General features: G+C 36.2%; 18 protein-coding genes and 1 pseudogene across 30 annotated transcripts; 9 read left to right on the forward strand and 10 right to left on the reverse strand.

Annotated features, from left to right (window-relative positions):
* Positions 1-407: 407 nt before the first annotated feature.
* LOC132182757 (phytyl ester synthase 2, chloroplastic) lies at positions 408-9,162 on the reverse strand. Its single transcript, XM_059596089.2, has 14 exons — positions 8,669-9,162; positions 7,513-7,564; positions 7,146-7,201; positions 6,710-6,868; positions 6,348-6,452; positions 6,140-6,246; positions 5,356-5,477; positions 4,294-4,402; positions 3,500-3,630; positions 2,689-3,058; positions 1,967-2,080; positions 1,546-1,631; positions 1,300-1,409; positions 408-919 (listed from the first exon to the last, which is right to left on the reverse strand). The coding sequence occupies exons 1-14, from the start codon at positions 9,081-9,083 to the stop codon at positions 729-731; spliced, it is 2,127 nt and encodes a 708-aa protein (XP_059452072.2). The 5' UTR covers positions 9,084-9,162; the 3' UTR covers positions 408-728.
* Positions 9,163-14,898: 5,736 nt separating this feature from the next.
* On the forward strand, positions 14,899-16,325 carry LOC132182253 (CASP-like protein 1F2; annotated as a pseudogene).
* Positions 16,326-16,855: 530 nt separating this feature from the next.
* Positions 16,856-20,600, reverse strand: LOC132181389 (Endosomal targeting BRO1-like domain-containing protein). 8 transcript variants are annotated; one of them, XM_059594585.2, is made up of 12 exons: positions 20,510-20,600; positions 19,730-19,969; positions 19,401-19,484; positions 19,267-19,325; positions 19,037-19,175; positions 18,822-18,918; positions 18,658-18,724; positions 18,022-18,120; positions 17,671-17,766; positions 17,410-17,564; positions 17,209-17,310; positions 16,856-17,125 (listed from the first exon to the last, which is right to left on the reverse strand). In XM_059594585.2, exons 2-12 carry the CDS (start codon positions 19,932-19,934, stop codon positions 16,957-16,959), a joined length of 1,272 nt encoding a protein of 423 aa, XP_059450568.2. In that variant the 5' UTR covers positions 19,935-19,969; positions 20,510-20,600; the 3' UTR covers positions 16,856-16,956. The 8 variants fall into 8 exon arrangements, with proteins under 8 accessions (XP_059450568.2, XP_059450567.2, XP_059450573.2 ...); XM_059594584.2 differs by lacking the exon at positions 20,510-20,600 and having other exon boundaries at positions 19,730-20,085; XM_059594590.2 differs by lacking the exon at positions 20,510-20,600 and having other exon boundaries at positions 19,037-19,172; positions 19,267-19,301; positions 19,730-19,964.
* An 8,134-nt stretch (positions 20,601-28,734) lies between these two features.
* LOC132181197 (translocon-associated protein beta (TRAPB) family protein) lies at positions 28,735-31,348 on the forward strand. Its single transcript, XM_059594308.2, has 6 exons — positions 28,735-29,041; positions 30,128-30,226; positions 30,309-30,417; positions 30,499-30,570; positions 30,698-30,703; positions 31,139-31,348. Exons 1-6 carry the CDS (start codon positions 28,866-28,868, stop codon positions 31,256-31,258), a joined length of 582 nt encoding a protein of 193 aa, XP_059450291.2. The 5' UTR covers positions 28,735-28,865; the 3' UTR covers positions 31,259-31,348.
* A 681-nt stretch (positions 31,349-32,029) lies between these two features.
* LOC132181517 (GEM-like protein 5) lies at positions 32,030-34,105 on the reverse strand. Its single transcript, XM_059594769.2, has 3 exons — positions 33,651-34,105; positions 33,291-33,565; positions 32,030-32,658 (listed from the first exon to the last, which is right to left on the reverse strand). The coding sequence occupies exons 1-3, from the start codon at positions 34,069-34,071 to the stop codon at positions 32,449-32,451; spliced, it is 906 nt and encodes a 301-aa protein (XP_059450752.1). The 5' UTR covers positions 34,072-34,105; the 3' UTR covers positions 32,030-32,448.
* A 1,917-nt stretch (positions 34,106-36,022) lies between these two features.
* On the forward strand, positions 36,023-37,653 carry LOC132182379 (proline-rich family protein). Its single transcript, XM_059595609.2, has 3 exons — positions 36,023-36,128; positions 36,243-36,495; positions 37,334-37,653. The coding sequence occupies exons 1-3, from the start codon at positions 36,086-36,088 to the stop codon at positions 37,386-37,388; spliced, it is 351 nt and encodes a 116-aa protein (XP_059451592.2). The 5' UTR covers positions 36,023-36,085; the 3' UTR covers positions 37,389-37,653.
* A 1,071-nt stretch (positions 37,654-38,724) lies between these two features.
* Positions 38,725-42,327, reverse strand: LOC132180787 (protein AUXIN SIGNALING F-BOX 2). The gene is made up of 3 exons (XM_059593732.2): positions 41,366-42,327; positions 39,797-40,292; positions 38,725-39,717 (listed from the first exon to the last, which is right to left on the reverse strand). Exons 1-3 carry the CDS (start codon positions 41,815-41,817, stop codon positions 38,947-38,949), a joined length of 1,719 nt encoding a protein of 572 aa, XP_059449715.1. The 5' UTR covers positions 41,818-42,327; the 3' UTR covers positions 38,725-38,946.
* Positions 42,328-54,022: 11,695 nt separating this feature from the next.
* LOC132182515 (nucleolin) lies at positions 54,023-54,883 on the reverse strand. Its single transcript, XM_059595782.2, has one exon. The coding sequence runs from the start codon at positions 54,798-54,800 to the stop codon at positions 54,213-54,215; it is 588 nt and encodes a 195-aa protein (XP_059451765.2). The 5' UTR covers positions 54,801-54,883; the 3' UTR covers positions 54,023-54,212.
* Positions 54,884-56,384: 1,501 nt separating this feature from the next.
* LOC132180309 (long chain base biosynthesis protein 2a) lies at positions 56,385-61,318 on the forward strand. 2 transcript variants are annotated; one of them, XM_059593090.2, is made up of 12 exons: positions 56,385-56,695; positions 56,766-56,831; positions 57,400-57,488; positions 57,647-57,792; positions 57,891-58,015; positions 58,110-58,203; positions 58,593-58,756; positions 58,879-59,040; positions 59,707-59,833; positions 59,951-60,117; positions 60,219-60,326; positions 60,974-61,318. In XM_059593090.2, exons 1-12 carry the CDS (start codon positions 56,570-56,572, stop codon positions 61,067-61,069), a joined length of 1,470 nt encoding a protein of 489 aa, XP_059449073.1. In that variant the 5' UTR covers positions 56,385-56,569; the 3' UTR covers positions 61,070-61,318. The 2 variants fall into 2 exon arrangements, with proteins under 2 accessions (XP_059449073.1, XP_059449074.1); XM_059593091.2 differs by lacking the exon at positions 58,879-59,040.
* Positions 61,319-63,609: 2,291 nt separating this feature from the next.
* On the forward strand, positions 63,610-66,673 carry LOC132180311 (B3 domain-containing transcription factor FUS3). Its single transcript, XM_059593094.2, has 6 exons — positions 63,610-64,137; positions 65,163-65,252; positions 65,453-65,553; positions 65,871-65,917; positions 66,003-66,079; positions 66,171-66,673. Exons 1-6 carry the CDS (start codon positions 63,829-63,831, stop codon positions 66,468-66,470), a joined length of 924 nt encoding a protein of 307 aa, XP_059449077.1. The 5' UTR covers positions 63,610-63,828; the 3' UTR covers positions 66,471-66,673.
* Positions 66,674-69,632: 2,959 nt separating this feature from the next.
* Positions 69,633-75,646, forward strand: DET3 (vacuolar ATP synthase subunit C (VATC) / V-ATPase C subunit / vacuolar proton pump C subunit (DET3)). 2 transcript variants are annotated; one of them, XM_059593093.2, is made up of 13 exons: positions 69,633-69,778; positions 70,220-70,271; positions 71,074-71,324; positions 71,467-71,535; positions 71,750-71,877; positions 71,986-72,085; positions 73,205-73,272; positions 73,379-73,520; positions 73,772-73,888; positions 74,113-74,238; positions 74,478-74,541; positions 74,646-74,725; positions 75,226-75,314. In XM_059593093.2, exons 2-12 carry the CDS (start codon positions 70,259-70,261, stop codon positions 74,675-74,677), a joined length of 1,110 nt encoding a protein of 369 aa, XP_059449076.2. In that variant the 5' UTR covers positions 69,633-69,778; positions 70,220-70,258; the 3' UTR covers positions 74,678-74,725; positions 75,226-75,314. The 2 variants fall into 2 exon arrangements, with proteins under 2 accessions (XP_059449076.2, XP_059449075.2); XM_059593092.2 differs by having other exon boundaries at positions 69,637-69,778; positions 74,478-74,561; positions 75,226-75,646.
* Positions 75,647-76,763: 1,117 nt separating this feature from the next.
* Positions 76,764-80,021, reverse strand: PHT3;1 (phosphate transporter 3;1). Its single transcript, XM_059595484.2, has 6 exons — positions 79,565-80,021; positions 78,149-78,510; positions 78,016-78,059; positions 77,462-77,676; positions 77,252-77,376; positions 76,764-77,161 (listed from the first exon to the last, which is right to left on the reverse strand). The coding sequence occupies exons 1-6, from the start codon at positions 79,883-79,885 to the stop codon at positions 77,098-77,100; spliced, it is 1,131 nt and encodes a 376-aa protein (XP_059451467.2). The 5' UTR covers positions 79,886-80,021; the 3' UTR covers positions 76,764-77,097.
* A 1,075-nt stretch (positions 80,022-81,096) lies between these two features.
* Positions 81,097-83,832, reverse strand: LOC132183018 (Tetratricopeptide repeat (TPR)-like superfamily protein). The gene is made up of 2 exons (XM_059596406.2): positions 82,854-83,832; positions 81,097-82,698 (listed from the first exon to the last, which is right to left on the reverse strand). Exons 1-2 carry the CDS (start codon positions 83,796-83,798, stop codon positions 81,655-81,657), a joined length of 1,989 nt encoding a protein of 662 aa, XP_059452389.2. The 5' UTR covers positions 83,799-83,832; the 3' UTR covers positions 81,097-81,654.
* A 665-nt stretch (positions 83,833-84,497) lies between these two features.
* On the reverse strand, positions 84,498-84,954 carry LOC148586047 (uncharacterized). Its single transcript, XM_088517004.1, has one exon. It carries the CDS (start codon positions 84,894-84,896, stop codon positions 84,549-84,551), a length of 348 nt encoding a protein of 115 aa, XP_088373130.1. The 5' UTR covers positions 84,897-84,954; the 3' UTR covers positions 84,498-84,548.
* Positions 84,955-86,493: 1,539 nt separating this feature from the next.
* MEF14 (Phosphoglycerate mutase family protein) lies at positions 86,494-90,561 on the reverse strand. Its single transcript, XM_059596411.2, has 2 exons — positions 89,584-90,561; positions 86,494-87,391 (listed from the first exon to the last, which is right to left on the reverse strand). The coding sequence occupies exons 1-2, from the start codon at positions 90,136-90,138 to the stop codon at positions 86,696-86,698; spliced, it is 1,251 nt and encodes a 416-aa protein (XP_059452394.2). The 5' UTR covers positions 90,139-90,561; the 3' UTR covers positions 86,494-86,695.
* Positions 90,562-95,300: 4,739 nt separating this feature from the next.
* Positions 95,301-98,532, forward strand: LOC132183024 (secoisolariciresinol dehydrogenase). Of its 2 annotated transcripts, none has more exons than XM_059596413.2 (3): positions 95,301-95,567; positions 95,679-95,756; positions 97,416-98,532. In XM_059596413.2, exons 1-3 carry the CDS (start codon positions 95,548-95,550, stop codon positions 98,221-98,223), a joined length of 906 nt encoding a protein of 301 aa, XP_059452396.2. In that variant the 5' UTR covers positions 95,301-95,547; the 3' UTR covers positions 98,224-98,532. The 2 variants fall into 2 exon arrangements, with proteins under 2 accessions (XP_059452396.2, XP_059452397.2); XM_059596414.2 differs by having other exon boundaries at positions 95,302-95,567; positions 97,419-98,532.
* Positions 98,533-98,887: 355 nt separating this feature from the next.
* Positions 98,888-100,397, reverse strand: LOC132183023 (agamous-like MADS-box protein AGL15). Its single transcript, XM_059596412.2, has one exon. The coding sequence runs from the start codon at positions 99,980-99,982 to the stop codon at positions 99,068-99,070; it is 915 nt and encodes a 304-aa protein (XP_059452395.2). The 5' UTR covers positions 99,983-100,397; the 3' UTR covers positions 98,888-99,067.
* A 6,649-nt stretch (positions 100,398-107,046) lies between these two features.
* Positions 107,047-111,573, forward strand: ICE1 (basic helix-loop-helix (bHLH) DNA-binding superfamily protein). Its single transcript, XM_059596410.2, has 4 exons — positions 107,047-108,470; positions 108,967-109,191; positions 110,053-110,223; positions 111,187-111,573. The coding sequence occupies exons 1-4, from the start codon at positions 107,295-107,297 to the stop codon at positions 111,268-111,270; spliced, it is 1,656 nt and encodes a 551-aa protein (XP_059452393.2). The 5' UTR covers positions 107,047-107,294; the 3' UTR covers positions 111,271-111,573.
* Positions 111,574-113,852: 2,279 nt separating this feature from the next.
* CARAB-AK-LYS (Aspartate kinase family protein) lies at positions 113,853-119,587 on the forward strand. Of its 3 annotated transcripts, none has more exons than XM_059596408.2 (13): positions 113,853-114,029; positions 114,253-114,809; positions 114,900-115,023; positions 116,359-116,513; positions 116,704-116,853; positions 116,987-117,082; positions 117,489-117,605; positions 118,021-118,140; positions 118,219-118,311; positions 118,395-118,517; positions 118,762-118,878; positions 119,134-119,196; positions 119,332-119,587. In XM_059596408.2, exons 2-13 carry the CDS (start codon positions 114,405-114,407, stop codon positions 119,419-119,421), a joined length of 1,653 nt encoding a protein of 550 aa, XP_059452391.2. In that variant the 5' UTR covers positions 113,853-114,029; positions 114,253-114,404; the 3' UTR covers positions 119,422-119,587. The 3 variants fall into 3 exon arrangements, with proteins under 3 accessions (XP_059452391.2, XP_059452390.2, XP_059452392.2); XM_059596407.2 differs by having other exon boundaries at positions 114,265-114,809; XM_059596409.2 differs by having other exon boundaries at positions 114,265-114,809; positions 118,395-118,511.
* Positions 119,588-121,344: the final 1,757 nt, after the last annotated feature.

Genomic DNA, 121,344 nt, shown 5'->3' on the forward strand with positions numbered 1-121,344 from the left:
ACCCCTCATTTTATATTAAATAAATTGAGAGGATCTTATTCCTACTCAATCAGCCTCTCACAAGCTTAGAAAGAAGAAAAAAATCAGCCTCTCACATGTGATGTGTAATTTGTCGTAATTAACCTGATTGTGCGCGAGATCATTACATCAAAAAGGGTCCAAGCGTTAGGGCCTTAGAGGATTTATACAGTGGGGGTAGGACTAGCCGCCAAGTGAGAGCCCACGGCCACGAGGTTTCGTGGAACGTAGATGAGCCATTGGATTAATTGCTATATATCATCTCTTCGGTTTGGAACCGTGCGATTTGATGCCGAAATCCAATAGTCCCAAAACTCTTTTAACTTGTTAGATTCATTCTAAGTAAAGAGATGGGAGTGTACAAGTAACGAAAAAAAAAAAAAAAAATCTTATAAACAAATGCCATGTTTTTGTCATTATTATATTCCATCAGTCTCCCAAAATCATAGTTTATACATATAATTAATGACCATGTGATATATATATCACAAATTTGCTACACTGTCAACTCCCTAGCTATGACCATATTCAAAAACATTTTTTCCTAAACTCTTCCACCCTTGTGGAATCAATGCCACCACCACACCTGGCCGGTGTTTATATCATACACTACGGCTACAATATCCCCGGAGAAGTTCACGGGCTTCTTCGAGAAAAAATTATTAATGAAAAAAAATTAAGGTGAAATTCATCTACAATGAGCGAAAAATTCAAAGTTCAAATGTAGGAACTTCAGATGTAAAGCCATGTGTAGCCTGGTAAACTAACCGAGATAATAAATTTCTATAAGGATCATATTCTCTTTTTTCCTTCAAATAAGCAAGGCATCTCGCAACTTCAGACTTTACTTCTAAATATAATTCTTGAGATTTGTCCTTGTCTCTTAACTCTTGCTTCCTCCCTTCATAACATAATTAAAGATTAAGATTTACTCAACTAGCATCGAGAATTCAATTTACGTGAAATATTTAATTGAAATAAAATTTGGGAAAAAATAGATAAGGTTATTAGAAATTCTTCTTCTTAGGCTGCTTCTAGCCACCTAAGTGAATTGGGTACTTGTGATGAACATCCAACAATTGAATTCAAAGTTGGGAATATCTAAGGTGGATTTGAACTTTCCAATCTAGGAGATATTTAGGGTGGACGAAAGGGGCACTTCATATTTTAAATTTAAAGAAACAATTAATCTTTAATTTTGAAATATCTTGTTTTAGGCTAACTTGAAAGATTATTACGAGCTTCAGACATTCAAAGATATTGATCATCCAATGGCCATACCTTCTGTTTCAATGGGTTTCCCAAAGTAATAATAAAACCGACCAGGAAATTTTGGTAGAATTCCGGGAAGGTGTACATCTTGGTTTGCCACCTCCCCATGCGCATCAGACCTATAATACAAGATCATGGTAATATTAAAAGAGAGAACAGGCAAGGCAAATGCAAGCAAAAATAAATTTGAGACTTAACATTAATGAAACAAAAAGATATAATGGAAGCCAACAAACACAAGAGGATTTAAGATACCTTAGCTTTACAGCCCCATTTGTTAATCGTTCTATTTCACCCTTAAAGTAAGGAATCTTCATTAGGTCATCATAATCAACAACCACCTATCAATTAACATGAAACCAGTTATTCGTTAGAGAGTGCAGACCAGTCAAATCCAATGGTTAAATTAACACAAACTAGAATCATAAAACTAGGATAAGCCTATATATGGAAATTATGATAAATTAACAAGCATATGAATATTGATCCCGGTTCAATGTTTAAATGTTGGACAAGTTGGAAGGATGAAGGTTCCAGGTGATGACTTTGTGCAAGATGCATTCAACTAGCAGACTAGAAACCACACTTATGTGCTGGATGCAGATATGAATATATGTATAGATGTAACTAATAATTGATAAATAAGAGCTGGTACAATTCGGAGATTTTAGCTTACTTCGCCTATATCATCTTCTCCAACAGCACCAAAAGGGATGATTTTGGCTCCGAATCTTGCTGCCGTTCTGACAAACTCAGACTGTTCTGGCCAGATTAACTTGTATTCTTCACCCTAGAAAGTATGAAGAGCCAAGGACTTCAAAAATACTTTACAATGCGAATAAACGCATAAATGACACTGAAGGTAGAGAAGAAAACATTGTGCATTATGAGATCATCTAGCTGTTCACCTTAAAGGGTAAATTTCCAAGAATATTATAGTGAGAAAGGTGAAAGGGGGATCAATTTGTGGTAATCAAAGGGATGGATTCTATCATAAATAAAGTGTTGTCATTAACTCATCCAAAAAAAAAATTTCCTCATGTCGCTGAAATAGAAACTATCCATCCATCACTTCATGGCCTGTCTCTTCTTTATAACAATTTTGCTCTACGAGGCAAGCAGAGTAAAGTTGCGCTTTTCCTAGCTTGGATTGAGCCTTGATTTAGAACACTAGACCAGACCTCAGAGGAAGCATAGTACTGACCAACTTTGTGTGACATTAAATGTCTTCTTTTTTTCTGAACTACAAAAGAAGTAAACTAGCAAATTGTGATTTAACTATCATGTTTGTGTTTGGGTATGTCAATTTTATTTATTTATTTATTTGTTTTTTTTTTTTTTTTTGGGGGGGGGGGGGAGGGGATATACATGGAGTAGATCAAGGTAAAATGATGTAACCTTCCGATGAAGAGCCTCACGCATGCCTCCTGGATACAGCAGGGCATGAGACTTTGAAGACATGAGCTTGTAGAAGTTGGTTGCTGAGACAGGAACAGCACCCATTATTCTGAATGAGTCATATGCTGATAAATCAGGTAAGGTTCCTTCTTTATCCCTCACAAACATCATTGGATGTGCTATCCCGCGCACAAGGATATTTCTTTCCATAAATATTTTGGTAACCAAGGGAACCAATTCAAGTCCCAGTAACATGTGATAGCCAACTAGCAAGACTGGACCCTCTGAAGGTATCCCAGCAAGGCCCCTCACAATCTTTCCATCCTCTAACGTTGAGAGCATCACAGGGCTAGTAACAGCATTAATCCATCTGGGAACATCAAAATATGAGACATTAATGTCCAAAATGTATTCTACCACAAACCAATTAATCAGAAAACTCTACAACAAAGATGGTTCAGGTAACTGCCAGGTTGGCTGTAAGCATTCCACACTAAAGGCATGACCATTGAGGTATGCAAAAGGATACAGAGTCACTCTTCCTCCGAACTGATCGCTAAGATGAAACAAAAAGTTGAAAACAACTATATCCATCCATTCCAACAGCAGCTATCTTTTTTATCTAGCGTTTATGCATATTGTTCTATGCTAAGTTTTAATGTTATTAATACACAGAATAATACAATCAGTTTTCTTTGGCTGACACCGACACACCCCATACCTCATATAAAGGTCAGGTACCTAGGATCTTAAACATGTTTTATCACAGAAAGTATCTGTATTTGTATGTTTCTAACAAAATATGACCTACTTGTTGTCATCATATACTTTTTGGAACTCAGTAGGGGTTGGTGGCATGTAATCTGAGACATAGTCGATGTACTTTCTGCGACGATAGAAACCAGCAGCCTTGATGATAGTTACCAAATCAATACCATCTTCCTGCCATACATGGGTAGAACTTCTATGCGTATCAGAAACCAGAAAAAAAAAAAAATGCAAGATTCAAGTGAAATGGAATATATCTAAAAGTCAAAGAATATTTCAGGTTCACACAACAGTTGATGCATGATAGTCAGGTATAAAAGATACACAAACACACATACATATAGCTTGCGTATTCAAAAGATCAAAGAAATAATAAGTTTTACCATCATAGAAAAACTATTATATTTACATTTGTATCATCATCAAATAAATTTAGGCTTTTTTCCATCTTCTGTTAACATAATATAAACCTTAGTCTTGTATGGAAAAAGTGCCAGTCCCTCTTTTTGATTCATATTGTAAGGAAAGCACTCTAAGCTTGCACGGAATTCATTTTTCTTTTTTTGAATTATTCCATTACCCCAATATAAGTAGCCAAGATATATAGTTATATTGATTCTCATTTTAAACAATTTTATCAATTGCCTAACCTTGTGTTAATTACTCAATGATTCATCATTCTTAAATTCTTTGCAAGTAGGCAAAACCACGCATGCATTATGCAGACCTGCATATGTGTACACATGTGCCTGCACATACACAGATACAGTTCCTACCAAGAAGAGGAAGAGAGAAGGGATAGGCATGGGGAGGGGGAGAAAGAGAGAGAAATCGTACCAAAAAGAGGAAATGGCCACTGTCATTGAGCTTTCGAATCTCACATTTTGGCAATGCACGATATAGTCTTTCACCTTCTTCTTGACTAGGTAGCAACTGATCTTTTCCACTAAAATGAGAGAGCAAACTTAATTGAATCATTCTTGAAAGAATTACAAGATCAAAACAAGAAAAACATTGCAATAATGTCTCTGAATAGTTCAAGCACATCAACTTGAATAATAAAGAATGCTTATTTTTTACTGAACAAAAGTCTGTGAAGCTTAAAGCCTATATTTCAAAGACATAGATGCCATATGTTCAAGATGTATGACCTACAAATCAAATACTGGAGTGGGGTCAACTTCCTGTTTTTGCAATGTTGAATTTAAGCTCTAGGCTCCTAATATGGAATTATGTATTAGGTAGCGGGGAGAGGAGGCCATCATTTATTCTAGTAAGAAATTATTATCTCATTAGGATTATCCGTAATTTGAAATAAATTAACATATAATAAGTACATTGCTACTTTTTACCTTATATTTCTCATTATTTCAAATACTCTAATGGTCGATTCCTTGTCTTCATTTTAGCCTCCACTTTTCCATATGAAAATGGAGGTTTTATTATGATCTATGGTATATGAATATGAAATCCAAAGATCTACAAGGAATAATTACAACAACAGCTGTGATTTTGTGATTTTAGAAATTCATGATTATCATCAACGAGCTCTTAGAGAAGAAAGGTTTTTTTCTCATTACATCAATGTGCTTAATCTTTTTCAGCTAAATAAAATTTGGTTTGATTGGTAGAAAACATTAGTAATACATTTTTTGAACATGCATCTTCAAAAAATTAACAAAAAATAATAAAGAAACTAAATGCTAAATGTATGTTTGTTTTTATAGCAGTTCTTTTTAAAAAAATAAAAAATAAAAAAGAAATAAAAAATTGTAGGTTTCCTTTGGTCAGCTTCTGTGGCTCTTAAGCAATTTGGTCATTTACAGAAGTTAAATATTATGAGGAGATTTAATTTTTCAAGTATATTGAATGGGTTAGGTTGTAGCAAAGAATAAGAACCTGGATATTATCAATGTTTGAGCTTCCACAGCATGGAGGCGTGAATTGGAAACTGCTGAAGCTGATTTAAGCATTTGCAGCTTCCATCGAAGTGTTTCTATCGGCGAGATATCAGCCAGAACCTGAGAAATCAATTATCAATATCTTTAACACAAAATCAATGCATGAGGAGAAAATATTATGTGAGAAAGCATATGAAGGGGTAAGGATAAGCCAACTATCTCTATATGAACTCCAAGAGAAGTCCAGAGTCGTTAATATCTTAAATATCGTATATAATGGCATGTGATACTACTCGGATAGCAAGGCAGTTTAGCTCATTCCAATTTGAGATGACTCACATGGGAGCACCTATGGCATGTAAATGCAAAGTATGATATAAAACTTGCTGATAAAAGAGTCCTTGACATATTCAATTGCAGAATTTCTTTTTCTCGATCAGTCCTATGTTACTTTTTGTATAAAAACCCTAAACCGGTTGAATATTTTAAATTGTTATAAATTTTACTGATAAAGGAGAAAATGAAAAAATAAAAAATAAAATAAATGATTTTTTGTATGAAAAATAGGTGCACTATTTTTGCTTCGATATACACTGCAATTCAAGGTCAAAATCCCAGTAAAAGAATAAGCCATTTTGTTTTAGTAATTAGAACCGAATTTAAAAAATTGTTTATAAGTTTATATGAATGGTTTAGATCTAAAAGTAATTTCATCAATGTATATAAAAATGGTGAGACTCATCAATATTGTCTGTCTATTCATGTTCTAAGTTGAACCATACGGAGAGATAAGATGAAATTGCAACAAGGTCCTGTGATAGCTCTCCAATTGTTTGTTGCAAAGGAAGTCCCTTCACCACACTCTCTATCATCATCCTTAAAGGATCACCTAAATGGACATTATACAATTGCTGGTGTCAAGTGAGGATATGCATACACTTAATTTGCAACTAGTTAATTATTTTTGGAAACGAGAAGAAGAAAGCAAACCTGTAATTGACCTCAACATGTAAGGGAGGCTAAGAGGGAGCTGGTCTGGCATAATATCCAGTAATGGTATTAGTGGCTGCAGATGAGACCGGCTAAAAGATGTAGCTGCAAACAAAACACCAATTAGGTTGTACAAATAGTAAGAAAAAGAATTCATCAAGTGAATGCCTGCATCCACTTTAAAGCTACCTCACTTGAGTGTTGAACTGACTAAGCATTTTCTGTTAAATCTTAAGAATGACCTCTACCATATCTATAGCTCTTAGGTTGATACATCAGCTTGACCTACTCTAGTAGTTGATTTTGTGGGGTAAAAAACACTAAATATAAAAGAGAAGGTTTAAAAGAGACAAACTTTTTACCTGGGTTAGCCAAAATTAGCACAAGATCAATATCAGGATTAAGGGCTGCCACGGCCAAAGCAAGGCATCCTCCAAAAGATTCTCCAACAAGATATATGGGTCTATTCGGTGAACGATGGTGCTCTGACCTAATTGTTCTTTCAACTAGCTTCACCAGTTCTGAAACAAGAAAGTTCATAGTAATGAGATTCACGCTCGATCGAAAAGGAAAATAAGCCGCAAGTATTTGCTAGATTAAATGTTAGCCCACTTTCCATAGGACAGCTCAGGCACTTGTTTTGATCTCATATGTGTATCCCAAATCCAAGAATAGTGCAACAGCTGATGCTACAAAAATTTACCAATGCTATACAGACCCTCTAGCAAATAGGGCATGCATGTAAGTTGTAATCAAGAGGTAGTAAATAGCAAGCAAGGTCAGAGAGAGAGAGAAGACCTGTAAAGGGTGTTCGATCCACAACTGGAATATGCAAGCACCATATCTCAAAAATCCTTCATTCAAGGGGAAATAAAAGAAAATCATAAATCAGGCAACATCAGATATATTATTAGCTGACGGTTATTTATTTATTTTTTTGGATGATAACTAGTAGAGAATTCAATGGATGACATCATGACAAGTTGCTTTTAAATTCTCCATGAGTCATGACTTGAATTATATGCAACATCTCAAAGGGAGAAAGAAAGAAAGCAAGAAAGAACACTACTACTCATTGTTGAGAGAATTGAAGTTTGAGTGAATATTTACTTTCCAAACACTACTACTCATTGTTGAGAGAATTGAAATTTGAGTGAATATTTACTTTCCAAGTCTCTGATGTTGCTTAAAAAGTCCAAGTCCAACGCCAATAAGCCCTGCAAAGTTCCGAAGTAAAAATAGCATGTCATGAGTACTATCTCATCTAGACGAAAAATATAATAACAACGATCAAAAGACTTGAGATGAAAGCGCAAGCTTAACCAATCTAAATTGAGCAGCATATAAACAAGTTCTAATCATTTACACAAGTATGATTGAGAAAAAAATTGGCATTTGCAAAAGAGATTTAAAGGGGAGGGAAGTGGTTCAAAATAAATTTAATGGTGGTAACCAAGTAATAAATAAGTAAATAACTTCAAGAATAATGTTATCTCTAGATTAAGATTATTTGGATTTTTCAGGTAACCCTAGGGGCTAGGGTGGAATATTTAGTAAATATTTCAGACTTGTTCAAAATAGTATTATTTCTGTATATAAACACTTAACTAGATTTAAAAAAAAAAAAAAAAAAAAAAAAAAAAAAATCATAAAACTAAAAATATGAAAAACAATCCTAAGCATGACCAATTCAATAATTTAGCCTAAAGTTTAACAATAGACTAGTAAATAAACCTATTATGAACGACATAGTTGACAGTGAAGACATAAATGGTACTTTAATATGTACGAGGATCCTCTTTCCTTTCTCTTGAAAAAAAAAAAAAGAAGTACCATAAATAAAAATCATAAAACTAAAAATATGATAAAAATTTTAAATAATACAACAAAATAAAATCTTAATCATAAAATAGTTCATCACCATCTCATAATGATGATCGCATTCCCTTTAATATGGATTACACGACCACATAGGACAATCTTTATTGTGCACGCAAAGTAATTAGTACGATGCATTACATCTACATGTCACCCTGATTTTCTTTTCTTTTAACTTTTTTCGTCGAGACCAACTGGATTCCCACTTTCTCTAAAATTACTAACCCAATCACAATATTCCACGTGTAACACAGTTCCGCAATATTCTCGATTTTTGTTTTGACCGAAAAAAGAAAATTATAATTTCCAGGAAAATGTTTTCACGAGAAAAAAAAAAAAAAAAAAAAAAAAAAAGCAAGAGTAATAATCTTCCAATGATGTCCGAAATGATAAACAGAACAAGCACTGAAATGAATAAAGAAAGATGGGTGTAAAAGACAAACCAGGCAAAAAGAGGAGCAGAGGAGAGTTAGTCAACGGAGGGCCGCACTCCAAGGGCGTGAACCAACGAGGCGGACCGCCGTCCGATTGGCTGACCAACTCCTTCGACCGCTCTAAGTAATCCTTCAAGCTCCCACGCTCCACCGCCGGATCCTCGAACCTTCTTGCCGCTGCCGCCTCAGCTTCTTCACGCTTCTCCAACCTTCCACTCCCCGAGAAACGACTCGTCGTCTTCGTATCTGTCGTTGCTGCCGTTGTCGGTTGTTCCGTGGACACGGCGAATCGCCGAGACGAGTTCGAAAATGAAATCTGCTTGGGTTTGGACTTTCCGATGGATGAAGACGCCGCATCACGGCGGAAAACGGGCGATAAATTGGCGGGAAATAGATGAGCTCCGGTGGACGCCATCGACGCCATTGATGGTAGCTAAGTTTGCTAGTTGCTGCCTCTGCCACAGGCCCAAGGCACAGAGCACTAGCCGGCGGTCCTCGAGATTTAAAGCACAGCCAGACAAATAAATAATAAAAAAACACTATACAATAATAAAATTAATAATATATCATATAGTAAGATTAATTAATTAGGCCATAATATTCATGCATTGCTCATCGGCCAATAAATTAAAATATTGGTGTACCATATATAAGTCCTTAAGAAGCAGGCTATTTTAGCCCATTTAATTTTAACCCGTCTAATCTGATTCATTCTCGGTAACAACATTATTAGCCTCATCAAATTTTACTCACAAAAATAATCAAATGTATAATTTTTTTTTTTCTTTCTATTTTAACTATTTACTTTTTTTAAAGCATTCTTATCCATCTCACTATTTTAACAATCAACTTTTATTATTCTATGTAAATATTATTTTTCAAATATTTATTTATTTTTTTTCTAACTATTAAAGAATGAGATAGAAACGAAAAACAAAAAATGAGAGATAAATTACTTTTTTATTCAATATGTGAGTGAAAAGTACTCACTATTAATAGTAAATAAAATTCGCTCACCATTTTTTTCTCATTAAAATGGCGAGATTGAAAATAAGAGTTTTTAACTTCTTTCATCAAATTGCCTCTCCAAATTAACAAAAAAATAATAATAATAATAGTTTTGATAAAGCCTTACATGTTGGTTGGAAGTTGGGAAGTGGGAACCAGCCAAACCAAAAAGAATGGGCACACAAGACAAGAGTGCCTAATGAAGCGAGACCGCATAATCAAATTTGCTAGTCCATGGATCGACCTCCTCCCATAATCAACTACACACCGAAAAATACTTCATAGAAAGACGGAAAATTAAGGGTTTTTTTTTTTTTTTTTAAGGTAATGCAAAGATATGTTTAGTTACAGCCAAAAACTCTATTTCTTGTACTTTATCTTAGCTTTTTTATTTTTCAAGATGAATTATAACTTAAGCATTCAAGTGATGTACGTTGGATCCCAACAAGGCACTTTGTGCTTGACCATTCTTTTCTTTGCAAGTGTTGGTGTTCAGATCACCACAGTGACTTCATACCGTCTTGCAAGGAAAAGCTTCATCTACAAAGAGAGGTAAAAGAAGTCATAATCCTACTGGCCCTAAATGGCTACATGGACTCCGACGTCCAATTCAATAAGGAACGTGAGAGAATGTATTATTGATATAGTGTATAAGATGAAGAATATACCTTATGCTCGTCATTTGGCCATTTATATATGTATCTAGACCCTCTAGTGTCTTATTGTTAGGTCTGGGCTGGTTCTGGTGGTCTCAAACTCATCGAACGTAAGTTACTTTAATAGTTGGATTTGGCAATCAACTGATTTTCAAATATATATTAATGACACCAACATTATATATATATATATATATATATATATTTGATCAATATGATTGGTTAATATGGTATAATTAAAATTAAAATTCATGAATTTAATCTTCTAATATCTCTATATATTACGTGTTGTGATCCATTAAAATACTCATTCCGTCGATCTCACTCGAGTCATGAGACTCTTGAGTCTTGACACACTTGAAATATACTTGTAATCCAAAATTAGAGTCTTTTGTTTGTCTCCACTCTTTTGTTTGTTTTTTGGTTGCCGGTTCGTTCAACCGAATTAAGCCAGACTAAGTCAAGAAAAAGAAAGTTTTCCACTAAATTATGTTAGTTTTGCTATTTAGTTTATTAAATTAATACGTATTTAAAATGCATATAATTTTTACATATATCATTATTTTTATATGCATTCTGAACATATATTAATTCAATGGAATAAATTTTTTTTTTTTAAAAAAAAAAACTATATTTTTTCAGCCTAATTTAAAGATTTAATTTTTTTTTTTTTTTTGTTGGTATTGTCTGTCTATTTCACATATGTGGCATTTTATGGCAGTTTCATATGATGGACCCACCACCAGATGGGTTCAAATCAGTGAAGTGTATTTGTTCAATTATTTAGCTTTTTGAGTCAAATCTCGAGCAATCATAAGAAGACATGCAATGTGCGTTAATATATATATTTTTTTTTTTGGTTGAGTTGTTTTTTTTTCACTGTGAACAGTACTGAACAGTGAATACCTTCCATAAAAGTGATGGGGTTCTGAATATAAAAGAATCCGAATTCTCCCGAAGCTTTGAATTCTAGTGATGGGGTTCTTATGTGGCGTGATCCGACTATGAGAATCACCCCAAATAAAATCTAGGAGGATATGACAAATATAATTACTTTAAAATTCTGTTCAAAATATATTTTATTTTGTTTGTTAATATATATATATATATATATATATATATATTTTTAAATAAAAGAGTGTTATAAACAAGGCCATGTTTTTCCATTGAGTTAGGTAAGTCAGAGTCATTCATAAGAAGACAAAGGGAGAAAAATTGTAGGGTTGGCGCTTTCGTTGCAGCTTGAACGAGGAAACTGGAAAAGTCACAAAATTATCAAACTACTTTCTAAAGAGTCCAAGAAACTTTTCAGTCAATGATGAAAAAGTATGATATTTTTGAACCGTGTTTGTGTACACGGACGGCCGGGTTACCCGATATAATGGATCAGTTGCCATCAAATACCCGTCTCTCCCCTTCCCGGGAGCCATATTTTTCATTCTCACATATTATTTTAATAGTTCTAATTAAAAGAAATTCATCTTATTAAAAAAAAAAAAAAAGAAGAAGAAGATGGTCTCTTGATTGAATTGAACGGCAAGAAGATGCTGATTTGGGGGTAACAGATCTAACTGAAAATATTATAAGAATACTCTCATTGAAAATAGCAATACCTCCCGTGTGAGGAAATGTTTGTTTGTTTGTTTATAACAATTGCCGTCGTTTAATGGTATCTTAGTTAAAGGTATTGTCCATTTGTCCTACATTAACATGTTGCCGGCCGTTTCGATTATATAAACCATCACGTAACTCTCTGGTTCAATTAAATTGTTTTTTTTTTTTTTTCTTTTTCTTTTCAAGAAATAGAGTAAGACAAAATGAAATGGCAAAATCAAATTACTTTTCGTTTTGTGGTCAATATTAAATCTCACATATCTAATCATTTATATATTGCTATAAATTTAGGGACCAGCTTTAAATGTTTGAGAATGACTAGTCATGAATGCCTCTAATTGAGCCAATCTCGAGTTCGAGTTTAATTAATAAATGGTTGTTCGAATTCAGCTAACGCCTAACTCGAGCTAGAGTTCATTGAAAATGATTAGTCAAGTCAAGCTAAGTACTTTATATGTTTGGCTCGACTTGAACTCGAACTAGTCTATTTAATTTTAGAATGTCTTATTCGAGCCCAAGCTCAATTAGAAAGCCCATTTGAGCCTTATTTAGAAGCTCGGCTCATTTAGGATTGTTTTGTGTATTTTTTATAGAGTGATAAAAAAAAAGTAAAACTTATAAACTTAATTCAAATAATACGTTAGGAAATTGTGGCCAATTACAATAAAATTGAAAATATATATATATTAGTTATTAACTAACTCATTGCACTCATTGAATTCTTTGTTTATCTTCTCGGTTTCTGGGTACGACAGATATGTTGCCACGTGTTTTTTCAAGAATGAGTTCATTATTATTTTGTTAATTATTTGAAATCTGCAAAAATTTATGGTGGCAAGTATAGTGGTGGTGGCAGCTTGGCAGGCATTATTGTGCTAGATGACAACTGATACCACTCGGAATAGGATCATCTCATTTCACTGATATTACGATTTTGTTTTTTATTTAACGTGCATATGATATCATATTATTAAAAAAATTTAAATTATTTGTTATTATATTTATGAGTAATGTTAAGTACCATCTTTTTATCTTCCTAAAGTTAATGTGACTCTTAAAATTATCATTGGATCAAAATTCAAGTATGATTCATCTAAAATTTAATAGTGATTTTGAGAGCCACGTCAACTTTATGAGAATTTTATAAGGATAAAAAAATAATACAGAACATTACTCTATTTCTATTTTACTTTTAGTACCCACCACCGTCCCCGACCTTCCAAAACAAAATATCAAAAAAGAATCAATTGAATTCAGGGATACCACTAATATCACCACTAGTCTTTATGATGTCACCACAATTACACCATTTGCTTTGTTTTTGTCACCGCCACCACTAAACACACCATTACTGTCGCTGATAGAGCATTTCTAGCAAGGATTTTCAATTTTTTTTTTTTTTTTTTGGTTGTTTCATTTTAGTTACTAGTTTTTTACTATACGCTTCAACAAAACATCTATTTAACTATTTACTCTAATTAAATATTATATTTCAGTATTATTTTATTATATGAAAGGGGGAGAGAGAGAGAGAGGGATAGGAAGGAAAAAGAACAAATCAAGAGTTCTTGGAGAGAGAGAGAGAGAGATGAAGAGAGAAAGAAAAAGAAAGAATAAACAAATAGTAGAAGGTGTTATAGTAACTTCCAATTACTGTAGTAAATTTTTCAAAAAATTTCATTTTGAAAGCTCTGCTGAAAAAGTAAAAATGCTCAAAATAGTTAAATTTAACTATATCTCTATTTTGAAAGCATTGTTGGAACTTGGAGATGCTCTTACTATCACCCAGCGTTGGCCCTCCAATACCAGTTTCAGATGAACGTTGCCAACTCATATTTGTTTTGTGACCTCATAGCTAAAGTCAACTCTTCTCCTAAATTTCCTTTTTGCTGTTATAATATGGTATAGATTATCATGTCGTTTAAGATTTTTATGATGTAATATCATGTACATCATTAAATATTATAAAACAAAATAATTACTTTAAAATGGTTAATTTAGAAATCATGAGAAAGGAATATAATTTTTTTTTTGTTGGTGCAAATAGAAGAAAAATATCAAATAACAAAAGAGGAATAAGATAGTACTCATTTCAAATTATTATCCAATTGATAATGTCCTCCCAAATTTTAAATTGTAGTGTCCTTCTCAAACTATTAAAAATTGGCAATGTTTCTCAATGACAAAAATATTCCTAGAGTTTAGAAGACATCACAATCTAAAGTTTAAGAGATGGCGTTATCAATTAGATGGTAATTTAAAGTTTGAGAGATGATATTATCAATTGGATGGTACGTCGGAAGTATGCTGACTTCTTCAATAAGAAACTAAGGAATATTTTACAACTAGAGAACGATATATATCACCGGTATAAACTTACCTTTTTAGCTACCACGTGGGCTAGTAGCTCCATAGCACTTAAAAAGACAAAATTTTAGTTGAATTTATCAATTTTTTTTTATGTTATATTTCTTAATGCTTTTGTTTATGTTGACAAATATTTTAACAAATAATTTAAAATAGAAAATATTTCTAAAAGCACTTTTCACTTTTTCGTCATTCATAGTACTTTATTCAAAATAGAAAGAAAAAAAAAAAAAAAAAGATTCTAAAACACATTAGAGCTTCTTAATATAAGTAACAAAAATTAGATTTCATGAGCCGTAAAATCGCACTGATCACCCATTGCATTTGTATCATTAAAGATCACACCACTAACACTATTCTTGATTTAGTTGTCAAGAAAGAGACATCTTATCTAATGTTCATTGAAAAATGTTTTCCTATTGAGGAGCCCTTGATGTTCATGATAAGTAGCTTCACCCTTTAGAGGCCTGGAATAGTTATTTATTTCTTAATATAAGTAGCTTCACCTTAATATATAGCTCTCTCAAACTTGTGCAGAGCTTTGATTTCTTCCTGTTTCATTGCCCCTGTGTTGAAAGAGGTCTTCTTTTTTATATGGCTTCTCAAATGGATAAAGAAGGAAGTTCTTATACGCTCGAAATGAAATCCTTGGGCCCTTCAAGCCCATCCCAGAGAAGATTCTTGAGCTCCCAAGTCACTCTCAGAGTGTTAGCCATTGCAGCCACAGTGCCTGCTATTTCATTGATGGTCGCCAGTGCTCAATCTGTCATGATGTTTGGCTTCACTTTCGAAGCCCACTATTCCTACTCCTCTGCTTTGAAGTAAACACTAATCTAATCCTACTCAAAAACACCATTGAAAGATTCATACTTTAACCTTAATAGCAGTTAGGCCGATTTTTTTCTTTTTGACATTGGGACAAAATTGTCCTCATCTTTTAAAATTTGGACAATTTTATTCCAATTTTTTGCCCAACTGGCTCCTTTCCATTTCAACTGAAATGGAGAGGATCCTAATTCATTGAGGTTTGGACACAATATGGATTGAGCAGGAAAAAAAATAAGGCCAAATTCCCAATATAAATTTATTCCAAAAACAAAAAAAAAAGGAACAAATCCATTAGAGTTTGCGCCTTTGTTATACTCGAGGGGCTAAGTTTGACCTTTTTAATTTGGTTTTTTCTCATAGGTTCCTGCTTGGCGCTGATATCATGGGTGTACCTTCTCTGCATTGTCACTGATCTTTGTTTACCTTATGAACCGCTCAAGGTCAAACCTCACAAACTATTTCTACCTTTTTTTACATGATATGGTAAGTAAATTTTGGTCATTTTATGTGGCTGTACGTAAACTACTATACTTATTAATCGGATTGACATTGGGTGGAGTCAGAAAATTATTATTGTGATCAAGGCGAAACTAGCATTTATATAGTTTGGGGGGCAAAAGTATAAAATAAAAAAATTTGGGGGGACATATTCCAATTTTTTTTTTTTTTTTTTTTTTTTTTTTTTTTTATTTTTGGGGAAATATTGGGGCTTGGGGGGCACATGTAGTTCCGGCCTGATTGTGATATCCAAATTAAAAATATGATAATACACTCATTTTTTTATTTTTTTTTTAAAAAGAAAGTGGGCCACTAGTTAGAAACATGTTTTGCAAAGGATTTCGCTGCCTATATATTGCACTGTATTTCAATCCATACGCCTCACTTTTTTATTTGGGGTGAAGTTTTTGTATAATTAATCGTATGTAAAGCTTTTTAATCTAGTATAATTTACACTACAGGTGATGATGGTTTTGATGATATCTGGATGTGCGGCGGCAACTGGGGTTGGTTACATTGGTCGTTTTGGAGAAGAGAAGATAGGTTGGGGAACCGTGTGTGATCGTGTGGTCAAGTTTTGCTCCAGAATGATGGTGTCTGTGGCTTTATCTTACTCTGCTTTCATAGCCTACTTGGCACTTACAATCATTTCTGCCTCCAAGCTCATGTCTCAAGTGAAATCACCAGAACTCTAAAGACAAGGAAGCCCAGAATGATCTGATTGAAAAGGCCAAGTGGGGGGCTATGGTAATTAATGCAGGGAAGGTTCTTTTTTTCTTTTTTTAAACACAAAAGAAAGATAATGTGGAAAGATAATGTGGAGGTTGTCTGCTTTAACAGAAGTCAATTTGAAGAAGTTTGATGGCTTATTGTGTTGGCTTTGTTCATTTCTATATCTATTTAAGATGTTCGTATGCACTAGAAAACATTTCACAACTGTTGGAATTTAAGAGTGTCCCAATGAAGGACAACACAGATTATAGCCGTAGGACCATCCGAAATAGACATGTTAGGTTCGGATTTTGTTGAGACATAAGTCAATCTTAATCTAACCTATTTAATGAAAATGTCCAACTTGGTTTTAGATCATCTGTAGGTGTCATATTAATGGTGGTAATGAACAATTAAACATTTACTAAGATATGGAAATTAAAGCCTCTGTCCCTCGTGCCACTGAGATGGTAAGGGGTGAAATGGGGTTCGGTAGTGAGAGAGAGAAAAACAGTAAGGTAGAAGCAATCATATATTGTTTCTTTTCTGTCATAATGTATTCGCTTTTATAATCAGCAAATTTTGTATTCAACTACAGAGAGAAATAAGAAGAGGTCATTCAGTTTCAATGTCATCTTCACTATCCTTGAGGTGATCTTTCAGAGGCTGGCCTGGAATTTCCCATTTTTCACTATCCCAAGCTGGATCAATTTCAGGTAGTTGATAGTCATCAGGCCTTAATGACAATTGAAATTCTGGTAGGTCAGGCAATGCTTGGAGAGCCCTGCATCATCACCAGTTTGATTATTTGGTATAAAATCAAATGAACTTGGATAGCAGATGAGGATTACATAGGAAGACACTTACTTCTCTTGTTCTAAGAGGTAGCCATACATCTGAGACTTCCTTGATGCAACTTCAGGAATTTTCTGACGTAAATGCTTCATAGATCCCCAGAGTGGAGGAGCCCTTGCCAAAAACAAAAACAAAAGAGGATTGAGCAAAGAAAAAGACAAAAAAGCTTTTTCTAGGATAATAAGAGTGCAATAGATAATGATCAAACCCAACCTCGTCACAGGAGCTGCAAGGGAAAAGCTCAGGCATGCCTTCTTGCTCTCTGACAGAAGTTGTTCTGCAGCAAGAAAACAGCACACAGCACTGACATGAAAGGATGGTTCATTACCCTTGTCAAGGATCAGACCATGGTAGTAGTAAGCTGCAGCCTGATGATATAAAATATAAGAGTTAGAATCAGATGCACAACATTTACTGAACATGGCCAGCAGAATGAACTGTAATGAGAGTTTAGCATTTGATTGCAGTAGAAACCTTTGCTTCAAGGAATTTCCATTTGATGAAGCAGAGATGCTTCTTTCCACACCCATTATTGGTGTCCATGTCTCCCCCTGACAAGCAGTGATAAGCCTGATCAAGCATAGGAGAAACACACTAAACCATGAGAGAGGTGCTGTGGTGAAGGTTGTTTCTTAGACAAAAAGACAAATCTTTCTCTGTAAGGAATGTTACTTGAAAAGTTGTTGGAATCTTTTAGGCGCACCTTAAAATGAACTCTTTATAAAACAGGGTTCTGCAAATATGGTTTCTAGCCTATAATACTATAATAAAGCATTGTATAAGAGCTTGATGATGAATTCACAATTTTTGCTTACGAAAGATTACCTGGCTAAAATAGCTCAGCTGTTCACATGCCAACCTCCTCTTCACTGAGGAAGTGGCCTTTTGACACTCAACAGCTAAACCAAGCTGAATTTCAGTTCCCTGAATGTGTTATCAAGATCAATATCTATGAATATCTCTAAACTCAGGTTAGACTTTAGCAATTAGTTTGCGCATTAAATAGATATTGATAGATTAATTAAAAGATAAAATAAGATAAAGGAGAGAAAAAAAAGTACCAAATATATGGATCAACTTCTGTGTGCATGTCATTTTTTTTTTTTTTTTTTTGTTCTTTTTGGAGGTAAGCAATAATTTTGTTCGGGTTAATTTGGGTGGTCAGCATGCATGTCAGTGTTCTATGCTTGGAAATTTCAAATATTTATAGTATTTTCAGTGCCTGTTTTAATTCCATAGACAGAAACACTTCATATGATGGAAAAGGAAAGACACCCTGCTTTTTTAGTTTCTAAGATTTGTGCTTGTGATGCAATTATGTGTACAAGAACACATAAGAATATCTGATATGAAAACAACCCCTGTAGAGAAATATCATGAATAAGCGATGCAGCCCAGATATCTGCAGACCTGAGTGACAAAATGAAACATCTAAATTTGGTGACCTTGTGTAATGAATACCTGGCCTAGTGCTTGAATCGAAATTGCCTCCAGTACACCATCCTGCAAATCTTTGGGCAACTTTTCCCTGGTTATGTGCATGTGATTTCTTAGTTAATTAGTCCAATAAAGAAGGATATAAGAGATGTCTAACGGATTAAAAGTTTTGTAAGCTGTTTACATACTTGATATCTGGTGGCATACAAACCAGGACATCCCGGACACAAAATTCTAAGTATCCTGCTGCCTTGAGTAACAAATCAACAGCATCCCTCTTGCAATCTGGTGGTAGACATTTAGATGGCTACTCATTAGTCAACACATAGACCATCTGGTGAGATTTGGCTCCACTAAAAAGAATTGAAGAACAAACATGAAAGGCATATGGATAAGTATAAACCTGAAGATACTACCCTTATACCAGAACCAGAATGGTCCTTAGGGATCATTAGCGAATCAGCCTCTGACAAAGTCAGCATAGCCATTAGGTGAACAACAGACAGCAATTCAAACCAGGAGTTGGCTACGCACGTTTCCTGCTAATCAAATTTTGAACTCAAATTTTTACCATACTGGAAACAACCAAAGTTTACACATTAGAATTCAAGAATGAGTTTCCAATTGTCTTACATGACGTCCATCTTCTAAATTCTTCCACTTGAATTCTACAAGTCCCTCAATACCATTTTCTGTTAGATAGCACATTATCTTCCATTAGAGAGAGAGAGAGAGAGAGAGATGACTTGTATATTAGTATATGATACCTTTCTTTGTGAGTCCAATCAAAACAGACAAGTATTCCTCAAGTGCTTGCCGTAGTTCTGTTATAGCTGATCCACCTGCAAGAGCTAAAATCTATGCTTAGTAAAAATACTTTTGATAATGATCCATTAGGTTGCTGACAGAGTTACTGCAAGTACTAGAATTTCTAAAGATCTTTCCGGATTCCAAAAGTTGAAATAAGCACTCATCTTAATTAAGCAAAATAGTCATATTCGGCTCACCAAAGTACATGTTTATGTTTACTCAAAAGTCCCAGAACATAAAGAGAAAACAATAATTCAGCATTAGTACAAAGGCATGTAAGCCAGACCAGTATCTTCTGCCACCAGCACAATCTGATTCCGGATGCAAGACAACCTATCGGCAAGATCTTTGGGAATTAGCCCTCTAAGCGGCCTTTGAAGATTAGATTGTTCTGGAATTCTCATTGAGGGAAGGAAGACCACGACTTCGGGTACACTCAGCTTCTTCTTCTTCTTCCTTCCAACAGCGTACATAGAAGAAGTGCAACCCATTTTTCTTGGTGGGGATTAGTTTCAAACATAACATCCTACAAAAAAAAACACCATTATGCATCCAACTCTATAGATATTTGAGCTCCAGACCTCCAGTAGAGGGATGGATAGAACTTTAAGACAATGAGACAAATAGGCATAATAACTGAGGCATCCAACACCAAAGCTATGCTAAATATCAGCTCTAGTGAAGTGGGTGGGAAATGAATATAGAAAGAGAAATCGGTTGGGGGTGGATTGAAAGGTAAGAGATTGGATGATATCATTCACTGACAGCGGTGGAAACAGATGGGACAGTTAAAAAGGGAAGATTCATTCATGTCCAATAATAAAAAGCCAGTACTGAAAGGAAAACAGAAAACAACTACAAGTTAATAGGTACACGGACTACATATTCAATAATGAAAACCCAGTACCAAAACAAAAGACAGAACAAGTGCAAGATTATAAATTATAAGCCAGAAGAGAGAGAGAGAGAGAGAGAGAGAGAGAGAAAGAGAGATCAGAGCAACTGAGCATATATTATATAATACAACTATATATATAATAAAACAGACAAACTTGAAATGACTTACTGTTGACACAGAGCATGTAGGCGTGAGAGAGCTATTTGAAGGCTTGAAGCTTCCGGCAGGGTTCAGTGGACATGGCTAATGTTAATATGGCCATCTCAGAGAGAGAGAGAGAGTGAATCTGGGAATAGGAAGCTCAGGGATCGAGACATATCTCACATGGTGATGGCGGAAACGTAGAAGTCTTTGCTTTGTTAAAGGAGCCCGTTGAAAATCTTTACAAAAATATAATTAGTACGTAAATATTAGTTTATTCCTCATCACTCATCGTTATATGAGAGTTCGTTGAGCTTGATCCAGCTAGCAGTTGAGTCCTAAATCTTAGCTACTCAGCCCGTGCCTTTCGTTCTAAGCGACTAGTGGGGCCATCGCCAATAGGTGCTGCACTTTTTTCACTACAATCATTTATAAATTTACTTTTCCACAAATTGAAACGATATTTACCCGCATTTTCACTACAGTTATAATTAAATTAAATTATTTAATAGTGACTTACTAAATATTATGTGTCACACAATTAAATTTAATTATTTAAAAATTAATGTACTAGGTGTTAAGTAAACTGCAATTTTAATTTATAAAAAAATTGTTGCAAAAATTATACTACTGCACTTTTTGACATTTGGCGTATGTTTGGTGGGCCAATTTATTTTCTCCCATGAAAGATCCCCGTTCTTGATTTGCCCGAATCACTTTTTCGGGCTTGACTCTTGGACTCTACTCTTGTGATCTCTTATAATCGGGAGATGATTTGACAAATCTTGTAAAAATGATTCAGGTAATTATATATTATATTTATATCAATTTTTTTTTTTACCTGATTGTTATCCAAGGATGGGGATCCGGGCTCTATCCCGGAACAAGTATTCAGTTGTTCGAGCTTTACTTGTTTGGACTGCTCTATGCAATGAACAATTTTATTGCAATGAATCTAAATTTGTCATCTTATATAGATTTAATGATTCATATTTGCATGCTTCAATAATACAGAGATTTACAAAAGTCTATATTGATTTTCATTATATATAGAATATGAACTAGAAAAATTATCTGCAAAAGAAATTAGGTAACATTGAGGGTCAACTAAATATATAAACAGAAGTTTCAGAGGCTGTCTATGGATCTGCCATCAACCCGGCCAATGTTGATAATAAATCTAGCTAGCACCATCCATGATGCATTATGGTACCAAAAACGACCCACCTTCCCATGTGTCACGTTACCATGGACAGATTACAGGCTGTTTCATAAATGATATATATCCAATGTTCTTAATGATGACACTCTAGCAATTTAATTGTCTTTATTATTATTATTATTTTCTCACAATCCAGTAAAATAGGCCTTCCATATTGGGTCATTCCACGTTGTGAAATTTTGTCCAAGGAGGAGAATTTACATATTCACCTATATATCAACCTACATAATTAATCCATCTGGTTGCCAGAATCAGATTGTTAGCTTCCAAGGACCAAATGAAACCCAAACGCATAGGCCAGCTCAGTCGCCGTGGGAAGAACCGAGAACCTGAATCTTTGGACAGGAGCGCGCTCGTGGAGTGATGAGACAGAGCAATTTCTGTGGGAATCCAAGTCACAGTCTTGGCAGAGAAGAGCCTGCTAGTCTAGCTAATTAAGGTGACTTGCATGGGAACCAATTAATTAAGGTTTCTGTACAATGTTTAGTCATTTAATTAACCTCTTGTAAGTAGCAAGCAAATCATCCTCGATTAGCTAACAATACTCTTATCTTCATGTTAGAATTTAATACCTTCCAAGTTTGTTGCAAATTGAACAATCTCCAATATGGATTGCAAACAGTTCTCTAGCTCGAAGAAATATATTGTTTCAAACTAAAGCTTATTGGTAAAGAATAAAAGACCTAGCATGAAAGATAAGAGCCTATCAGTTTAACCAAGGCATGACTTGCATGAAAACCAAATAAGGTTTCTAAACAATATCACTTCAACTTTAACCTCTTGCAAATTAAGATCAGGCAAGTCATGATCCTTGGCTACCAAACAAGACTCTTAATCTTCATGATAAATCTTACTTCCTCGTAAGCTTGTATTGTAAAGTGAATAGCGATCTCCACTATGGATTGCAAATAGTTCTTTAGCTCCAAGAAATATACTGTGTCAAACTAAAGCTTATTGGTAAAGAAGAAAAGACCTAGCATGAAAGATAAGAGCCTGTCAGTTTAACCAAGGCATGACTTGCATGAAAACCAAATAAGGTTTCTAAACAATATCACTTCAACTTTAACCTCTTGCAAAGATCAGGCAAGTCATGATCCTTGGCTACCAAACAAGACTCTTAATCTTCATGCTAAATCTTACTTCCTCGTAAGCTTGTATTGTAAAGTGAATAGCGATCTCCACAGTAGGGTGCTAATAAAACTCTAGCTCTAAGACATATAATGTATCAAAAGCTTTTGGTGAAGAAGAGAAAGCTTGGCATGAAAGAGAAGAAGCTATCAGTTTAGCCAAGGTAACTTGCGTGAAACCAAATAAGATTTCTAAACAATATCAATCACTTTAACCTCTAGCAAATAGCTAGCAAGTTATCCTGGGCTATCAAACGAGATTCTTATCTTCATGTTAGGCATCACTCCTCCTCAAGCTTGCACCAAATATTGGAGAATATATATATATATATATTAAAATCTTGTTGGTAAAGAAGAGAAAACTTATCATGAAAGGGTAAAGAAGGAAAAACCTAATATGAAAGAGAAGAGTTTGTCAGTTTAGCCAAAGTGACTTGCGTGGAACCCAAATAAGGATTTCAAACAATACCAATCATTTTAACATCTTGAAAGTAGCAGGCAAGTCATCATTGGCTACCAAATCTCTCTCCCTCTTAAGTAGCTTTGGCTTTGAACTGAACAATTCTCATTTCTCATATAAATAATACTCCTAGTCAATGATATATAATATTTCAAAAACTTGTTAGTGAAGAAGAGAAGGCCTAACATGAAAGAAAAAAGCTTGTCAGTTCGCCAGAATGACTTGCCTGGAATCCAACCAGGTTAGTTTCTACACAATGCCAAGCATTCTAACCTCTTGCAACTACAGGAGGCAAGCCATTCTTGGCTATCAAACAAAACTTTGATCTTCATGTTAGACCTCACTTCTTCTCAAGTACTATTCATGCTCCAATGAGAAGTCTTGGAGTCTCTATTTATAGGCAGTGAAAGAATGGAGATCCTGTAGATATATATTCTGGTAGCAAGTTTTGCTGTATAGTTTTACTTGTCGTCAAGTGCATGCATCATTTTGTTGCCCAATATCCCATAAATGGAATATATTCCTTTTTAGTTGAGGGGACCCTAAATAATTAATCTACATTATCTTCATGTACTTGCAGCTCAACAGTGGAGAAAGAATTTCCACTCGCAGGAAACTCAAGAAGACCTCAATCTGCCACTCCTTCAAAGGATGTGCATCATCGAATTCGAGCTCAACTTGGTTCAGCTAATTAGGGAAAAAAATAAATAAAAAAACCACTTGGTTCAGCTAATTATTTTATTTATAAGAAAAGAAATACTTAATTCACAAATATAAAGGTGAGATTTTTTTTTCTTCTAATCGCTGAATATATATTTGGCAAAATTCCTCGAACGTAAGTCTTATTAATTTACTTAGCCTTAATTAACTCTCAAAAATGAAAGTTTCAAATGATTAGCTATGATCTGTAACACCAAGTTTATCGTATAAATCTAACATGCATGCATAACTTTATTGTAGAGAATAGGCGTGAAAGAAATCAATTTAAAATCATTCATTTTTTTCTAAGCCAAAAAAAAAAACCAAGCATGCAAAAGCTAGCTCCTCTTCGGGCTTTGGTCGGGGACAGAACCAAGGGAGCTAGTCTGGGCGTGACTTCCGTTTTTAAAATGTTTCTTATTTATAGTTAAATATATATGTTAAACTTTAATTAATCCTTGTTAAAACTAAACTTAACTTATGTTTTTTCCTAATTAATAAGAAATCCAGATTCGGTGGTCTCATGATCCTCATCAACTGCCACCTCCTGTTATTTTGGAGATGCGATGATGAAATTAAATAGACGCGTTTGGAGATGCCATTTTGAATATTGACTAAAGTTACGTTGGAGGTAAGACTTTGGTGATAGCTAGGGCTTACAACTTACAACATCTTAGTCGTACCCCTATTTTTAATTCCAATATCAAGGGAACATGATTCTCATGGCAATAACATCAATCCAATTTGGATGCCCTCCACCTCATCAAGAGAATACCCCAATTCATGCATGCGTTTGCTTTTCTTCTCATTGACTTTGTGTTGCTGAGTCGACCTATTCTGTCTTAGTAATTTCCTTGTTTCAAATATTTGACTAAATTGTGAAAGACTTAATGATGCTAACATGCTTTGATACCATGTTAAATTACCAGTTATCTCAAAAGATTAAGCTGACAGGAATATGTAAATTTAATCACTTCATCATTACTTTAATACTCTCTCTCACGTGTAGGCTTAAACTCATTTTTAATAGGTGAGGCCCAACAAGTAAAATATTTAATTTAAATGAGGGATGATTTGATTGAGTCAATGTTCGATCACATAACTTTTAGCTCTGATACAATGAAAGACTTAATGATGCAAAGGGTTTTGGCAAGATACCAAACCTATATGTTTTGCTTTCAATATATAGAATATATAGTTTGTCACAGAGATAATACAATCAATGAAGATAAAAATACATCTGAATTTTAAACTAGTGATCTATACGAACAAGAGTACATTCAAAATAATTGTCAATCATTATCTAACTGATCTTGTGAAGGTATGTAAGTAAGAACTCTTGTGAGCTGTGGCATCTGTTGATAAGCATTGATAACTTGAATTCAAATCTCGATCTTGCTGATAGAGTTGGAGTGTAACTAGGTGTCTCATGCTGTTGTTTCTTATCTGCTAGATTGCTATATTCATTCAAAGGTGGCGTGGGGACTTCATCTTCATTACGTAGGTTAACAAATTGTACCCGTTAAAGAGAAAGAATGCAAGCAATGGAGCCTATTAGCATCAGATTATAATTCCGACCCTTAAGTCAATAGCGTTTGAGAGAGGAAATATAATTAAACGCTATATATGTGAGTAAGAGTTTTGAACTTAGGACCAAAAGTCCATTTCATCTTATTTGGACTTTTCTTTTAGGGTACGTGGTTTCGATGTAACTGTTTTCGTGGAAGTTTTTTGCATGCATAGAGATATCAACCGTTTCTGAACATATATAAAAAACTTCCAAAAAACTCATGCCGATATATATAGTCATATAGAAGCCTCCACTTACGTCTTGATTACAAACAAGCTAAGAAAAGCAAGGATTGGTTCTTTATATTTGTGAATTAATTAAGCATTTATTTTCTTATACATAAAATAATTAGCTGAACCAAGTTGATCAGCTCGATGATGCACATGATCCTTTGAAGGAGCCATGTGACTAGTGGCAGATTGAGGTCTTCCTGAGTTTTCTGCGAGTGGAAATTCTTTCTCCACTACTGTTGAGCTGCAAGTACATCAAGATAATGTACATTGTTTAGGGTTCCCTCAACTGAAAAAGGAATATATTCCATTTATGGAATGGGCAGCAAAATGATCATGCATGCACTTGGCGAGAAGAAAAACTATACAACAAAACTTCCTCCATTCTTTCAATGCCTATAAATAGATACTCCAACACTTAAGATTGGAGCAGGAATAGTACTTGAGAAGAAGTGAGGTCTACCATGAACATTAAAGCTTTGTTTGATAGCCAAGAATGACTTGCCTCCTACACTTGCAAGAGGTTAGAATGTTTAGCATTGTCTAGAAACTAACCTTGTTGGATTCCGAGGCAAGTCATTCTGGCTAAATTGACAAGCTTTTTTCTTTCATGTTAGGCTTTCTCTTCTTCACTAATAAGATTTTGAAATATTATATGTTATTGATTAGGAGTATTATTTACATTGGAAATTGTTCAGTTCACAGCGAAGCTAATTAGGAGGAAGAGAGATCTAACATAAAGATAAGAGTTTCGTTTGGTAGCCACAGATGACTTGCCTGCTACTTACAAGAGGTTAAAATGATTCGTATTATTTGAAAACCTTATTTGGCTTCCACGCAAGTCTCTTTGACTAAACTGACAAGTTCTTCTCTTTCATGCTAGGTCTTCTCTTCCTTACCAACAAGCTTTTGATACATTATTTGTCATGAGCCAAAATATCATTTGCACCATGCATTTGAGACTATTCAATTTACAATACAAGCTTACCCAAAAGTAAAATCTAAAATAAAGATAAGAGTTTTGTTCGATAGCACAGGTGACTTGTCTTCTACTTGTTAGAAGTTAAGTGATTTATATTGTCTAGAAACTTTATTTGGTTCCCATACAAGTCACCTTGGCTAAAGTAACATGTTATTCTCTTTCATGCTAGGTCTTCTCTTCTTCACCAACATTAGAGGCTGTTCAAGTTACAATACAAGCATACAAGAAAGTAAGGTCTAACATGAAGATAAGAGTCTCGTTTGCTAGCCAAGGATGACTTTGCCTGCTTCTTGTAAGAAATTAAAGTTAAAGTGACTAATATTGTCCAAAACCCTTATTTGGTTCCCACGCATGTCACCTTGGCTAAACTGACAGGCTCTTCTCTTTTATGCTAGGCCTTTTTTTCTTTACCAACAAGCTTTAATTTGACACATTATATCTTGGATCCAGAGAACTGTTTGCACTCAATATTGGAGATCGTTCAATTTGCAGTAAAATTCGAAGGAAGTAAGCTCTAACATGAAGATAAGAGTCTTGTTTGCTAGCCAAGGATGACTGGCTTGCTACTTACAAGAGGTTAAAGTGACTAACATTGCCTAAAAACCTTAATTGGTTCTCATGCAAGTCACCTTAGCTAAACTAATAGGCTATTTTCATTCATGTTAGGCATTCTTTCTTCACCAACAAGTTTTTGACGCATTATATATCGTGGAGCCACAATACCATTTGCACGTACCATAAATTGGAGACCGTTCCCGTTCATTTTTCAATACAAGCTAACAAGGAAGCGAGGTTTAGCATGAAGACAAGAGTATTGTTTGATAGCCAAGGATTACTTGCCTGCCAAACCTCATTTGGTTCTCATGCAAGCCATTAACCTGCATTGGAGGAGATCCTTTGGATTACTTGACTCTTGGGTTGCTCTACCAGTAGTGCTGGATTTGGTGTAGTTGAAGTCTGTGGAGACGCATACCTTGAACATTGAAGAGCCAACAAAGCCATATCTTGCTAGAGTATTACTATTTGTTGATGATTTTAATCTTAACGAGCTTCCCATCAACATTGAGTAAGGAAGTTAATTAATTTTTTTACAGTTTGAAACTTTTCCCCTTCCCTTTTTTAGCATTCGGGTTGTAAACGTTTACTAATTTAGTCATTATTGTTCATTCAAATTTTTTTTTCCTCTGTCTAAGCAAGCACAAGAGTAAATTGGTATTTTCAATGAGTAGCTCAATCAATTGAAAATCACACCTCATAAAGCAGATGCTACTAAATCAACATTAAAGGAGATGTGAAAAATCAATTGTCGAAAGTAAATAAACAACTTTCAGTGAAATGATCTGAGCATTAGAAGAATCTTTATAATTTGAAAATATGAAGCATTATTCTGACATACGAGATGATATTGAGAAAAGAGATTCGACGGCATAAGAAAACAAGTATATATATATATCCTAAAATTAAGCTTTTATCTCTATTAAAATTAGGCGGACCTCTCATCCATATATTGACCCAATAAAAAATATCGATTCCCAAGCAATTTGGAGCAGAAAAAAAGGTTTATATGGACGGTGGACTAAAGTGTATGACCACAAGGGAGATATGAGTAATTTTGAAAATATGACCAGGATCCGCATATTTTAGGTGGGCCTGATGGGAAAATTCGTTAGAAAGCATATATCTTACCCAAGTTTGACAGGGCTTGGGCCTATGCCTCTAAGCTGGGCAAAGCATTCTTCTTACCTAATCAAATAGAATGTCACATTATTTAAATAATGTTCATTTAAAATAAATAGTACAAATTGTGACAACATTCTTTTTTTTTTTTTTTTTTTTTTAAAAAAAGGATAGTTTTGGAGTGATTATTTGGCACCAAAAATGGGTGGTCAGGCCGCCTATAAAGGGTACTTCAGCTGAACAAAGTCTTTATAAAAGTGACACTAGGCCCCAATTAAGGCCCAGTCGTGGTAGGTGTAGCTATACTTAAAACACTGCCCTGGCCGAAACAAATATTTACAAAAAGTCTCCGTCTTCTACCCGGAACCCCCAGCAAGCTCCTGAATTCCCAATCGTATCCCCCAACCCATCCAACGATGGCTCGGCCAGCCCTGATCTTGGGTGCGGTGGCTCTGTTGCTGGTCACGTGCGCGCTAGGCAGTGCAGTCGACATGCCCTTCATCTTGGCTCACAAGAAGGCCTCGCTCACGAGGCTCAAGTCCGGCGCCGAACGCGTCTCCGTCTCCATCGACATTTACAACCAAGGATCCTCGTACGTTTATTCCCAATCGATTTTACAGTCTCCGATTCAATTTTTAAATCTATTCAGATCTGGGGTTTTTGTGTGTGTTTTCTATGTATAGATCCAAAGTATATGTTTGCATGCGTTGTTTGATTGGTCTTATAATGGAATTGGTCGTTGAAAATTATCGATCTGATTGTGTTTATTTATTTATTTATTTTTGTTTCGTTTGGTTGCTTAGAAAATGAATCCAAGCAGAGAAATGGAATTTAAAATTTGAATCCTAATGATTTTCATGGTCGTATGAAATAAGAGGATACATCGTGATTGAGTTTTTATCTTGTTCCTTGTTCTCCTTCAATTTGATTAAGCGCCATTACCAATGAGCTCAACGAGTGAGAGGGAGCTGATTGTTTGGTGGAACCGAGTTGTAGTGCATGGGTGAAATGTAGGGGAAGCGTGGGGATTGTGTTGTAGCCTGTGTTAATTGGTTGGTTGTGGAGGGATGGAGTAGAAGCTTATCGTTAGGAATTAGAATATGAAAGGATGTATGGGTGCTCATCCTGGAAGAGCGGCCTCGTCTTGCTTGCTTCTGGCGAAGCTTCTAGCACTAGATAATAGGCATTCTTGTATGGTAAGTATACTACTTATTAGGCAGACCATTACATAGGAGCGATAGCCAAGCCAAGCCATAAAAGGCGAGCAGCCCTTATAGCAATAGCAAACGGTGTAAGGTTGTGAGAATCAAACTCTTTTTTGTGATGCCTAATGAACTTCCCGAATTTTTCTTTTATGGGCAAGTGCACAATTTGATGGAAAGTTGGTTAACGGATGGAATTAAAGTGGTGAGATGTTGCAGGGATTCAGTTTAAATTCCACACACCCCACGGGGGGAGGAAAAAAAGAAGGAATTATAGGATTACCATCATTTGTTCTGGAATTCATTTTGAATTTACATGCATCCAGTTTGAATTTGTGTGTCCTTTCCTACGATGTATTAACTGATAACTTGCATGTTGTGTACTTCTAGAAGTGTCTTCTGATTTATATGTTGTGTCCTTATATTAACTTCTTCAGCTATAAATCATTGTTTTTTTTTTTTCTATTTGTTTCCAGCACCGCATATGATGTAAGTCTTACGGACGATAGCTGGTCTCAAGATGTGTTTGATGTTGTCAGTGGTAACACTTCAATATCATGGGAAAGGCTTGATGCGTAAGTGAAGCCTTTAGTAATGGCATTTTCTGTATATATATATATAATTTCATTTGGTAAATTCCAATTATGTGGTTTGCAGTAGCGGTCTTCTAACCCACTCTTTTGAGTTGGAGGCCAAAGTAAAAGGATTGTTCTATGCTTCCCCAGCTGTCATTACATTCCGCATTCCCACAAAGGCTGCTCTTCAGGTCTGCATCTGCAACATTGTTCAATTTTATTTTTTTTTTGGGGGGGGGAATTTTTGATTTTCTGACTATTACTTATTTTAGGAAGCATACTCGACTCCAATCTTGCCTTTAGATGTCCTCGCAGATAGACCTCCTGAGAAGAAGTTTCTGTGGGTAAGTTTCTCCTGTAAATATCAGTTACATTCAGCTTTCTGATTTTGGAAAACCTTTGCCCTTGTTAACTAACACATTCCTTTGTTTTTGCCGGTATTTATATACACTTGGGGCTACATTTTTGCAGGCTAAGGTACGAATCATTCCTTTTATTGTCCCAACTGTCTAGATTTTGATAGTTACTTGGACATGCATCTGAATGTTCTAAAGTGAAATGCATTATTTATTGTGTGATGGGTCTGCATGTGGTGGGTATCTTGCCCCCATATCGAGCATTATAACCTTCCTTGACTGTCATGGATGACGCAGACACTATGCTAACCTACAAGGAACTTTAGAGGTTAAGGAATTAGTGTGTTGATCTAAATGTGGGTGACTGATGCACTTTACCCATGTGTCCTGTTTTAGGATGCGTCTGCATCTGGTCCTGTCCTGTTTGCGTAGAACAGGACACAAGCGGCGGAACCTCCCTCGCATTACTTGCATTAGTCTTCTTTGGACTCGCAGAATTTGCTAGAATTTACATTGCTTTTTTCTCACACTCAAATTTCAAAATTTTCACTTGCAGAGGTTGCTGGCAAAATATGGGTCTCTAATTTCTGTGATATCCATTATCGTCCTGTTTGTGTACCTGGTCAGCACTCCATCGAAATCCGGTGGTGCCAAAGGAAGCAAGAAGAAGCGCTAAATGAGACGTTACATTTTTATGGAATAGCTCTTGAGACTGGGGAATGCCCCTGTGTTGCCATTTTGTTTTTGTTTTTTTGCCTTTCTTTTCCTTTTCCTTCTTTTTGCCCGAGTTAGGACGTTTGTTGGGAACTTCTTAATGAACTAGAATGTGCAACATATAACTAATGCAGACTAGTATTTAACTTTTTCACAAGGACCACAGATGCCTAGCGATCATGGTCCGTAGGTTTTTGTTTTGTTTTGTTTATCATCTCTGCCTGATTTCCATTTGGCATGCTCAATTTCACCAGGACTACGTTCTAGCTAGCACCCTCTGCTTACAAATACTATAATCATGTTCCATAGTATAAGCAAAATAGCGGCACAGCCAAAGGGAGTTGGATTTTACCAAATTGTTACTTTATTTATGACCAATAATGACAACTCTGGTTTTTTTCTCTTTCGCGTCCGACAAGGATCCTCTTCCCTCTCTATTTCTTTTATGGTCAAGATAGTATTTTGTTGCATTACCATATCATTAAATGATGTGACTACATAAATTACCAAGTGACATCATATTATACCGTTAGATAGAATATGATAAAACTTTAACCATGATTCTTTTAGAAGAGAAATGTTAGATAATATAATTTTATTCAACAATATTGACATGACACTTCAAACTAACTATTGTATCTTTTTGTTATTTAACAAGAACTAGTCCAATGGTTAATTAAGAGCATTACATTAGGATTGTTGGATAAATGTTGAATAAAATTATAGTATCTAGCATTACTCAATTTAAAAATGGAGGTAATCTTATTCCTTTGAGGTTGTAGTTCGGATTCAATGCATTCAGAGAAGAATTTGACAGCTAGAACCGCATAGTTCTTGGTGACACCAAAAAGGTGGTGGACTTTGAAGCACTTCAGATGACTTCTGCTGAAAATTCTTCTCAATAATCTTATATAGATGGCTAACTGTCCAGCATAGGATATTTTTATCGAAAAAGAAATAAACCATGAAAATGGAGGCGTATCCTTATTGAAAAAATATTACAATCTATAGAATCAATGATTCAATGCTAGTATATTAAAGGAAAAAAAAAATGTAGTACAAGAGAAAGAAAATCTTCCACGCTAGAGAAACAAAAAGGTTCGCGGCTTTGAAGAAAATTGAAGAATCCTGCAATACTAGTCGACTCTTCGGTTATGCAACTACTGGGTTTACTGCTATCCCAGGTGCAACAAAGCTGGAGATACTTTCTGAGAGATGTCTAGATGCTTTATCATAATTAACAAAGCCCATAAACCAAAAATCATGTCCATCAATCGTAACTATCTGGATGTACTTTTCTGCTGGAGTTTCCCTCATGATTACAGGATTGATGGTGCCAATCTTGCCCAAAGGTACCATAACCTGTTCCACAAGCCGGTCATCAATATATGTGGAAGAATGACGAATGGCAATTAACAATTTTTTTTTTGTCTAGTTACAAAATTAAGGATTCATTCCGTGCAATACATTCTCCTCTTGCATTGCAATGAGATAATTCATGTGAGAGGTTGTTCGAACTCTATCTGTTCAAACAAGTGATTCAGCACATTAAGCAAAGTGAAACTCAAACTGTCCAACACATCGCCAAGCAAGTAAAGCCCCACATCCTCTCACATATGGCAATGCAAAGTAGCCTATTGTACTTAAGGAGCAGCAATTTGTATTCACGTATTAGGTTTGAGTCATATCAAGGCATAAGTATAAGATTATATAAGCTAATAATATTCCGAACCATTTAATTAAACATATCAAACCCCTAACCTTAACACGCTAATTTTGTGTTTGGTTTATCTTGAGTTTGCGAGTCATGCAAAAACTTGTAATCCTAAATGTTTGTATGTCGGGTTTGAGTCATGTCAAGACATAAGTATAAAATTAGACATGTTAACTATAATCTGACCCATTTGATTAAATGAGTCACACCTCGATCCTAATCTGCTAATTTTATATCGGGGTCGTTGATCGTCTAAAAAATAATGAAAATGAAAAGTTACCTTGTAGTAGCTCCAAGTCTCCTGGCCAGAAGGGGCAGTGAATGATAAGGGGCGGTCGCTGCAGAAAGCAACATGAGCATTGGAGAGGTAGAGAGTTCCGGCAACTGGTCCGGTTGCGGTTGAAAGGTAACATGCGAAGGTCTTCTTCAGCTTCTCGTTGGGATAGGTAGTGAATGTCTGCTTGTATAAAGCCTCAAACCCACCTCCTGTGATTGCCTTGGCCGTCAGGTTCATCTTCCCCCATGCAGCCTCAGATACAGACGAGTTAGTTCTCACTGCAGACAATCAACAATGTTATGGGAAATCATAAAGAGGATCAATTAAATTTATAAATCAAGCGTATATAAGAATTGAACATACGGTTGTGCCAGATGTTGTTGGCCATGGTTTCAGCCTTGTTGCCCCAAGAGTTGAATTTGTGGAGAATGGATTCCATCGGACTGTTGCTTGGCTTATCAACAGGATTGACCTGGAGGTAAGGGTGATGGTAGTCTTGTTGACCTTGATCGCCGGCGGCTGCACCAAATAGAGCCGCTTTCTTGTTGTCCGGATGGCTTGTGGGAACAGCAGGCTGCCCCATGATATGAGTCCCCGGCCATTTCTCGCCGCTGTCAATATTGTACGGAGGTGGAGACGAGGATGATGACGGAGCAAGCTCCTCATGAGATTGCTTTTCTTGTTTGTTGGGAGACGAGGAAAATGGTGATGCCATTGGTGATTCTTTGGGGGAGGATAAGGAGGGGTACAGAGGTGGTGATTCTTGGTTGCTGCTGCTCTTCATCTTTTGCGGGAATTTCTTGGTGCGAGTTTTTAGGGGGGGGTATTCTTGGTATTCAGCATTTGGATCAGACCGTCGTTTAATTTATAGGAGTTCTTCGGCGTGTGATGACTCATGGGATTTTTCTAGAAGAGAAGATAATGTATAGTAAGATATCTTCGCTAAGAAAAGGAAGGAGCATATATAATTATATACGGCATGCGAAAGCGAAACGTTTGACTTGACCAATGAGCAACTCGGTTGCTTAACCGTGTTTTTCTCATAAAAGTCATTTTACTAAGGCATACAGCAAGCCAGATGAAGGAGCTGGAACACCTAGGATTTCCAAGAATATTATAACATTTTTTTTCTTATATATATCACTCATCTGGTACTTCATTATATAACAATTATATGATATTATATACATTAGATCTATCTGTATAGATATCTGTCATCTTCATTCAAAAAGTCATATGCTTTCAAAAAAACTTGTACTACGTATTGATTAATCAAAAAGAAGAATCTATGTCAATTAATGCGACTTAGGGTGAACAATTAGCTAGACCAGCAAGTGGGCACCTATAGCAAAACTAATTGCAAAAGGAGGGGAAACGAGCCACGTTAAAATTACTTTATGAGGAGGTTTGTTTGATATCTAAAAAATTGCTTAGGAACAGTGAATGTTAGGCCAAAAGGAGAAAAGTTTGGGTAGAGCCCAATCCAAGTGTTAGCTTGTTATTTTATGATCATATTGAATGTTATTAGGCTGTTCAAATTTTATAGAAATTTAAACAACATAAGAGAAGAAAGTATCGAGCCCGCCTACCTCCATATACAACCTAAAATGTGGGATCTGCAACCTCCCTCCCTCTCTTTTAGGTTGCTAAATTTTTTTGTACAATTCAAGGAACCTAATACCAGGAGATGTGAATTCATAATGGACAATCAGCTCATGACTTGCTCCAATTGCAAATTGGTTTAGATTTGGGCTGTTGAAGTCTAGACAAGAAAATTAGACCAAAAAAATAATAATAATAACACTGGGCCCTCCTCTGGCTCACAGGCCCAAGGCCCACACACTAATGTCTCACAATCACTCAGATATTTTCGTGTTACGACGTAAATGTGCTCAGGCTGGCAATCGAAACAATTCTTAGGAAAGAGCGGACCGATTTATAAGAAAGGAAAATATTATTTAACATTTTCAAGTATTATTTTTTAGCATTATTTCTTTTTCTTTTTTTTTTGTTAAAAAAGCAAATGAACGGTGAATGTGTCATGTAAATAAGAATGTTGAAAGATTGACATTTTGAGAATACTAATTAATTAGCCGTATTTAAAATTATGTAAATTTATATTATGATGTGGCAGTAAGATGTAACACCGTTATGTCAACTAAAAAAAAAGTATTTATGCAAAATGAAAGAATTTATACTTTGCTCCACAAGGATGACCATATAGTCATCTTTAACCACTATCAACTGACCACTTTCTCACTCTCACATAACCTCAAGGGTGGCCACTCCGGCCGAGAACTTGCGGTCGACAATCAAATTTCTTAGAGTTAATGGTCGACCAATAGATTGAGAAAAAACTAATTGATGTGACATTGCAATGTGATTCTACCATAGGTAATAATTTGTGTTTGTATATTAATTGTGTTGAGGTATAAATATAAGACTATATAAATCAATCATAATCTAATTTATTTTATTAAACCGGTCATATTCATTAACCAAAACTTACAAATTTCATGTTAGGTTCGTGAATTCTGTAAAAAAATTGTCAATCTTAAATGTTATGTATCTTAAAGTTAATGCGTCAAATGTTGTGCGTAAAACTATACAAGGCCATGTATTTAATTAAACATGACAAAATTCTTTTAAGTTAACATGTTAAACTAAGCACGCAAGGAAAGTGCGCAAAGCCCTTGTTCCGTGTAGATTTTATTACCACGAAATAACCTAAGGAAATAAATCATCGAAGCTCCTATAAAATTGTCGACCAAAAAATCCCCCTTCTCTTGAGCCCGAAAATGAGTTACCAGAAAGCTCCCCAAGAACCCTACCCTCCCCCAGGTATATCCCATCACCTCCTTAATTTTGTGTATTTCAGTTCTTTTGACTTGAGTATAAGTCAATTCGTGTGAGTAATTTTTATATTGGTTGAAATCTATGTAACATGTAATGCAGGGTATGGATCTCCATATCCACCACCACAGGGGTACCCATCAGCGCCACCGTACGAAGGGTACCCGCCACCACCGCCACCTGGGTATCCGGGGTACCCTCCGCCGGCGCAGCAGGGTCCGCCGTACGAAGGGTACCAAGGGTACTTCGCACAAGGGTACCCGCCACCGCCACCACCCCAGCAATACCAGCACTACCACTACGAGCATCACCGTTACGACGATCAGACCGGTTGTGCCTCTTTCTTACAAGGCTGGTACGCCCCTTTGCTATCTCTCCCAATTGGGTTTTTCCATTTATGTTGATTTCTCTTACATGGGATTTGTGAGGAGATATTATCAGAAACTGAAAGACATGGGAATCTTTGAGGAATTGGAGTGAATTTGAATATATATGGCAAGTTTTCATGTCTAATGAACAACCTTGTTGGTGAGATAAACACGAAGATGTTAAATTAATGTGGGATTTTGTAATTGGGAAAATGAACAATGGTAGACACTCGAATTGTGTAGAAGCAATAATTTTTTTTTTTCCTTCAATTGGGACAAGATGACCAAGATTCTTCAATTTTTTGTAACCTCATGTATGGATGTTTGTTTGTCATGTGCAAGCATTGGAAATGGGTGTAAAACTGAAATTAGATTGTGAGATCGATTGTAGAGATATTTCAAAACTGTGAGGAATAACAACCCAGAAGTGTATTATTAGCTAAACCATAAACTGGTGCCTGATGAAACTTTTATATAGGATTTCTTTTTCTTTCTTCATGAAAAGTGACTAAAAAGTGCCACGGGAAAAGAAGATTAATGGGTTAATGGAGTGTCTATCTGGTTTTGAAAGATTATTGCCAGTTACAATTCCAGCAAAATTACAACCATTCATATTCCTCCACCTGAATATGTGGTAAATCGGTAGTCATACCATACTTGTCCACTTAGATCATTGACATGAAGAGGCTTGATATTCTTCAATGCTTTTTATTTCTGCTTGTGAATTGCTGCTATACACATCTTTTGGAAAGATGTTAAAGCTTAATATTTATAGAAATTATGGTGTTTCATCTACAAATGAGTTTTTTTGTTCTGCACGTGCAGTTTGGCTGCGCTTTGCTGCTGCTGTGTGTTGGAGGAGTGCTGCTTTTTTCTTTGATGACACAACAAATAAGTTATTTCTTAAGTTGGCTTGCACTTTGTTGTTGCTGAACCAATTGTTGGATTCTACATAATCTGTGTGGGGCATCTGGTAATTCTTTTTTGTTTATACCTCTTATCTGGGTTTTAAGAGGTTCTATGATGTGGTTTCATCGGGTTCTATGCCCGTGTAATTTTATTTTATTACCTGGAATCTGTAAACAGGTGCTATCACAAGTAACATGGTTCTGATTCTAGTGTGATTACATATTCTTCTGATGTTTTATGTGAGCTTCAGTTATACTCCATTTAATCAGGTCTTCAATGCTTCTTTTGCATGCAATGCCTTTTGTTATCTCCCTGGTCATATGGTTTGTAGTTTACCTCTCAAATAACTTGCTGCAAATTCACTGTTGGATGATTACTTGTTAATTTTCGGTAGCACATTCGAGCTAAAGAATCATATTTTCAAGTTGAAAGAGTATTTAGGAAGTAATCACATTCTCAGGCACAAAGTTCTTTGTGTCCTCCCCCTTCTCTCTCTCTCTTCCCCTCTCTCATTTGTCCATATGAACTAAAGACTCTTGCTGCTAGAAATAGTCACAATTTCATATCCCTCTGGCATCTTTCTTCCTTTGTCATCTCTCCGCTGCAGCTGTATTTGCTCTCTTTATCAGAAACTCGGGACCTTTATCAAGGAGGGAGGTTATTATTCTGCAGACGGGTGCCACTCTAACCTGGCAAAGAAAGAAGAAAAGACAGAAGGGCCCATACCATCCTCTCGACACAGCATGATAGGTTTTGCATTCAACTTCCCTCTAGCAATTGGCAAATAGTCTGCGATTTAAAACTAAAGCTGACTACCGTAATGTTTCCTTGACTAAATATATAGCTCTGGTTCTTTTAGCTTCACTTTCTTGACCAGAGGAATGGGAGCAAAGCTCTTCAAGCTGCTTGGAACTGTTTCCCTAACATGTGAGTTTTGAAGCCTAGCCAAAAAGCCTAATGAAAATGTTGTGTTTCAGAAACAATGAACGAAAACGAAGTCGTTATCAGCCATAAACCGAAGTTCTTTGACGTTTACAAGACACAATCAGAACCCAATTTATGACATTTAATGCTAGCAATTTTTAAAGTGACTTGCAAATTTCGATATAAATCCAATAATTAAATTGAGTTATAATTTATTTATATAATTTTATAATTATGTTTCAATATAATTCAAACTCATCACACAATAAAAATAAAATTTTACGAACAATACTTTTATTTATTGCATCTAATGAACGCCATTAAATGAGCAAAATCTATTAGATCCTCCCCATTTCCTAATTCCATGTGGCCAGAGATGGGAATTAAATTTGCCAACACTAACACAAATCTATTTATAATAAAGAAGTTACAAATAGCAAGTCTCTTCTTGTAAAGAAAACAATAACAGAACACTAAACTCACCAAGGTGCTAGAATCCATTAATCAGAAGGTCTAAATAAAGTACAACTAGTTGATAAAAATAAAAAAGAGAGAGAAGAAAAAGAAAATAAATGGCACAACCTAAAAAGACAGCCACAATGGACCTACAAAGTCCACACAAATTCAGGTGCATCTTTCCTTCGCCCGACCAGGGTTCGATAGAGGTACATCTTATCTACTCTTTCTCCATCCTCAGGCCCAACATCCATCTGATCATGTTCATTTATTATCTCCACATTAAGCCTTGCCATCTTCTTCGCAAGTATCTTGCAGCCTCCAAGGGTAACTTCACAGGACGACATCCAAAGGGATCGCATTGTTTCATACTTTCCCACGTCCGTTAGAAGTGCTGCGTTACCAAAGGGGCAATCCCTGATCTCAAGCTTGCGAAGCTTCTTGCAACCATTCAATACGTAGAGCATTCCCTTGTCACTGTCCCCAGCAAATGCAATCGAAAGCATTTCAAGCTGCTCAGCATACATTCCAATGTAAAGGAAAACCTGGTCAGTTAGAAGTCCCGCCATTGACAATCGCCGGAGCTGCTTGCATGACCGGACAATTGCCCCGAAGCCTTCATCTAATGGCTGCATAGTAATGGCGTCAGGTTTTGTAGGATCGAGGATGCACAACCTGAAGCGGATAAAATTCGGACAGTTCTTGGCTACAGTTTCAAGAGCAGCATTCGTCATCTGCTGGCAGAAATACAGCAATGAATGAAGCTTTGGGCAACCACTGGATATAGCAACCAGGCCATTTTCTGTTACGGCAGCATGGCCAACCCCAAAGGGATCAGATGGGAAAACCCTCAATTCCTGCAACTCTTTACAAGTGGAAGCTACAACTTCTAGTCCCTTGTCTCCAATACAATCCAGTATCTGCAAGTAATTATGAGAACTGATGTCAGTCATTGATATAAAAGAAAAGATTAAATTGGACGAGGTTTAAAGATCTTACCCATAGGCGCTGAAGTTTCACACACTGGCGAATCAGCTTTACGAGATCAGAACCATGAATCCCAGCAGCATAGCTCAGGTTCAAGGTGGTCAGGTTCAAGCAAATAGGGTAAATGGATGGCAGGCAACGAGGAGCAACCTCCAAAAACCCTGATAAATTCCTAATTGATTTACAGTTCAGAATGGTAGCCTTCAGTTTATTGTAGGTCTCAGAATCAGGCTCATGGACAAAAGACCCTGTCCCTAAATCCACTAATTGAGGTGCTCGCATCAATATCTTTTGGAGCACCTCAAGAGGCACTGCACGGTTTAACTTCAAGCTCTTGAGATTAGGAGATCTTGCCACAAGTCTCTCAAGAGCTGCTAAATTAATTTCTCCTTTGAGGCATGCAAAATTCAGGGAGGTAAGTGAAGTGCAGCTCTCAGGAAAGTAACTAAGCCAGTGGCCACAAAGATCATCAATTTCATTCTCTTGAAGGTCCAACTCCCTAAGAAACCTGGATAAGAAACAGGACGATATAGGAAGTTAAAAGACAGTACTTTCTCAACCAACTCTCAACATAACCATTTATCTCATGCTCTATGTTATCATCAAGTCTATGTAACCTGCCTCTCATTGTCACCAGATTAGTGACAACAAATTCGGTCTCTCAGGAAAGTGCTGATAAATGAATGGTCCGGAGAAATGTCTCTTGGGATGATTTTTTGGTTTTGAGACTTCCATTGAAATATGTTCTCAAGTCTTGATGATCACACCAAGCGAGAGAAACACAATGATAACATAAAACAAAGATTTGTCTATCAATAATATTCAAGTCAACACTAGATCCAAGCAGAAAATACATGTAATGATGGATAAATTAGAAAGAGACCAGCTCAGTTAACCGTTTCCAGAAAGGACTCCCACCCATATGCGTAGAAAAGTCCAAGCCGTTGTTTAATAATATATTACAAAGACGGAACACAGACTTCAATAGCTTTGAGATGAAGGAGACAAAGCTGAAACACCCAGACTTCAAATATCACAAATAACACAGCCAAAACATTCTATAACTCTTCAAACAACCCCTAGCCATATAACATTATCCATCAACTACGTAACAAGGTAACAACCATAAAAATAAACTCTACAAAACAAGAAACAACGTCCCGGATAACAAAGAAAAAGATTCCCGTTCAGTCCAATAATAGGACTTTCAAGGCACAACGGACAAAGTAATATACAAAATCAGTAAGTGTCCTTGTAACTAGAGACAGTCAAAGAATCCCATTTATAACAATTCGAAATCCACACCCAAGTTAAAAAAAAAAAAAAAAAAAACAATAGCAATAAGTAGAAAAAACTAGGCCAAATCACCAAAATAATACGCCAAAGACAACTTCAAAAAACAAAGTAAAATATAAAATCAGCAAGTATCCTTGTAACAAGAGACGGTCAAAGAACCCCATTTATAAAAATTCGAAATTCACATACCCAAGTCAAAAAAGCAAAAATAGAAAAAGCTAAGTCAAATCGCCAAAATAATACGCCGAAGAAAACTTGAGAAAACAAAACTTCAATCTTTCTTACCTACAGTTAGCAGCTATCGCTGCAAGGCCATCGGTGGTGAACCCTTCACAGCTAACAAGAACCAAAGACTTAAAATTCACGAAGGACTGCGAAAGAAGCTCGAGGCTCTCATCCGAAACCAGCATCCTCTTCAGCCTAAGCTCCTCCAACCCAATCCGACTCTTCGCAAAGGCTTCGATCCAAGGCTGTACATAGGCCCCCCAATCATGCGGCACCAGGTTGAAGTCAGCGAAATGAGGCTTCCCCTTCAAAGTCAGCGACTTGAGCCCCGGAAACCTCATGATCACTCTCTCGGGACTGATTGCATAGCAGTTTCCTATGAACACTCTCTCTCTACTGAATCTCTCTACTCTGTACCACAATTTGCACACCAGAGACACCGCGTTGCGGTCCCTGTGCGACGTTACGAAATCGAACACGTGCTCTAAAACCTCGTCCGGAAAATAATTCATCCTTGTTTAGCATCCAATCCAAAACCCAGAATTTTCCCGGAAAAAAAAATTACAAGTTTCCAGGAAAAAAATAAAACAACTTCCCGGGAAAAAAAAAAAATGAAGGGATTTAGGTAGATCTTGCTGCAAATGAGCTGAGATCTACATGAAAGAGGCCAGATCTGAAGTGGGTAAAAAGAGAAATCTCTCACATAGCTTCGATCTGCAGAGAGAGAGAGAGAGAGAGAAAGAGAGGATAGGAAAAGAACTCAAATTTTCTCGAGAAAAAAAGTGGGAGAGAAAGGGAAAGAAAATGTTTTCTCAGTGATCATCTTTGAAATCAAATAAGCGATGATTACAGCAACATGAAAAAGAAAGAGAAACCGAAAAAACGTTGTAAAACAGATCAAAATTCAAAGATCTCAGAATCTGAAATTCCCATAAATAGAAATTTGTGATTCTGAAAACCCAGAGATAGAACCCAAACCCTCCTCTTACTCTCCCTCTCCCACTCTCTCTCGCTCCGCACACAGTCCCAAAAACTCACAAAGACCCTCGTGTTAAAGCTTAACTCAGAGTCAGAGGAACCACACAGAAAGCTTGAGCTAACTAACCATGGTTACTGATTTAACCCCGAGTACTTAATCGGGGTTTCCTTGGGGTTCCAGATCCAACGTCCAGTATTGACTCTATGGGAAACTAAGGGGAATCTCGACGGTCGAGTGGGTGAACATGCATGTGTCCTTATCACTGGTTTCGAAGACACCCCTCTCTGCCAAAGTCTTACTAAAGAGGTCAGTAATGGTCTGTCAGATAAATGACACTGGTTTTCAGCTGAAATTACCGAAAGTGCCAACTAAATAAGATTGCCTTATCCCTCTTTCTTCCGACTCTCGCGAGTACATAAAACTCGCGGCATTTGACTGAGACATTTCCATGTGAGGTATCTAAATGCCCTATGCTGACAGCTGTTTGCCAATAAGAGCGAGTACACCCTATTTATTACTCTCGAGTTAAAACGTTTTTGGTAATAAAACATTGTATGTCAGATTTTTTTTTTTTTTTTCCCCCTTGTGGGATATGTGAATCGTGGCTCTTTTTAATGATTAGAAAATTTTGGGTAAGATAAGTTTTTCTTCCGATTAGCTTGGGAAGAAATTCCCTTCCATCATTTATTAAACTATATATCTTTCTTTTTTTTCTTTTTTTTTTTTAAGAGGAGTTACCTACACTTCCATCTTACTCTTGCTAGCTCTTTACCACTAAATGTGTTAGTAACACGTCATAAAAAAAAATAAAAAAAAATTAAGCCACCCATTTTCTGCTTGTTGGTACTCACTACCACCACACAAGAGTAGTAAGAGCGTCACCAGGAAAATAGGTAAATCTTTTATAATAGTTAAATTTAATTATTATTAGCATTTTTTTTTTCTTTAGTAAAATAGTTATTTTGTAATTTTTTCTTTTAGTATGAATAGTAAATATGTTGATTAGCCTATTTATTATTTACACTATAAACTTTGTTTGTTATTATTTTTCTCTTTCCTTTATTTCTTTTAGTTTCTCCCTTCTCTTTCTTTCACTCTTTCTCACACAAAATAGTATTTGGAAAAAAAAAAAAGCATAGAATAGAAAATATATTGGAGTCTGTATAAAAAAAAATGAGTAGCTAAACTAAAAAACTTGTACTTTTTCAATAGATTATTTTGCCTAAGATGCTCTAAAACCACCAAATTAACACTAAATCTACTAAATTCATACTAATTGACAACCATATTCGAGATATTCGAGATATTTAGTGGTTACGATTATTATGTCATTAAGTGCATTTTCATAACTTTCGTAACGCCTTTAAATGTTTGGAGGGTGGTCGGTTAGTCAGGCTACACAAATTTGTGTTGAACAAATATAGCAGAATCATGTCGAATGTCATATTAATAAATATTTAAGAGACTGATAGTACAATATCATACTATCATGTGAGAAAGTGTAGAAGATTAAGAGTGGTAATAGTAGGAGTGTCTATACTCTATGACATTTTTTTTATTTTTTGAATATCATTTCTACACAAATTTTTAAAAAAATGTATGGATCAATGTTAATATACAAGATATTGTCCTATAGCTATTAAAGAAAAAAACAAAAAGAGGAGGAGGCAAGGAAAAATGATTTCGACAAAATCTAAGACTGCTTTGAATGCATTCATAAAACCAAGTGTGAGAGTTACGGAATCATAAAGATGTTTTGTGGTACTCCATAAATGATGGATTCAGTATGTTATGGTGCACCGTACGATGCTCCTACAGTCCCACGTAATTGGTTGCATCACTCTCTGCTTTGCTCCTGCTCTCCTAATCAATCATGGCCGTACAGTTGGATGGAACACTTGCCTGATTGGCCAGAGAGGCTCACAGTCTGTGATGGGGGGGGGGGGGAAGGTTTGGAATAATGCACCAATGATGCTCGAATAGTTCGGTATGTTTATGTATGCTCAATGCTGTAATGGTTAGGATCCGCTTAACAGCTTTATATCCATCGAATCTCATGATGTTGCTTGCGTTTTTCAGATAACTCCAGTTTTGATTGGCTTCATCACTGATAAGTGACGCACATCTTATGCATACATATACACATCAAGAACTTTCACTTGGATTTGATTAGATTCCTAATTAGAATACCTCTCTCTGTCAGATTTCGCCCGTACTTAATTCAACCATAGACGATGCGAAATTCAGAGAACTCAACTTCTTTAAAGCAGATATGCAAGTCTTGCAAATTAGTGTCTGAATTACTAACAATTCAAAACGTTTAAGAGAAGAGAATCGTCTTCTCTCTTCGTTTAAGAAAACTCGAATTGTCTTTCAAATTTATTAGGTAAACAAACAAACGCCAAAATATACTTAACTTCGTGAGGTAGAACCTTTTAAAATCCCCCATTATATGCTATGAAAATTTGTCCTTTTTCTTATAGATAAACATAATGGATTTTGTATTTGAAATGTAACGGAACAACTAAGGTTAGTAATGTCGTTGTTTCCAACAACATTTTCACGAATCATAATAGTTTAAAATGACACGAATCTGGATAAAAATATAAAACTATTATGATTTTTATTTTTATTTTAAATTTCATATGTTGAAAAAATTTGAACTGAAATGGGAAAATACAGGAAGAAGAAAATGAAATCCAAGTTAATTAGTAAAGAATAGCATCATTCTTGAATAACAAAAACTATTAAAAATGGGTCTTGGGCCTAACTCAACCTAAAAGCTAGCTTAAGAATTGAGGTTTCCCCTCACCTTATAAATGTTCAATCTCCTTAATAACCAGGCAATGTGGGACTTCCAACACGCCCCCTCACGTGTGGCGGGAGGACATCCAAGCCAACACGTGCGATAATGGGTGACGGTGGGCTACAGTCAATTAGCCTAGGCTCTGATCCTATATTAGAAATGGGTCTTGGACCTAACTCAACCTAAAAACTAGCTAAAGAGTAGAAATTTTTCCTCACCTTATAAATGGTCAATCTCTTTAATACCCAGATAACGTGGGACTTCCAACAAAAACATCATATATTTTTTAAATGCTAAAAAATATTTTTTAAAAATGGTATTAAATTAAAAGAACAAAAAAGTAAGCAAATAACGAAGTGGGGCCTAACAACTTTTGCCCCTGATGTAACTAGTTGCACAAAAATCTCAAATTTCTGAGGCCAGAACGAAACCCTAAAAAGAAAATAATAATAATAATATAAAACTTTCAAATCTTTATTTTAGTCGGTTGGTCAACCTCATCTCATCACCTTCATTCACGATTGTCACTTAAATTCTTAAGAATCTATTGATAGAAATTTGGTGCTACCTGCTAGCTATATATATCTACAAGTACTTTCCTGAGATTTTTCTTTTATTATTATTTTTCTGAGTATTAGTGCATAGCCCACAAGGCAAAACGAATCCGGATGGCTAAAGATTATGGGTACTTTTAATCCCAAGTCCTAACACATTTAGTTTTAATTATAATCGCATTTAAGCTGAATTCAAGAGAAGTTTGGCTTGGATTTAATCTCAATTAAAATTTAACTTATTAAAATTAGGATACATGTCACAATCCTAACCAGTCTAATTTTAATTAGAATTGAACCCAAAAGTAAATTACCAACAACATTACCTACATCTACATGCATGTATATATGTATATAATGGACTCGATGTACTTAATTATATTCTCTTTTTCTTTTTCATTTTTTTTTCTTTTTTCCTATTCATGGGCATTCAATTTTCTCATAAACCTGAATATCATTTGAGAAAATAACAAAAAGATAAAAAGAAAAAGAGAGATGTGGGTTGACAAGTATTGCTGCCGTATAAAATGATTGTAGCCAATATATATATACCCATTAGTTTTAGAGTTTATCTTTGGGTTGCGTCATTCCTAATCATGGATCACTTTGACTCAATGTCATACGTTCATTTATCCACCATTTCCTCCAATAACATCTTGAACCAATGGCACCAATTCTCTCAACTTGTTGCCCCATCTCTCTACAGCTTATTTGCCAGTCAAAAATGTCAAATAAACAGTAATTTTGGCACTGTTTTTTTCCGTTGAAATTCATAATTAGTAACATCGTACATCGACAACAATTTGTTTATGGATGATCGATCAGTTCACTTATTTTTATCAAACTAATTAATTGTTTAAATTATTAATTATATAATAAACAACAAAATTATTAGAAAATCCGTCCTGATCCAATAACTTCAAAGTCCTTTGCATGTGCATGATCCATGATCATTGCAGCATAATTAATGTTATTTGTTCTTCGTCCTTTTGAATCAACCCCATGGATGACGCCCAAATTACGCCGTAGATTTAAATAGTTATGTAATTATGGACCAGTGCGCCTTCATATAACTAGCAATTATAGATTTGGATGTACAAATGCTTGCCCCCACCTGCCCTCAACACCCATGAGTAATTATGCTTGTCTCCATCCTTATCTTCAACTTTGTTATTAATTATTACCATTTTCAATTAAAATAAAAATAAATAGCTGAGATTTTCTCATCCTAAAATAGACACTGTCTGTATATAAGTATATTTTTGCCACTAATCTCTAAATCCCGTTTTGTTTGAGCTATGATAAAGCAAGAGCCATTGAAGACTGTGTTTGGCCGCCAGCAGCATTTTTAGATAAAATGACTCTGTTAAAAAAAAAAAAAAAAAAAAAAAAAGCTTGTGGGGGTGGTCTCCAGACAGAAAGGAGCATCATTCTCTGATCCGGTCTAGGCCAAAATCAGATTAGTCTGATGAGCCAAAAGAAAGAACAAAAGAATTGAAGCATATATATATATATATATATATAATGGTGTAGGTTGTAGGCTGGTGGAGAAATGGGCAATGGCTATAGAGATGTTTTGGACATTTCTGAGGTGTGAGGATGAGATGAATAGGGTTTTATCACCTAGGCGTGTTCTCTGGGATTCCCTTGACTCACTCAACTGACAATGTTAGGCTTATATGAAATATTTTGTCATTTTCTTTACTTCTTCTATCCATCAATTATTCCAAATCAGTGTCCCCACTTTCCTGCTAATTTCTCCACCTATATGCATCAACTTTTTTTTTTTCTTCTTCTTTTCCCTGTGGGGAAGAAAAATTTGGTGCCAAAATAACTAAAAAAGAAAATAAAAGGATTGATTGAGTGGAGCACTAGGATTACCGTTAAATCACCACTTAGTTACTATTTTAAGAAGACTATCTTTCTCATGTGTTAGTTTAAACTTTTTCGTAATACATAAAATATTTAACTGGAATAGACAATGATTTGTAGAGTCGATATTCAAATTCAGAATATTTTGTTTTGATACATGTTAAATCGCCACTTATTTCAAAAGCTTAAGCTGATAAAAATAAACGAATTTATTCATTTAATTACTATTTTAACAACTATAATGATTGAACTCTCACCAAAAGAAGTAAGATTCTCTACTATAGCGGTTACTTTAATTGCAATGTAATTCAAACGATTCATAGAGAGAAGGTTGCAAAATCTACCTATTCGGAACAGCTTTTTAAAGTGCAAGGATCTATCTGTTTAACTCCACTCCAATTGTAAAGATCCAATCCCTGGAAAAAATTAGGAACCAGTCAACCCCGACAGCCATGTTTTGTGGCATTGGCTAAAAGCATAACATTCAATCAACTTCAGTTCAGAAAGTGTAAAACCTCCTCTGGATAAGAGCCTTCTCTACCAAACGTTAATGGCGAAGGCATATATCATCAAAGTTCTTTAAAAAGGGGATAGGGATGTTGAAAGAAATGACATTTTTTTCTTTTCTTTTGGCATAGTTTGTCTTTGTTTTGGGCAGAACCATACAAAAATGTCATCAAGTTTGTGGCCTATACAGAAACCTTTTCCTACATTATCATTTCGAGGAGGAATGCTATATATTTATTTTTTTAATTTTATTATTATGTCATTGAAATGACGTGACCGTGTGAACATGTCAACAAAAAAAAAAAAAAAAAAAGGTGATAGTGTCTATTTATTCTTATATCAGTTTTATTAAAAGATAAATAAAAATTCAAAGACTGACAAACACAGTCACATAAGTCTAGTATATATGAAAGTGAAATGAAAGATAAATATTTATAATTACTCCCACTTCGGCTAAGCTTTTTGCAAGCCTAATAACATTTTATGCTAACTAATTACTTGGTAAATTTCAAGGGATGTTCACAAGAGTGGAAGCTTTAAATTTTTAATGGAGATAAGCTTTGTGTTTGGCCTCGAACTGCCCTAAAATGGAAACAAGTTTGTGGATTCCCATGTCCTTTGAGAAACCTTTACAATACAAAACTCAATTATTTACTTATTTAGGTTTTGCCATCTATGAGAATGTATAAACTATGCTTGGTTTGTCAATGTTTTTTATTGAAAAAGTGTTTGGATATAATATAAATATAAAAATAATTTGGAGTGTTTTGTATTTTTGGTTGTTTGTTAATATTTCTATCTTAAAAAGAGAAAACAAATGAGAAAAAGAAAAAAAAATGTTATCAAACAAAGTCACGTAATACATAAATAAAAGCTCTTGGTGAGGCAATCACTGACATTTATTTTATGTATTAAATATAAGTGTTAAGAATATTACAGCTTTTATTTCAAAAAATTTATAAATTGACGTGACAACTTATATAATACTTATCACATCCATCATTAGATAAACGAGTCAAACATTTTTTTTCTTTAAATAGAGTTAAAGAAACACGGAATGCTTACCCTATGTAAGTTAAGTTTTCATAGACCTGCCCTTTTCTACAATGGCGGCAATCTATTGTAGACTAAACCATCCCCCACCTAATTCTGCCAATCTGCAAGATTTTCTTTGACCTTTTAATGCTCATTTTTCAAAAGACATAATTGTTTTAAAAAAATTACATCAGAGGAATTTCTTTTTCTTTTAATTGGGAAATATTTTCTTCGTTTTCTTCACCATCTCTCTCTAAACTAGCAAACTTATATTGTTTGTAAAATTGTCTAACCTACGTGGACCGTTCCAAGAGGAGCATCCATAGGCATGTGATGGTGGGGTAGCCTTTTATGACATGTTTTTCTTTGGTAGCAGATATATGAATCCATATTATTCAATGCCACAACGTGGTTCACAACTCATGGGAGCTGTAGATGAGCCATGCCGATAGAGCCGTTTTACCACCTTTCAACCGGAATCAGCATCGGCCTGGCTGGGTCTAAATGCCCTATTGGACCCCAATTGAGGGGGGTGTGAGTTGTGAGATTTGGGTGTCCCGAGCAAACTTCAAACCGCTCAGAATTCCATTTTAGGTATTGAAGCGTTGATGGCTAATAGGCCAAGGCTCGGCTTATAGCAATTAGCTGAGGTGGGATTTGTTGGGGGCCATACATTCCTTGTGTTGAACAACTTAATAGTATTTAGCAAGAATGTAGCTCTTAATTTATTTAAATACGCATTACATGTGAATAAGAATGCTTTGGATTAAAATAAGGGTGTGGAAAGTGTTTCTAGGCTGGCAAATTTTGTTGGTATTAGGCTAACACCCCCACAATCAACAACAAAATACGTAATAAGCAATGACGTTGCTATAAGCATGACAAAAATGATCCAATAAGAGGATCCTAATTCGCATTCGAAAGAGAGTGGTTAGCTCAAAAGAGTGGAAACCAAATATATAATTATGGCTCCACTTGCATATAATTACAAGGAGAAGAACATAATTGAAAGTGAGAGGCAGAAGAAAAGAAATTCTTTAAACAAAGGTCATCATCATCTCCATCTTCATCTGCCCCTTCAATCATTAACTAGAATCAAGACCATGTGAAGTGCCTCAAGTTTTGAAAAATATGAAAGATTATCTATCTAACCACCATAAGCAACTTTTTGATTATAAGTCCAAAACGACTCCCAATTATCAGTAATTAACAATTTCAATTTTCATGAATTGGACTTTTGGGGCGATCAATAAATTATTAATTATAGCTTCAAATTGTGTCATGTTGTTGTGAACATAAGATACAAGTTGAGGTGTTAAGCATTCTCAATTGCTGATGCGACACATCTCCCATCGCGTCCTGTGTGTACGCTACATTAGACATAAACCTAAACTTATCAATTATAAAGAAAAACAAAAAAATAAAATAAAATAAAATTTAGTCCCTTTGGGTTTTCTTGCAATTTCAATTTCAACAATTAGGTTCTCGGTCTTTGTTTTTTTTTTTTTGTCTGATTTGAAATTAGATGGGTACACCCAAATATTGAGCAGCATGCGGCAGGGCATCATAACGCATGGAGCGAGGTGCACCGTGGTCCTTTGCTATGAGGCCTATGATTGATGATCAAAGTCATGGAAGTTGGAAGAGAGGGAGACGAACTATAAGAGGATGTGCCCAAAATTTGGTCCCAAAATTACTGGTAGTCCTAATCCAAAGTCACCAAAGGACAATCGGCCGTGGTCTGCAAAGAAGAAGGCCAGGAGAAAGGAAAACGAGAGGTGGTGCGAAGGAGGAGGCCAAAGGACCACTAAGTGGTCTCTTGATGTCATCTTCTCTTTGTTTCTTTGAAAAAGTAGGATGAGCAAAAGGCAATCCCCACAATAGGAAAATCCATGGTGCTCATGTCAGCTGGTCCAGCCTCAGAATTGGGACTGTACATGATTAGAAATCAACCCAACACATTACACATGTTACATTGTATGCATGTATGTTATATATGTATGTATGAATGCATGTATCTCCTTTTGTTTTTTAATGAAGTTACGACCATGATAGTGCTCTAGCACTGAATTGGTTGAGACTTGAGAGATGAAAAAAAGTACCTTCATAGGGTTTAAATTTTGGGACTGTGAGAGGCCACAGTTGGGGAGAAATTTGGAGAAGAAAGATCGAACATCAAGTGGGGAACAATAGAACATCATGTCAGCTGTTTCAGATCTTTGTCGACGTCAACGATGTGATGGGTCCTTATGGGTCCAATGGTTTGTAAAGTTAACAAACCTTGGGCCTCCTCTGACATCTTGGATGTTTCTAGGTCTCGGTAGCTGTAGTGGGCTCCAAATGAGTTTGCACCACCAACTAGGACTAGGCCCAATTCAGAAAAATGTAATTATGTGAGAGCAAATATTGATTTCGGCCCCAATCTGTAATATAGTGTTTATTACAAATTCTTCAAAAAAAAAAAAAAAAAAAAAAAAATTGATGCAGGATTATAGTAAAAGTTAGTTACTCAACCATTTTCTTTTATTAAAATCCAAACAATGACCTCAGCAAGCCATGCAAAAAGCGAAATCTGATAAATCATTTAACAGTATTGAGCTCGTATGAATAACTTACTTTTATTTTTAGCGTTTTATACACATTCACATAAGGCTTCTTGGGATTTATCTGATGATAATGGTATTTACATAATTCTGTGTAATATTGTTTTATGTTCATTGATAACAAAAGAAGCTAAAACACTAAAGCATTTTTTAAAGTTCTTGTGACGGTGGATCACCCAACATAATTGCATTTATCTCCTAATAATCGCATAATACACTTGCAATAGTCACTATTGAGAATCATAGATAATTGATCGTGACTGGATAAATTGATATAGGCATAAGCACTAACATGCTCTCAGACAGGGCCCTTCATCTCAATCATACTGCTAATAAGTGATTATCACTGCCCTTAAGAACATGGCATGTTTTAAGCTGGAGCATTCTAACAAAGAAACAGTAAAATATAGTTAGTACCAGGTTACATTGATCCCAACATTTTTAGCATTTGCAAATACTTGTCATAGGTCACATGCAAAACAGAACTGACAATCCAAAGGCCCCCCTTCACCTTGGGTGGGGAAATGTATTTCTTCTGTTAGGTATACAAAACTCACCCTTGTCTGACTTATGGGAGGGAGGAGCATTGGCATATTGGGAAATGTTGGGAGGAGCAGGAAATGCATTAGATTAAATAACTTCTCGATTAGGTGCTTCATTTTCACGAGTTTTTTTGCAGTTGAATATCAAAATCCAAGGAATCTGACTAGGCACATAAAAAATCTTCAATTAACAAGAATTACTACCATACTTATGAAACATGGTCTTGAGTTTCTGACATATGACTAAACAATGGCACCATAATCCCCATTCTAGAGTACCAAAGGGTGGCATAAAGGGGGGTTTGAAATGATTGGTTGGAAACAAGGAAATCAACGGTCAAGGCGTGTGAATATTGAAGCACTCAATGTCTTTAAAGCAAAGAACCCAAATATATATATATATATTTTCTCGAGGAGGTCATCATACAAATCTCCGGTTACTGACAATTTAGCCATGGAGTATCAACGCAATTTCAACTACCAACACCAGAGAGCATAGCAACGTCTAATGTTGGTTGGGCTCTATCAAGCATGTAGAATTTCTTTTTCTTTTCTCCAGTAATGATATCTAATCCAAAGACAGCAACCCATTTTTCTGTTTTTGTAGCTAATCCTAAACTACTATCCGGAGTTACAAATATCTCATAACACAAAAAATATCATTATCAATATCAACATCCAACAGAACTTGGACCTAGTAACATAAGTGCTACACCAGGTGTTTAAGTCCAAAAAGTTAATACCATAAGCAACTAATTTTTCCACTTTCTACCAAAAACATGGGAAAGTCGCAGTAGTTTTGCGAGAATAAACTCCCAGTGAGAGCTCAATCATGTACAGAAATACTGGCTAATTACTAGCTCTGTCTTGCAACTTCTGTACAAACTAGATCAGTTTCTCAACAAAAACCCATTTTCTCTTTGTGGTAAGCAACAACCACAAGTCTCTACTGTCCTGACATCCTACAATAAATAAGTGATTGCACTTTTCCCAACAAAAAAAAAAAAGTGATCGCACTGCCAACAAACATTGGACCTTCGAGAATTTGATGAGTCAAAGAAGAAGAAACAGTAGTTCGTTGTTGATATGATCTAGCAACAGAAAGCACAATAGCACATTAAACTCCAATTTCACAATCCTATGAAGTTAAATAAGCAAGATGCACTCATTGACAAATTGGAGCAAATCTAGCTTCTAGGAATCATGCCAAGGTAACAACTCCGGGTCAGGTAATAGAAAGTTATGATTTTTCGTCCGATCAAGGTGGGCATAATAAAATGACAATATGAATCCAACCAACACTATATATTCCTCTCTTGGGATGAGACCTCTACTTTCCATGTGAAGATGTCATCACAAAGTTAGGAAATACATTCGTATATATGCTCAGGGCCCAAATGAACAGGGATTCCTTCCTTAAACAAGGTATTTAATGTGTGAAGTTAGGATGCTCTTGCCCTCAGTGTTAGTCCTCAACTACCTGGAGCATTAGGCTTTACTCTAGATATGCTTCGATTGCCCGAAGAAGCTTCATTATCACCTAATATTTGAAGTTTTTGGCTATAAATTCTATGTTTTAACACTGAAAATTTTAATTGCTCGGCACAATTATTTTATGGTACTACTCCATTACCAGCCCAGATCACTAGCATAGTAGCTTCTGCCTCCACATTTTTCACAGAAGCAATCCAGACGTTATTGGTGTTAAATCCAGATATGATTTAACCATGCCATTCCCGACACTCTCTTCAGCTATTGATTGGCAAAGAACCAATCACTACGGAAGAAGCAAGCACACAGACGCAATTCCAGATCAAGTGAATAACCAAAGCACAAACATAGTATGAAAATATGCAAAAAAAATTCAAATGCTAGAGGTAAATTCGGGATCATCGATTTCTAGAAAGAAACGAAAACCATTGCCACATTTAGCCTTGGTTACAACATAAACTCAACAGTCCAACCCTCACATTTTAGCTAAATTTTTTTCACTAACCTTCCTTTCCTCAAGCTTACGCATCGCTGTCGTCGCTATCATCGTCATTGTTGGCGAGATCGTTAGCAATGTAAACCCCAGGCTGAACCGTCCGCCTCCGAGTCCTTGACGGTAGAATGTTATCCAAATCGACCTCCGCTAGTGGATCGTCTGATAAATCGCTTTCACCGCCTGATACATCGCTACCGTTATCGCTATCATCGTCATCATCGCCATCTTCTTCTTCTGCTATTAATTTGCCTTTGCCCTTCACATCCTTCACAATCCCCTTTCCCTTTCGGTTCGCCTCAGCTTCCCCGTTACCATTCTCACCATCTTCGTCTTCATCTTCATAGTCCTCCTCGTCCTCGTCCTCCTCGTCCTCGGCTGCGGCGAGCGAATCGGCCTCGAATTTACCGTCTTTCTCTTCGGCTACTGAAGAATTGTGTTCGGAAGCGTCTAGACTTTGTTTTTTCTCTTGGGAAACCAAGGAATCGTTGTTGGCGTCGTCGAGAGCTTCTAGTTTCTGAGCTTTCTTAGGGTTGTCTTCATTGTCTTCGCGACAGAGATCGGGTTTGCGCTTCGAGTGCAATGTGGTTTCTTCTTGGTGCTTGGTTTCCGCCATGAGTTTGCGCCTCACAACTTTCGTTCTCAGGGTTCGATTCGGGCGGGTTAGGGTTTAGGGTATGTTTTTGGTGGACGAGCAGAATATCGGTTATTTAGAAAAAGAATTTTGAATAATGCTACAATAACTAATCTTTTGTTTCCTAACCACCTGTTAACCACTAACCGCACTAACTGTTTAAGATTTTTGTCCACGTCAACAATGTGGCTTTTGTGTTTAAATTTTTGAGATATTTATAAAAATTTATAAATGATATCGTATTTAGTATAATATTATTGTATTATCATAGAAACAACATGGTTTTGATTTTTTTTTTCTTTTAAAAAGCGGTTATTATAATTACTAAGCGGTTATGGTTAGAAGTTTTAGTCAACAGTGGCAACCGCATTTTTACCCATCATTTTTTTTGTGTTCTTCTATATGTAATATATAGCTTTTAAAATAAATATTATTATTAAATTTTCATCTAAATTTTATTAAGCGATAATTATCAATAAATATTTTTAATGAAATAATTACAAATTTATAACATTAATCTTTATGGTTTTCACAATGATTTATTTTTATTTAGATGAATAAAATAAATCATTTTAAATATCAATTATCACGTAACAAGTATCAACTATTACACTACTGGTATGAATTTTATTTGAGTCGGTCCATTGGATAATATCACAAATCAAGGTATTCGCCAATTCGAATTGACCTATTATTGATTATGGTCGATATTTTAACAATCCAAACAATGTTATTGATCATAAAACCCCATTAAACAAGCTACACCGATTGGTGGATGGATGGAAATCAACTTGCAAGTTTGTTGGGCAATTAGATAAGAGTAAGAGTAATGCTACTTGTACAAAGAACTATCAAATTAAAAAAAAAAAAAAAAAAAAAATCATAAATTCGCTTATTGTTGGTGTCCCATCAACCACCATCGGGAAGGAGAAAGATCTCTTCATTTAATTTGAAATGAAGAAGAGTATATTTCTTATCTAAGAAAATTATAAATGGTCTCGACTACCAAATTTCTCTTGATGTAAAAGTTTGGTGGGACCGTGGGTGACTGACCATCCCCGTGGTTAGCCATCTTGAATATATATATATATATTAGTTTTGGACTTGCTTGGTAACATTACTCTTCAAAAATGAACAAAACAAAATAAAAATAAAAAATAAAAATTCACTTAACTCTTATAGATTTTCACGCATTTTGAAACTATTTTTCTAAAGTTCAAAAATTCTTAATTTAGAGTATCGAACTTTTAATTTTTTGCGATGTCCTTATCAATTTGCAAAAAAAACTACACCTTAATCTTTGCAAAATTTTTTTAAAAATATGGGTAGTTTCAAAATTTTAAAAATATATAACGAAAAATCCTAACGGATATGAAACATTACAAAAAATTGAAATTTCAACACCCTAAATTAAAAAATTTTGAACTCCAAAAGGTAATTTCAAAATGCTTAAAAAATACATGTGAAACTTAAAAAAAAAAAAAAAAAAGAAAAAAAAAAAGGACTTCTTCAAAATATCCGGCGGAAAGTCCCGCTAAATTCCGCGAGGTCGGGCCCGGCCATGGGTCCTAAACTCCTACTCCAAGGAGGTAGACATCAAACTGATCATAGTCGTAACAGAAGATAACGTCAATCAAACACAAATCCCCTCGCTCTTCCTCTCTCACCCTCCGGGAGAGTTGGGCTCTCTGAACCTGAATGCGCTGACCCGTTTGGGTTTTCGTAGAGAAGACAATCGAGGTTGGTTCAAAATGATTGCGATTCCCTACTTAACCTTGTTAACCACCTACTTCAGCTACGGTTTGCTCTTTGTTTTCGGCCACATCAGAGATCTCTTCCGGAATATAACCGGCTGGTTCAGCTCTAACAACCTTCAGGTGCGCCTATTATTTTCTTCAATAGCCGGCTCGTTGTGATTATGTTATTTATATTACTTTTTTGAAGCAGGGTTATGCTCCAATTTGCTTAGGACAAGAGGATTTCTATCTACGCCGGTTATATTTTCGAATTCAGGTATTTTTAGTGTCTTTCTTATGCAATTGGTGATTTATGCAATGCTCTGTCCTCCATAGACTAAATATCTCTGGTTTTTGGTACACACTTTTATGGGATTCTAAGTATAAATTCTCATATTCACAGTGATATTGACTTACGTGCATGAGTGTTAAATTCCCACTTGTTTTAAAATCGTAAGCCGTTAGGAATTGATGAATTCAATCATTTAATTAATAATCAAATACTCTATCTCACATGTTGTTGAACATTTAATTGAAGTGAGAGGTGTATGATAGAAATAAAATTTGAACTCAGAACCTTTACTTTGGTGGGAAATGAAAATTTTAACCATTTAATTGATTTTCTAACAGGTCTTTGGTATGTTAGTTTGATGCACTTTGTTGGACAGATAAACATGTAGGTAGTCTATAAGTAAGCCTTGATATAACACAATGAAACACCACCTTAATCCAAAAACTTAACTTATGGTTTGGGTGGAACAATGTTTATGTTAACAACTTTCTTTTGTTGTGATTAGTCATGGGATTCGATCATAAGTGAAACTTTAAAATCTTCCTCCTTGCAGGACTGTTTCGCGCGACCGATATCAAGTGCTCCTGGTGCTTGGTTTGATGTGATTGAACGTTACTCCAATGACAATAACAAGACCCTAAAGTAAGTTCTCCCTTTTGAATTAAAGGCTTGAAGCCTTATTTTATTGCGAGTATATAGTTTTTTTGTAGTTCAGAAATATATAGAGAGAGCTTTTGGTCATTTTGTTTCGATAAAGCCGTTGCATCGAAGATCTCAGTAGCTGATTTCTCCTGATGCAGACGAACCACAAAGATAAGTAGATGCCTTAACTTGGGATCATACAGCTACCTTGGCTTTTCTGCATCGGATGAATACTGCACACCACGGGTAGTTGAGTCATTGAAGAAATATTCGCCAAGCACCTGTAGTAGCCGGGTAGATGGAGGTGGGTGATTATCTTAGAAGATTCCGTTTTTCCTTTTTCCTTTTTCCTTTTTGGGTACTTGTCCATGAGCATGTTCTCTAATGCGGTTTTGCCATTAGGCACTACTGTATTGCATAATCAATTGGAGGAGTATGTTGCAAACTTTGTTGGAAAACCAGCTGCAATAGTTTTTGGCATGGGGTTTGTAACAAACTCTGCTATCATTCCAGCTTTGATTGGGAAGGTATGTGCAGTTAATCAATAAGAGAACTTTGTAAATATTTTATTTTTATTTTTCTTCCAGGTGATTTTGAACTGGTTACAATTTTCATTTACAGGGAGGTTTGATCATCAGTGATTCTTTGAACCATAGCTCCATCATCAATGGTGCACGAGGATCTGGAGCTACAGTTCGTGTTTTCCAGCACAATTGTAAGTATATATATTGTATGGTGTGGGATTTATGATTGACTAAGGTGTGAGTTGTCACTTCCAGATAATAGCATTTCAAATGGTGGCAATATCAGCTTTATCCACAAAGAAAAGTAGGAGCGATAAGATAACTTGATATTTGATTGCAAAAGGATCAATTTAGAATGCAATGTAACTGACTCTTAATGTCAGTAGTATATTTGTGCCTTAATTCACCCCCAAAGCGCAGACACACCATTCAGCTACTGGGTTACTAGGTCTCTGACTTATATGTATATTATATATTATCAGTGGTGCTTCTTTTAGATGCAAATTATACTCCCAGAAAATGTAGGTTGGACTGTTGGAGCATTTTAACTCATGTTTCTCCTTCACCAACTTGCTTGCAGCTCCTTCTCACTTGGAGGAAGTTTTGAGAGAGCAAATTGCCGACGGACAGCCACGGACTCATAGACCTTGGAAGAAGATAATTGTCATTGTTGAGGGGATCTACAGTATGGAAGGGGAGCTGTGCAAACTTCCTGAGATTATAACAATCTGCAAAAAATACAAGGTTGTGCAAGATGTTAGTTTTAATATATATACTTAACGTTTATTGATTCTTAAGTATTCATAATGACGTTAGTTAGTTTTTTTTTTTTTTGTCATTCTTATAGTCTTTCTACTGCATCATAGGCCTATGCATATTTGGATGAGGCCCACAGCATTGGAGCAGTAGGGAAAACAGGAAGAGGTGTTTGTGAGCTATTGGGTGTGGAACCTGCTGATGTAGATATAATGATGGGCACTTTTACCAAATCATTTGGATCATGTGGTGGCTACATTGCAGGATCCAAGGTTGCTTTGCACCATTTTCAAATATATGTCTAAATTTGGTGAACAGAGTGGTCACAATGTTGATGGTTCATTTTTACTGTCATTTGCAGATAGTTCATTTTTGTCCCTAGCCTCCTTATTGATTTATATAAATCAAGGTCAGCTGATGCGTTGAGAGCCTTGGTACTCATATTATATATGGGACTTCTACTAAAAGTGTAGTGGATCTTGATGATCTTTTTATCAATATGGCTGGCTGGCACTTTTTGGATGATAAAGATACTTGTTTGGGTGTTTCAATTTTTGCATGAGGAACCCCTGTATGATATGATGTATGTATAAGTGACAACAAATTCAATGAGCATTGTCAAGCATAATGAAGGTTGAGTAGTTGTGGTCCTCGTGGAGTTTTGTTTGTGTTCTTGATCATAAATTCTACTAAAATTCTGAGATTGCTCTCTAGGTACTCTGTTATTATATTTATACTATGGTTTAGCTTTTCTTGAGTTGTAGAGCAGGCTTCAAGGGATAAGCGGTTGTTATGTTTAATGGCATTCAAAATTTTGGTGTTTAAATATCGACTCTATCTAATTGTTTTCCCTTGGAAGTGTCAATATATAGTTGCATTAGGCAAAATTTTGAAACCTGAGTTGCATTTGATGTTGTTGAAACTTATATTTTCTTCAGGAGCTTATTCAATACTTGAAATACACTTGCCCTGCTCATCTTTACGCAACCTCAATGTCACCACCGGCTGCAGAACAAATTATATCTGCCATAAAGGTTCTTCTTGGAGAGGATGGGACTAGTAGAGGTTAGAATAGAGCTCTTTCTTGTTAAACTTTGTTTTAACTTTTACTGCGTGTACTCTCCCTTAAGTTCCCAAAGCCTACTCTTGGCTACAATTTAATGAGCTCTTGTTTCCTTGCAGGTGCCAAAAAACTTGCTCAGATACGGGAGAATAGCAACTTTTTCAGGTCAGAACTGCTGAAAATGGGTTTTGAGGTTCTTGGGGATTATGACTCTCCAATAATGCCAATTATGCTTTACAACCCAGCGAAAATTCCCGCCTTCTCACGAGAGTGCCTCAAGCAGAATGTGAGTCCATCCATCCATCCATCCAGGATATGCTTCACGATTACCCTTTTTTTATTATCAATTTAAGCAATGAATATAAATATTAAATGATGCTGTTGCAGGTGGCTGTAGTGATGGTGTCATTTCCAGCAACCCCACTACTCTTGGCAAGGGTTCGTATATGCATATCTGCTTCCCATACTAAGGAAGACCTGGTTAAAGCCTTGGAGGTAAATTCTTATATAAGGTTTTCCTTTAAGGTTATTTCAGTGTTTATTCTTGTCAATTTCTCATTTCCTAAGTGTGTCATTTTCATACATATAAGATAGTTGCAAATGCATCTTTTCCATTTGAGAGAGACAAGAGAGCAGTTACAAGGATATGTGGCATAAGCCTCGTCATATTTCTTTATTGGAAGCTCCTAATACATTGGACAAATTCTATTGTTTAAGAGATTGACTATGAACTTTCCTGGAAAGCTAAGAAAGTTTCTAGAAATGCTAACTTTAGAGCACATTGTTTGACTAAATTGACCGTTTCTCACCTAATGTTTGGAAGCATTTTCATAAGATCAACCATTCTTTCTTCCATTCGGATCAAGAGTGAAAAAGATTCTCTCTTGTAACCTTTTTCCTCTTTCAATTTGAAAACAAAAAAAAAACAAAAAGAACAAAAATCAGCTAGACCTTATTTAGCTACTCTGGGAGCAACTATTCATGGCCATTATGGAGAAACCTTTTACGAATGAGATACATTAGTTACATTTATATATGAAAAATCTAGATCTGAAGATATAATGCAAGGTCTTCCAAAAGTGTGGTGATGTTTTTGTATTTTTGTCTATTAACTTTTTTGTTGAGACTGTTTTCTTTTCCAGGTTATCAGTCAGGTTGGTGATCTGGTGGGTATAAAATACTTCCCTGCCGAACCAGGGAACCAGCAGCAAGAGGAGAAGATGCTGAAGCTGGACTGACAGAAATCTTTTTGCTTCGATTGTCAGTTAGAAGTAGCAAGGATAAAGGTTGGGGAAACTTGACTATGAAAAATGATGTTGTTGCTTGGTATATATTTTAGTTTTCTTTCAATCTAACTTCTGGCATCGCCTGGGCACTGTGTAATTTGTTGCATTCGCTGTCATATATGACTGCACGCCAAGAGATCCTCTTTGTTCATATTTACAAGAGTAAATTGAGCCTCATGTCCTGGCAGGGCTTTTTATATATATATATATCTTTCTGTTTAAATTATGGAAAAAAGTTCATAATGTCTCTCAATACTATTGATTTGGTACCATGATGTCTCTATTTTTTACTATGTCACGCTGATACGCTGTGAGCTTCTCTAAGCCTTCTCTCTAATTTGGTTATGAGCTGGTTCCTAGACATTTCCTTAATTCCCTTCCAATTGCTCTGTGTTGAACATATTTCCTGTCGTGCTTTTAATGAATACACACTTTTTTTTTTTTTTTCTTTTTTCTTTTTTTTAAAAAAAGAACAATGTTTGGAGTAATACCATTTTTACTATACTTTTCTTATAGGTTGTTGTAACAATTTATAATTAGTAAAATAATTAAGAGTCTACGGTCAAGATTTAATGTTATTGAATCTAAGGGTGTAAATGATGCTACATCATTTAAATTTTTTGAATGACATGCTAGCATATTTATCACATGACTCATCTCCATTTCACTTAGAATTGAGTCAACCACGGCAAGTTAATTTTTTACTTAATCATTTAATTAAGTATTAAAAGTCAAACTTACCTTATCACCCCACTCTTCTTAAAGGATTGACATTCCTTCTCCTTATTAGGCAGTCTGAATTTCTATAAAATTTCTAAAAGAAAGGTGTTGTGGCCCTTGTGGCCTGTGGGATCCGCTTATCCCACCAGGTGGGCCACGCATTTTGGACTATTCACGTGAATCTTGCAACACCCTTTCTTAAGCAACAAAAATAAATAAATAATAACGCGCAAAAATTTGAACAACCCAGTAACGAGGAACCTTCGTCCTTTCTTAATTAGAGAGACAAACAAATGGAGACATCGTATGCATTCTTTATGAGAAGAGTCATTCTCCAACATCCATCGCAGAAAACAAAATAAAGACTCTGTACCAGGGCGTAAATTAAATTTGTCCAATATATATATATATATATATATATATATGATGATTGAAGATTTTCCGTAAGATGGTATTTATTAATTCTATGTGCTAAGTAGGTTACTGGACTTCAGTCTTCAGATTGTTAATTTGAACAATAATTAAAGGAATGAATTAGCTTAAATTCCTGTAATAATTAGTAATTTAATATAATATTTTTGTAAAGATTATGAATTCGACCTTGTCGATCTGTTTTAGTTTTTTTTTAGGGCACCTAAGCTAAATCCAACAATAAAATAAAATAGAAGTAGAATTCAATCGTTATTAAAAAAATTATATTTTTCCTTTTGTTTTGTTTAAATTGGCCGGTGTTATTAATGTAGGCATTTAACACATGGTTTTAATTGCTTGAGAGGAATAATTCATCTCCTCATCATATTATTTGCTAAGCAGCTTTGCATGTTTCCCACGTGGCTGTGCAAGCTTAGGTTGGAATTCATGAAATAGTGAGTTGAGTAAATAAAAACAAAAAGAAAAAAGAAAAAAACGAATGAAAAATTATAAGAATCCGTGCATCACCGCTCATACAGATAGATATAGTCTGCCAGAAAAAAGTCTACAAAACGGAGAACACAAAAGGCATCAATCAGGTCAAACCTCTGACCCATAATGTCCCGTTTCCATACAACGTAAACCAGCTGTAGTATGAACCAGTTGGGCAAAGACAAATAGTGGTTTTGCTTCTCCTCGATATCCTTCTCTCAAATTCAAAAAAACCACTCCTTCCAGTAGTACTGCTTTTAGAGAGAGAGAGAGAGAGAGAGAGAGACGCATTGATTTCTGGCGCAAGGATTCAGAACTTTAGCAACACCTGGAGCTCCATCTGAAACACAACTTTGCTACGCCTCCACCGTCCATTCGTCAATCCCGTCTTAGCCATTTCCCAACCACCCCAATCCTCCTCCTCACTCCACTCCAATCCACGCTTTTCAACACTAACCATATATATAGCAATGACGCTAACCATAGTTCCTGCTTTCTGGTCTAGTTTCACTAAATATATTTTATAAAGCAAAGAACAAAACAAAATATCTCGAAAGCAACCATGAATGCATATTGAACATTTGTCGCCCACGCCTCAGGCCCTGTAATCGCCATTACCATTACCTTAACCCTAGTTTGTGCTCTCTGGTCTAGTTTGTCATCTAAAAACCCATTACACAAAAATATATGAGCAAAGAAGAAAGGATGGGAAATCAATCATGAATCCACACTGCACATGTGTCACCCATGCCACTCCATTTAATCACAAATCACCAAAAGCTGTAACCCTGGTTGGTTTGTGTTTCCATTACCCATCGCTTAAGAATCTGTATTTATAGAATGAGAACAAAAGATGTAAAGAGCAAGGTGAATGCAGAATGCACAAATGTCACAAAAACCAGGCAGTTTAATCACCAAAAACCCTTGCTAAAAATAGCAAAAAAGCAAAAAAAAAAAAAAAAAAGCAAAAGCCCACCCATTCTCTCTTTACCACTCCCCACCCATTTCGTGATTGCCGAGCGTCCATCAGTCGATCTGCACAGATAGCCACAGTACACTCTCACAGAAACCCAAACCCTAGAGAGCTAATGATGATGGACCAACAAACGTCGGTTCATGAGAAACCCGAGGCCGCCTGTGGTTTGCTGGCAGGTGTAGAGGCTGAGCTTCGGCTTGTCACCGTGGAGGGGGACAACTCCACCCATCACGGGTCGGGTCGGATCGGAGATCAGACCCGTGACCTTGTAGCTGCTGTTACAGGTTTCAGTGTACTCCACAGGAAGAAAAGGATGCCAAGACAGAGGAGATCATCCACCATTCAACTTCTGTCTTGTGCTCCCTCCAGCTCGCACGTGCCACCATTCCCACTCCAATCCCTTCCTTCTCTCCCTGCTCGTGTAAGCTTCTTCTTTCTTTTTCTTTTTCTTTTTTTGCACCTTAAAATCTGTTTTTTACTTTTCTGATCACTAAATATGATTGTCTTGCTCAGGACATCGGAGCAGGTGAGTTTTTTTAGGTTAGTACCCTTTTTTTTTTCTTCGATTAGAATGTAATATTTCAATTAAACAGAGCCCCGATTTTTATAGATTTTAGAATCTAATATTCGATCGTTTTGATAATATTTGTAGATTTATTTCAAATTGACTTGCAGTCCTTTGAGTTTTATGAATTTTAGTTGCTGCATATATACCCACTTCGTACTATCAACTACTTTTCAGCCCCCATCTTTTGTCATGTTTTATATAGTCAGTTGAATCTTGTCTTTTTCTGTGCATTTAACATGGGGTGAAACTCTATAGCAAATTATTCAATGAGACTGAAATTTTTTTGCTTGGAGTTGACTGATCAGACAGACAATTGTTTTGAAGTAGTCATCACCTGTCCCATATTTGGGTTGTATGATCTTTTGGTCATATGAGGGGGCAGTACGATGTTTGATGTGTATTGTTACAGTATTCTCGAGGTCGTTGTGTAGGAACGACATAGTTTCCTCGTTAGTCGGAAAGATTTTTGCCAAGTTTGGCTTATCTTCTGTCATTCAATATGGACGGTCGTCACAACATCGATCTCCAAATATAAAGTGAGTTTGATGTGATTTTGTGCTAAAAAGAGTGGGTTTTAATCTTGACAGCTCATATTCAATAACAAGAAATGTCTTGGAATGGAAATATTATAGAATTTTCTCCATTTATTAATTTAATGGTCCAAATTTAAATTTGGTGTATTTACCCGTAAACATGATCTTTTACATGATTTTTTTTTTTTCCCTAAAGTGCTACAATTGACTTAATATAAACCGTTATATCTAACATGATGCAAGCATTTAATTTCAATTTTATTATGCTATTGGCCTTACAACATTATCATTAATGCTTCTGCTTAGTAGTTCATTTAATTACTTCGAAATGATTATATGCTTTAGGAAATTGATCCGAGGAGGTTGAGATTCCTATTCCAAAAGGAGCTTAAGAACAGTGATGTAGGCTCCCTCAGGAGAATGGTACTACCAAAGGTTTGTATTTTTACTTCTTCTTTAATATTAATGCCATTGGAGTTTAGCACTTGGTGATATATAAGCTTAAAAGCATAGTCAGTCTCAGATAACCAACATACGCTTAGTGTAATCAATTGGTTTCATGTATACCGTTAGATGCTATAATATTTTTCATCCCGAAACCTAATAAATGCTATTATGGGAAACCTTAATTTCAGAAAGCAGCAGAGGCTCATCTCCCTGTCCTCGACTCCAAGGAAGGAATTCTGATTAACATGGACGACTTGGATGGCCTGCGTGTATGGAGTTTCAAGTACAGGTCCGAGTGCATCAGTATTTGTTGATATCGTAAAGCATAAGTTGTGAAAACATGCAACAATATCCTCATACTTGAATAACATATTATGGTGAAGTATCTTTGCCCTGCAACTTCTCACAATGCTAACATAAAAAACCCAAATACAAGAGAGGACGAGGATCCCCTGGATTGATCCCCTGCTCGAATTTCACCGAATTCGGGCAAAATATTTCAGGAGATCCCGATCCGATACGTGAAAAGTTTCCAATTTAAATGTGTTATACTACAAAGGGTCATTTTGGATGGAAAGTAATCGTCATTCTACATGTTCCAAGCAGGTATTGGCCCAATAACAACAGCCGAATGTATGTACTAGAGAATACTGGTATGCTCTGTAGCCTAGCCTCTCATGATTTTCTTGGTCCTGTCAAAACTTGAATCATCATCATTTTTGTATCTAATTTTCTCAGGGGATTTTGTGACTACGCATGGATTGCAGCTCGGAGACTTCATCATGATTTACCAAGACAACCAAAATCAGAACTACGTACGGCTGCAACAATTTACAGCTTCAGATCATACGTGAAAGAGTTTTTTTTTTTTTCCTGGTGTTTGATAATTATTGATATATTTTGCAGGTGATTCAGGCTAAAAAGGCTTCTGATCAAGATGTATTTACAGACATAACTAGGAATGCAGTAAATGACCTGTTTCTTCATGATTATGAGCCTACTAAACAAGGTTCCTTTTATGCGAATTATCCCACGGTGGATGATACGAGTATGTCGTTTATCTACGACAGTACCACAACCTTCTCAAACGACTCGCCGCTTGATTTTTTGGGGGGATCCTTGACAAACTACTCAAGAATCGGATCTTTGGAAGGCTTCGGATCTGGTGATCAAGAATTCTCTCTTGATGACTTCCCCTTCTATTGATATGAGTACTTCATACTGGTGGTGTCGTATTAACATTAAACAATGGGGAAGTATCTGCTGGAACCACCTGTAACAATGGGTTCAACCCCATTTTCCTATTTGAGGAAGCAGTGTACTTTTGGCATACTTGCATATATTTGTAATAAATAATAGCAACTAGCAAGTGTAAAACTTTGACGTCTCCTACGCTTCTTTAATTTTACTTGGACAGATCAGATCCCTCTAATAATTTTGTTGATTGAATTGTTAGCAATTTGAACAGTAAATGTAAGAGAATTCTTATGAGATTCACTTACTCGAACAGGTCTTGAATAGGCCGATGGCCGCATCAAAACTTTCCCACATTTATTGTTCCAATTCAAACTGAGAATTTGAATATTCTTGTAGTTTTGGGTTTTTTTGTTGCATTTAAAAAACACACCCACACAACACCCCCAACCCAGCATAGAAGGGAAAATGATTCTTTCCATTTCATTTGGAGAGCACTCATTTAGTGCATTTAATTAGGATGATAAATTTGTACAAAAAATTTATTTCCAAAAAAAAAAGACAATATTATCTTCTTAAATATACTAAATAGATACTCTCCATTTTATTTGAAGTGGAAAAGATCTATTTTCGTATAGAACTGAGGATCCATTTCTACATAGAACTGATAAAAGCACGCATCTCACTTTCACTCTTTCAATGTTAATTATGTCCTCGGCTCCTAATTTCCTTGTTAAAATATATAAGCTCTGATACCATGTTGAAATATATATATATATATATATATATATATATATATATATATATAATATAATATAATATAAAATACTAAAATATAGAAGAGAAAGAAAAGAGAGCGGAAGCGGAGAGAGACGTATGGGCTACATCTTGTATATTCACTGTATCAATCAATATTACATAACTCTTTATTTATAGAGAGACAATGAGTAGTGACCAAGAAACCCAAATTAAACCCTAAAATACATAAGGAAAGAAATAAACCCTACATTACAAATTAAATAACGGAAATATAAAATATTCTAATAAAGGAAATAATATATTCTAACATCCCCCCTCAAACTCAAGGTGTAAGCTTGAGTTTGGAAAAGAGAATAAATTGAAGGCATCTGAAGTCGATGGTTGGATCAAGACACTGCCGGCGAGAAAGGCTGAAAGTGACGGCCGGAGAAATACCGGATAACAGAGACAAGCTGCTAAAAGAATCCGGTTAAGGGTCAAGCCGCAATTGACAATGACGGTCGAAGAACGAAAACTAGTCATTAAATCCCTTGAAGGGCCAAACCACATTGTGCCAGGGTTCGCCAATAACAAAGACGAGAAAGGCTGAAAGTGACGGCTGGAGAAATACCGGAGAACGAAGACAAGCCACTAAAAGAATTCGGTGAAGGGCCAAGCCGCAACTGACAATGAGGCCAGAGAACGAAAACTAGCCGTTAAAATTCCCGTGAAGGGCCAAAACCGCATTGTGCCAAGATTCGCCAATGAATAAAGCCGTGGATCACAACAAAATTAAGAGATCATCAGAAGAGAATGCTAGAAAACACCATAGAAACGTCATAAGACTTTTATTGAAAGCCACAGAAACAGAAACATGACTCTGATACCATGTTGAAATATAATATAATATAAAATACTAAAATATAGACGAGAAAGAAAAGAGAGCGGAAGCGGAGAGAGACGTATGGGCTACATCTTGTATATTCACTGTATCAATCAATATTACATAACTCTCTATTTATAGAGAGACAATGAGTAGTGACCAAGAAACCCAAATTAAACCCTAAAATACATAAGGAAATAAATAAACCCTACATTACAAATTAAATAACGGAAATATAAAATATTCTAATAAAGGAAATAATATATTCTAACATCCCCCCTCAAACTCAAGGTGTAAGCTTGAGTTTGGAAAAGAGAATAAATTGAAGGCATCTGAAGTCGATGGTTGGATCAAGACAATGCCGGCGAGAAAGGCTGAAAGTGACGGCCGGAGAAATACCGGAGAACAGAGACAAGCTGCTAAAAGAATCCGGTTAAGGGTCAAGCCGCAATTGACAATGACGGTCGAAGAACGAAAACTAGTCATTAAATCCCTTGAAGGGCCAAACCACATTGTGCCAGGGTTCGCCAATAACAAAGACGAGAAAGGCTGAAAGTGACGGCTGGAGAAATACCGGAGAACGAAGACAAGCCACTAAAAGAATTCGGTGAAGGGCCAAGCTGCAACTGATAATGAGGCCAGAGAACGAAAACTAGCCGTTAAAATTCCCGTGAAGGGCCAAAACCGCATTGTGCCAAGATTCGCCAATGAATAAAGCCGTGGATCACAACAAAATTAAGAGATCATCAGAAGAGAATGCTAGAAAACACCATAGAAACGTCATAAGACTTTTATTGAAAGCCACAGAAACAGAAACACGGCTCTGATACCATGTTAAAATATATAAGCTCTGATACCATGTTGAAATATATATATATATATATATATATATATAATATAATATAATATAATATACTAAAATATAGAAGAGAAAGAAAAGAGAGCGGAAGCGGAGAGAGACGTATGGGCTACATCTTGTATATTCACTGTATCAATCAATATTACATAACTCTCTATTTATAGAGAGACAATGAGTAGTGACCAAGAAACCCAAATTAAACCCTAAAATACATAAGGAAAGAAATAAACCCTACATTACAAATTAAATAACGGAAATATAAAATATTCTAATAAAGGAAATAATATATTCTAACATTCCTATACTAGGAAGAATTGTTGTTTTCATTTTTTTCTTAGAACGTTAATATTTTTTTTAAAAAAAAATCTCAAAATTAATTGAAACAATCACGTTAAGTAATTGTAAAATAAAATGTGGTTGATATGATATATAGCATTTTTAACATACATGAGCGTGTGAATGTGAAGGAACGATGGTGCAATTTTAAAAGTTGATAGGGCTTTTCTGTAAATAGATAAACTTGAAAGAAAAAAAAATTTGGGGTCGGCCGCGGGCCGCGTGTTGCCAAGAGAAGTGGGGGCGTGTGCGTCTTCCAGAGCACTTGCACCGTCTGAAACAAATAGAGAAAGTGGGGAAAAGAGTTGAGCGTAAATCACAGAGGAAGGAGGGGAAATTTTTTGAGAGAATTAAGGAAGGGAAAGGAAAAGCTTAAGGGGAGATCGACAGAGGGGAATAAGGAAGAGAGTTTAAGAGAGAAAAGAAACAAAGAAACAGAGAGAAAGGAAGTTAGAGAGAATTATAAGGTCAGTGGGACCGAACTGAGAAGGAGATTACAGTGAGGTGAGAACTCTTTAGCTTTGATTTTGTTTTCTATAGCACTTAACTTTAGGTTCTTGTTCATCAGCTTAAATTTCTGTTTGGTTGACAAATTGTGGTACATACAGAACAAAGGAGCAGGAAGGGAGGAAATGAACTAAAAGATAATGAAGTTTTGGAGGTGAGAGGTATTTTGTGTGCCATGCGCTGCGTTTGTGTGTGGTGGTGGAAGAGATTAAATAAAAAGAACAGTAAGATGTTGCGGGTAATTTCAATAGAAAGCACGTACATTTTTTCAATATATAGAAGCAAATACTTGGTGAAGGATATTTTATTTAATTTTGTCATAATTAATTTGGTAATGACCAACCTAGAATATAAGAGAGATTTCATTTTATACTAATTAATGGAAACTTAGGATGTTCAAAATTAAAGTTTCTAAATCAAGATGTTCATTGAATGTAGGACTTGCAGCAATCAAGTGGAAATGATTAACGTGAGCTAATGGACTCATCGGGTAAGTAAACTCATTTCGAAAGTAGATTAAAAAAAAGAAGAAAAAAAGCTTATTTTATGAGATTGTAAATGAAAATATAAATTTTCTTAATTAACACATGAAACGATATATAATAAATATTTTTAATGTGTGGTTATGTCAAATTCAACTTAAGGCGATACAGCGTGTTAATTCTTAGTCTTGCGATTACGAGACAACTTCATTAAAGAGAAAGATGAAGGACGATTTATTATGAACAAAATGTTATAGTTGTATTGTTAACGTAGAAAATTTCGGTAAGTAGAGAATAAAATTGGATTCGACTTAAATGACGTTAGATTATGTAAACTGCTTATATTAAGAAAACCTAACTTAGACTAAGAGATGGAAAGGATGATATTCCCAATTGTTTTGGAAAAAAAGGAGAAGTGGCAACCTTAGAAAATGTTTTTTTCTTTAAAACACCATAAATTAAATCACTAAAATTATAACGTACAATGGAGTTTTTAACATCATAATCGTAACTAATATTTTTAAATAAAACTTTGAAATTATAACACTTTAGCATATATAACTCATTGACATATAAGGAACTAAAAATAGCGTGATTTTAAGAATAGACTTAATAAATCTAGAAAATATAAGTTCCCAAATTATTTCTCTTGTGAATAAAAAAAAAAAAACTTATAAATCCAAAAATAAATTATTCCAATATATATATATATAATTTAAATTATTATTATTTTTTTTTAAAAAAAAACAGTTCACTAGGCCCAAAACACATGGAGCGAGCTCATTGCCTTTTGTATTCCGTGCTAAATAGTGCCCGCAGTAGAGTACAAAAACTTCCTGGGAGTTTTGCGAAGCTTCATCTCCGCCATTGCTAGACCTCTTTTATCTCTGTCTGTCTGTCTATCTGTCTCTGTAAAATTCAGAGCTCGAAACCGAAGCTTCAAATCAATGGCGACGAGATACTGGGTGGTCTCTCTTCCGGTTCAGAACTCCGCATCTTCTCTTTGGAACCGATTGCAAGAGCAAATCTCCAAGCATTCCTTCGACACTCCTCTCTACAGAGTATTCTGCCCACTCACTCGCGCGCGCGCACACACACACAATTTTCCTTTGCCAGATCCGTTTCTCTTTCTCTTTAATTTCATGCAATTACACTTTATTATTATGCTTTGATCCTTTATCAAATCAAGTTTAATTTTGGCAGTTCAATACTCCTAATCTCCGTGTTGGAACCCTAGACTCTCTCCTCTCTCTCAGCGATGATCTCCTAAAGGTAATTCCTCCAACATATCTAATTTCGGAAAAGAAAATGATAACGATCGTACAGTTTTTATTTATTTTTATTCATGTAAGGTACTCCATATTATTTAGAATTCAGATTTTGTAAATTTATCTCTACGGATTGTGTTGATTCATAGATTCTGTGATTTCTTCCACGTAATTTTGTGGCAATTGAATTTTGGAGTTATATTGATGGAAATGTGCAGTCAAACAGTTTTGTGGAAGGAGTGTCGCACAAGATCAGGCGTCAGATCGAGGAATTGGAGAGGGTATCGGGCGTGGAGAGCAACGCTCTAACCGTGGATGGAGTACCAGTTGATTCTTACCTCACTAGGTGAGTGGAATGGCAATATCTGTATAATCAATAAGTTACTTTTCTTGGGCTTAGATTTTTGGTGTTTTTGCAATTGTGAATGATCTGTGTGTCGATATAATGGTAAAGGTTTGTTTGGGATGAAGCCAAGTACCCAACTATGTCGCCTCTGAGGGAGATTGTTGATAGTATTCATGGTCAAGTGGCAAAGATTGAGGATGATCTCAAGGTAATTAACGTTAATGTCCGTCCAGTTGATTTGATATGTTGGTTATGGAAGCCTTGACTATTATGCGCATTTTTTCTATTTAGCTTATAATATGAGATTGCTGCCTGTTGTGAATCTCTTTATTGTGGGGAGTCTTCCTTAGCTGGATGAATTGCTTGTGTCATATTGTTGCTGTTGATGAATGAAGAGGACACGAATGAATAATAAGATAACCAAAAATAGGAAGGTTAGATGTCTATAAAGAAAGCCTAGAGAACTACAATTGTAAAACCAGGATATATTAGAGAATGGGGGGGCCTGTTGGAATCCCATATCTGACAATTAAGTTAAAAATCTTTCCCTCAAATCTTATTGGTGTGTAGGAGCTTTTATTCTTTTTAATATGTAAAATTTTTTGGGTCTGTTTTGTTGGTAAGTTATGTACCTTTTGGGTCTTGAACCAACAACCTCAGCTTCCTTTTGTTCTTATGGGGCCAGAAGTGACATTTATGTTAGAGCTCATTGCATTAGCCTTAGTGTATAGGATCTTGCTTATGTGGTTATGTTACTGTTAGGAAAGTTCAAGTGTTTGAGTGACCTGTTTTCTTCTGGCTATGAAATTTCTTCTTACTTGTGCACTCGATTATGCAAATGTAACTGATTAGTGCTAGGGCAGACTCCATCGTTGGAGGTTATGAACAAGGAGCATCAAGAGTGTCATCTCCTGACACCTCATGATAAGTTGAGTGGAGTACCTTGCTGGATGAATGTTTGTTTCTTGAAATAATAACGATTGATACGATGAGGATAGCGGTTTACTTGGATGTTCTCATGGTTGTATGGTCCGTGGAAATGTCTGGATATTGTTATGATATCATGAATATTATTTCACTAACATGGTTATATAAAATTTCTTTCTTGGCCATCTGGGTATGGTTGTTTAGATGCTCTGCTACTGTATTGATGTATTTATCACCTTCCGCAATTCAGCTTTCATCCCAGAATTCATCACTGAAAGGCTTGTTCCCCCACTTAGATTGTGTAGATATGTTATATTGCTTGGCAAAGAACTAAAGCTGGTGAATCACTTGTTTAAATTAAATTAAATTTTTTGGGTTAAAGCTTTGTCTCTTATTTTAGGTTCGTGTTGCTGAATACAGCAATGTGCGGAGTCAGCTTAATGCTATAAACCGTAAGCAAAGTGGGAGGTACAATTTTTTTTAATTGCTTTGTTCTTTTTATTTCCGGTTGTAGCATATACACACAATATTTTGTTCTGGCTTCTTTGCTGACCTACCTTTCTCAATATTTCAGCTTAGCTGTGCGGGATCTCTCAAATCTAGTGAAACCAGAGGATATAATTGCCTCAGAACATCTAGTGACTCTCCTCGCAGTTGTTCCAAAGTATTCACAGAAAGACTGGTTGGCCAGCTATGAGACTTTGACTAGCTATGTGGTGAGTGTTTTTTTAATTTTTTTTCTTTTTCCTGGCAATGTATATCCAATTCCTGTTACAGCATTGACGATGTTGGTAGGGTGGTGATTTAGAACACTACCTTGCTGATCAAATGACACAGGTTCACTTTAATTGATCACCTTATCCATCATATATATTTTAAATCTCTGGAATAGTTATACTCGCATTGTTTTACCATTTGTTTATTTGGATATTACCTCAGTCTGATTAATCAAGCTAAACTCTTTCAGGTCCCCAGGTCCTCCAAGATGTTGTATGAGGATAATGAATATGCACTTTATACTGTGACACTCTTTCGTCGCGTTGCAGACAATTTTAGAACAAGTGCACGCGAAAGAGGTTTTCAAGTGAGTATGTTGTACAAGTTGCACACGCTTATTGATTAATGGTTGTTTCAACCATGAATCTCCCCTATTTAAGATTTATATCATGGCTTGCTAGTTTGAACTATTTGCAGACCAGAAATGCTAGAAAAATTTGTTGCAATTTTCCAATTTCTGCTCATTTCAGTGTTTGACATGGTGGAAGACATCTAATTGATTGTTTTTTGTTATTTTATCATGTGATTCAGATTCGTGATTTCGAATATAGTACGGAAGCACAAGAGAGTCGGAAGCAGGAGTTAGAAAAACTAATGCAAGACCAGGAAAGTTTGAGAAGTTCTCTTTTGCAGTGGTGCTATACCAGTTATGGGGAGGTATTTGTTTTATCTATGTTTAAAAAGCTTATTTATCCAACAATGTAGCCTACCAGCCTTTATTGGTCAAAATCTTCCAAATTGCTGCTTTTGAGTTACAGTTTTTTAGTGTTGCTGTTAGTCTATTACCATTGTTAGAACTGTTCATTGTTATTATGCTTGTTCTAATTATTTTTGTTTTGCTCTTTCACAGCAAGTATTATAATTTGCTTCATACTCAATAGGTTTCTTGCCTGTAGGTTTTCAGCTCCTGGATGCACTTTTGTGCTGTACGTGTTTTTGCAGAGAGCATTCTGAGATATGGTCTGCCACCATCTTTCTTGGTATATAGACTCTCTTGTTCGTTCATGGATTTCCAACTAAGCATTTGCTTTTTCACTGAGCATGGCTTGTTGAAATGATTTCAGGCATGTGTTTTAGCTCCGTCAGGAAAAAGTGAGAAGAAAGTACGCTCAATCCTTGAAGGGTTGTGTGACAGTGCAAACAGGCAAGTGTCCCTAAACCCTTGCCTATTTTTTTATGGCAGCGAATGAGTGAACTTCAATTATGTGGAAAAAAAAATACTGGGGTCAAGGTCGAAGTAGCCTCCTTAGCTACCTGGGGCAATGTGTAATTGGTGTAGATAAATGAACTCAAGGTACACTGTTTACTTAACTTACGAGACCGTTTTATGTGACATGGTCACCTAATTCAGTGGTCCTAGGAGGGATACACCACACTGTCTGGTCGATTAAAATATAGGAAGGTTGTGAAGAGGTTTAAAACATTTTGGAAATTTTTTGTTGAAAAATATTCATCACATTGTTCTGTTTTTTCTTTTGGGGTGAGATCAAGTTATACAGTGACTAAATACTTGGGATGAAGACTGAATGAAATTGTTGTATATCTGGAAATTTGGTGGTTCGTTTGTGCATCTTAATGAATTTATTTATTTATTTATTTTTTCTGTTAATCTGATTAACATTTCCTGATATTGTTTAAATGCAGCACATACTGGAAAACTGAAGATGAAGTTGGAGGAGCGATGGCTGGTCTGGGAGGTGATGCTGATGCCCATCCATACGTTTCCTTCACAATCAATCTCGTGTGATAAGTGCCGAGTCTGAGTTCCTTGTCTGTTACGAAGTCCTAGTCCGAGGATTCCTCTGGACAGCAATAATGATGGACAGGATTCAGTGATAGTGTATATTAGATTTAGTATCCTAATTCTTTGGTTGTTTAGATAGGATTTCAGCTTTGGGAGTTTAATCGAATGAGGGTGAAATCCGTGGGGAAGCTTTTGTCCACTGAAATTTGTATAAGATTTATCTTATTTTCAGTATTTTGCATTTGAAAAGCTTGAAAATAATGCTTTTGGTGTATTTCTATGATTATATGATATTAATGATTTAAAGATGCAATTTATTCTTGCCATGTGCTACTACTTTATTTGCCATTGAAATGTTATGTTATCCTTCGGTTCTGTTTTGGATCCGGATTTTCAACAATTTTTTGCAATCTATGGCAGAAAATCTGAGAACTCTTATGGGTCCGTTCCTGACTTCCTGTCCTGGAAGATTGGTCAAAAGGCCGACTTCCGCCAGGTTTTGCGCTAACAAACCCACGAAGCATAGGTCTCCTATGCAAACCCGAAAAACTTCGTTGTCAACCGAAGCAGAAGATTACTATTAAGATCATTATTTTTGATTCATCGATAGGCCAGACTTGAGCGAACGACCCTCCATGCACGAAATTAGTCTCAAGAGAATGAATGATTTGGTGTTTGAAATACAAGAACATTTGCTAATAAATATAGTAATTTGGAGGGACACAAGATCCTTTGCTTCCTTTTTTTTTTTTCTTTTTTTTTTCTTTTTTTCCTCCCCCCTTCTAAAGATCATTCCGTTTCTCTATATTTTCATACTGAGAAAGTCTTTTTTTTTTTTTTTTTGTCTTTTTAATCTAAAAAAGGGAACGGGGAAAATACAAAGGAGGGACTTTTCCACTTTCCACTCGTTATTAGAATGGAGGAAAAAAGAGGGAGATTTTTGAATGTCTATACTTTCACATGAAGAATGTCTCCCTTTATTTTCGCATAGGGTAAATGAAAAGATGTCAAGGGCTTCCATGATCTATATGATGATGAGATGCCGAAAGGACTTCATACTTCCCAAATATCAAACAAAACCTCTTCAAATTGTTGATTTATTGCTAGAGATGGCTATGAAATTTTGAATCCAACAATATCACATTTGGAATGCCAATTAACAAGGTCACCACGAGAATTTCAGTATAAGCCTTTAAACAAAAAGATGAATGGCCATCGGTCCCAGCCTCACCCCAATCTTGAAGTATCTTTTAGGGTCCATGCCAATGCAAGAGCTTCAGACCGACATCAAGGCAACTAGCATATTTGGGTTCAAAGAACGTGAAATGCACATGTAAACGACAATGGAAAAAGATCAAGACTTGCAGAGCAACTCAAAACAAGAAAGCTCCAATAAGAAAATCAAACAGAAAGAACCAGATCGGTGAGATTTTGTAAAGACAAGAAAATATGTTTTTGCTTGTATGAATAATCGCATAACCCCCACCTGGCTATTATTCTTTTGACCATGCTTGTGGGGCACCATGATCCTCTAACATCATATTGCAAATTCAATATGGATCTAACTGTGAAGACACAACCAGAAGGATGAGACCAAAACCATCCTCCCATAATAATTAGGAAAATTGGAAAGAGTTATAAATGCAAAAGAATACTCCCACTGGCTTTGAGAGCCATCCAAGCAGTGCTTGCAATCCTATGTTTATTTAATCCCTATAATTGTCTTCCTAAGTTCCACAAAATGACAAAACTTTCGCTGATGATCTGAAATTCTACGCCTTTGCAATCACTGTAGTAGCAGTGGCAGCAGCAGGTGCGACACCGCCAGTGGTTGGCCTGCAGAGAAAACCAAATCCCATTTAGCAATTAAAGTCAATAATATAAAACCATATTTACGCAACTAAGCTTTGCAGGTGATGGACTTACAATCCCACAAAAACTTTGAAGGCATCATAGATTCCCCACTGAGCCCCAGTGAGAGTTCCAATCATGACAATACGGAGAGGAAGCCCACGCGTAAAGAGACCCAACACACCCATCTTCTTCACAGCCTGCAGAAACCAGGAGGCAAAGGGTCAAAGAGAGTGTGAAGGAATGAACAAGCACCTGGGAACAATGTTAAGGAGAACCACTCACATCACCAACAGTTGCCCCTTTAGCATTGTTGAGGAAAGAGACAAGATTGTCAGCGGGATGAGACACAATAGCGCAGAATACACCAGCCACATATCCACCAGCAAAACTCACACCGAGCTGCAGACTTTTGCTGCACTGGTCCTTCGGTCTGGGGATGGCATGCTTATAGATATTCTCCACAATGGTCTCAAAAGATGCAAATTTCATCATTGTATCTGCAAGAATGAACATAATGATTATCTGTAAGAAGGCATCAACAATAGCTTAATGTGGCAGTTTTCTCTTGCTATGTTCTCTTATCAAATCCCCAAAGGAAGTGTGAACAAATTATGTCACTTAATAAAAATGGAACCCCAAAACCAAGTTGGAGAGAGAATAAGCTGACATGGTTACTTTAATGCATATAAGCACGTGGATCAGATTAACAACAGAACACCATCCTAACATCCAAGTGTTTTTTTTTTCTCTGGTGCTCCAAAATCATCACTAGTTTGCATTTTGTTTGTCAGAAACAGAGTATTATCAATCCAATTACTTTCCCAACCCCAACTTACATGGAATCTGACGTCCCCAGAGAGGAACTATTCCCTTGTACAACCTACAATAATTTGACAAATTGGTTAGAAATACATCCTCACATGCAAAGACATATTATTAGAAAAAACTGAAATATTTTGATATGCATACCCAAGAGCGCCTTCAGATTTGACAAACTTTGGAAGCCCATCTGAAAGACCTCTAGCAAAACCAGGCTGAGTTTGAACCCGGACTTTCACTGCCTCGAATGGGCAAAGTGCAATATCAGCAATGAACTCAGCAGATGCAGAACCAGCAAGATAGATCAAGGTCTTGTACTTCGTTGCATACTCGGGTCCAGCAATGTCAGAGTAGTATTTTTTAAAGAACTCATAGAATCCAAACTTGCATGCACCCTGAGCACTGTAACCAAGCAAGGTCGGCACCCAACCCCTGAAGAAGCCTCTGGCACCCTGCTCCTTTAGCAACACTCCAAATCCAGATGAGATGCTCTTGTACTTAGCAGGGTCAATCTGAAAACCAAAAATCTGAAAGTCAATCGATGCCCTTATATACAAGTGTGACACAACATATTAGACAACCACCTTTTTGATGGTTAAGAGAAAAACATAAGATTCTTCCAAGTTTTCCAACATATTCTTGATATGGAAACAACATAAAGTTATGTCAAATCCTCTAATTAAGTGCAGAAAATTTTGTAAGTTCCAATGAACTGATATGAAAAACCAATATTAAGTTCCATAACGGAGTTCATTCCTGATATGTGATATTTGGGAATCAAATAAAGCATGAAGCATTTTCTTCATGTAATTACATTACCAACCATCAAAAGAAAAATAAGAAAGAGATGTCAGATTACAGTTGATACTAAGGTATATTCCTTAAGAAGCTGATGATATGACCTCAAGATACATGATTAAGACCAAAAACCCAAGTATTGGAAGATTAGTACATTAGACGAAGAACGATCCTGACAATAGGCAAAATAGTTGAGCCACTTCACAAATGGAGTCCAGAGTGAATATCAAAAACTTCTTGAACATGTGAGCCTTAATCGAGTATTTGGCAGACGGAACAAATCATCCAAATTAATCGAGGTTCTAAAATATGAACTAAACTAAGAAAGAAAACATAAAAAAACTCAATTGTAAAGTCGGTCACAATCTCTAACAGGGAATTATAAGCTCAAAGAATCTAATTACAGATCTGAAAAGGTGACTATTCCAACATCGAGACTATTAAATCGAAGAAAAATCCAACAAAAAATTCAAGAAAAAGAACTTCAAATCTTCATAACATAAGAAATATATGATATTATAACTCTGAAAGACAAACGCCTTTGTGCAACAAAATCAGCGAAGTAATATTTAAAAATAGAAAATCCCTAGCTCAGCAGCAATCCATCCAAACAAACTCCATCAATCTCAGATCTACACAAAGACCAAGTCAATGTCATAGAACCCACACATACACATATATACAGATCTAATCCGGTAAGAAATGTAGGAAACATCATCAAATCGAAGGAAAAGCGAGGCGAATGTGACGGATCTAAAGGAATCGCACCTGCATATTGCATTTGACAAGGTCGAGAGGAGTGACGGCCGTGTGAGTGAGACCGCAGCTGAGGATCCCGCCGGCCGTGCAGGCGGCGTAGAAGGCCGGAGAGTACATCTCAATCTTCTTTCCGGGCTCGCTCGGGGCCGCAACGAAGACGTTGCTCCTCCTCGTCGGCGACGATCCTTCGAGAAGACTCGATGAGAGGCCTGCGCCGCTGCTTCTAGGTTTTGCGCCGAGCATCATTTTCTCCAGCGTGGTGGCGGAAGACGAGGAGTAGAGGAAGCTCGGGATCAGAGCTTGACGCGAGCTTTTTTCTGAGAGAGCCATCGCACAGAGAGGCGGAAGCGAAAAATGAAAGCTAGAGAGAACAGAGTTTAGGTTCTCTTTCCCAAACTCTCGCTGCCAAATGCTTCCACTGTTAGAACTACTTTCCTTTTATTGGTCCAAGTCCAACGATCAACCCTCTCTCTTTGCGTTATTTATACGAGACGAGCGAGGTGCGTGTGGGAGAAAATGACCATTTGATCAGGGTAAATTACGATTCTGACACTTTAGAGCAGAGGCTTACGGCTTACCCTTCGAACCAACTGAATTTGGATCCTCTCGGCTGGCACCAGATTGGTTTTATGAGTAATTATGTGGCTGGACGAGGTGATTTAATCTAATCGGCTACAAAAGAGACCAGCTTAGCGGACCGGCTGTGGCATATTCGTTGACACATCTTTGGGAAAATCACTCAACTTGGGCGTCCCAATTAAAAACTTTAGTTTGGTTCTGCCTGTAATTGTCAAATTACCTGTTTGTTTCCTTCTGTATCTTCTTTTTCCCGAAAATAGTGAGACCCAAAGGAGAAATAAGTTCTGTTTGTCTGATTTATTATTTCCTAAGCACCATTGAGAGTGACCAAGCAGATTTTGGAAACTCGTCTAATATATTCTTAAAGGATCGGATCACCCTACAATTGTTTGCTCCTGCAATGGTATATGTAATTCTGAAAGGTCCCGGATGAACCCCCTACCGAGCATAGGTCGTCTCACAATCTCCTGAGATCGTGGGAAATTATGATTCGGTCCAGAATTGGAACTAGACCTATTGGGATTGGATTGGGATGTTATGGGATACACCTCCAAATCTTAATGGAGAACCCTTAATGGAAATGTCAACAATATTTCAACATCATAAAAGAATGCATTTTGACTTTTATAAAGAATATTGGTATGGTATGTTTTAAAAGCCTAATGAAATTGTCTCTTTGAAAACACATTTGTCCAATGGAGACCGGAAAGACTCCTTGTTCTTCATGTTCATGAAGCCCTGACAGTAATTCAATTTCAGTGGCTTCAAAGAATACTGTCAGGTCAATCCTCTCTCTTTCTTTGTGTGTGTGGAGAGAGAGCTTCAATGGGTGCAATGGTAGGTGTGCAACTGCAAAAACAAGTCAGCAGATGAATTGGTGTCAATTGAATCAAGTAACAAGAAATTATTAGATGGCACTTGAAAAAATCAGATGCAATCAAATGGATACGAGAACCACAGTATTCCCCAAAAATGCTTTGTCTTCTCCATTCTAGCAACTCTTGTGGTCAATACAAACAGAAGAACCAATCTTCCATATTAGTTCTGAAAGGCCTAGACCTGATTCTTCAGAGTGGTTCTTCCTCATTTTCCAATCCATCCATAAGCAATGCCTCTGTTGGAGATGTAGCACTAAAGCTTTGTGGGCTTTGTGAAATGTATTATGCCCATCATGGTACTTATAGTTCATGATACTTCATGTCTAAAGAGTGACCTGTTGTATCCATAAAAAGCATGCCGTATTAAGCTTCCACAGCATATCCTCGTATGCGAACTACTTCAGTGCCAGAAGTTGCATCTGGCCTAGACCTAAACACACCAGGAAAGATATGATGCAACCCCTTTGACTGAGCTCATAGAAAGACAACAGCCAGGAAAATCTCAACCTTACTACTGCCACTTTCTGATAGGCATCTAGGAAAATCCCAACCTCAAGTAAGGTTAGGCCCTGTTGATAATGACAAAAACGGGGCACCAGTCTGCACGAAGATTCTCAACTTTCTTATCAAATCTCATAAATATCACAAGTAATCCCCACATGTACACAAGCCGTTCCTAAAACGATGAAATCGCTTTGAATCTCTAACCACAATTTCTCGATTAGCTATCTTGGAAATCAACTTAATTACAGTATGACAGTCACCACAAACCCTAAGATTCTTAATGACCTGGATTGTTGTACCAGGAGCAGAATTCATGATTCCAAAGGCAACTGCCAGCTTCTCACTATGAACTCGAGGGTTCATTTCCTTCTCTTCCTCAGTAATGTCATGAAAAACTGAAGTTGTATTGCGTAAATAGCCAAATTCTTGCAGTTTCATGGTTAATTTTTCCAAATACTCATAAATCTTCTGATGTTCTGGATGCTCTCTGTCTCCAACCCAAAATACATGAACCCTACCATTTAGTTCAACCAAACTGAATCCAGGTGTTTTGACAATTTCATCGTTCTTCATAAGTATTTTCATCCTTTCAACATCTTCCCACCTTTCAGCATCAGCATATATGTTTAAAAGCACGACATAGTAACCATAATTAGCCGGGTCTAATTCAAACAATTTTCTAGCAGAAATCTCACCAAGCTCGACGTTTTTGTGAATTCTACAAGCCCCAAGAAGGGAACCCCAGACTACAGAGTCAGGCCGAACCTTCATCCCCTTGATTAAATCATAAGCCTCATTGAGATGACCGGCATCCCCAAGAAGATCAACCATGCAAGCGTAGTGCTCCACCCCAGGTTCTACACCAAATTCATGGTTCATGGAGGTGAACCAATGCCAGCCTTCTTTTAAAAGACCAGCATGGCTACAAGCAGCAAGAACTGAGACAAACGTGACGTAATTAGGTTTGACCCCAGCCCCAATCATTTTGTAGAAGACTTCAAGAGCTTCTGTGGCTTGGCCATGCATTCCATACCCAGCAACCATGGCAGTCCATGACTTCACATTCTTCTCCTTCATGCAATCAAATGCTTTCCTCGCCATTTCAACTCTCCCACACTTGCTATACATGTCAATAATAGAAGTACCCATAACCACATTCTCCTCCAAGCCCATCTTTATAACCTAATACAAAAAATAAAATAAAAAAATAATGACAAAAAAGAAACATTTACACTCAGGAAAGAATCATTTTTTTTAAGTAAAAATCAAAACATGCCATATACAGAACAGAGGGGGTTAGGATCAAAATTTGAAGAGCTAGCAATAATGAAAAGTACCTGATCATGTATACATTGCCCCACTTGCAAAGCCCCCGATTTCGCACAGGCCAACAACACAGCCGATAAAGTCACTGCACTGTAACTGAGATCACCATTCTTTAACATCCCATTGAAAACGTCCAAAGCCTCTGCGGACAATCCATTTTGTGCATACATGACAATCATTGAATTCCAAGAAACCGTATCCTTCTCAGCCATCCCGTCAAACACCTTCTTAGACACACGCAGCTCGCCGCACTTGGCATACACATCTATCAAAGTATTGCCAACACCCAAATCCCCCTCAAAGCCCCTCTTCACTATAAACCCATGAATCCCCTCCGTAATTCCCTTCACGGATACACGAGAACATGCTGAAAGAACCGAGACCATAGCAACTGAATCAATTAAACCTTTCCCATCACCCCCTGCATCACTCTCCTCAATCAACAACTCTTTAAAAAGCGATAACGCCTCGTGGGCACTGTCATTTTGAACATAGCCAGTGATCAAGGACGTCCAAGTCACCACATTTCTGCGAGGAATTTCATCGAACAGTGCTCTGGCGTCACTCAACTCGCCACACTTAGAGTACATGTCAATGAGAGCCGAGGACACAAAGAGGTCCGACTCAAAGCCGAAGACCAAAGCTTGCTGGTGGGCTTGCTTGCCCGAACGAAGATCGAACAAAGCAGAGCAGGATTTGATGGCGCAGGGGAAAGAGGAACGGTCGGGTCTGAGAGAGAGTTTTCGCATGGACGAGAAGGCTCGGAGAGCTTCGACGGAGTCGCCGCCCCGAGCCAAATCGGCGATGACGGAGTTCCAGGAGGAGACATTGGTTTTGTCTACGTATTTGCTGAACCAGGTTGTGAGATTGTGGTTGGTTGAATAGCGGTGTCTGTAAATTTTCCAATACAGTAACGTGACCAAACGTGAAGGAGAGTGTTTGAAAACTTCATTCATTCGTTAAATGTCGCCTTTTTCGCTCCCCTTGATACTTTTCTCGTCATCATTTTGTGCTTTGGCTGCTATTTTATGAAGGGCCAAGGGGCAACAGGCAGGCAGGGACGTAACTACAAAAATATCCAAGTTTTCTTTTAAAAGTTTTTTATTAAGTTAAATATAAAATGTATTTTTAGAATTAAACATACTTTGACTCCTCTAATTAGAAATCTTAGTTCCAACCCTATAAGAAATATATAATAGATCTAATGTTCACCAAAAACTATAAAATGACAATAATTGTTGACGAGTCTTAATTTTCTAGATTCGGAGCAAGTGTAATGAAAGTTAGCGAAAGGAAACTCAAATCCTACATTATTTGGGCAAAGCTCGGACACGTGCCCAAATAGGGTGTAACTCAAATGTCTTCTCACATGAGCTTCCATCCCATTGCATATGCAATGACAGATCTGACAGTAACCAATCCACATTCTTTATTCTAAGTCTCTTTTTTATTATGCATAACCATTACCATATGATTGATGAATGATGATTTGCTTATAATTTGGTTTTGAAACCAAGGAATATAAATATCGCATATAACCATACATTATGGTTTCCTTATAATTCTCAAGGGCATCACTTTACCATAAAAATGAATGCAAATTATTTCAAGCAGCACAAAAAAAAAAAAAAAAAAAAAAAAAAAAAAAAAAAAAAAAAAGGAAAATTAAAAGCTCTCTATCACCCAAAATACATAAAGTAATATGCTCAAACAACAACGCTAGAGATTAGTATTGTAATGAACAAACTAACAAGTCCAACACTACAAATGGTGATGCCACTGCGAAACCTAACTGAATTGGAGGACCTCTTCCCCACAAACTGGCCGGAGCTTGGCACTGGTGCAAATGCCTCTGAATTAGGAGGAGCCGCAGAGCTTAGAGGCCGCTGATCAGTCGGAGAAGGGAAAAATGAGGACATATTGGGTGCAGTTACATACGGTGTAACAGCTGGAGAAGCTGAAATTGTAGGCTCACAAGTTGAAATTCGACCGTGCAATATAGCAAAGAAGATGACCATAGATAAAGCAGCACAGAATTTGGTGGGAGTAGCCATGGATAGCTGAGTACTTCAGCTAAAATTGCAAGATAAATATAGTGATAAGGATGTGGGTGAAATGCTGAAGAGTAAGTGCTAATGCTCTGTGCCTGTGATCTTTTTTTTGGTGAATGTCACGGGATACATAGTAGCAGGTTTAATTAATCATGCTGTCTTTTTCTTCAAAAAAAAAAAAAAAAAAAAAAAATTCTGATGTCTTTTACCAAGGGTCCGCATGTTTCAGCTCCCTCTCCTCGCCCATGTGAGCTGGCCATTATGAGGACCGAAGTGCCACCGATTTGTCAACTTCGTATTTGAGCGATTAGCTTGACAAAGTTAGATACCCATCAAATGGAATCGTGAATCTTTTAAAAACCAGGGTCCAACCACCTTAAATGTGATGATGAGGTGTAATAACTCGGATTTAGATCCTTCATATTTTAGATAAACCGTTTGAATTCTCTCACATCATTTAAAAAATATAAAAACTCTCACATTCTGCTACGTATTTATACCAGAACCATCTACGTAGCAAGTTTGATAATATCCTACGATCTCAATCCGAAAATTCTAGTTCCAAAAACATTTGAAATAAAAGATTCAGATCCCATGATTTAATGAATTGAACTTCTCCCAATCCCCCTACACAAGGGAATAATTGATTAGAAGTTGGACTCGGCTCAACTATTATGGTCTGCATAATACTATCTGAAACAGTGCCAAAAGATTTTTTTTTAATTTTTGGATCTAACATTCCTTAATTAAAACTTCACATGTTGTGTGATATGTACTTTTGCCCATCTAATAAGCCTTCTTTTGTCCTCAATTTTCCCCCACTCATGGAGAATATTCTGTAACAGGTCATCTAGTCTTCTTAAACTACCGGTCAACCGTGCACAAGATAATGAGAAATAACACTACAAATTGAAAGACCAGGCAATCTCCAAACCAATTAGTACCAGATTAATTGTTATTTGAATCCCAAACCAGTGTCTGGATAGCATAGGGATCAGTGTAGGCAATCTCCAAACCAAGTAACAGATTAATTGTTATTTGAATCATAACCCAATGTCTGGATAGCGTAGGGAGTATAGCATCACCGTCTCCTAAAATAAGTAATACATGAAACAATACCACAAGCAAGGTAACAATAATAAAACAAATGGTATTGGATCCCGATCACGTGTTATAAAAAAGCTCATATGAAAGTCTGCTCAAGCCCCTCCTATTTAAACAGGTGCCCAAACAGTCAAAGTCCTATTTATTTGGACTGCTCACACTTGTCCAAGCAAGTGGGGCTCAAACAAGCTCTCAAAGGGCATCTATTTAAAAGAAGACATTTGGAGATGACATGGCTCAAACAGGCTCTCAAAGGGCATCTATTTAAAAGAAAACATTTGGAGATGACATTCTTCCAACCAAAGATAATAATACACTACGCGTGCGTAGTAAACATAGCTCCTGTGGTATTTCATAAATAAGAAAGAGATAAAAGTACGTCGTAATTCTTAAATTTTGAAAAAGCTTATTTTTCTCCAAAAACACACGAAATTACATGATTTTTCACTCCATGATAACAACTCTTGATAAATGCTACAAATTAAAAGAATCACCCAGTACAAAGACCCAACTACCAGAACAATTCTTTTTTCTATGGAGTTGAATCCGGAAATAAATATATTGAAGATTACAACAAGGTGTGCCAATTCATGTGAAATAATGCACCATACAAGTTCTATCCATGAATCACAATAATGCAAGAATTGGGTGATAATTACCACCTCTTAGAAACTTCCATGTGAGGCAAAATTCTCCAACTAAAGGAGCCTAAGATGAGCAGTATCATTCAATCTTTTTATCTGCCAACCTGTTTTCCATGAATGCTGCAACACCGACACCGAAGAATCTTCTATGCAAATCTTATGTGACATTATTGGGCTGCACCCAAGAAGGCCCGTGAGGACACACTTAATTGGAACCGAATGAGTGAACACACCAATACAAGAGGAGGTACAGGATGATGTTCTGCCCCCTAAATCTTGAATGGAACTTTGAGGAGATATCTCGTCCTCAGCCTCATGATCTCCAGTAGTCACAAATTGTAGCCTGCTCTTACCAGACTTCTTTCTTAAAAGCCCTTGCCGGTGCCTGTTATGCAAATCCCACTGAATTGGTGGGAGGGAAGGCCCATCTCGGTCATGAATGGAGTTGGTCAGAGCATGGGAATTGTGGTGGGAAAACCCTTGGCTCTCATTCTGATGGTTGGAGGGAAAATTTGATCTCAACTTTTCAGGCAGTCCCAGGACAGTCCCATTTAAGAACTGAACCATCCGGAATTCTACTTGCCTAAGTGATTCTCCAGATGGTGCAGAGAAATCAGGCTGCAATCTGTCAATGAGGCTCAAAGTTTCAGGTGTATATACTTCTGATCGGAGGCAGCCCTCCCAATGCCCCTGACTCATCTCCACTAATGCATCTGAGGATTGTATCCGTTCCTCCCCAATATTCATTTCCTGCAAGATTTTTAATGGGTGTCTAAATTATTCAATTGAAGTCAAGATAGAGAGAAAATATTTTAACAACTAAAATTCTCCACATCACACAACAAATGTCCTAGTTTATCTCATTATTCAAGCTAAATCTATCAGAAAGTAGTACTTAGGAGATGCATTTTTTTCAAAATCATAAGCAAATAAGTGGAGAATAGAAATCACTCTAACAATGACTGTACTACTATATGGTAGATAGAGCCTAGACAGTTTCATCTGATTAGCAAGATCAACTAACTCAATGATACCTCAAACCCCAACTACTTGGAGTTGGCTTTATAAATCTTTCTATGCTCCATAACCTTTGCCATCTGTCTGCCATTGCCACTTTTACCCACATTCTCTTTTACCTTTCCCATGCCATTTCAGCATCTTCAACTTAAATTAATCCTTACTAGTTGCATGACCAAAAATCTCAGACATATTCCAACATATTCTGTCCAGGTTTCTCAACAAATGCATTGATTTAATGATTTATTTGTTCATGCCTCTTATTCATCTCAAACATCCTCGTTACAGCTACACATTACAACAAGGTGCTTCAATGCCTAGCATGAGAGACCATATATCACAACTAACTTTACAGCGTTATGGTCATCACTTCCTTGAATTTGATAGGAAATTATGATCACTCAATACTCCAAAAACTTCACTTCATCCATTCTGCTCCAATAGATCCAAACTAACATGACACACGTTTTTCCTATCAATTTCATCTTCCACCCTCAAATTTACCCCCAATTTGACTACAGTTCATTTTCTTCCATCATCTTAATCTTGCTTACTATGATATCCTTAGATTCTTAAGCATCTCAGCGTGTTTCTATCCTATAAATAGCATTGGCTTTAGCCTTTGAACATATTCAACAAATTGTCATAAAGAATTTCAATTAACAACTTATGATTTGCAAGGGGTATATATGATCAATTAATACTTTGAACCAATAAGAATCTTCATATGAATAAGCAATTCTTATCATTATTAACTAATCCTTCATCATGAACTCTTTGTGCTCTAACAGGTCCCTCTGTTCCAATTGATGCAAAACAAAAAAGGATATGTAGCGGTAATTATGTGGATGGAGATACAAGGTGCAAAGAATATAATTGTAGATGCTTCCTTTGATAATCTAGACAAACGTCACTTTACAATTTAACCACTCCTGCAAGTAGGGCCAGAGAGTTGATAGTTCTGTTCTTCATAGGACATACACCAGCAACTATGGAAAATATCAGGTGGCCCTCATTGATAGTATACAAACAACATATAACGTCATGGTATGGTGGCTTTATAAGAAGCATTGACTGGGGATGAGTTCAATATCAAGAGTGCACCAAGTGCTGCACAGGGAACTGTAAGCATATAACCTTAGACTGGTTATTCAATCATTAGAAGATCACTCCAGCAAACACATAGGCTTCTGAAAAACACAGTATTCAATAGGTCTTATATATTCTACCTATCAAAAAAACAAAAAATGGGTCTTATATATTCTATTGAACTCATCAAAGGCTTATTCCAACTAGTTGGCTCATCCATACAATCCAACTCCAACATTCCACTCCATCTAGTGGCATGCCTTAATGTTGAGACGCTTCTTAATAAGATCCAAATAGTTGCAATTAAATTGAAGAACTTCACATTACTAGCCGAGCAAAAAACATCTACCACCTCTCTCCCCTTCAACTTCTCCAACCACAAAATGATTCGAAAGAGAGAAACCCAGAGTTCAATACTTATCAAAGTTCAGTAATGGTTGGATGGATTACAAATACACAACTAGGAGGTTTAGCTGCATGTGCTGGAACTGACATATAAGCTGACGAATGACCATTTTCAATAGACTAGAATATAATCAATGACAGCAAAAGACTCTTAGGAACTACTGTTCGATCAATTTCATACATCAAATAATTGAAGTCCATGCCTGAGTTATTGAGCAACAGCTTTTTGCTCATCACTCCCAGATGTATCACAACTTGTCTTGCTTACAATTTTCTACATTTCAAAAATTCTTTAAGCTTAAACTAACAAAGACACTTCTCAGCAACCTTAACATTACCCATTTCGCAAAATCCAAAATAAAAGTGATAGTCATTGTAGAGTGCTTCAAAATCAAAGTTAATGCATAATTAAAGACCCAAATTGAAATTACCTGACAGATCCAAAGCGCCATTGAGCGTGCCCGGTTTAACGGCGAGGAGTAGACGGCGTTGAACCTCACCCGCTGAGAATTGAGAAGCACGGCCAAGGCCCTGGCCTGCCGTTTCCCGGTCGACGTCAAAGCGGCCTCGGGGCACCTCCCGGCGACCAAATCTGGACTGAGGTTGAGCTCGCACTCGCCGTGGCTGATCAGAAAGACCTCCAAGACCATCCGATCAACGTCGTCGACGAGCGCATCCGACGTGGAGAACACCGAGGGAGGTGGCGGGAGAGGCGGGGGTGGGGCCAGGACGTTGTAGGGGTCCCACACCTTGATCGACGGCCCGAGCCGCGGGGTCCCGAGCGAGGAGAGCTGCGGAGATAGCGGGGATGCGGACGCGTGGCACGGCAGCATCTCAGGCTCTTGTTCTAGAACCTTCTTCACCAGGTGTTTCTCCATTTCTCGCCTACTGGGTTCGCCATTATCGTCCTCTTCTTCTTCTTCTTCTTCTTCTTCTTCTTCGTCCTCGTCGTCTTCGACTGCTAATACGGACTGGGTGGAGCCCATTGGTGGAGGAGCTAAGAGCTATGTGTCAATGCACGAACAGCAGAGATCCCACCGGTACCGTCAAGTTTAGATCTTTATAGACGGTGTTGAAAGCGAAACGCATTGCTGTAGAGCATGCAAGATTCAGGGGTCTATTAAGATGGAGAATACAATGGATGAGAGTAGCTAGGGTTTGAGGAGGAGTGCGACAGTGATAGTGAGAGATGAAGAGAGCATGTGATGTGGGTTCACACAGTGGAAATGGAAGCGGTGAGAGTGTGAGTGAGAGACGAGAGATCTACAATGGGAAGTGGATCTGGTGGTGTTCTCGGAGTTGGGCTTCCTTGGGTCTTCGTGTGCGGTGCGGGTGTTTTGGTTGGATTGGACGACACAATCCTACGCCAACGGAAAACGATATTCTACACCAAATAAGTCCATTAAGATTTTTCTCTTCCTAATCAAAATCAGGAATTCTTGAGTAAGTTGCAACTACTCAATATTCATATATTAAAGTGAATAGAAATGAGAAAGCTACAATAAAAAAAATTGTAATGGTTGACTTGGATTCAATTAATTTGGACATGTTGTAAAAGAGTTATAAATTTTGTATTATTTAATAAATTTTTAAATGATGATGTAACAATATATATATTATTATATATGTGAAATTTAATCCAGACCTTAAAACAGGTCCTTTTTCATTTTCAAGAGAATTCTCTTCCGATTTTGGTTGTAAATGATAATGAAGCAAAGCAATACGTAAGGATTCTCCGGTTCGCCTTCTTTGTACACTAAATTAAAAATGCTAACAATAGTTTTGATTCGAAATTATCTTCCGCATATTTAGCACTAGTTGTGTTATTCTCATTGTAGCTATGTATTTATTTTTTCCAGGCTTGAGAAGTTTCCGTCCCTTTTCTTTTCCAATTAAGTTATGGAAACAATGACTTTGTTTGTTTGTTAAAGAACAAAGCCTTTTTCTTTTCTCTTTTGTTTTATTTTTTAAAAACAAATAATTTAATACTGTTTTCACTTTTATTTCATAAGATAACAGTTTTTTAAACAAAAACAAACGTAATTGAACAATGTAATGTAATGTAATGATATTTTGAATTGCCAGCTTATTATAGTAATAGCCTAATAGGCATCAACAGTTCCGGTTTTACCCTTTAAAAGCCTCTGGGCCCTGAATACTAGCTTCTGCATTTGGAATTTGGGCTCACTCCCATTTATTCTCCTAACCGACTATTTCTGTCAACGTCCAATACAGGTTTTGGACGTGCCACCTCATTGGGCTTCTATTGGATTTGTAAGCTGCAAGGGTACCTGGTTTTTGATGCTCAGCCTGGTTTCTAGCTCAACATTTCATGGACCATAACTACTTTTTCATACATAAAATGATAAAATAAAGCAATCTCCAGACTTTGCTCATGCTTGTCTACTTCTTCGGGCCTCCAATTGGTGTCCCCTATTTACATTTTGAGGCTCATTGAGCTTGAGCTTGCTGGATCCTTCCGTTTTTCTTTAGCATTACTGTCTCCTTTACAGCACTCCTTGCCGCCTCATCAAAAGTTTTTTTTTTAGTTATTTTAGTGAGACAATATAATCAAAATAACCTAAATATTCAGTCTCACTACTTTAACCAAACAAAGTAGTGAGGTAATCGTAAACAGTACTCACCAAATTTAAAAATTATTATTCACTCACCTATTAGTTAAACAAATATAATTTCTCTCTTCTTTTTTGCTTTTTGTTTCTCTCTTTTTTTCTTTTTTCTTTTTCTTTCCCAAAAAGTGTGATTAAACAAATAATATTGATTAAACAAATATTATTAGTTTTTTTTTCTTCCGCCAAAAAGTGTGAGGGGGAACTCCCCATATGTTAATACTAGTTAAACATATGGTATTATGCATAATGAGTTTGCTAATTTGCAAAATGGGGTGAGAATAGAGAAAGAAAGATGAAGAAATACAGAGAGATAAATAAGACAAATATTCCTAAAATAGACCATTAGAAAAATACAAACATTTAAAAATATAAAAGTTAGAAAAAGAATAAACAAATCTTTAAAAAATAATATTTAAATAGAATAGTGAAAGTGGATTGTTAAAGTAGTGAGGTTAATGTAGGTGTTCTAAAAAGGTGAATTGTCAAAGATGAAAGTAATGCTAAATTATAATTATCTCATAATGTAGACGTGGCAGCTTCAATTCATTTTTAAATTATTTATTGATAAAAAAATAAATAAAATAAAAAGTTTGTTGGGACTACCACATCAACATTATAAAATAGTTATGAGATAGAAATGTGTTTCTATCATTACTCCAAGGATGACTATGATATACACATAATGAAATAAATATTTCTAAACCATCAATGTATTGTATCGATCTATTAATATAGTTCACATCTACCTATATCAAAACAAGTATTGTTAGGAGTATTACAACTTTATCAAACTAATGTGGCAGTTTACTTTACCACTAAGCAAAGCAAGGTAACTTTACCTTCCCACTTAGTAGAGCAAGCTAACCCCACTTTCCATTAGCATAGTCTTGTAAAATATTGACCATATAATGGTGAGATACTTTAATGATTAAGAGCTTTAACAAAAAAAAAAAAAAAAAAAAAATCCGCCAAGGCCCAAGGGGGTTAGATTTATTAAAAGGCAACAAACAGCCAGCCTTTATAGGTTCATTGAGTTGTGTGAATGTTGTCTCCACAATTTCAGTAAGACAACTTTGTTATTCCTTTGATGACCCGTATCTGTCTTTTTGTATCTAATGCACATACGATTCCTATTTCTTAATGTGTCTCTTTTCATCTCCTACAAGACATCGGGCTCCTTCTTTTTTGTCGTTTTGGGTTTGTTTAGCTGTCGTTTTACTTTACACCTGTGTAGACCTGTCCCCGGTTTTCTTCACATAACCGCAGACAAAATAGTGTATAGTGGAATATAAGATTGTTATTGTAAAACGAATCATTTGTTTGTCGTTTGGATCCTTTTGAAGTACAAGAAAGAGGAGAAAATGGAAGGGAAATTGTTAAAATACTTTTGAAACTTTTCAATAATTTTTTTTTTTTTTTTTTTTTTTTTGTGTCTTTCTACCTTTCTTTCGGTGATCCACACAAAAGAGGTGAAATCTTGGGATGGGATAGATAAAGTGAGTGGAGAATCTTATATGCATTTTTCATAATCAGGCGGTGATATGCGATGATTAATGCTAAAGCAAAATGATTACAGCTTAGACCATCCAAGAATGGATTTCGTGCCAAGAATGCATTAGATCATGTCACTCGATCATCTAATACTTATTTTTTTAAATGTTTACTCTGAATGTTTTTAGACTTATTGTTGGATTATCCAACTCCTTTTTTGTTTTTTATTATAATCTTTGTTTGGTGTACTTAAAAAAAAAAAAAAAAAAACTAGAGACCTACCCTGGCTATCCGACCAACCGGAGCCGGAGCCCTCATCAAGTGGGGGTCCTCTCTCACATCCTTATGTTATTAGGCGTGATACCTTATCTTTGGACAAAAATGAGAAAGAATCCGAATCCTAATCCACCCTGGATTACTCATCCATTAGCCATCCATGAGCAACTTTTGCTAAGAATAACGCAAAAAAAAGAAAGAAAGCAAAGAGTCCTAAGACGCAATAGACACTAGGGTAGTCTTTTAAAAAGTTTCCCTACTTTCCTTTAATTTTGTTCAATGGATGATAAAACAAATAAATGGTCGGTCCACCAAAATAACTTGCATGTGAATCCTTATCAAGTTGATGATATTCTCCATCGTTGACATGTACACTAATTTGGACAATATACATATCTACTGTGCTATACAGCTGGCTTGTGGGCTGTTGCAAGAAGCTTTCATCTGGGGATGATCTTGTCTCCGGATCGGGATCCCTGTAATTGGGGATTTTGAATAATTGTTTGTCCTGATTTTCAATATAAAAAAAAAAAAAAAAAATTGCAGATATTTATAATGCAAATAAAAAAAAAAATGCTTAAGAATATATCCAATGAAATTTCACGAAAATTGTATGAGTGAATCATTCTTTGTTTAAAAGAGGCAAGGATTTGACTTTTGTGAATCATTAGGTTAGTAGCGTAAAATAATAATAATAATAATAACAATTAAAAAACTTTATTTTGCTCACGCAATCCTATACATTCCTTATAAGCTACACCTTTTAATTTTGTCATCGTGTTTAGTTTGAACATGATTCTCTTCGTTTTAATTAATTTTTTTAAAAAAAAAAAAAAATTGTAAATTGTCACATTGTGAATATATTTTCATATAATTAAAATGGACTTATGTGTCCATTTGTTAATTTTTTCTTAGAAGATACTTTTTGTTTTTGTTTTTTAATATTTTGAAAGGTTTGTTAATGTAATTGTTTTAGACGAAAATAACTTCTATAAGAAACTGACATAAATTAGCTACTTTGTGCCCTCCAATAAAAAATGAACATATCGATATATTGCACAAAATGAGATAGAGAGAAAAACACTGGATTTTTACTTCTTACAAAATCCATTTTTTCCCAAATGGTGGCGTCTGGCGTTGCTTGACGGAGGAGAGGGCGGTGGCGGTGTGGGCAATGAGGGAAGGTGGTGGGTCTCTGGGTTCTATAACAAATTCACGATTAAATGGAAAAAAATGGATTTTGTGAGAAGCAAAAATCCAGTGTTTTTCTCTCTATCTCATTTTGTGCAATATGCTGATGATGTGTTCATTTTTTTTTTTGAGGGCACAAAGTAGCTAATTTATGCCAATTCCTTATAGAAATTATTCTTGTTTTAGATTTATAGGAAAGTGCCACCATGTTGCTTCAACTCTTTTCTTCCACAACCATCAACTTGGTAAAAAACTTTTTCTTTTTTCTTTTTTCGCCTTTACCATTGTAGCAGGAAAAAAAAATGTTACGTGCTCTTCATATGCCTATAATGTTATTGTAGTCATAGTAAATATTAATTTTTAAAATATGAGTGATAGAAGTAAAGCCCATTTTTTTTTTTTGTCATTTAAAAAATAATATTTATGTAGGACTAAAAAACCACCAAAGGGCATTTAACATTTTTTTTTTAAAAAAAAAAAACATTATTTAACTTTTCTCACTGTTTCATTCGCAATGAATCAATGATCATTAAATAGGACAGGTCACAAATGCTCTAAGGCCATGTTCAAGTTACCCCTGTTTCTGCCCAGAAAAAAAGGCTCATCTCTCTCTCTCTCTCTCTCTGTCTCTCTCTCCTTTCTGTGTGCATGGAAATGCGTGTCTAATAAAAACGTTCTCTTCCTAGCTCCTCCAATAAATACTTCCGTTTCGCATCCTTCACTTCAGTGCCGGTGCTTTTGAGATCCGGCGAAGTCTAACACTAAATATATATACAGTGCATCCATCGGATCTCTGCCGGCGATATGCTCAGATCATTAGCCAGGTCAGCACTGTTTAAAGCTCAAACTAGCTAGCTCTTGTTCCTACTTTTTCACCGTGTTTTTAATATGTATATGTGAAAACTAAAGGGTGCTGTTGTTTGCCCTTTTCACAGAGAGTTCAAGTTTGTAGCTGATCATCATGGTTTGCTTTGTAAACGTCCGAGATTTTATTCTACCGGAGGCAGAGGAAGGTAAGCTCATTTACTACTCCAGTACCTCTGCTTTTTCTTTTTTTCTTTTTCTTGTTTAAAGAAGTGCAACATAATAAATCCACGTTGACCCTTTCATGGTTCTCGTAATGATCAGGAAAAATGAGAGAAAATTCCTGAAATGATTCAAATAGCTCCTTTTAATTTTTCCTTGTACATTTGGACCAAGTGGGGTTTAAGGATTTTATTTTATTTTATTTTTTGCATAAACCAAATCTTTAAAATATCTCAAGAAATGATTGCTTAGGTTGAATATATGGATTAGCGCTGTAGACATGTTTTGTGAAATTGTTTTTAGTTTCAGATTAATTAAAATGATATATCTAGCTAAGCTAGCTCACCATTATTATTATTATTATTATTATTATTATTGTGAAATTGATTATAATTGAAGCTTAAATAGGATACTGGCCATTCTTAACAACTTCAAGGAAAAGATAAAGCCATCATATACATCAGCCTCGTCAGCACGTATTTTTTCCCCTCAATTCTTGATTGTTAATTTACTTGTCATTCTCAATTGAAGTCGGCAATTTTAGTCCATTTTATTCATTTTCTTCGAAGCCTCGAGGATGTACACATGAAGTCATCACATACGTCCTATATATTTATACAATACACGGTTGTTGCAGTGTCCTGGAGCCTCTTGGGATAAGTTTTTTGTTATTAATATCATGTGAATATTGTCTTTAGCATTATTAAAATCTTGATTAAATTATTAAATTTACGTCTCGTGTTAAATCCCTTAAACTTAAACTGATTGAGATAAGAAAGAGATTCTCTATAATATCATGTGAAGCACATGTAATATTGCAATAAATTAAACTAGAATTTTGATTGATTCTTACATATCTATCACCAAGTACAAGAAATGGTGCATGTCTAAGTTACTTAGCATGTTCTCTTGCCGTAGATGTTGCAACTTGTAACCCATCTATTTCTTTATTCCTTACGGAATTCAAAATTTGTTAAATCTTGTTATATTTTACGGATTCTGCAATGTATTGTTTAGTTCATGTAAGAGAGTAGTAGAATTCCACCTGTTTGGGTAGAAAACTCGAGCCCAACTACTTGTTGGTCATATTCAAACTCACATGAATTGGTTATAATGCATGTAATGAGAGCTTATTGCTCTGGATCCTCCATATTTTTCAACAAAAGGGTGCAAGAGGCTGTTTGCTTTCTAATTTCGTAATGATGATAGCTTATTGCTCTGGATATATCCTCCATATTTTTCAACAAAAGAGTGCAAGAGGCTGTTTGCTTTCTAATTTCTTCTACCGTCTCAAAATCAAAGCAAAGCAAGAATGGATTATGCTGTGCTGCCACATGCAAAATGCGAAAGTTTCAAAATTTTTACGGCATGCTTTATTGTCCAATTATGACAAATTTTCACTTTGCCTTTCACTTTTTTTTATGAGTGACTCATATATACGGTGTCTGGGTCCACAACAACATCATAAAACTCAATGAATAATTTCAAAGTTGATTGGACAACTCCTTTTCGTACCATCTTCATTTTGAACATTCATGGTTTTGCACACAAACAAAGGTAGCTGTTTCTCGAACGCCACGACTAGTCTAGATGTGTCTTCCATCTCTTGTGATTGATACTATGATGTATTTGCTTTGCTCCGAAAGCAGGCTAGAAGGAAAAGTAGCTCTAATAACAGGGGCCGCAAGCGGGCTTGGAAAGGCCACGGCCCACGAATTCATCCAACATGGGGCCCAAGTCGTCATTGCTGATATTGATACTCAACTTGGCCCAAAAGTCGCCAATGACCTGGGCTCTGCAGCCCACTTTGTTGAATGTGACGTGGCCGTCGAGTCCCAAGTAGCGGAAGCTGTAAATGTTGCCGTGTCCCGCCATGGAAGACTTGACATAATGTACAATAATGCCGGAATAGTGGGGCCAACGATGCCACCGAGCATTGCGGACCTTGACCTAAACGAGTTTGACCGGGTCATGCAAGTCAACGTCCGAGGTGCAATGGCCGGGATAAAGCATGCAGCCCGAGTGATGGTACCATTGGGCTCAGGCTCCATTCTATGTACGTCTAGCATAAGTGGGCTAATGGGTGGGCTTGGATCGCATCCATACACAATATCCAAACATACAATAGTTGGGATTGTGAAGTCCGTGGCAAGCGAGCTATGCCGAAGTGGGGTCAGGATCAACTGCATTTCACCAGCGCCAATTCCTACGCCAATGGCTGTGGACCAAATAGGCAAATTCTACCCAGGTGCAGCAGAGGAGCAAGTGATTGGAATTGTGAATGGGCTTGGGGAGCTCATGGGGGCAAAGTGTGAAGATATCGATGTGGCCAGGGCTGCATTGTATTTGGCATCAGACGAGGCGAAGTATGTAACAGGACATAACCTGGTAGTGGATGGAGGGTTCACCTGCTTTAAAACTCTTGGCTTCCCCTCTCCCGATCAGATTGTCTAACATTGCAAAATCTTGTAATATTGTTGTCATTCTGGTGGTATGGCATGTCTTTGCTCTTTGTTTTTTTTCCTTCTTTGGAGCATATATTTGTATCGGCTTAATTTTGCTTCTTTGTGACTTTGGAGGACTTGATGTCTATTGCTCCATGATTGATTACATGAACTTTGTGAAATTTATCGAGGTTTTAACTTTTAACAAGGGAGAGAAAAGAGAGAGAGGGGAAGAAAAGCAAATATTGTGAGTAGATGAAGCTTTATAGATTAAGAATGCGGTACAAAACTTAATAAACTATGTAAGCAATTTGTGTTTCGCGCCCGTTTTAAAATGTTAGAATTGCATACCCACTACCTACACAATTGATCTCGATGAATAGCACACTTTAATTTTGGTTATGGGGATTGTTTGCAATTCGTTACCTGCTCAGACAAATAGATCTTATTGTGATCCTCTCTCGTTAGCTGTTTAGATTGACTTCAATTTGGTGAGTGAATTACAGTCAATTTCATTCTTCCTAATCTACTCATTTTTCCTATCCACTTATCAAGGCTGTCATATTGTAAGTTATGTTCCAGTATCTCTTGTGCATTGGAGCTTTCATTTACCACAATTGCAATTCTAGCAGTTCCATTCTATGTTCTTTTAAACTTTTTCTTTTTTACTTTCTAAATATTTTTTCTTGAATTCCACAACTTACTGATATTAAGATGTCGTGTTTTAAAAGAGATGAGCACCGAATAAAAAGAACCGAATACAAAGGAGTATATACATAAAGAAATAAAATGCTCAGATTGGCTGTTACGGTTATGAAAACAAAAAATCATAACTTCCATCAGTATCACCATAGCTAGTGATTCATCTGTGAGGACTGCAATGGCTGCCTTGGCCACACTGCTGTAATTGGCAAAGCTTCATGAAGGGGCGTTGGGGGCCAGACCCCTGCTTGACCGGAAAAAAAGCTATCACCCAAATTGGTCTCCAGAATTCCTCCTGAAGGCCAAGAAGTAGTGCTAGAATTACTACTCCATCCACCTTCAGAGTAATCACCCAGTGGCCGACTATTATCTGTGCTGGGGATAGTAAAATCTGTTTGATCATCAGGGGCCATCAACATTGCCATGTAGGAAGAGTAATCAGTGACTGGTAAAAGAGCCAGCGATGGATGGTAGACATCATTGAAGCCAGGAAAGTCAGGTCTTTCTTCATGTTTCATGTTAGAACTTTTGATCCCATCCAAATCATTGAAGTCAGGCAAATCAATGCTTAATGGGCTAAGTTCTTCGGCTCCTAATTCAAAATTCTGAGCTGATTTTCCTTTTAGGAATCGGATTCTTTCCTCCAGAGTCAGTATCTTGGAGTCCAAATTTCTCATCAAAATTTGAAGTTCCTCCAGTGAAAGCTTGTGCAATTGATTGTCCTGAAAGTGCCATGGCTGCTGCTTCTCCTTCTTGTCCATGGTTTCCAAAATCCCTGAGAGATTTAGCTTCTGCAAACAATCGCTGCTACCTTCCTTGTACTTCATGATAACTGCTTCGGCCTTTTTCCTGTCTTCTGGCCACACATCGACCGTCCCATCAGGCCCAAAACAGACCACGCAGACTGGGATGCCACACAACACAGCGAGTTCCTCGGCTTTCTTCTTCAGAGTAGGAACTCTCTTCATGAATGTCTTTCTTCGTGAGTTCCCATCTTCAATGAATTCCCTGGCTCGCTTTTGTGGTTTTCTGGTTTGTTTCGACAGGTTTGGTTGTGACTTTTCCATGGTCTTGTCTCAGACAGAAAACGTTCGAACAAGAGTTTTTGTGAGAGTAACCAAAACTTTGAAAACGTTCAGACAAGAGTCCGTCCGAGGGAGAGTCCTATAAACTTGGGATTTATGCGGAGGAAAAGAAGGGTTCAGTTTTCCTGCTACCACTGGGACATAAGACTCCTCTTCCCTTGCGGTCGGCGGATTTCTCAACAATTGCTCCCTCCCTCTTCCTCGGTGGTATAGCTTGGGCTTCGTATTGGGCTTGCGTTTGGGATTCCCTCTACCTCTAGCGGAAGTTCTGGTTTAACGGATGTGATGATGGGCCGTCTTCGCCGCTTAAGAACCAGCCCGAAACATCTGGGGAGAACAATTAAAATTAACGGAAATTTGACACTTTGGAGGCCGGCATATATACCTCAATATGATAAGTCTCACTGGGGCAAGTGTAGAACTCTTTTGCCCCAGACAATTCTGAGTTTGGGGCCCATTTAACCCAGCTGAATGGGTTCTACTTGCCCCAGACAGTTCTGAGTTTGGGGCCCATTTACCCCGGCTGAATGGGTTCTACTTTTACACCTGTTCTTGTCTGGATTGTGTGTGTGTATATATATATATATATATATATATATATATATGAAGTTATTTCTTCTTTTCTACCAACTTTTGAGATGCCAAACAATAATGTAAAATAATGTTGAACTAAGAACATTTTTTTTTTTTTTTTTTTTTAAAGAACACTCATTCAATCAAAAGAGATTACAACAGATAAATAAATACAACTTAATCTGAAATATTCAATTCAAACAGACCTGTAGCACTTCAATGAATTGGTAAGAAACCAGAAAAGTGAAAAGCATCAGCAAATGCAGCCGATTAAAGTCGCGGCGCTCTATAATGGATAAAACTATCTGGAGTAATAAAACCCTTAAAAATTTAAATCTTAACAAGTTTTTTGTAAAGATTTAGCAAAAAATAAACAGTAAAAAAATGGTTTTTTTCGCAGACACCGAGTCTGAGACCCAACTAATTGAGGTTATTATTAAAAACTCAATCTAGACAGACCACTTACTCTAACACCTCAATAAATTATAAAAAGACCCAACAGGAAAAAAAAAAAAAAAATGGTCGTTCCTTGTGAAATGAAATTCTACCTTACTATTAAAATTCAAATAATAATAGTTTTATTGTTTTTTTTTTATTATTTTTTTAAAAAAAGAAAACAGTAATAGTTTTAAAAGAACAACTACGAAAAGTCCAAAAGTGATATAGATTGAGGTGGGGGAGCCCTAGGACTGGGGGAACATCCTCTGGATTGGATGCTTAATTAGATTCCCTTTTGAGCTTCTTTTCATTTATTGTGACAGGGGCATAATTCACTACAGTCAGTATAAAAGTTAGCTCCCTCTATTTTATTTGGATCACGAGCGGTGCAACTTGCCAGATTTTAATGACCTTTACCTCTATATGCACTGAATTTTTATTTCTTTTTTTAGGAAATACATTTAATTTGGTATAGTTTTTTTTTTTTTTTGCTTGGAGTTTGAGTTATATATATATACCATAATTTCTTATAAATTGACACTAACAACATCAGTTGCACTTAATTAAATCTAATTATTATTAATTAATGTAGTAAATATTAGTGCCGTGACTGTATTATAATTAAAGTAGCTAGGACTAGAAATTTGTGGCCGGAACTAGAAATTTGTGGCTGGACAGTGAATCAAACATGAAATTAGTCTGTTAGGGTTTAGGAGTCTGACCAATTTAGTTAAATATGTCGAATTAGTTGATAATTTTTTACACGATCAGCAAACTCAACATAAAATTAGCGAATTAAGATTAAAAAATTTAACATGTTTAATTAAATAAATAAATCGGATTAAAATTACCCTATATAATCTTATACATACATCCGACCCGACACAGTCCGAACATTACACCCGAACACGAATTATCATACTTTTTTTTTTGATCAACGAATTATCATACCTATTTAAGCGCAAAAGACACTCTTAAGAGATGCAAACGGCGTTTGCTCACAGAAGACACAGCCCATGGCTGGTGTGCGTCCTTTGGAGATAAATTCGAAAATGCAGATGGGATTCTTTTTTTCCAGTAAAGAGGGCTTTCAAACGTATAATGGCAATGGTCCCGCTGTTTGGTTTGGTCCCCTCCTTTGGTCATGACTCGTGGCTCGTCACCTTCCTTCTTGCTTCCCCTTTTTGTTTTTTGTTTTATCTTTCCGGTTCTCTCTCTCTCTGCTTCATATATATTCAACTTCCCAAAGCTTTTCTTGGTGTCTTCATTAATTTAAGTTGCTATATAATTAAGTTGATAGAGAAGCATGTTTGTAAAGCTTGGAACCTTTGAGAATTGTGATTGAGATAACCATGACCACGTGCTCATCCAATATCCAATTCACATGTCATAGCATGCCGCCAAGTTTTTACAGAGCAACCAAACGGCGGGTACAACCATGATTTTGGCCTTGCACGTTGTTCTAGTAGGACCCATGCTTTGATTTTTCTGTTCTTTGCCCTATTAGTTGCATGTGTGCCACGTGTGTATCAATTCATCAACACTAGTATCGCGTCACCGGACACAAAGAGGGAGCAAGCACACTCTTTTTAGTTCAACAATACTAGATAATAATGTTGATGAGTTAGGATATATTTATAGCATTATTTTGAGGTATAGAGTTGTCTACATTGATTTAATTAGTTTAATAAAAAAAAATTGGGGAACATTGTTAATTTGTTTACTTATGGTGCGAATGGGACTACGATTTTGCAAAAATAATTTGTATTTTTAAAAGATATCGCAAAACGTAATTTATAGAAGAAAAAAAATTTGCGATTTCTATAAGCAAGTTAGGGTGTTTATTTGAAAAAGTGTAAATTTAAACCAAAATCACCACTTCCTATAACAAATATTTGATAAAAAAAATATTTTTTAACATGTTTTATCAAATGCTTTTGTGATTTTTAAAAATAACGATTTAAAAAAGCGCTTATTGAAACTACAATCATTAATTTCAATTTTTTTTCCCTTGCTAATAGAAAAGAATAAGTAAATCCTTGAGGAAAAATATTTAAATGAAAAAGTTAAAATTGATAGTTAAAATAGCTTAGAGATGAGATGTATGTGTTTTGGATAAGTTGAGTAGCTGTAATACTTTTTTTTAGTTAGAATGAAGATGAAATTTGTTGATGTAAATACTCTAAAGAGTGTTTTAAGGGTATTATACATGAATTTAACTTAGTTAATGTAAAAAAAAAAAAATGGCAAGAAACAAAAATTTGGCCACGAAACCAGAGGCGGAGGAGCAGCCAGTTTGGCTTTGTTGAAGTTGGATTTTCAAATATAAAATGATGCGTAATTATCACTTGTGGTCAGTTAAAGGTTTGCATTCATAATGAAAAGCACTTGAAACCAACAGAAAGCTATGTTAGCTTATCAGGTTTTGGTCTTAATTAATTGTATATATATCTTTTATCGTCTCAAGCTGCTTGGAGAATCTGTATGAAGGTCGAGAGAGAGAGAGAGAGAGAGAGAGGGACAGGTGGAAGGGAAGGAGGGTAATCGTCGAAGAAGAGGGAATTGAAAAGTGGGATAGGAGTTTGGAGTTTGATTGGGGAGTAGGTGCGGTGAATGGAGAGGAATCACGAGAAACTTGGGTTTTCTCTTCCAAAATTTATTCCAAAAGTCTTGCTTTGCAATTTGCATTTGCATTTGCATGCTGGAAATGGCAAATGACAAATGGAACTTCTCTTTCTCTGTGGAAGCCACGGCTGCTGATCCAGTCAATTCTTGCGCTATTCTAATTCATTTGTGACCACAAGCAAATCTTTTTATCCCAAACCCCGAACAAAACTAAAAATATACATTCATTAAATAAAAAACTATAAAAAAGAAAACAAGGGAAAACTAATAAAATGAAAGTTTTGAGTAAGACTACTCTAGTGGAGGTAATTTGTGTTTGCCTTTTGGGTTTGGATTAATGTCTTGAAGGAGGCATGGGTGGAACTTATAAATTTTTAGATATGAGGGGATGAAATTTAAAAAATAATAATAATAATAATAATTTGGGCCATAAAATTTTGATTTTAAAAGAATTATGAGAGTATTTTTTTTTTTTTATAAAAAAAGTAGAACATTATGAGGCTTAGGAGACTCAAGCTCCTAAATAGAGTAAGAGAGGTGTTATAAACTATATTTTCCTCTCACAATTATCCCATAATGCTGACCTAACAGTCCAACTAACTCTTGTATTTTGTTTTCTTGTTAATAATAACCAACCATTTATTTATTTATTTAATAAATATTGATCTAAGGGTTGATTGAGTCTGTCAGGTCAATTATGAGATAAAGATTTAGTTTATTGCATTACTTCAAAATTCAACTTATTAAATTGATATATGTTTTTTTAAAAAAAATGTAATTCTTACTTGATTTTAATATAACATGTGATTTTCATATGCATATTATAATTAAAAGCTCATATACTTAGTTTGAAAAAAATTCCCCCATTCTAATTTTTATCCAAGAGAAAAAGATGGCCTAGCATGTCCACTAGATATGCTTTGAAGTAATCAATTCTTACATTTCACTTCTTGTCCGGTAGTTCTCGCTCTTAATTTGTCTCTCTCTCTCTCTCTCTCTCTCTCTCTCTTAAATCGGTGCTCGTCGGAAACATCTCGAAAAGGCACTAAAATGAAATTATGTGAAAATGCATCGTCTATGTGATCTCATTTAAGAAAGGCTACATCTGCGAATGATCTGCCTCAACCTACCAATGCATGCATATCATATGCATTAAGGAAAATTTCACTTTAAACTCCTGAATTATCATGCGATTTAACATACTTTTGAACTTTGAAACCTTTCAATTTAGACTTCTAGACTTTCAATTGCATTCAATTTTGAACCCCTGCGTCAATTTTTAATTTTACAAAAAAGTGAAGGGTATAAACATCATTGTATCAATTTTAACGTTTAAAATTTGGCAGATGAATTCAAATTGATTGCAATTGAAAGTTCAGGAATTCAAATTGAGATGTTACAAAGTTCAAGAGTATGTCAAATTGCGTAGTAGTTCAAGAGTTTAAAATGAAGTTTTCCCTACATATTATATATACATACACACGTATATGTATGTATGTATGCATGAATAACAAATTGCTTCTTTCTAATTTTGAGTACAAGCCCACTTATTTGGACAGGCCATGTGTTTGAATCTTTTACTTAGGACGTTGTTTGAACATCTGTTCAAGTAAGTAAAATCCAAACAAACTCTCACATCTCTTAAATTGTCTTAAAATTTCAAATTTTCTACCCTCTTGGCTCTTGAAAAATGCATGGTTTTGTTATCTAAATTGAGAGCCTGTCGAGTTAAATCAATTTAAGATGTCACCATTCATTTTATTTTAAAAAAATATTTTGATATGACATAAAAATAACAATAATTTTAAATGTTTTACCAGTATTATTGTGTTTTAAATTATTTATTAATATTTTTATTTTAAAAAGAGAAAAATAATATATATTATCAAACTTGACTAAGAAAGAAACTTGTTTGCATTTCATTCATTTTGTAATACTCGAAGTATGATTTTATAAAATCCATTTATTATCATGTTGAACATTTTATGAAGGATGTTGATTTAAAAAGTCAACTCGAAAGACCATGTCGGCACGCCAGACATTAAAACACATAGGATTCGTTTAATAAACGATATTGTTTTGGTTTTGTTTTAATACTGTAGCAAAAAGTGATTGATGTGAATAAAAAAAAAAAGTAAGAATGGTTTTTTTTTTTTTAAAGTGAAAAAGTAAGAATATTTGGTACGAAAAAATGAAAAAATTTTGTTTTATAGTGATTTTTTTATTTGAATAGTAATAAAAAATTATTGATATGATGTAAAAGATAAGAGAATATTAAAAAAATAAAAAAATAAAATGAATAGTATAATGTCAAAACCATGTAAAAACGTTTATCAAACAAAGCCATAATATCGTTTTATCAACATTTTCTTTAGATTTTTGTTGGCACGATATTTCTTTCTTTCTCTTGTGATGTTCCTTTAATCTATTTTTATATTGTAAGTCGAAGTTAAATAAGAGCACTCTCTTTATTAATATGTTTTTTTAGATGAATTTTCTTTAAAAAAATATTTTAATGTGACGTAAAGGTAATAATTTATTTGATTTCATTTTTTTTTTTGTAAATACTTCATGTTTATGTTATTTATTAATATTTTGTTTTTAAAATAAAAAATAAAAATATTAACAAATGTAATTAGAATTTTTCAATTATACTTTTTCGCTCTTATTTTTGTTTATAGGCAAATATATATATATATATATTATAAAACAATTTCCAAAGACTCTACAATTGGGGATGTTTTATTAATGCGTTTTTTTTTTTTTACATTTATGCACAAGAGAAGGAAAGAGGGAGAGGAAATTCGATCTAGTTCACTTAATGAAACATAATTTCCAATCGATTGATATACCCCTTAGCGACTATTAATGTGTTTTAAGAAGTGTTTTTCGTTTTGAAAAATACCAGACATACAACTCTTTTAACCATTTGTTTACTACTTTTGATAAGTGTCAGCATTTGATTGGAAAGTATTAAACTTTATTTTTAGTGACTAATAACGGAGCTCTAATCTCATGCTAACATCCTTAAAAAAAAAAAAAAAAAAAAAAATCTCATGCTAACATGTGTAGCATTACTTGTTATGAAAAATGACTTTAGGTATGTGTTAGCATGTGATTTAAGATAATAAATTTTTTAATCGCTGAGATACTTGTTAAAAACTGTAAAATAATTGTATGTGTAGCATTAATCTTTTATTTTTAGTTGAGGAAAATGTTTTATGTGAAAATTATGAATATTTCTATGTTATTTATTAATATATATATATTTTTTTAAAAAAATAAAAGATAGGAAATAAAAAAATTTAACAAAACATAGGGAATTTATTTATTTCTTTTAATAGAGCAAAATGGGGCAAAAATGTTAAAACAACAAAAAAGTAGCAAGAAGTAGCAGCTAGCATAGGTCAGAGCAGACACATAGATAACCCACACAGACGGACAGCGCTCTCCGTTCAATTTTTTAAAAATATTTTTCAGTACCTTTGCATTACATAACGTTCAAACCTCGAATCTCTCCTCTTTCTTCTCCAAAATGATTCTCTGAACTCTGATCCATAGAAAAAGCCACTGCTCTTTTCTCTCACTCACCCTACTCTTCAACCCCAACTCTCTCTCTCTCTCTCTCTCTCTCTCTCTCGAAAAGAAACGCAGAGGGATGCTACCGAGGGCTTCTGCAAACGGTATCGTTTGGATGGAAGGAGGAGGTGGAGGTGGAGGTGGAGGCGGGGAAGATGAAGAAGACGCAGCGTCGTGGACCAGAACCAACAATGAAGGCGAGCCCAGCAACTGCAAGGACGAGGACATGGGTCTTGGTGTTCCTCTCTCTTCCTACAAGTCCATGCTTGAAAATGACTGGTACATCAACAACAACGCTGCTCTGAACCCGCCTCGCCGGGACCTCCATAACCATCTCCATGGCCTCTCAAACCCACAAGATGTCAGAGACATTAGCTTCTGTTCCAATCCAAACGACGCCAATAGCCTTCTTTTGCAGCCCTTGGACTCGTCCTCTTCCTGCTCTCCATCACAGGCGTTCACCCTCGACCCCTCACAGTCACAGCCACCCTTCTTGCCCCACAAATCTTGCTTCTCTTCGCTCATAAACGCTGTTTGCACCAACCCTTTTGACAATGCCTTCGATTTGGGGCTTGATACTGGTCTTCTCTGTCCGTTCAACCCAGCTGTTTCCAACTCCCCTGCTTTGATGGGCTTCCCGGGTTTGAATTCTCATCCCCAGATTGGTGCTCCCGAGCTGGGTTCGGTCGGCGAGTTTCAACCAACTCGGTTGCTGCCGATAACCGACACCGCCGCCGGGCTGAGTGGCGGGTTTAGTCCAGCTGGTTTCGAGGGGTTCGATAACTCAGGGAGTTCTCTGTTACTAAACAGAGCAAAGGTTCTGCGACCCCTTGAGGTTTTCCCTCAAGTGGGTACGCAACCCACTCTGTTTCAGAAGCGAGCGGCTCTTCGGCAAGGCTCTGAAAAGTCGGGGACTTTGCAGGTCTCGGGTGCGACATTCGGCGAAAATTCGGAGAATTTGGAGAGTAGGAGGAGGAAGAAGAACGAGGCAGGCGATGTGGAGGAAGCGAGCATCGACGTTTCGGGCTTGAATTACGATTCGGATGAGTTCATTGAGAATGGTATAGGTAAGGCGGAGGAGAGTGTTAAAAATGGTGGAAGCAACTCCAATGCGAACAGTGCTGTCACGGGTGGGGACCAGAAGGGAAAGAAGAAGGGACTGCCGGCTAAGAATCTGATGGCGGAGAGGCGGCGGAGGAAGAAGCTTAATGATAGGCTCTACATGCTTAGGTCTGTTGTACCCAAGATTAGCAAGGTATGAAGTAATTTCAGGGGGCTTAAATTTTTTGCCCTTTGCTTAATTTGAGTGTGTCGTTTTTTCATTTCCATTGTATGTGGTGGTTAGTAACCTTGTGAGTTTACTTTGTATTGGAAGACCATTGAGTGAGTGGCCTACAGAAGCCAGCATGTTGGGTTTAGATGCTCTATATATTTCTGAAATAGAATTTATGGACCAACGAATCGAACTAAAAGAGCTGTTCGTCCCTTATTATCCTCTCTCCAAAGAACTTTGAGAAATTTTAAGTTTTAGTTGATTTATGATCCATTCTATATTTAAGGACACTGAGAAGTTAGAATATTTATGTCAAATCCTACAATTGATCTTGATTTCTAAACATCTTGGACCGATGTCCATTTGGGAGTTTCTTTCTCACTGCATAATTTGGGTGCTTTGTTTTGGACTTTAATTAAGTTTGAGTCCTTCATCCGTTGGCCACAATATCTGATGATTATCCCGTATTTGTTCACAGATGGATAGAGCCTCAATACTTGGGGATGCCATCGATTACTTAAAGGAGCTTTTGCAAAGGATCAATGATCTACACAATGAACTGGAGTCATCCCCACCAGGATCTTTGCTGCCACCTTCTACAAGCTTTCACCCTTTGACACCAACTCTGCCTACCCTTCCTTGCCGTGTGAAGGAAGAACTTTGTCCCAGCTCCCTGCCAAGCCCTAAAAACCAACCTGCAAGGGTAAATTTCACCCATCTTAATGCTCATTTGACATTTTCAGGTTTTTCATTAATTGCTTGATGCTTGTAAGTTTGGAAATGTGCTGCTATCTATCGTCGTTATTTTCTCTGGAACTCTCACCTACCTAACAAGGACATGGATCCAAGTTGATTTTGAGATGTAAACATGAGTAAAGTACAAATGTTTATTGGTGTTCATATGGCTTTCTTACTTGCATCATATCAGTTTGACCAACACGGCAAAAAATCTTAGAAATGGAGTGTGCATGTTACATAGATTTGGACGCTTAACCAGTTCTGGTATTAGACCAGTAGGCATCACAATTTTTACCTGTGCTAATTTTTATGTGAAGTTGATTCTAGGAAGCTCTCTCTCTCTCTCTCCACATATCTATTTATCAATGTGTGTGTGTTCATATGGATTTCTGTACGTACGTCTGTCCTAGGGCCAACAATTGCGGGGTCCAATGATTTGCTATCGGTTTACAATAAGATGTAAGCTCATCAACTTGTAATATGTGCTGCTGCTGCTGCATGGTCCTGTAGTGTGATGCCTTAAGTTTTATAGTGTATAGGACGAGTGGTTTTTTTTTTTTTTTTCTTTATTTTTCTGCCCTTTAAACTAAAACTGGGATATATTAGTGAGTCCAAAGCCACTGTATATAAAGTCCATTTATTACAAATTTACAATCATTAAACCTTAATTGGGCATGATCCACAATAACATTCACTTATCTGAGACACACTCTACTCCTTATGTAGCATATGGTCGAGTGTTCTCAAGTAATACCAAATCCATTGTTTTGTGGTAATCCAGGACATTGGTTTGAGCCGTACTTTGCTTGGTTTCTCTATGTTATAGGTGGAGGTAAGGGTAAGGGAAGGGAGAGCTGTCAACATACACATGTTTTGTGCCCGCAGACCAGGTCTCTTGCTTTCCACTATGAGGGCTCTGGACAACCTGGGGTTGGACATCCAGCAGGCTGTAATTAGCTGTTTCAATGGGTTTGCTTTGGATGTGTTCCGAGCTGAGGTATGCTTCTTCCTCTGATGCCAAAAGTGAGGCTTTCATTGGTTTTATAGAATTCACCTTTTGGTTATGAAGCATGAGAAAGACTCTGCGCTATTATATGTTCTGTTTTTGGTGCTTTGTACCTGTATCTTTTCATACTGCCAAAATCATCTACTATGGATTTGACTTCTTTATATATTGCTTTTGAATTTTGCAATACCGATTTTTAAATAGAAAATTATCTATGAGGAAGCAAGTAGAATACTTGTTCCACTGTATGGGCTAGAACCGAAAGCATGTCCTTGGTACTGGAGCAAATTTCATATAAGATGTGAAAAAAAAAAAAAAACTGAAATTGAGAGTCCATGCTCCCTTGTCTCATTGTAGAGATGATAGTTCTTTCTGTCATTCCTGATTCTCATGCAGAGTACAACTGGTAGTCCACATGCATAGGTCTCAGGATCATGATGCAGATGGATGGGAGTGAAGCTAACTACCAAGAAAGATTATGTATGATAGAATTGTCATTGCTGAAAAGATGATATATTATTGGAAAAGAGAGCATGGAAGTCCTGATGGGTTTAATAAAGGCTTAGAAAAATAAGTAAATTTGGCTGAATAAGTGAAGATTAAAAAAAAAATAGAAACAAAGATTTCAAATCTAGTGAGATCTGATTTTCTAGTCAGATTCTGTGATCTTTCTCTCTCAGACCACCATGCAAAGCAGGTTCTTGTTGAACAACTTCATATATAAAAAGATTACTGCAAGTCAGTTACAAACTGGCTGGAGTAGGTTTGAAGGGCCTTCCCTTGGTGAGGTTCCACGTTATTTCTAATTGCTGGCATCTTTATGCATGGTCCACTAGGCTTTTCCTTTTGTGATTTTGGCCCGACTTTTTTCTTCATCAATGTAGAGTGTTTTTCGATTACTTTTGCTGATTATGGTCATGGAAAGTCTTAATTATTTTTCTCATTGTTGATCAGCAATGCAGGGAAGGCCAGGATGTATTGCCCGAGCAAATTAAAGCGGTACTTTTGGATTCGGCTGGCTTCCATGGTATGATGTAACTCGAGTGCTTTGTGAATGCAACCAATTAGAAATGGAGGAACTTAACTGTAGGTGCTGTACCTCGAGTAGTTTGTAAATGCATTTGCTGCTGATTCCCATTGCCAAAGTTGCGCACGGACCAAAGTCAAGTAGGCCAGCTAATGTTTGAAGCTTGATTTTGTAGCATTAGTGGATATTTTTTGTAATCGTGCTTCAAAGTATAGCGATCGAATTTGTTGTGTTTCTCATGTATCTTCTGCTTTGGGAGTAAATCTTTCCTTTTCTACTTGTTTTGTATGGAAAATAATTTGATTAGAATCTTACTGCACATGTTTGATTATCGGGTTAATTCCATTTAACTCCCTTCAACAATTATTCATTTACACGCTGCTCCCACGAACTACCACCTGTCATACTATTTTTAATGTGAAATGATGAAAATGGATACTTATTTTTAATGTGAAATGATGAAAAGTATTTTTCGTTTAGAAACTAAATATACTTGAATACTCTTTGAGTTAATAAATTAGAAAAAAAATTAAAAATAGAGAAGAAATCTCAAAATTCAAAAAAGAAAAAAAAAGAAAAAAAAAAGAAAGGTGGTTAGTAGTCAAAAAAAAAAAAAATGAAAAAAAAAGAAAAAAAAAGAAAGGTGGTTAGCCACTCAGAGGGTGGTTGCACCCTGTCAATGATAACTTTTTTTACCCCTATATGGTTAGATGATTTTTAGTTTTCTATATTATTACCTTTTATATTCATGTATTTATTTATTTGTATAGGTTCGAACTCTTACGAAAATAAAAATAAATGTGAAGCTCAAAGACACTGAGAGAGCCCGCAGGGAACAAATCACTTCAGTGATGGGTTTGGGCACATTGATTTCATCCACAATGTTCACTTCATAATGGGCCTTGTATTTCCCTTCCCAGCTGGGTCTGTCGCACTAACCCAAGCACATGGCCTTTAGCTTCTTATTTTAAGTGGCAAATTGGGCTATATACAAACTGGTGCACAGGTGGGTTTGGAAAGTGTGTCACAACATATACTATCATTTTTTTTTCCTATTCAATATCAATATGAGAGGGGGAAAGGGAAACATATAATGATGAGCGCTCTCCGGCTGCCAAATTGAGGCTGGCCAGCGTCGTCGTTGGACGGCTGTCTCTAAAAAATAATAAATAATAAAATAATAAAATGAAAAATAAAAATTTTGTTGTATTTTTTTTTTGTTAGCTAAATTTTTATGAGCTAATATTTGAGTTTTAATACTTTAAAATTTGTTTTTGGATTTAAAACTAAAATTTAGAGATAGAAGGCTAACTCTTTAGAGATGGTATCATCTTAAAAGGAGTGATTCGATAATCTTAAATTTAGTACTAATATCTCAAATTTGGTGCTAATATTTCAAATTCGATAATTCATAATCCCCTTTGTAACCTTTTTTTCTCTTCAATTAAAAAATAAATAAAAGAGACATACGCTTGGCTAACTCAATTTTCGACTATAATCATATATCACAATTGATTTATTATTTAAACTGTAATAATAAAAATCTCTGGCAATAATATTGATAGTGATGGATGAACGATACGCTAACATACAATACTTTTTAACATATCGATAACAATGAAGATCAACAGTACTACAGTAGCAATAAGGATGCAGACGATGCATCTACAAAGAAAACAAAACATAGTGAAGTGTCGAATTGAATGGCGCGGCGAAACCATCTCTCTGTAGTGGACCACGCAACACCGGAGTCTACACGCACGACGCAGACGACACAGCCCACACAGGCGACAGAGAGGTCCACCTCGGATTCAACTCTGAAACTTTTCTTCAAAAGCCCAAGCAACGTTTCACATTCACTTGCCAATTTCGAACCGTCAACGCGCCTATAATTATTGACATTATTGTCACGCCCACCCGCGCCTATTCGTAACATAACCCTTTACCAGTTACCGCCGGTTGAACTACATTTCTTTTCTCTATTTCAATTTGAAGTAAATTATACATTCGAGTAAAACGGAACTGTACACGTTTTTTTTTTTTTTTTTGTGTGTCAGATACATGTAACTGGAGAACCATGTGCTAGTCATTTTGTAGTTTTGACAAGGGACACAAAAGAGTGCCACGTGTTCTTAATAATTGATGCGGTAGTTTTATTTATGTGTTGCATTACGTTTTCTATTGGTTATATTATTTTCTATCAATCTAAATAGCCGCCCAATATCTACTTATACAACACCCAAAAAGGTGTATTTATTTTTTGGGTACTAATCTTTCCATTTTATCATTTTATGTGTTTCATTGAAGAAAACCCGATTATGTTTTATATATACACACTTTTTTAAGTATTTAAAATTACTATTAAATTCAAATTTGAGTTTAATAATAACTTATCTTAAATTTAATGATAATTTTTTAGCTAAAAGTGATTTGAGAGTTTAAAAATAAAAAAAGTGTGTAGGATTTCTCTGGCTATTGACACGAAGAGCTGGATTCAATCTTGGCCATCAGTTTGAACAGAAACCTCGGGAGGGTTTCTGAGCAAAATAGACAAAAAGATGCAACTTTACTACCCATATAAATAGAAAAGAATACAACACGTTTTTGTGTGGCATTCAAACGGTCCCTTAATGTACAGGGAAGAGAGAGGCGCCGCCGGTTGTTGAGTTTGAGTCGCGTTTTCTCTTGCATTCCTTCGGAGCTTTGGACTCTAAAGCTCTGAAGGAATCTGAGTGCTTTACACATTCTTTATTCTTCGCTCGCTGTCAAGGTACCTTCGGATCTCTTGCTCCGTTTTTTAATTTTTTTTTTTAATTTTTTAAATTTTTTTTTTCTTCTCTTTTTTAAGTTTTGGTTGCATTTCTCTTTCTATTGCAGTTCTTTTACTGTATAATGGACAATAACAAAGCGAAATGTAGACACATGTTGTTTTTTTGTGTGTAATTTTGTCGTTCCTTGATTCTGTGTTGTTTTTGAATGATTTGATTGAGTAGTGGAATGTGCAGATCGAGCGGTTGAATTTTGAAGCAAATTTTGGCGAACATCTTGGTCTCGTTTCAGATCTTTGAGAAAAATTTTCCAATAGGCAATTGAATTTTGCATCAATTCGTCGAAATAGCTTGGTAGATCCATTAGCTAATTAAGCATGGAGGCCGGATTGCAATTTGCTGGAGTTAAGACTTTGTGCCCGGTTTCATCGAGGAGATCTTCGTATTTCCGGCCTCTATGCCCAAAGCGGCTTCGTTTTGATACTTCTGTGGCTTCGGCATCCAGATTATCACATTCGAGTGTGAAGAGTAGTTGTAGAAGCAGAGTTTTGAAAGTGAGTTGCGAGGGAGTGAGTGTGGATGTCCTTGAAAGGAAGGAAACGGAGAATCAAGGTTTCGGCGAAGCAGAGAATCAAATGACATGTGTCATGAAATTCGGTGGCTCGTCAGTGGCCAACGCTGAGAGAATGAGAGAGGTAGCTGAGCTCATAATCGGCTTCCCGAATGAGAGGCCGGTGATTGTTTTATCGGCAATGGGAAAGACGACGAACAAACTTTTATTGGTATGCATTTAGTTTGTTGTTATGTATCCTTTTTGTCGAACTATTAAAGCAGAAGAATTTGTGATTGAATTGGTTTGTATTTTGTGTTAGGCTGGAGAAAAGGCGGTCGGCTGTGGCGTTTCTAACATATCGAGTATTGAGGAGTTGAGCTTTATAAAAGCACTGCATCTCAGGACTGTGGAAGAGCTTGGAATAGACAAGTCTACTATATCATGTGAGTTTCTTTCTTGCATGTAGGATCGATTGTTCTTGGTCAGAACTTATAGTTTCGAGTTGTATTGTAATAACCAAATCGGATTGTCATATGGCTGTGAATTTTTTCTTATAACTCATCGGGCTTTGGTTCTTCGTGTGATGCTTATGATTGGTTGCATTAAACTGTAGTTATGTCCTCCTTTGATGGATTTGATGTTAATGTCTAGAATGCTCGTGTCAAACTAGGAACTAGGAAGTTTTCGTTAGGATTGGTGCTGTGAAAAGGAAAGTATATTTAAAATATATAAGGATGTGACAGATTCTGCTGGCGTCAGTTTCTTAAGTATCTAATTTTTCGTTCATAAGCTGCTTCAATTAGAAAGAAAAAGAAAGAACAAAGAAATTAAGCTGAGTCAAACTTGGGTAGCAATGCCTTAGAACTCCTCTTCAAATAGGTTTGCTTTTTTATTTTTTTTTTAAAATTTTTTTAAAGGCAGTTTCAAATTCATAAATATAGGTCCTCATACTTGGGAGCTCCATTATGCATTATGGTACCTTGATATTGAACCCCATATGCATATGAAGAACTATAGACCTTTATCCTTTGCATCAAAAGCGGGCATTATAAATTCTTGATGCACAATGTATGTGCTATTTTGTTTCTAGTGAGCAGCTCAAGCTTGGTTTATTTTAACCAATTAGTTGAACTTGTCTACTTGCTAATCAAGTTGAGATTCCCCTTCGCTTGGAAACCTTTAGAAATGTCAACTTGTCTTGGTTGGGTTGGGTTTGTTTGGTGTTATTTATGTAGTAATGTTGTGTTTTAGAAAGTTATCAGATGATCATGCGTAGTATCAATTCATCAAGTATCTTTTGGTTTAGGGGTTTATTTCAGTACACCAAAATTTCTAATGGATGGTTCTCTCCAATAATTAACGGTATATTGTTTTGCAAAAAGAAACCCATCCATGTCTGCAAAACTTGAACCAGGGTGGCAGAGAGTTCTGGCCATGCTAGATATTTCAACAAAACTCAAGAATGGAAAAGCCAGTCTTGTGATTGCTTTATTACATTCCTTCACTGATACAGATGGGTGGCCTTTTAATTAGCAATTGTCTCTGACGATGTGAATTGTTATCAACTTCTGGAAACTCTTGATACTATTGAGTTTCGTCATATTTTATACAATAGTTATATCACAATTGCTCGAAGCATCTCATTATCTTATTGTCAAGGAATAGGTTAAAGTACTTGTACCATCTGTATCCTCTATTTGTTGGATTCAGATGATTATCATTTATTCTTACTTGTCTCTATGGCTGACCTCCTGGTGTTCTGAAAAAAATATTTGCAGCACACCTAGAAGAATTGGAGCAGCTTCTCAAGGGAATTGCTATGATGAAAGAGCTGACTCTACGGACAAAAGATTATTTAGTTTCATTTGGGGAGTGCATGTCCACTAGGATCTTTGCAGCATATTTGAATAAAATTGGTGTAACAGCTCGCCAAGTATGTTGTTTCCTGATTACTTGTCTATTCCTTAATGTGATTAGTCTGTCAGTATTCTCAAATGACTGGTACATGAACTTAGTTAGTCCTTTGAAGAAAATGGTTAGACTTGGATTTGTGCTTTCAAGTACGTTGCTTAAAACCATTCTTGATAAGATCTATATATATCCCCCCTCCTCTTATTTTGCAGTATGATGCCTTTGAGATTGGTTTTATAACCACAGATGACTTCACAAATGCGGATATTTTGGAAGCAACTTATCCAGCTGTTGCAAAGAAGTTAATTGGTGATTGGGTTTATGAACCTGCAATACCAATTGTTACTGGCTTCCTTGGAAAGGTATTTTTACTGGCTACCTGCTGTGTAGATTTTCTTATTCGAAGAACTTGAGAGTGTTAACTCCATTTAAACAAGAGTTTCCTGTTGTTAGGATTGACAATAGTGGTATCAAATTTTGTTTTCATGATTGTAGGGCTGGAGGACATGTGCAGTTACTACATTGGGTAGGGGTGGTAGCGATTTGACAGCCACAACCATTGGTAAAGCACTGGGGTTGCGAGAGATACAGGTCCGTTAAGGTTTACATCTTGGGGTGTTTGGGGTTTTTGGTGTTGGGTTTTCGCGGGTGCTTTCTCTTGTTTTCTTCTTTTTTTCCTGCTCTTTTTGTCCTTTTTGTATACTTCTTGTATGCTTGGGGGCCCCTACGCTTTTTTATAAAATATGCATATGCATGAGTGATGACCCCCAGGACTCAGCTTCAGATGTTAAAGGGATGGGTGGGGTGGAATTGGGAAAAGTATAAGGTTCATTTCTTACCTTGTAAAAAAAAAACCTACTATCATGTGCATAGTCAAAGACATGGATGCTTTTTTTTAATGATATATATGTTAAATTTGAATGGGATTTTGGAATTTGTTTTCTCTTAATTTCCATATTTTCTTCACTATAAACAATTTTTTCTGAATCCTTTACAGGTGTGGAAGGATGTTGATGGTGTTTTAACATGTGATCCTAACATATATCCACGGGCAGAACCTGTGCCATATTTGACCTTTGACGAGGCTGCTGAACTTGCATATTTTGGTGCTCAGGTATCATTATTTTGCATCTGCTTGCCTATTTAAGTTGTGAAAGCTACTTTACCTTTACTTTGCTAGTTTGCTTGTTTGGCTGCTACTAGGCCAAACTCAGACCACCACATGGTCATGGTTTTATATTTTTGTATGGCAGCCTACATTCTGCCTGTATAGTGTTTTTTGTGGTTTTCTTGTGGTTTTCTATATCATAGCACTTTTAGTATTCATGTAACATTAGGTTATTTTTGGCATTTCTTACCCTAATGCTCTATCTTATCAAATTTGCACTATATGTTCTGTAGCTAGGTTGTGTTCCTTGGACATCCAAAAGATGCTTGTAGCAAAATTTTACAATAGCAGAAACAATATGGCAAAGATAAGCATGCATGATTGTATATGAATTTTTTTAATATATATTTTTACTTTGCAGGTCCTGCATCCGCAGTCCATGAGACCAGCTAGAGAAGGTGATATTCCTGTTAGGGTTAAAAACTCTTACAACCCTAATGCTCCAGGTACTCTCATAACCAGGACAAGAGACATGAGTAAGGTTTGTAGCAGTTGAGAGTTGTTAAAGGTTATATGGAAGACTCCAACCGGCATTAATCCTCCCTTCGTCCACTTTCAGGCAGAACTTACTAGCATTGTTTTGAAACGGAATATAACTATGTTGGATATTGTTAGCACTAGAATGCTTGGTCAATTTGGCTTCCTTGCAAAGGTGAGAAATCTAATGATTGATGCTCTTTTCCTCCGTGGTGACTCAACATCCCGTTGAATTTTGCATGGTATATGTCCTTGCAGGTATTTTCAACATTTGAAGATTTGGGCATATCGGTGGATGTTGTGGCCACCAGTGAAGTCAGTATTTCCTTGACACTGGATCCGTCAAAGCTTTGGAGCAGAGAACTAATTCAGCAGGCAAGCGTATGATATCTTATTCCGTGTGTTATAATTTTTTGTATTAATTCACAAATTGTATTTGTACTTGTGTTTGGTTCCAACGGCTAATGGTTTTTCTTGTAAATCTCTGTTTGCTTCCATGAACTCAATCCACTATAACATGCTGATCATTCTAAGTGTTCCACTAGTATTTTATTATGCAGAGTGGTTTGCGTATGTTTTGCAACCGCATATTTTTTTTCATCTCATACCATTATTATCTGAGTAGGAACTCGACCATGTTGTGGAAGAACTCGAGAAGATTGCTGTTGTGAACCTCCTTCAGCACAGATCAATAATTTCTCTTATTGGAAATGTTCAGAAATCATCGCAGATACTAGAGAAGGTGCTGTATATGTTTTGCTCATTTGCTTAGAGAATATCCCTTCCAATTGTCCTTGAAACTTGTTAAGATGATTGCAAATTTTGTTTTTGTTTTTCTTCTAGTTTTGTACGACATTGTCTGGATTACCTTATCTTTTCTTACTTGTGGTGAATATTCATCTCTTGGAGAGTTCTAAATTCTTAGAAGAAATTTTAGGGCATAATTTGAATAAGTTTAGTATTGACATTCAGTTACTGGGTGTGTACATTATGGCAGGCGTTTCGTGTTCTTCGAACAAATAAAGTCAATGTTCAGATGATCTCACAGGGTGCATCTAAGGTCTCTCCTACACAACTCTTTTGATTAAATTGTTGTTTGCATGCATGAAGTCAATCCACAACCCTTTGCTGAATAGAACAAAAATTTGGTTATCTCTGTATGTCTGTCTCACTGATTACTATTTCCACTGGCCAGGTTAATATTTCGTTGGTTGTGAATGACAATGAAGCAGAGCAATGCGTGAGGGCTCTTCACTCGGAATTCTTTGAAAGCGATCTTCTCTAAACCAAATTGATGCTCATTTAGCACTAGTTGGTGATCTTCTCACCGTAACTCTATATTTATTTTTCCCAAGCTTGGGGAAGTCCAGTGTCCCTTTTCTAGTCCAATTAAAAGTTATCGTTGTCTCTTCAACAATGTAATCATATTTCGAATGCAAGCTTATAGCTTATCATGGTGTGTACTACTCTAGTTTTGTTTCTTTTATTGTTTACATTTGTGTTATTTGCCAGCTAGGAGATATCATTTAGCACACGCCAACACTAGTTTAGTTCTGCCATTAACATGTCAAACACTGCTTCTAGCTATCAGATCACGCCACATCACTTGGCACTCTACAATGTGCCACCACCTCAATTTCAACCCTCCTCTTTTGAGTCTTTCACCAGACACCATTAAAGTCTACACTGATACTGCCACGTATGCCCTATTCCCAGGCTTCATAAGACTTTGCCACATAGCCATAGTTTTCTAGATTAACCCAGGTGTCCACCGGCACCAAGTGTTTCAACCCTAATTTATGTCTTTATTTGACTTCCTGCGCCGTTTGATATTTCTCTCTAGAACTCCCCATTTCTTCACCACATTTCACCGTTGCCCCACTACCTCCGCTGCTCCGCCTTTATTTCCACCATACCCATAATATTCCCCTTCTTTTCCCTATTGTCAAGATCTCCGAGAACTAAAAGTACCAATATATTTGTAATAAATAAACAGTCGATAGATCTACACTGGTCGTGTTTGTTTCGAGAAAAAAATCTTTACAAGGCGTAAATTAAGAACGGTTCTTATTAGTGTAAACTATTTTTTACCGTACTCCAGGACAAGCAATTATGAGATGGATCCTTATGAGAACCACCTGAATGAGCAAGTCTTGGGCTATCTGAATTCGAGTTGGCAATTACGTTGAATCTACAATTTGAGTAGGCATTTCAATGTAAAGCCTTTTATTCTTATACTTTCTTTCTCTACAACTCATCTTTTACCGTATAAGTCAAATGTTGAAAAATGTATTTTCCAACCACTTTTAAGGCAACCCTGCTCTTTTTTTTTTTTTTTTTGAAAGGGGATGCTCTTTTTGTTGTTTTGGCCATAAACAACCTTGCTCTTTTTATGTCTTGGTCTTTTCTTAATTGTATTTTTGATATTAGTTTGGCTCTTTTTTCCTTTTAAAGTTGGAATGCTTTGAAAGTGTTCAGATGTGTCAATTTTCGTGCATATGCTTTAGCTCAATGGGCCACTTCCTATCTTGTTTTTAGAAGCATTTCCATGGGATCTCCTATTCTCTCTTCCTTGCGGATTATAAGTGAGAAAGATCCTCTCCTGTAGCCCCTTTTTCCTCTTTATATTAAAAAAAAAAAAAAAAGGTTGTAAGCATATAATAAAGTTTTTTTATTTTTATTTTTGAAAAGTATTTTTGGTTGAAAACATTTTCTAACATGAATTATTTTAAGCAAAAGCAAATAGGGCCTAACTAGACACGTACATACGTAAATAAAGAATCAAAAGATGCACGATAAGAGTGCATTTTGCCACGCAATTTTTTTGAAGAGTCGATCGCGCGCTCGCTGGAAACCGAAAATGGAAGGGGCGTTGGAAGCTCATCGCGGTGGGGGAGCGAGAAAAGGCCCAGCAGAGGACGGTGGGCGGTAGAGCACACGGAGGAGATCGGCGACGCACTCAAATGGACGGAGAAGTTTGAATGAAACCCCAAGAGCATCACCCACAAAGTATACCTAAACAAGCACAAAAAACAACAAAAGCAAATACAAAAAGAAACAAAAACAACTAGGGAACAAAGGAGGAGGAAGAGGTGGAGAGGAAGGGAAAGGAAATAACAATTGCCCAAAAAGTTAGGGGCATCAGGTAAATAGGCTAGTTCGCTAAGCGAGAGAGGGCGATGGGAGAGGAGGGGGGAGGTAGAAGAGG

This window comes from Corylus avellana, chromosome 5, assembly GCF_965113065.1.
Source record: "Corylus avellana chromosome 5, dhCorAvel1.hap1.2, whole genome shotgun sequence".
Lineage (NCBI taxonomy): Eukaryota > Viridiplantae > Streptophyta > Magnoliopsida > Fagales > Betulaceae > Corylus > Corylus avellana.

Bases quoted from the DNA above. Each gene is read 5' to 3' on its own strand.
- MEF14 (XM_059596411.2), bottom strand. From the start codon at position 90,138: ATGGGCTCCACCCAGTCCGTATTAGCAGTCGAAGACGACGAGGACGAA. The intron at 87,392-89,583 runs GTAATTTCAATT...AAAATCTTGCAG, and splicing joins TGGCGCTTTGGATCTGTCAG to GAAATGAATATTGGGGAGGA.
- LOC148586047 (XM_088517004.1), bottom strand. From the start codon at position 84,896: ATGGCTACTCCCACCAAATTCTGTGCTGCTTTATCTATGGTCATCTTC.
- LOC132181197 (XM_059594308.2), top strand. From the start codon at position 28,866: ATGGCTCGGCCAGCCCTGATCTTGGGTGCGGTGGCTCTGTTGCTGGTC. The intron at 29,042-30,127 runs GTACGTTTATTC...ATTTGTTTCCAG, and splicing joins ATTTACAACCAAGGATCCTC to CACCGCATATGATGTAAGTC. The intron at 30,227-30,308 runs GTAAGTGAAGCC...TGTGGTTTGCAG, and splicing joins TCATGGGAAAGGCTTGATGC to TAGCGGTCTTCTAACCCACT.
- LOC132180309 (XM_059593090.2), top strand. From the start codon at position 56,570: ATGATTGCGATTCCCTACTTAACCTTGTTAACCACCTACTTCAGCTAC. The intron at 57,793-57,890 runs GTGGGTGATTAT...TTTTGCCATTAG, and splicing joins TAGTAGCCGGGTAGATGGAG to GCACTACTGTATTGCATAAT. The intron at 60,327-60,973 runs GTAAATTCTTAT...TTTCTTTTCCAG, and splicing joins ACCTGGTTAAAGCCTTGGAG to GTTATCAGTCAGGTTGGTGA.
- ICE1 (XM_059596410.2), top strand. From the start codon at position 107,295: ATGCTACCGAGGGCTTCTGCAAACGGTATCGTTTGGATGGAAGGAGGA. The intron at 109,192-110,052 runs GTAAATTTCACC...TCTATGTTATAG, and splicing joins CTAAAAACCAACCTGCAAGG to GTGGAGGTAAGGGTAAGGGA. The intron at 110,224-111,186 runs GTATGCTTCTTC...ATTGTTGATCAG, and splicing joins TGGATGTGTTCCGAGCTGAG to CAATGCAGGGAAGGCCAGGA.
- LOC132182515 (XM_059595782.2), bottom strand. From the start codon at position 54,800: ATGGCGGAAACCAAGCACCAAGAAGAAACCACATTGCACTCGAAGCGC.
- LOC132183023 (XM_059596412.2), bottom strand. From the start codon at position 99,982: ATGGAAAAGTCACAACCAAACCTGTCGAAACAAACCAGAAAACCACAA.
- LOC132180311 (XM_059593094.2), top strand. From the start codon at position 63,829: ATGATGATGGACCAACAAACGTCGGTTCATGAGAAACCCGAGGCCGCC. The intron at 64,138-65,162 runs GTAAGCTTCTTC...TATATGCTTTAG, and splicing joins TTCCTTCTCTCCCTGCTCGT to GAAATTGATCCGAGGAGGTT. The intron at 65,918-66,002 runs GTATGCTCTGTA...TAATTTTCTCAG, and splicing joins GTATGTACTAGAGAATACTG to GGGATTTTGTGACTACGCAT.
- LOC132181517 (XM_059594769.2), bottom strand. From the start codon at position 34,071: ATGAAGAGCAGCAGCAACCAAGAATCACCACCTCTGTACCCCTCCTTA. The intron at 33,566-33,650 runs GTATGTTCAATT...GATTGTCTGCAG, and splicing joins CAACAACATCTGGCACAACC to TGAGAACTAACTCGTCTGTA. The intron at 32,659-33,290 runs GTAACTTTTCAT...CTTGTGGAACAG, and splicing joins AGACTTGGAGCTACTACAAG to GTTATGGTACCTTTGGGCAA.
- CARAB-AK-LYS (XM_059596408.2), top strand. From the start codon at position 114,405: ATGGAGGCCGGATTGCAATTTGCTGGAGTTAAGACTTTGTGCCCGGTT. The intron at 114,810-114,899 runs GTATGCATTTAG...ATTTTGTGTTAG, and splicing joins CGACGAACAAACTTTTATTG to GCTGGAGAAAAGGCGGTCGG. The intron at 116,854-116,986 runs GTATTTTTACTG...TCATGATTGTAG, and splicing joins TTACTGGCTTCCTTGGAAAG to GGCTGGAGGACATGTGCAGT.
- LOC132180787 (XM_059593732.2), bottom strand. From the start codon at position 41,817: ATGAATTATTTTCCGGACGAGGTTTTAGAGCACGTGTTCGATTTCGTA. The intron at 40,293-41,365 runs GTAAGAAAGATT...TTTCTTATCCAG, and splicing joins GCGATAGCTGCTAACTGTAG to GTTTCTTAGGGAGTTGGACC. The intron at 39,718-39,796 runs GTAAGATCTTTA...AATTACTTGCAG, and splicing joins TGAAACTTCAGCGCCTATGG to ATACTGGATTGTATTGGAGA.
- LOC132183018 (XM_059596406.2), bottom strand. From the start codon at position 83,798: ATGAATGAAGTTTTCAAACACTCTCCTTCACGTTTGGTCACGTTACTG. The intron at 82,699-82,853 runs GTACTTTTCATT...TTTTTGTATTAG, and splicing joins GGCAATGTATACATGATCAG to GTTATAAAGATGGGCTTGGA.
- DET3 (XM_059593092.2), top strand. The intron at 71,536-71,749 runs GTAATTCCTCCA...GGAAATGTGCAG, and splicing joins TCAGCGATGATCTCCTAAAG to TCAAACAGTTTTGTGGAAGG. The intron at 73,889-74,112 runs GTGAGTATGTTG...CATGTGATTCAG, and splicing joins CACGCGAAAGAGGTTTTCAA to ATTCGTGATTTCGAATATAG.
- LOC132181389 (XM_059594585.2), bottom strand. From the start codon at position 19,934: ATGGGTTGCACTTCTTCTATGTACGCTGTTGGAAGGAAGAAGAAGAAG. The intron at 19,485-19,729 runs GTCTGGCTTACA...CATAGATTTTAG, and splicing joins GCTGGTGGCAGAAGATACTG to CTCTTGCAGGTGGATCAGCT. The intron at 18,121-18,657 runs GTATTCATTACA...TAACACATTCAG, and splicing joins CGATTCAAGCACTAGGCCAG to GGAACTGAAATTCAGCTTGG.
- LOC132183024 (XM_059596413.2), top strand. From the start codon at position 95,548: ATGCTCAGATCATTAGCCAG. The intron at 95,568-95,678 runs GTCAGCACTGTT...CCCTTTTCACAG, and splicing joins ATGCTCAGATCATTAGCCAG to AGAGTTCAAGTTTGTAGCTG. The intron at 95,757-97,415 runs GTAAGCTCATTT...TTGCTCCGAAAG, and splicing joins TCTACCGGAGGCAGAGGAAG to CAGGCTAGAAGGAAAAGTAG.
- LOC132182379 (XM_059595609.2), top strand. From the start codon at position 36,086: ATGAGTTACCAGAAAGCTCCCCAAGAACCCTACCCTCCCCCAG. The intron at 36,129-36,242 runs GTATATCCCATC...CATGTAATGCAG, and splicing joins AGAACCCTACCCTCCCCCAG to GGTATGGATCTCCATATCCA. The intron at 36,496-37,333 runs GTACGCCCCTTT...CTGCACGTGCAG, and splicing joins GCCTCTTTCTTACAAGGCTG to TTTGGCTGCGCTTTGCTGCT.
- LOC132182757 (XM_059596089.2), bottom strand. From the start codon at position 9,083: ATGGCGTCGATGGCGTCCACCGGAGCTCATCTATTTCCCGCCAATTTA. The intron at 6,453-6,709 runs GTAAAAAGTTTG...TTTTGTTTGCAG, and splicing joins GCTAATTTTGGCTAACCCAG to CTACATCTTTTAGCCGGTCT. The intron at 920-1,299 runs GTATGGCCATTG...TATGTTATGAAG, and splicing joins GAAACCCATTGAAACAGAAG to GGAGGAAGCAAGAGTTAAGA.